Consider the following 142,588-nt stretch of genomic DNA (forward strand, 5'->3'; position numbering starts at 1 on the left):
CAACACACACAGGCAGAGACAATTGCATGTCTCTCTCAGGGAGCATTAGGTTTATTTCTAGTTAGGCTGAACTCCTGGGGAGGTGGCTGGTGCCACCATAAGTCCTCGGTCTGGCCAGGGGACCTGAGGTGGCACCGTCCGGCAGCCTGGGAGTCAGCCTCCTTTCCAGAGATTAATGCCAGGGGGTCAGGTAGTTGACACGACTGTGGAGAGAAGTAGGGGTGAGGTGGGGGCTTCCAGGGTGTCCTAGGGGAAAAATCAGGCTTCCCCCCTCTAGGATCTGAAAACACAGCTTCCAGCCAGCCTCTATGTGGCTCAGGAGCCTTCAGTGGCTCCCTGTTTTCTGTATTTTCAGCTGTCCTCCTTAGCTTTCAAGCTAACCTCCCTCCTTTGACTTTGCCTCATCCTTCTCTCCCATTGATACCTAATTATGAACAGCTTCACCCATTTTTCAGTCATTTAGTGAACCTACTCTGTTAGGCATCATATGGTAGCAAAACCCAGAAACATTTCCCCGTGTGGGAGAGGGGAAGGCTAGTTTCTGTCAATAATGACAGTGCAATAGTCTGAGTGCTCTCTAAGATAGGGACACAAAGGTAGTGACCAATGGGAGGGAGTGTGAGCTGGTGGGGAGAGGCAGAGGGTGGGGGAAGACTTCAAGGAGGATGGCACATCTGGGTTGGGCTTTAAAGAGCATGAAGGAGGCCGGGCGCTGTAGCTCATGCCTGTAATCCCAGTACTTTGGGAGGCTGAGGCGGGTGGATCACGAGGTCAGGAGTTCGAGACCAGCCTGACCAACATGGTGAAACCTCATCTCTACTAAAAATACAAAAATTAGCCGAGCTTGGTCCCGTGCGCCTGTAATCCCAGCTACTCAGAAAGCTAAGGCAGGAGAATTGCTTGAACCCGGGAGGCGGAGGTTGCAGTGAGCTGAGATCTGGCCATTGCACTCTAGCCTGGGCGACAGAGTGAGACTCCGTCTCAAAATAATAATAATAATAATAATAATAATAATAATAATAATAGCACGAAGGAGTTTTCCAGGCAGAGGAGGAAGGGCCACCTAGGCACTGAAACAGCACAGGCAAAGGCGTGAAGAGTGCTTGGTCTGCTGGGTTTCGGGGGAGTCTGGTCTTGCTGGAGTGTACAAAGTGGGGCGGGGAAGGTGAGAGACGGCTTAGTTATGAAAATGTTTGAGGATCTTGCAACCTCTTGCAAGAGGTCCTTATCTTGGAGATAAGAACTCTTGTTCTTACCTTATCTTCTCTCTTTACTTGTGGGGCGACCCTGCCGGGAAGACCACTTAGCCCCCTCCCTTAGGGCCTCTCCGCACCCTAAAAGGCAGATTCTTGGCTCTCTCCCTTGTGTTTCTTATTTGTCTGTTTTCTCTCCTTCTAGGTAACATCCCTGCCCCATCCTTTTGGCCTCCTCCAGTCAAACCTGGTGGGATGTGGACCCCCTCCCGCGTCCACCCCCACCCCAGTGGGCTGCACATTTGCCAGGGGCGGATCTCTCCAGAGCGAAGCAGCTCGCGCCCTCCCAGGAGGGCTCCTCCTCCTCGCCAGGCCTCGCTGTGGCAGGGGGGTTTCAGAGTCAGGGAGCCCCGAGGCTGTCCCCAGCAGTCGGATGGGAACATGGTTGGCTATGGGGCGGGACAGGACCGTTCCCCTACCTGTAGCTGGAGCCGAAGCTTCGGAAAGTGTTCCTGGGAAAGAACGCGGCGGGTGAGCACGAGATGGGAAGGGGCGACCCTCTCTGGGCGCCTCACTCGACCTCGGGAGCCACCCCCTCTCCCCGCCATCCCTCCTGAAGGGTTCCAGGGCGCCTTCACCCAATGTGAACCCCTCCACTCCGCAAGGGTGGAGTTGTCAGGGAGGGCAAGGTGCTCCGTTTGGTAGGAATTACACATGTATTCATTTGAAACTGCAATTTGTTTCTGGTGTATTGGAGCCAATTTTTCCCAGTTCTCACGTTTTCAAGAGTCATTGCGTGTGCGCTAGGAAAGCAGCCCAGACCTCATCCTCCCTCCTCCGGATATGGGGTCCCCGGGCACGTGGCGTCACTTACAGGGAGTCGAAAGGCAGGGGCTTCTGTCCGTAGCGGTCCAGGCTGGGGTTCTGGTTGAGGCAGTACTGAGGCGGGCAGCAGGGATAGGGGCGCGGTGAGTCGGGGGAGCAAGGACGCCCTTCCCACGCCCCACACAGGGCTTCCTGCTAGAGACCGTGGCCCTGAAGACTGGGAGGCCCTGCTCTGGGTCTCCTCCCCCGTCAACTCCCGGCGTAAGCCGCTCCCCACCAGGACCCCCCTCTCCCCGCTCAGGGACGGGTCTGCGCGCAGCGCTCCCTACCCGCCAGCTCTGGGTCACGTCCGGCTTCAAGTACCGCACCGCGTAGCCGCTGAGACCCTCCACTGCGAACAGAAAGCCCCTCTCGAGCGCTCATCCACCCTCCAGGACAAGCCCCGCCTCCTTACCTAAGCCCCGCCCACAATCCAGCCCCACCCACACATGTTCGGCGAACAGGTCCCGCCTCCGCTGCCCCGCCAGGGCAAAGCCCCCGCCCCGACGGCTCCGCCCCCTCCCCAAGGGCAGTCCTGCCTCCAGAACCGCGCGCACGTCTGGGCTCCACCCACCGCAAGTGCCACCTCTTCATCCCAGCGGCCCCGCCCTATTTCTGCTTGGCCCGCCGCCTACGTTCCTGTCCGCAGTCCACGCTCCCTGCTCCAGCCCCGCGGCCCACCTGTCCGGCAGTTCCTTCAGCGGCCCGTAGACTGACCTCGCTTGCTCAGGCAAGGCAGCTTGAACTCCCCGGCCGAGGACACGAAATGGGTCCAGTCCTCGATGGCGCGCGTGAAGCAGGGCCAGTCCACTCGGTTGATGCCTGGCGCGATGGGCGCCAGCTTTCCCTCGTGGTACCTGTTGCGGAGCTTCTGGCCTGTCGCGGTGATGTCCTGACAAGGCCACGGAGGTCAGGCCCGCGCGGCCGTAGCCGCAGGAGCCTAGGGAAGCCATCCCAGTCCATCCCAAAGGCTTCAGTTGACAACTGGCCCGGTGCATTGGACCGAGGGGGCGCCCGAAGTCGTGAACCCGGATGGGGTGATGTGGGGAGCGGGAGTCCCAAGCAGGCACCTGAGAAGGTGCTCGGGCTGTAGATCCCAGACCCAGAGGTGCTTGGGGCTGGTGCCCGTTAGCAAACCCAAGGGCAGGGCAAAGGACACTCACCAAACACTGCAGGGGTTTGTTGGGGACCCCAAGGAGTGTAAAATGGGCGTTGTCAAATTCATCTGTTGAAACAAGAGAAAGGGAGAAGAGGTGTCTCCTTCACCAGTGGTCAGAGGTCATAGGAGAACTTTGGCCCACACTGTACTTCAAAAATTTTTTGAGGCCGGGCACGATGGCTCACACCTGTAATCCCAGCACTTTGGGAGGCTGAGGCGGGTGGATCACTTAAGGTCAGGAGTTCTAGACCAGACTGGCCAACATGGTGAAAACCCATCTCTACTAAAAATGCAAAAATTAGCCAGGCATGGTGGCAAGCGCCTGTAATCCCGGGTACTTGGGAGGCTAAGGCAGAAGGATCACTTGAGTCCAGGAGGTCGAAGCTTCAGCGATCATGCCACTGCACTTCCACCTGGGTGACAGAGCAAGATCATGTCTCACAAAAAGAAAAAAAAGGCTGGGCATGGTAGCTCACTCTTGTAATCCCAGTACTTTGGGAGGCCAAAGTGGGTGGATCACTTGAGCTCAGGAGTTCGAGACCAGCCTGGGCAACAAGGTGAAACCCTATCTCTACCAAAAATATGAAAAATTAGTTGAGTGTGGTGGCACACGACTGTAGTCCCAGGTACTAGGGAGGCTAAGGCACGAGGATCATTGGAATCCAGGAGGTAGAGGTTGCAGTGAGCTGAGATTGCACCACTGCACTCCAGCATGGGCAACAGAGCGAGACTCTCTTAAAAAATTTTTTTTTTAATTTGACAACTTAAAAAAATCTAAGATAAAATAGTATTCACATCTTACCCCTTGCAACAGAATAAAACTCCAAAGATTCCAATGTCAAAAGTGAACATGGGCAAATTCTTTTATAATCTTGGGATGGGAAAGGCCTTAATAATTTTAATTAAAAATCCAGAAGCTTTAAAGAAAAGATTGATCATTTAAATACATGAAAATAAACTTCTACATGGCAAAAACAGATGTCAAAAAACAAATGGAAAAAATATTTCCACTTATTTTGCAGATATTAATGTTAATATTAATTAATATTCCTTAATATTGAAAGAGTGCCTAGAAATCAAGACGCACAAAAAATGCCAGGTATGGTGGCTCGAGCCTGTAGTGCCAGCTACTCAGGAAGCTGAGGCAGGAGGATTGCTCGAGCCCAGGAGTTTGAGGCTGCAAGTGAGCTGTGATCATGCCACTGCACTCCAGCCTGGGTGGCATAGTGAGACCTTGTTTTTAATAAATGAATTAACAAGTTGAGGAATTTCTCTATACAAGAACTCCAAGGTGCAGAAGGGTATATACAATATGCTACCATTTGCTTTTTAAAAAAATTTTTTTGAGACAGAGTCTCGCTCTGTTGCCCAGGTTGGAGTACAGTGGCGCGGTCTCAGCTCACTGCAACCTCCACCTCCCAGGTTCAAGCGATTCTCACGCCTCAGTCTCCCGAGTAGCTGGGATTACAGGTGCGTGCTACCATGCCTGGCTAATTTTTGTATTTTTAGTAGAGATGGGGTTTCACCCATCTGGCCAGGCTGGTCTCGAACTGCTGACCTCAAGTGATCTGTCCACCTCAGCCTCCCAAAGTGCTGGGATTACAGGCGTGAGCCACCGCGCCCGGCCTACTGTTTGCTTTAAAATGGTAGACTAAACATAGACTATTGGAAACAGAGAATATATATTCAGGTCATCACCTTAACCAAATTATCAAACTTAGCATCACAAATAATGTGATAATGAAATTCTGTGCCTCCTGCTGCAGCATTATGGCAAACACGGCATCTGTCGCCTGTGAAAGATTCTGGCCAGCAGTGTTTAACCTGGTGATTTAGGTCTCTACACCTAGCTGCTGGTTTACAGAAAATAGATTAACAAGGTAAGAAACACCATGAGGAAACTGGTTCAAATTCACCATATGGGACTGTGTACAACACAACTGTTGGAGACTCTTTAAAAAGTCAGTATGATGGTGGGCAATGGAAACTGGGTGGACTGTTTTAGACTAAGATGAAAGACATAACAAGTAACTGAAATACATAATCCCAGATTGAATTCTTCTTCCAAAAAATTATTTTAAAGCCAGAAAAGACATCTTTGAGGGCAATTGGGGAGATTTTAATATGGTCTGGATATTAGATGTTGTCGAAGTATTGTTAGCTTTCCTAGGTGTGATAATGGTATTGTGTCATGTAGAAGGATGTTTTTGTCATTGGGAGCTGCTTGCTAAAGGGTGTCCAAGAGTCTAAGAGAGAGGGCAAGTGAAGTAAAAATATGGCAAAAATCAACTGAAGCAGGCGGAAGGTCTTGGGTCTCATAGTAGTATTCTTTCAACTTTTCTCCATTTGAAAATGTTTATCATGTAAACTAAAAATAAAATCCTGAGGTCTCCGCAATGTATTGACTGAGCGAACGCCCCTCTTGGCTACGGGGACCCCCCAAAACCTTAAAAAACTGAGTTCCCAGCCATAATGGGACAGGAGGTCAGACATGCTTCATTCTACCCCTGCCTTTTTGCGGTTTAGACACAATAAATGACCAGCATTAATGTTAAACTAGCAATCACAAGGCCAGGTGCGGTGGCTGCTCCTTCCAGTGGTTTTGGAGGCCAATCACTTGAGGTCAGGATTTTGAGACCGGCCTGGCTGACATGGTGAAACCCCATGTCTACTAAAAATACAAAAATCAGCTGGGCATGGTGGCACACTCTTGTAGTCCCAGCTAGCTACTCAGGAGGCTGAGGCAGGAGAATCACTTGAACCCAGGGGGCGGAAGTTGCAGTGAGCCGAGATCATGCCACTGCACTCCAGCCTGGGTGACAGAGCGAGACTCCATCTCAAAAAAAAAAAAACAAAAAAGAGAGAGAGAGATTACAAGACTAAGAGAATAGACTCTTTGTGGCAATAAGATACCAAATTATTATTATTATTATTATTATTATTATTGAGATGGAGTGTCACTCTGTTGCCCAGGCCGGAGTGCAGTGGTGTGATCTCGGCTCACTGCAACCTCCGCCTCCTGGGTTCAAGCAATTATGCTGCCTCAGTCTCCCGAGTAGCTGGGATTACAAGTGCACACTACCACGCCCGGCTAATTTTTGTATTTTTAGTAGAGACAGGGTTTTACCATATTGGTCAGGCTGGTCTTGAACTCCTGACCTCAGGCGATCCACTTGCCTCGGCCTCCCAAAGTTCTGGAATTACAGGCGTGAGCCGCCGCGCCCGGCCAAGATACCAGATTATTGACAGGACCTAAGGCCTTGCCAGGCAAGGGTTAAGTCATGCACCCCTATACTTAAGAATAAACTACAGGCTGGTCGTGGTAGCTCCCGCCTGTAATTCCAATACTTCGGGAGGCTGAAGCTGGAGGATCACTTGAGCCCAGAAGTTGGAGACCAGCCCTGGCAACGTAGTGTAACCCTGTCTCCACACAAAACAAACAAACAACAAGAACAACAAAAATAGCCTAGCATGGTGGTGTGTGCCTGTAGTCCCAGCTACTCAGGAGGCTGAAGTGGGAGGATCACCTGAACCTGGGAGGTCGAGGCTGTAATGAGCCATGTTTGTGACATTGCACTCTAGCCTGGGTGATGGAGAGAAACTCTGACAAACAAAACAAAACAAAACAAAAAACAAAACACAAAAATAAATAAGCTAGGTTTTAATTGCCATGAGGTTTTTCTTTTTCTCTAGCCCTGGCCTTGAGATAAGCAATATTAAAACAATTACAACTCATACAGCTCACAGATGCTGACGAACTGACCCCCTGATCCACCAGCCACAGCTATGCCTTTGATTGCATAAGAGGCTGATTTCAATAACTTTCTCCAGATAAGAAGACCACCAACCATGGACAGGTCCTGCCCGGTGTACAGAGGCTGCTCACTTGCTGGGCTTTGCGTCCTGAAAAGACCTTTTGACGTATAGGGCCTAATTGTAATACATTTAAAGGTTAAGTCTTCACCTCAAAGTGAACATGGGTTGTATGTTACATGCATGTTTGTTCAGTATGCCCATGTCAGTACTATCTTCGTGAATATTCATAGCTCCTCCTATAACCTATTGAATACATATGTTTAGCCAACCCTTTGAACACAAAGCTCTTACCCAACCCCTCCTCCTTTGACATGCCTATCTTTGGGCTTTAGCTGGAGGCACGCTTTCCAGCCTGTGGGATGGCCACCTTGCAGCTATAACCCCTTATAAGAAATACAGTCTCCTTTTCTAAACTTATACATTTATTTTTATTTTTTGAAGACGGAGTCTTACTCTGTCACCCAGGCTGGAGTGCAGTGGCTCCATCTCGGCTCATCGCAACCTCTGCCTCCCGGGTTCAGGTGATTCTCCTGCCTCAGCCTGGGAGCTGGGATTACAGGCACCCACCACCCTGCCCAGCTAATTTTTGTATTTTTAGTGAAGATGGGGTTTCACCATGTTGGCCAGGCTGGTCTCGAACTTTTGACCTCACGTGATCTGCCTGCCTCGGCCTCCCAAAGTGCTGAGATTATGGGCGTGAGCTACCGTGCCCTGCCTAAATTTATAAATTTCTGATTTTTCAGTTAACAGTAATAAAAAGTTGGAGAGCAAAATAACATGTGTTTATATTCCCATTAGTAAACCAGGGAGAGACATCAGAAACTAAGAATGTGGGGGCAGTTACCTGTATTGGGGGGGCAGTGGGAGTGAGGCTTGTTGCTGTGCATATTGTTACAGAATGCTGTAAATTTTAAGCTTTGAAGTTGTGACTATTACTTTTACTTAAAGCATATGCTTACAATAAAATACAAATCTACATCAGAGCTTTCCTTAAAAATCTAGATTCCTGGCTTCTCTCAGAAGCAGGAAATTGGAAGAACTGGTGACCTGGCTGGCCCCTCCAACATAGCACAGTCTGCGGGGAGCCCCGTGGCTGCTGTTTAAATAGGGCAGGTGTGGGTGCCCCATTTCCTTGTGGAATTTTCCTTCCCCACAGCCTCCCCACCCACTTCCCTCATTTGTGTTTCCCATCAGGGCCCGTGTGGCAACTCTGGTAATCTCCATGCGATCTCTGACACCCTCAGCCCACCTGTCACCCAAGCTGGAGCCTAGGTATGGGCCTGCACTCCCCCCTGTTCGGCCTCCTACCCTGCCCCGCCTGCACCTACTCCTGTTGACTTTATCTGCTAAATACCTTCTAAATCCCTCCACACGCAAGCTCCTCAGTCCATGCGGGGTTATTCACTAGGCCCGTGGGGCTCTTTTGCCCTGAAGGCCCATACGTCCTCCTCTCCTGCATGGGGGCTGTGAGGAGAGGTCTTTCTCTCTCTTTTCCACATACAGAGATGCTTGGGCAGAAGTTGTTACTGTTATGATTCCTACCACTGCGCCTGTCAACCTCTGCCCAGTTCTCTCTCCATTAATTACAACAGGCTGGGCACAGTGGCTCATGCCTGTAATCTCAGCACTTTGGGAGGCCAAGGCAGGAGGATCGTTTGAACTCAGGAGTTGAGACCAGGCTAGGCAACATAGGGAGACCCTGTCTCTACAAATAATTTTTTAAAATTAGCAGGGTAGGGTGGCACATGTCTGTGGTGCCAGCTATTCGGGAGGCTGAGATGGGAGGATCATTTGAGCCTGGGAGGTCGAGGTTGCAGTGAGCTGTAATCAGGCCACTGCACTCCAGCCTGGGCGACAGAGTAAGACACTGTCTTCAAAAAACAAAACAACAATAACAACAATGGCATCAGCAATACTTTTTGAGCACATATTATGTGCCAGGCACTACTCTAAGTGCTTTTTTTTTTTGAGACAGAGGCTCACTCTTGTTGCCCAGGCTGGAGTGCAGTGGCACGAACTCGGCTCACCGCAACCTCCGCCTCCCAGGTTTAAGCGATTCTCATGCCTCAGCCTCCCAAGTAGCTGGGATTACAGGCGCCTGCCACCACGCCTGGTTAATTTTTGTATTTTTAGTAGAGATGGGGTTTCACCATGTTGACCAGGCCGGTCTCAAACTCCTGACCTCAGGTTATCAGCCTGCCTTGGTCTCCCAAAGTGCTGGGATTGCAGGCGTGAGCCACTGCGCCCACCCTCTAAGTGTTTTTTGTGCCTTATCTCCTTCTAACCCCACAACAACACTTTGAAGCAGGCCTTGTCAATTATCCTCATTGTACTGAGCAGTAAACAGAGGCTCAGACCTGGCCAAAGTGTCCTGGGCAGGGAGCAGTAGAGCTGGGACTGGCCTCTTTCACCCTTGCATCTGTCTCCCTCTTTCTTGAAACCACCTGCCCCTTCCCCAAAGGGGATCCTGCACTGGTGGCCTGACCTTTGCGGCAGTAGGTGGTGGACTGGCAGTGCTCATCAGGAAGGCAGGCCTTGACAGTGTCCCTGTCCATGTGGCGCAGGGTGGGCAGGGCTGGGTGGTAGAGCTGCTGCTTCACGCCCACCAGCTGGTTGCGCTGCCGCTCCACAGGAAGCAGGATGGCCGGGGAGGCATACACATGTGTGGAGCCATTGTTCCAGGGCACCAGGTCGATGATGCGGGCCATAGCTGGGGGGCAGAGGGTTCTAAGGGGCTCACCCTGGGCTCATGCCGGCCAGACACCCTTCTCTGCATGAAAACAACCTTGGCCAGTGCCGACGTCTACTTGCCAAACATTTATTTAGCACCTACTGTGTGCCAGGCCATTTTTCCGGAGCTCAGCATGAGGTGGCAAGAACATTCAGATAACAGAACAGAGACAACCCTCCCACTCCCCTTCCAACACATACACACACACACACACACACACACACACTCACATTGTGCCATGGCTGTGAGGGAGGTCAGTACAGAGTGTGTGTTTCTGGGGAGGCTGGGCTTGGGACATTCAAGGAATGGTCTAAAAGAGGTAGTATTTGAGTCTCTTCGTTTTTTTTTTTTTTCTTTCTTTTTTTTTTTTTTTGGAGACAGAGTCTCTCCTGCTCAGACTGAAGTACAGTGGCGCCATCTTGGCTCACTGTAACCTCTGTCTCCTGGGTTCAAGTGATTCTCCTGCCTTAGCCTCCTGAGGATATAGGCATCCACCACCACATGTGGCTAGTTTTTGTATTTTTAGTAGAGATGGGGTTTCACTGTGTTGGCCAGGCTGGTCTTGAACTCCTGACCTCAAGTGATCCACCCGCCTCAGCCTCTCAAAGTGCTGGGATTACAGGTGTGAGCCACCTTGTCCGGCGAGTCTATTCTTAAATAATAAGCAGGAAAGTGCAGCAGCAAGTGGGTTCAGAATGTAGCTTAGTATGCCGTATACCTCTGGGTGAATAATTATGGACTTGCCCTAGCTAAGATATTTACCCAAAATTCTACAGATTGACTCAGAAAGATTTTCAGGAAGGGGAGCAACATGATATATTTAAACTAGAAAAGCATTACTGGATACCCAGTGCCTCCCTTTAAAAAGCAGATAGTCCCAGGAGGCTTTCAGTCATTTACACTTTAGTGAGAATTTGTTGAGGCAGCTTGCTTTTCTTCCTGACCCTGAGTTAGAGGTGAGAGGTGGAGGTGGGAGCGAGGGTGGCAGAAGGAGAGAGGACCTTAGATCATGGAGGAGCAGGGAGGCGGCATGGTGACAAGGCATAGGGAAGCTGCCTTAGGGGATGTGACTGCCTGGGGAGGGACAGGGAGGGGGATCACGGAGATGGGGAAGAGAGCGAGGGCTCCCTGCTTCTGACTCACCAATAGCAGCTACCTTATCTGTAGGGCCCAGGCCCAGGTGCACAGGCTTATAAGGACTTTCAGCTCTTTGACTGCTCAATGGGCAGAAGAGGAAGTGAGGTGGACGAGCCCTTATTATGGACAGCAGCAGAATAAAGGAACATTGTGCACAGACAATGCCCATTTCAGCCTGATTCTGAGGCACCCACTCCTTAGCAACCCTGGCAACTACAGGCTCTAACAAGAGCCTGTGCCAGAATTCCTGTGCTCTGGCCACTCCCTTGCAGCCTTCCTGAAGGCTGTGGTCTCCCAGGCCTCAGCACAGGCCAGGCATCTTGGGAAATATCAGATGGGGAGCTGGGGTTCCCTGGAGGTAGTCAGGCCAAGGCAGGCCAGAAATGACTACTGAGCCCACTGCAGGCTGTGTAATCCTGGGCTAATTACCACCTCTCTCTGGGACTCAAGGCTCTCCTCTGTGTTAGGCAAGGACTCTAGGATCTGCCGTTAGGAGGATCTGGATGGTGAGAGAGATCTCCCAACCCTGGAACCCTCAGGGAAGAGGGCGCTGCACTGTCTGCCAGCCCCTGAGTCTCCAGGAGTGGGGATTAGCTGTGGCCAGTATCCAGGGTAAGCATGAGGGGATCAGGGAGAGTGGTGGCCTCAGCAGGCCAGGGATTAGCAGATGATACTCCACCCTCAGCCCCTGCAGGACTGCAGGCTCCCCACTCCCAGGAAAGCCAGGCTGTGAGTGCCCAAGCCCAGCACCCCAAAGCCCTGGAGCCTGCCCACCATCCTGGTCACAACCATTAGAGATAGACCCCCAAGGTGAGGAAACCCCAGGAAAGCCTAACTTATTTGCATATATTGGCATGTGCTTTGCATATACCTGCCCAGGGGCTGAGCCTGATGGGTCTTGGAGCCCCTCCTGTGAAATTCTTGTAGGATTTGTTTCCCCAGTTGCTCCTCCTCCAGTGCTCCATACAGCTTCCAGAATAGCATCCCTAACTGCTACCCCTTACAGAAGACCTTCCCAGAGTTGACTCCACTCACCATCCCACCCCCAATTTATTTCTTGACTCTTTTAAAGTTATAAAATAGAAGAAATACAGAAAGTGCATAAATATCTAATGTAACTAATAATTTACAAAATGAGACCCCATATAACTACCACCCACCCTGGTCAAGACATGGAGTACTACTTTTAAAACAGTTTAGCAGTTTCTTAAAAAATGAAACAGAAATGTACCATATGATTGGGTCATCTGGAAGATTCTACCCCAGGAGGCTTCCCAAGAGAAATGAAAGTATATTGTGAGGCGCGATGGCTCACACCTGTAATCCCAGCACTTTGGGAGGCCGAGGTGGGCAGATAACTTGAGGTTGGGAGTTTGAGACCAGCCTGGCCAACATGGTGAAAACCCGTCTTTACTGAAAATACAAAAATTAGCCTGGTGTGGTGGTGCAAGCCTGTAATCCCAGCTACTTAGGAGGCCGAGGCAGGAGAATCGCTTGAACCTGGGAGGCGGAGGTTGCAGTGAGCCGAGATCGTGCATCGCACCCCAGTCTGGGCGGCAAGAGCCAGACTCTGTCTCAAAAAAAAGACAAAAAGAAAAACAAACAAACAAAAAAAACAGTATATATCTCCACAAAGACTTGAACACAAATGTTCATAGCAACATGTTATATAGCCAAAAAGTGGAAACAACCCATGTCCACTGATGAGTGGATAAACTGTGGTGCGTCTATACCATGCAATACTCTTGGGCAATGAAAAGAAATGAAGTTCTGATACAAGCTACGAGGTGGATGAACCTCAAAAACATTACGCTACATCAAAGAAGCCAGATGTGAAAACTCACATATTGTATGACCCATTTATGTAAAATGTCCAGGAAAGACAAATCTATAGACACAGAAAGCAGATGTGTGGTTGCTTGGGACTGGGGTGTACGAATGAATAGTGGTTATCATCTGGAGTGAGGGGTCTTACTGGGGCAATGGGAATATTCTAAAACCAGATGTGGTAAGAGTTGCACAGTTCAGTCAATTTGTTAAAAGTCATTGGGTTAGGCTGGAGTGGTGGCTCATGCCTGTAATTCCAGCCCTTTGGGAACCCCAAGTGGGTGGATTGCTTGAGCCCGGGAGTTCGAGACCAGCCTGGGAAACATGGCGAAACCCTGTCTCTACAAAAAATACGAAAATTAGCCGGGCATGGTGGCATGTGCCTGTGGTCACAGCTACTTGGGAGGCTGAGGTGGGAGAATCACTTCAGCTCACAAGGTCGAGGCTGCAGTGAGCTATGATCACGCCACTGCATTCTAGCCTGGGTGATAGAGTGACACCCTGACTTAAATAAATAAATAAATAATAAGTAATATAAAAGTCATTGAGTTGTATACTTACCATGGGTGAATTTTATGGCATATATATTCCCATAAGCTTGTTTTGAAAAATAGATGCCAGCCAAGTTAGTAAAAGAAAGCAAGACATTGGCCCTGCCAGTCCCTAGAAGCTTCCACATATGCCTTCCCAATTACAACCCCCAACCCAGCAAGAAGGAACCACTCTCCCATCTTGTAGTACAACCTGTGCTTTTATTTATGGGCAACTATAGAAAACTTTATTTAACAACTCTAGGCTTTATAGAAAACTAGAGGCTGCAAATGTACTTCTGTTTATAGCCATAGACAGGACAGACTAATTTTGCCTTTTGGGAACTTTGTATGCATGGATCACTGGGGTCTGCTTTTGAATCTGGCTTCTTTCTCTCCATATATATGCACATGAGATTCATCCAAACTTTAGCCACTGTGTGTGGCTGTGTTTTACTCATTTTCCCCACCCTAGAGCCCATTACTCTTCCCTCAGGCCCATCTAATTTTCCCTCCTTCCCACTCTGCAGGGGCTCCGGCTGCCTCTAAGTTGCCCAATCCCAGGACGCATTTCAAGTCTCAGCTCAGACAGTGGCCCCTCAGATAATTCCTCACCCCCACACAGCCACTGCTCTTGGCTTTCACCTCACCCCATGCTTCTGCTTCTCCATCCCCATCCCTGACAGCTCCTTCAGGCTCCTTTACCAGCTCCTGCTCTTTTTGCATCCTCTGAGTGAGCCCAAGTGTTCCAGGTGCCACCTCTGGTCCTTTTTGTTTCCTTGGGTTTCCTAGGTGATATCAGTCAGTCCTGTGGCTTTAAGCATCATCTGCAAGCTGAGGCCTCCAAAATTTCTATCTCCAGTAGACCTCTCCTTAAGTCACACAAACACACACACACACACACACACACACACACACACACACACACACACACTTCAACCTGGATGTGTCTGAGACTTTTTTTTGCTTAGGCTGGAGTGCAGTGGTGTGATCTTGGCTCACTGCAACCTCCACCCACCGAGTTCAGGCAATTCTCCTGCCTCAGCCTCCAGAGTAGCTGGGATTATAGGCACCTGCCACCACACCCGACTAATTTTTGTATTTTTAGTAGAGACGGAGTTTTGCCATGTTGGCCAGGCTGGTCTTGAACTCCTGACCTCAGGTAATCCACCTGCCTTGGCCTCCCAAAGTGCTAGGATTACAGGCGTGAGCCACTGCACCCAGCCTCTCTCAGACATCTTAACAAAGTAGTGCTCATGATTTTCCCCCCAAAATTCTTCCTCCAAACTTCCAGCCCCAGGCTTCTTCTTTTCAGTACATGTGTAAACCAGCCTGGGGTGGTTTACTGGTTCACTCACTAAACCAGCCACCCGGTTGCCCAGGGTGAGCCCCTCAATGCCCCCATTTTTCCTGCCGTTTCCCTTCTATCTGTACTCCCACCAGCATAGTCCAAGCCCCATCATCCCTCCTGTCAGGCTACAAGCAAGGGTGAATGTCATCTGTGTTACTCGCAGGCCCAGGCAGAGCAGAAGGGCTTGCTGCTGTTCCTTGGGGAAGAGCTCTGACCCCTGCAGCCTGGCATATTTGTAGGGAAGGGTCAGGGAGTACATTGAGCTTTACCATTGGGGTCTGGCCTTGCTGGCAGAAAGAACTTTCTTCTGAATCACTTGCCTTGTGGAGGTTGCATTATTAGAGGTCTTGAAGCCCAACACTGGAGGGGAAGCCAGGGGTCATCCAGTCACCAATCAGCTTGTCCCTCCGCAGCCTCCTGACCAGTTTCCTGTTTCTATGCTTGCCCGATACACAGAGCCACACAGATCATGCCCAGCCCCTGTTCAAAACCATCACCTAAAACTATACTCCTTCCTGTGGCCTACAGTCTCACAACATCTGCCCCTGCCCCCTGTCAACCTCATCTCCTACCACTCTCCCCTGCACCCGCTAAGCTTCAGGCTCCCCGGGCCCCATTCTGCTCCTCAAGGCTCGTTCCAGCCTCAGAACCTTTCTCGTTGCAGTGTCCTTGGCCTGGAGCACCATTCACCCAGCTCTTTTCACAGCTGAGTCTTTCTTACTTTTCATGTCTCAGCTCAAATATACATCTACCTCGTCATAGGGGCCTGCCTACCTGCCCCCACTGCCCTCCACAACATGCTTCTGCCCTGTTTGTTTCTTTTATGGCACTTAGCATAATTTGCAATATTCTTTATTTGTCAGTAATCTCCTCCATTGGAATGTAAGCTCCATGAGGACAGGGCCTATGTCTGTCTTGCTCAGTGTGCCAAGGCTGGCACACTGCCAGGCACAAAGGTAGAGCTCTAGGCCAGGTGCAGTGGCTCACATCTGTAATCCCAGTAATATGAGAGGCTGAGGCAGGAGGATTGCTTGCATCCAGGAGTTTGAGACCAGCCCCGGCAACATAGCGAGACCCTTGTCTCTAAAAAAAACAAAAATTAGCCTGGCATGGCAGCACACATGAGTAGTTTGCTACTTGGGAGGCTGAGGTGGGAGGATCACTTAAGCCTGAGAGGTTGAGGCTGCAATGAGCCATGATTGCACCACTTCACTTAGCCTGAGTGACAGAGAGAGACTGTGGCTTAAAAAAAAAAAAAAAAAGGAAAGGAAAGCAAGAACTCTAGAAATGGTGCGGATAATTAAGTCAAGTCCTGCCCTTTGCCAAATATCCCTCAGGGCCACCACACTGAGCGCCTCTTCCTTGGGCCCTGTCCCTTGCACCCTCTCCTTCTAGATCTCTGTATCCCTTCTAGCGTCCAGCCTCGGTTCACAAGGCAGGTCACATGCCTCAGTCATCTGCCGGGCCTTGGATCCATCCTCAAGGCCCAGCCCTGGGACACAGCCTTTCTGGCAGAGCCCAAGGCAGGGCTGCTGAGACCTTGCCCAGAGAAGACTCTAAGCCAGAAAGAACCTGCTTGCGTCCTGGCCTGGGGGCTGGAGAGTTGGGGTACACCTCTTGCCACTGCTGAGTGAGAGCTGACAAGCCCCTGCCACCATGAGGAGTCTCCAGGCATCACATGGGAACTCCAAGCTGTTATTCTCCCATCAGCCACTCCGTGTCTTGGTCAAGGTGTGTGGGAAGCCGGGTCCCTGGTAACCCGGGCAGGTCCCCTGGCAACCCATGGTTCTCCAAAACTGGGCCATGCAAGGGCCCTTCCCTGGGGCCCACATCCTTGCCGGACCTTGGGAGTTGGGGGGTGCTGCTGATTTCCTGGGCATCAACAGCTTTTCTCCCCCGCCCCCATTCAGCACCTGCTAATCCTTTGCACACGGCCCAGCTATTGCCAATTAATCTTCCTTGTGTCTGAGGTGCCAGCTACGAGTGGCAGCGAGAAGGCAATTCCTGGCTGGCGGTTGGCATCTGAGCAGGTAACTCAGGATGAGGTGGAGGCTCGGTGGGACCCCAAGGGGATCCCCATGTTCTCCCTCTAGAAAGGCATTTAGGCAGGACCAAACTGGCATGGTGGGAAACCTGCGGCTTCCCTGTCTGGTGGAGCTCAGAGTTTAGCGGGCATCAGAATTTTCAGGACAGCTTGTGCTATGCAAATTCCTAGGTCCCCTAGGAGGGTCTGGGGGACCTAGGAATCTATATTTTCACCAGCTCTCCAGAAGATTCTGGAAATGCTGGTGGTGCAACACCATAGCTCCCCGAGCTACCACTCGTGGGTCCCCCTTCCCACCTGAGTCTCCCTCATCAAAGTGCAGTCAGCAGGGACACGGGTGAAAGATGGGAGGAACCCGCAAAAATTTTCATTTAGGAGGAAAAAGAAAAATGGGGGATCGGGGAGCCTTCCTTAGTCATTTCCAGAGGGTTTAGAAATGCAGGCCAGAATTGCTGCCTGCTGGGAAGGGTCCACAGGCCTGGCCTGCAGAAGAAGCCAACACTGGGCAAATGCCACGACTACCTGGGAATAGATGTGGGGCAGCTGGAATCGGGCAGACCGGAATGTAAACTCAACTTGGCCACTGCTGGCTGTGCTGCTTCAGGCGATTCTGTTGACCTTTCTGTGCTACATAATGAAAATTCTTATTTTACTGAGTACAGGGGTGGGGCGTGGTGGTGAGAGCGAGGATGAGTGTGATCATGGGTGGAATGCACTTAGCTCAGCCCTGGCTCTCGGGGCTGCTTGTGGCTGGCTGGGGTTAGTGAAATCTGCCATCCCAACATGTGAGCTCTGGCAGTCCTGACCTGGGAAAACATTGTGTCTGCGCCCCCACCCTCGGGGAAATGGAAGACCAGAGGGTCATGTCTGGCCCAAGTTCACTTTTTGGGAGGCTGAGCCAGGAATCTGACACTTAGAGCTCTGTTGCCACCACAGCCTCTCTTGGGAGAGGCTGGGCTGCTGATGGCAGAGCGGGAACAGAGGTCAGGGCTGTGAGTAGAAGGGCAGGGCACACTCATGTGGGGAAAGAGCACATCTAGGGCTAGGAGTTAGCACACACTGACCTGTGTGATGGCTGCCCACTGGCCAGGCCATCCTGCAGGGGTTCAGTCATAAGGGCTGGGGCTCCCCATTCCCCAAAGAGAAATCAACCAGAAACAACCTGTGTAAGATAGGACTGAAATAACACAGTACATCATGAAAAAAGGCTTACCTGGCATTTTATCTTTTTCTTTCTTTCTTTTTTAAAAATACAGCACTATAAGCATTTTATTTTAGTTTTTGAGACAGGGTCTCACTCTGTCGGCCAGGCTGGAGTGCAATGGTGTGATCTCGGCTGAGTGCAATCTCCACCTTTTGGGCTCCAGTGATTCTCGTGCCTCAGCCTCCCGAGTAACTGGTGCTACAGGCACATGCCACCACGCTGGGCTAATTTTTTGTATTTTTGGTAGAGACAGGGTTTCATCACGTTGCCCAGGCTAGTCTCGAACTCCTGAGCTCAAGTGATCTGCCTGCCTCAGCCTTCCAAAGTGCTGGGATTACTGGTGTGAGCTACACCACACCCAGCTTTTTTGTTTGTTTGTTTGTTTGTTTGTTTTTGAGAAGGAGTCTCGCTCTGTCGCCCAGGCAGGCTGGAGTGCAGTGGCATGATCTCAGCTCACTGCAACCTCTGCCTCCCGGGTTCAAGCGATTTTCCCACCTCAGCCTCTGGAGTAGCTGGGATTACAAGTGCACGCCACCACACCCAGCTAATTTTTCTATTTTTAGTGGAGATGGGGTTTCACCATGTTGGCTAGGCTGGTCTCAAACTCCTGACCTCAGGTGATCTGCCTGCCTTTACCTCCCAAAGTGCTGGGATTACAGGTGCGAGCCACCACGCAAGGCCATTTTTTTTCTTTTTTTGAGACAGGGTCTTGCTTTGTCACCAGGCAGAAGTGCAGTTGCATGATCACTGAAGCCTCGATCCCCTGCCTCCGCCTCCTGAGTAGCTGGGACTACAGGTGCACACCACCATACCAGGCTTTTTTTTTTTTTTTTTAAATAGAGACAGGGTCTTGATATGTTGCCCACGGTGGTCTCGAACTCCTGAGCTCAAGTGATCCTCCCATCTTGGCCTCCCAAAGTGCTGGGATCACAGGCATGAGCCACTGCACCCAGCCCATTTTATCTTAAAAATTAAAAAATGATGAAAATAGGTTAATTTTATCTTAAGACAGATTTTCCACTCATATATTACTCATAATGAATATTTTTACTTATAATGAGATTATGTAGTACATGCATATTACACAATTAGTGTTTTCATTTGATACCATGTAATAGTCATAGCCAACATTTATTAAGCCCTCGGCATGTGCCAGTCACTGTTTTGAGTATGTTACACTTATTACTATTATTTTTGAGACAGGATCTCACTCTGTCACCTGGGCTGGAGTGCAGTGGCACGATCTTGGCTCACTGCAACTTCCACCTCCTGGGTTCAAGCGATTCTCATGCCTCAGCCTCCTGAGTAACTGGGATTACAGGTGCCTGCCACCATACCCATCTAATTTTTGTATTTTTAGTAGACACGGGGCTTCCCCATGTTGGCCAGGCTGGTCTGGAACTCCTGACCACAAGTGATCTGCCCGCCTCGGCCTCCCAAAGTGCTGGGATTATAGGAACAAGCCACTGCGCTTGGCCTGAGTATCTTACACTTATCAATTCATTTTATCCTCACAATTAACCCATGAGGTAGGTACTATTAATATCCCTATTTTACAGACAAGCAAACTGAGGCACAGAGACATTAACTGATCTGCTCATGACTTGACTTCAGAGCAGGCACATCTTCTTGTTAGCTCAGTTAGACTGCTTCTTTCTTTTTAATGCCTCCATAATATTCCATTATTGGGTATAGTGTAACTTATTTAATACATGCCCCTCTTAGAGATGAACATTTAGGTATATGTAGGTACTTTCCAATAACCAGTCTCCTCTTGATGAATATTTGAGTGTTTTTCATCTTTTGCTGTAACACTGTTGCAACCAGCTTCTTTGTACACATGTATTTATGGCCTTGAGTAATTCTACAAGGTAAATACCTAGAGATATAATTGCAGAAATATATACACACACATCTGTGTATATATATGTAATATATATGTGTATATGTATATCAAATATATATATGTGTGTATATATATTATATATTTTTTGAGACAGGGTCTCACTCTGTTGTGCAGGCTGGTGTACAGTGGTGCATTATGACCCACTGCTGCCTCGACCTCCTAGGCTCAAACGATCCTCCCACCTCAGCCTCCTGAGTAGCTGGGACTACAAGAGTGAGCCACTACACCTGGCTAATTTTTAAAATATTTTGTAGAGACGAGGGTCTCGTCTTGCCCAGGCTAATCTCAAACTCCTGGGTTCAAGCAATCGGCCCACCTCAGCCTCCCAAATTGCTGGGATTACAGGTGTGAGCCATTGCACCCAGTCGAAATATTTTTAAAGTTGATGAAGGAAAAGGAAACGTACAACTCATAAGAGTGGCCCGTAAGTGGCGGGAGCTACTGTGAGTGCTCCAGGGAGGGCTAAGGACTCTGTCTCCTACAGGCGTCAGGATGTTGGGCTGGGTCCAGAGGGTGCTGCCTCAGCCCCCAGGGACCCCTCGGAAGACCAAGATGCAGGAGGAAGAGAAAGTGGAACCAGAGCCAGAGCTGGAGGCGGAGGTGGAACCAGAACCGAATCCCGAGGAGGCCGAGACAGAGTCCGAGTCCATGGTGAGAGGTGGAGGGGGAGGAGGGGCAGGCCGGCCTCGCTGCTCAGGGTCTTCCCAGTTTGGGCCACCTGCTCTCCAGGGACCTTCTACAGCAGAAAAGGTTGGCGTCAGAAGGAAAAGTGGGGGTCACAGGGTCCCACACTTGTTCGAGTGAGAAAACTCAGGTTCAGACAGTGGGTGGGCTTGCCCAAGGCTAACATTTTTTGTAAAAGGATAGATAGTACATATTTTAGGCTTCGTGGGTGATGCTATCTCTGTTAATTACTCAACTCTGCCATTATAGTGTGAAAACAGTTATAGGTAATGCATGAATGAATGAGCATAGCTGGGTTCCAATAAAGTTTTATTTATAAAAACAAGCAATAGCCTAGATTTGGCCCACAGGCTGTATTTGGCCAAACTCCAGAGTTCAGAACAGAGCTACTCACAGGAGCCAGTCCATGAATTGTTTATTACTAGTCCATGATGATTAAGCAGTTTGTACCAGAATGTAAATCTACTCTGTAGCTAAGTACACTGATTAGTTTAGTTGCTATTTATTTTGTACCAATACTTTCTCAATGAAGGAAGCAGTGCATTGATAAACATTCTGGTGCAAACTGCTTAATCATCATGGACCAGTAACAGTTTGCAGACTGGCACAGATCCATGGACCACACTGTGGAGTATTTCTCCAGAACTTTTCCTCTGCAACCCATCCATTCAGGAGCTGGATGACAACTAATTCAGCAGTTCAATTCGACAGATTTGATTTAGCTTCTAATTGATGCCAGGCCCTGTGGTCAGTGCTGAAAGCATAAAGATGAATAGGCATTGGCCCGTGGGTCAGCAGACAAGAGCCCAGCCAGTTCATTCTGCCAAGAGACACAGGTGGAAAGGAGGGAACGTGGTGAGTCCCAACATTGGCCTCAACTCTCCCCTTCTTGGGGAGCCAAATAAGTGTGTCAGACCAAACTATGGGAGCTCAGAAGAGGGAGAGTCATCTTAACTTTGGAGATTGGAGGCTGATGGGGGAGAGCTTCTTAGACGCAGAGAGTGGAGCAGAATTTTAACCGAGGGAGATGGAGAGGCTGGGCATTCCTGGCAGAGGAAAGGCTGTTACTAGAGAAGAGCAGGGTGTGTTTAGGAAACAGGTATAGGGTGTGCGTATGCATGTGTATATGTTGCATGTATATACACGTATATGTACATATGTGTGTGTAGTGTGCCCTTGGTATGTCTGTGTGTGCACATATGTATTTGCACATTGGGTGTGCATGACTGTATGTGAACATGTATATGTACATGAATGCATGTATATGTTTTTGCACATGTTTATGTGCACATGTATTAGTATGTCTGTGGTTCCATGTGCTTGTGTGACATGCTGGTGTGTATGTGTGTGTATGTGTCTACATATTTCTGAGTATGTGAGTGTACTCATGTATTTCTATGTGTATGCATGTTTGTGCATCTGTGAATGTGTCAATGTGTATGTGTATATACATATATTTGCGTGTCTCCCCATGTGTGTGTATACACATTTTGTATCTGTGCATGGATGTTCATGTATATTTAGGTGCAGAAATCTGTGTGTATGTGCATGTCCATATGGACATGCTTCTGCATATGTGCAAATATGCACATGTGTGTGACTGAGCATGTGTGTGTATACTCATATTTCTGCACCTGTATACATCTGCAATGTACCTATGCATATGTGCATGTTGTGTGTCTGTACACAGGCAGTTATACGCATGTGTGTATCTGTATGAATGCATGTGTATATATGCACGTTTGCATATGACTGTATGCACATATATGTGTGTTGGGGCATGTATGCATATGTACACACATGTATATGTACATATGTTTTTGTCTGTACATGTGTGCACATGCACTTATTTTTGTGTCTGTGCACGTGTGTATATATGCATGTTGGTATTTGTGTGTCATTGTATATATGCATATGTATGTGTATATATGCTCACATTGTATGTCTGTTCACGTATGTATGTGCATGAGAGTGAGTATGCACACATTTATGTGTCTGTGTATGTATGTGCTTGTAAATTTGTTTGTACATACACATATGTGCACGTAGTAGCAGAAGGTGTGGCTGCAGAGGCAGGTGAAAGGCAGATGGCAGAGGCCAAACTCCATCTAGCTACCCGGGAGGAATGGAAAGTTTGGGCCAGAAGGAGAGGGAGCACCCTGGCGGAGGATGAGGGGTGTGGGCTCCTCTCATCTCCCTCTTCCCCTCAGCCAGCCCCAAGACTTCATAACTATCTCTAAATGGTCTTTTCTCCTCTCAGGCTATTGAAGTGGGGCAGCCTCCTGGAGATGCTGTAGGCCTGGGAGGCTGGGAGGCCATCTTGGACCTTGGGGGCTGTGAGGGCCCCCAGCCCCAGATGAGGGGTCCCTGGGGCTAGGAGGAAGGGAGTATCCTAGGTGGAAGGTAAGACCACCAGGATTTACAGAGATGATCCTGAGGAAAGAGTCGTTCAGGTCTTTTGTAGGGCAGGGATCCCTTGAGGGAGAATCAGGCTGCCCCTGTCCAAACCAGGCTGGTCTCACCTAGGACTTATGTGATCCTGTTCGAACCCTCTAGCCCCCCGAAGAGTCATTCAAGGAGGAGGAAGTGGCTGTGGCGGACCCAAGCCCTCAGGGTGAGCGCGAGTGCTGAAGCCCAGGCTGGCATGGCAGGGGGGCCCGCATTCTCCCCTCCGAGCGCAGAGCCCACGAGGCTGGCGGACCCATTTCACAGATGAGGAAACTGAGGCTCAGAGAAGCTAAGGGTGGGCTCCCAGCGACTTCAGTTGAGCTGAGCTGGAGCCTGGCTTTCTGACCCCTGGGGTTCTCCCTCCTCTCCCCTGACTTGATCTCCCCAAGCGGGTAGAAATGGGCCTGTCTGAGGCCCTAGATCTGAAGGATGAGCGATTATTTTTCAGAAACCAAGGAGGCTGCCCTTACTTCCACCATATCCCTCCGGGCCCAGGGCGCTGAGATTTCTGAAATGAACAGGTACTGCACCACCCTCCCCTCTCTTCAGGGCCAGCCCACCCCCAAACTCCCCTCCCAGCTAGGGAGCCCTGGGGATGGGAGTGGGGATGGGCACTGCCCTCAGCTCTACTGTCATTCTGGGGAAAGCCCTGGGACATCCTGGGAATTGGCTGAAGTGAGCTTCAGGTGGAGGGTGGGCTCTCCCAAAGTAAGCCTGAAGCTCCCAGTTTGTAATTTCAGCTGGAAATCCAGTCATGCATTCATCTCCATTCACCCTATTCATTCATTCCTTCACTCATTCATTCATTAGACTGTTAATTCACTCATTCATTCAATAGACTGTTGGCCCCTTGAGGGCAGGGCAATGTGATCAAAAGAAACAGTGGGTCAGAGCTGCATAGTGAGCGCCCCTGTACAGGGGGCCGGACATTTCTCAGTGCTCGGGTGAGATGCAGGCCCAATGGGGTTAGAGCTTCTGCTTTTCTCAGAGAAGCCAGAAATCCAGGCTTTTGCGTGGAATCTCCCAGTTGGCTCAGACATTTCAGACCATGGTGCTTGGGGCCTGAGCAGGGCTGGGGCTGGGCTGGCCTCAGGCAGGGAGGCTGTGACCTTCACATTTAGGTTGCTCAGCCTCTGCCACAGCATTACACCTGCAGCAAACCTTGGCCCTTCAGGAGCACGATGTGTGCTCAGAGCAGGACAGCAGGAGGCAGGAGGAGAGGGAAGTCAGCTGCTCTGTTCTAAGCATCCCATGGGGGTGGGCTCTGAATGGCACCCGGTCTGCCTGGCCTCATGAAGCATCAGCATCCCCAATTTTTCAGAGAAGGATGTGGAGCTTTTTGGGGAGGTGATGGGTCTGAAGTCTCACAGTGGGGAGACAGTGGTTTAGGATTCAAGCCAAGTTCTTTTGGATACTGGGCTGGCCTTGGGCCAGTGGTACATGTAGGTACTTTCCAATAACCACACCACAAACACAGATGACAGTGACACTCAGGGGCAGAGACTCACCTAGTGTCTTGGGCCTCGAGGGCCTCATTGAGCTAGGGGAAGTTGAGGGCAGGCTGGTGTCTCTGTCCATCTCAGTCCCAGCCGCAGGGTACTGACCTGGCTCATGAAGGGCGTGGAGAAGGTGATCCCGCAGCCTGTTCACAGCGTCACGGAGGACCCGGCTCAGGTACTGCTAGGGCTGGAGGCTGAAGGGGCCGGGTCAGAGAGGGGCTATGGGGAGGCTGCCCTTGGGCTCCCTGCCCATGTCTGTCTGTCTGTCCCTGGCAGATCCTGGGTCACGGCAGCACTGGGGACACAGGTAAGACCAAGGGGCAGGATGGCTTTTCAGCAGCAGGGCTGAGGGGCTGGGGGGCTGCTGGGATGGGTCCTGCCCCTTGGGAGCCTCTGCCCAGGCTGGATCTTCTCATCTGACTGACCCTGTGTTTGAACCTGGGGTTGAGCAGAGCTCTCGATGCCCACTCCAGGCTGCCCAGGGGGCTGGGGCAGGTCTCCTGATGCTGACTGCCTTTCTGTATTTTCCGACCCTGCAGGGTGCACAGATGAACCCAGTGAGGCCCTTGAGGCCCAAGACACTAGGTAAGTCCCTATCCCTGAGTGTCACTGTCATCTGTATGTGTATGGTGGGAGGAACAGGGCCTTGGTTTCAGGAGCAGGGTCTGTTACCACCTCAGGATGTGACCTTGGATGTGCCTCCCGTCTCCTCTGGGCCTGTTTCCAGCCATAGAACGGGGACAGTGGACCGTGTGCTGCTCATGGTTTGTGGTGGGAGGTCCCTGGGTGTTCCCAGGGATGACTGAGAGGTCCCTGGGTGGGGCCACCCTCTGAGAATAGGGAGGGGCAGGGATGAGCTCCTCACAGGTGGGCTTCATGTAGGTAGGCTGCGTGTGGAGCCTGGAAGCAGGGCTTGGATCACTGTGGGGGACATCAGGGTGCCCGGGCTGGCCTCAGTGTCTGACTTCTCAGAGCTGACTCAGGGAGGGGTGGCTGCCCCATCAGTAAGGGTGGCAGGCTGGCGGGGGGGCTGTGGAAAAGAAGGGAGCCAGGGAGCTCCAAGAAGGGGCCCTGCTCAGTTTCAATTGCCTCTTCCTTGCAGGCGTTTAGGCCCTGTGTGGCCAGGTCCTCCAGGTTTTCAGGAGAAGCTAGAAATCTAGCTTTTTATGTAAAACCCTCAATTTTTAGTCAAGGAGTTTTCAGGACACTGTAGACTTCCAAAGTGAGCTTGAAGCTCCCAGTTTGTAATTTCTGCTGGAAATCCAGAGACATGCATTCATCTCCATTCACCCCATTCATTCATTCCTTCACTCATTCATTCATTAGACTGCTGCCTCCTTGAGGGCAGGGGCTTTTGTCCTGGTCACTACTGAACCCTTGGTGCCCAGCACAGCACCTGCCACAGAGTGAAGACTCAGCACGCATGGGACAAATGAATGCATGAATGAACACACGTGTATATAATCACACACTTCATTCATTCATTCATTCATTCATGCATTCATTCATTCCTTGCTGCAGCTTTCTCTGTGTGTCTTTTGGTCCTCTACTTCCTTCTGAGACATATGCAGCTGATTCCTGGGACCACTAAAGCAATTTAGGATGAGGGCGCCTAGAGGACTCACCAGCCTTCTTTTGGGCCATACTTGGGGGAGCCGGTTGTCCTGGGAACATGGTGCTTCTCTGAAGAGAGTGGGGCTTCCCAGAGGCCAGATGGATTTGGGATCCAATGCTTGATCTTAGGACCAGCCACATAATCTGTGGGGCCCAGGGCAAAATGCAAATGCAGGCCCCTTAAAAAAATGTTTTAAATGTTTTCAGACTGTGACAGCAGAATATGAAACCAAAACCAGGTCCTTCTAAGTCTAAGGCTTTGTGTGATGGCACAGGTCACACTCTGTATAGCCAGCCAGTCCTGTCTGTTCCAGCACAGGGAGCCCCCGGGGCTGCACTCAGGTCCTCAAGTGACTCTTGCCTCCCCCTGCTGCCCCAGGAGGCCATGGCTGTGGTTCCAGAGCCTGGTCCAGCCGTGGCTCAGAAATGGAGGCTGACAGGATTTCTCCGCCCGCTTGGGGCCCTTTGAGAGTTTCCAGGACAAGGCCCCCACTATGCAGAGCAGGGGTGGAGGGCACGGAAGGGCTGGTGGAGGCCTGGCCCCGAGGTGGGCTGTTAGGTAGTGCGCTGGCCCGTTCCTTCAGGGCGCTCTGCTGATCACTGGCCCCTATGCAGGCCCGGGCTGCGGCTGCTTCTGTGGCTGGAGCAGAATCTGGAGAGAGTGCTTCCTCAGCCCCCCAAATCCTCTGAGGTGAGCCAAGGAAGGGAGAGGCAGTGAGTTGAGTACATGGGGGGGGGGCTTCTGGGGCCCCAGGAGGGACTGCCTCCTCCAGCAGGCTGTCTCCACCACCCCTGGAACTCAGGAGGGGGCAATGCCCCCCCTTGGAGAGTCCTCTATGGGGAGGAGTGACTGCGAGAGGGGGCCGGGATTCAGGAGGAGAGACACCCCCTTAACCCCATCCCTGGCTCACCCGCCTTGGGCCAGGGCACAGCTGGTAGTGGGGGTTGGAGAAGCACACAGAGCTTGCTATGGCCCATGACCTTGCACCCTGTTTGTCACCCAGGTCTGGAGAGATGAGCCTGAAGTTGCTACAGGTGCTGCCTCAGACCCAGGTACAGGGAGGGGAGCTCAGGACGGGGCTGCCTGGGATGGTCACGGGCTGGGCTCAGGGGTCAACTGGGCCCTGGAGGATCCCCCAGAGGCCCTCAGCCCCCACCCAGACTAGGACAGGGTTCAGGGCTTGCCAGGAGCAGGCCGTTGGGGGGGACACCAGAATCCCCTCCCCAGTCCAGGCTGGGAAGCCAGAGTCCTGGAACAGACTTGTGGGTCTTGGGTAAGTCTCTTCCCCTCCCTGGGTCTCAGTTCCCTTGTCTATATGGTCTGTTTGAGGATAGGGATGGGTGAGATGATCCCAAAGGCCTCCCCATTCAGTCCTGTTAGCGCCTCGAATCTGGCCCCATGCCCTTGAGGGGTTGGAGGAAGCCCTCAAGGGATGGCGTCTCTAGCTCCTGCTTTCCCCGCTGCTTAGCGCCTCCAGGACGCCCCCAGGAAATGGGGCCCAAGCTGCAGGCCCGGGAGACCCCCTCCCTGCCCACAACCGTCCCCCTGCAGCCAAAGGAGGAACCCAAGGAGGCACCAGCTCCAGAGCCCCAGCCCGGCTCCCAGGCCCAGACCTCCTCCCTGCCACCACCCAGGGACCCTGCCAGGTGAGCCACCCTCAATGCGGCGCCTCCCACCAGGGAGCAGGATGAGTACCTTGTCCCTGCCTAACACCCAACCTCCTGGAAACTTGGAAGAAGATTCAACTGGATGTGTGCAGCCTCCTTCCCAAGGCAGCCACATCAGCTTCGTGCCCTTTCCCACATTTTCTATGCACGTCCAAGCTTTCAAGCTTTGGGTACTTTTTTTTTCTTCAACACACACCTGACAGGAGCAAACTATACATACTCTCCTGCACTTTGCTTTTTGGTTTGTTTGTTTTTTTTGAGACTGAGTCTCTGTCTCCTAGGCTGGAATGCAGTGGTGCAATCTCGGCTCACTGCAACCTCTGCCTCCCAGGTTTAAGCGATTCTCCTGCCTCAGCCTCCTGAATAGCTGGGATTATAGGTGCCCGGCTAGCTTTTGTATTTTTAGTAGAGACGGGGTTTCACCATGTTGGCCACGCTGGTCTCGAACTCCTGACCTCGAACAATCTGACCACCTTGGCCTCTTAAAGTGCTGGGATTATAGGCATGAGCCACCCCGCCTGGCCTGCTTCTTTTTTTTTTTTTTCTTAACCTGAAAAACATGTCTTAGAGGTGGTTTTATCCACACAGGGCTTACTGCATTCTTTCCTTAACAGCTGCATTAAATGGATGCACCAGTTGTAATTTAACCATTCAGTGGACATTTACATTTGTTTTCACTCTTTTGCCACAATCAATAGCCCTGCATGCAATTGGGTTCACACACAAGTAAATCTGGAGGATAAATCAGTGGAAATGGAGTTCCTGGGCCAGAGGATACATATATTTAAAATGGGATACAGGCTGGGTGCAGTGGCTCATGCCTGTAATCCCAGTACTTTGGGAAGCTGTGGCAGCAGGAGTTTGAGACCAGCCTGGGCAATATAGAAAGACTCCATCTCTACAAAAATTAAAAAAAAAAAAAAAAAAAAAAGCTGGGCATGATGGCATGTGCCTGTAGTCCCAGCTACTCAGGAGGCTGAGACAGGAGTAAGATATGATCACACCAGCCTGGGCCACCAAGTCAAGAAAGAAAGATGGGAGAAAAAAGAAGGGAAGGAGGGAAGGAGGGAAGGAAATCGGGACAGGTATTGCCACATTCCATGTGTGAGATGCCCAAAATGCACTCCCTTCCAGGGATGGGTGGGAGGGTGGGGGGAGCCTGAGCTACCTGCTGGGGCCTGAACAGTAGCCAGAGCACCGAGGGAGGGTGGAGAGGGGGGAAAATGGTCTTCAGGGCTGGAGACCTGGGCTCTGGCTCCTGGCAGGCTCTGCCTTTTGGCAGGCTTGTTTTCTGCCTTGGGAACGAGCTGACTCCAGCCTCAGTTTACCCATGACCCTTCCCACCTGGACACAGCACATTCTCTCCCACCCGCAGGCTGGTGGCGTGGGTCCTGCACAGGCTGGAGATGGCCTTGCCGCAGCCAGTGCTACATGGGAAAATAGGGGAACAGGTCAGTGCTGGCCGCATGGAGTGGTGGCCCTGGTGGTGGTGGGAGGGGTCTTGGGAACTTGGGTAAGGAGGAGGATGGTTGGCCTGTGTCCCTGGGGTGTGAAGGCACAGTAGGAAGAAGGGACCCTGTGGCAGAAGCCCAGCTCCCCCAGCCTTCCTGTCTGCATGGCCCACGTTCATTCCACCCACTCTCTGAGGCACGGTGGCCACAGGGCTGAGACATGCTGGCCCAGCCCTGCCTGCCAGGAGTTCACAGTCACTGGGGGAGGTGCTTCCATGGGGGAGCAGAGAGGACATGGGGCACAGAAGTGGAGGCTCCTGGGAGCATCAAGAAAGACTTCCCAGTGGAGGTGGCCTCCAAGCATGTGCAAAGGTCCAGAGATGAGAAATACCTAGAATCTGGGAAGAATTAAGGCTCACAGGAGCCAGCAGCCCTATGTGCATTCCTGATAGCCTAGGGCTCCAACATGAGTGGCCAGGGGGAGCACTCATGTGCTCTGTCACCCCTTCTTCTCATTCCTCAAGAACCAGGAACCTGGCCCTTTTTTGTTGGGTGCAATTGGCCATCTTTATAGAAGCACCTGGAACTGGGAGGTGGGAGGCCTAATTTCTCTCCTGGCTGTGTGGCCTCGGCTCTGGCCCTCTCAGAACCGCAGTTGTCCCAGCTGACCAATGGTCAGTTGTTTACAGAACTCTTTACCTGCATTCTCATACCCAGGGCTGTGAGAATGGAGGTAAAGAGTTCTGTAAACAAAGCTGTCTAGGCCCCAGAGAGAGGAAGGCCTGGCCAGGTCCTGGACCTTTGTGTCACTCAAGAGCTCAGCCTGGCTCCTCTGAGCAGGTGCCACTGCTGTGGCTGTCTGGGGTCGCCCCCACCTTGCTTCACTTGAGCCAAGGCTCGAGCTCTCAAAGCCCCCTCCCCCCACCTCAAATCCTTCATTGGCCCTGGGCACAGCAGGGACTCTCTTCTCCATCCCATGGGACAACTAAGGCCCGGAGAGGTGGGTCAAAGTCATGTGCTGGAAGGGGTGGCTGAAACAGGGAGGCTGGTGAAGAGGCCATGGCAGGATTTTCCCCTTTTTCTCTCTCCATGCAGGAGCCTGACTCCCCTGGGATATGTGATGTGCAGACCAGTAAGTGACACATTACTGGGTCCCCGTGTGCATATCAGGAAGAGTTCCTTGGTGTCCTTGGGTCTGACTGTATGTGGGCAGGGGGGCTGTCCCTGGCCAGACCTGGACTCACACAGGGGGCAGTTAGGGTCTCCTGGGCTAGAGCTGAGAGAGCCCCATGCTCTGCAGGCCCTACCTCTGTTCAGTCAGGTAGCCAGAGCCTGGCCCAGAGCCAGATGGTGGCTGGAGGCCCCCGGAGCCTGGTGTCCAGCTTCTGTCCGGAGAAAACAGTCCCGGGGCTAAGTCAGATGAGCTCTCCTTCCTGCTGGTAATGCCCAGAGAGCTTCCCCCATCCCCTGGCAGCTGGGCAAATGGGCTTGGCCAAGCTGAAGGGAGAGGGGTGGGGTCTCACTGGGAGAACCAGGCCCCACAGCCTCCAGCTCCCTTGAGCTGGAGGGGGTCCCTGTCACCTGCAGCTGGGTTGGGGAGGCATATGATGCCCTTTATCCCAGCCCTGAGCCAGGAATCGGGGACAGAGGACTGAGACCAGGAAGGGGCTGGAGGCAGGATCTGTTCTTTCTTCACTTCATGGCCTCCAGAGAGGCATGCGGTGGACAGGCATTCATTCATTCATTCAATACATAGTTAAGGACAGCCTACTATGTGCCAGGCCTGTGATGGGTTCTAGTTGTGAGCAGAGTTCAGGGGCTGTGGGTGGTGGCGTCCCCTGTTCCATCCTGAACACAAGCCCTCCAACCACAGGCCTCAGCGTGTCCCAGGGCTCTGAGCTCTGCCCTGTGTCTGCAAGGCTGTGTCCAGCCCCAGCCCCGCTAGGCCGATGGTGGTCTCCATGAGTGCCCTGAAGCTGGGGGTGGCCGCCGTGGCCTGGAGCACACACAGGCCAGTGGACTGTGGAGCTCAGGTCTGATGGAGAGGCGTGGGGGGCGTTAGGGTTGATGGTAATCATGGTGATGACATGAGGAGGAGGAGAGCTGGCCTGTCTCAGAGCAGGACATATGCAGTCTCCCATGGAAGCTCGTGGCCAACCTGGGGCAGCAGAGCAGAGACCCTCATGGCTATTGGGGCAGGCAGTGGGCAGAGCTCAGAGAACCAAAAGCACCTGCCCATGGTCACAGAGCAAATCGAGTCCACCTGGCCTGGCAGGCACCGCTTGAAGGAACTAAAAACGTTTCCTTGGGGCAGAGAGCCTTCAGAGGGTCTGCATCTGAGGATGGAGCACCAGAACCCTCTGGAAGGAGGCAGGATTCCCCCCCAGCTGTGGCCAGGGCCTCCCTGCAATGCCTGGAGCATATGGGTTATGGGTGGATGCTGGGTGGCCATGGGGGCAGGCTCATGGGGACAGGGCAAAGAGCTGGCTTGGTTTCATTTTCTAGGGCTGCCATAACAGAGGTGCACACACTGGGCGGCTTAGAACAACAGACACTGATTCTCCCACAGTTCAGGAGCCAGAAGTCCAGGGTCAAGGCTTTGGCAGGGTCGGCTCCTCCTGGGGCTCTGAGCGAGACACGCCCGTGCCACTCTCCTTGCTCCTGGTGGCCACTTGTGGTCCTTGGCGAACCTTGGCTTCTGGCTGTCCTCCAGTGCCCGCCTCCATCTCTACACAGCCTTTACCTCTGTGTCTGTATGTGTCAAGCCTCCCTCTCCGTTCTTTTAAAAGGACATCAGTCATTGGATTTAGGGCCCACCCTAAATCCGGGATGATCTCACTTTGAGATCCTTAACTTAATCACACCTGCAAAGAAGCTATTTCCAAATAAGGTCACATTCACAGGTAATGGGGTTAGGACCTGGAATTATCTTTTTGGGAGACACCATTCCACTCACGTCCCATGTCATGGGGAGACTCTGAGAGGCTGGGGGATATGTGTCCCTTACCCTCCCTATTCATTCACTCATCCACTCACTCACTCACTCATTCCCTCCGCCTGTCCACCCAGCCACCCACCCTGTCTTCTCCTTTGTTTCAGGGGTGATGGGAGCTGGAGGTCTCTGAAATAAGGGAGAAGGGAATCTGGGAGAGCTCAGATGGACACATGGATGGAAGGAAAGAAGGATGCCCTGAAGAGAAGACCTTCCGGGGGGAGGTGGCCACTGACACCCCACCCTATTTGAACAGCGAACCCCTCCCTCTCCACACACTCCCAGGCAGGACAAGGGGAGCCAGAGTCACCTGCACCAGCCCCAGAGCCTCCCAGACCAGAACACGGGGAAGGCCAGCCATAGGCAGCCTGCAAGATTTAGGCTAGACAGTAGGACTTACCCCCAGAGGGCTGTGGAAAAGCCCCATAGCTGGGCGTGGTGGCTCATGCCTGTAATCCCAGCACTTTGGGAGGCTGAGGCAGGAGGATTGCTTGAGCCAGGAAGTTCGAGACCACTGTGGGCAACACAGTGAGACCCTGTCTCTAAAAAACACTTTTTTAATTAATAAATTAAAAAGCCCCATGGATGGAGGACTCAGTATTGAGCATCTCTTTGAGAGGACGCATGCACAGCCCCCAGTGTGGTACCTGGCACAGTCAGCACCTCGACAGGATACAGTTTCTCCCAGAAGAGGTTCTCCCTAGGCCCGGCCACACTCTCTCTTTCCAAGGCTTGGGGACACCAGTGAGCAGCAACAAATGTTTTCATTAACATTAAAAGAGCGAAAATGAGCACATCAAACCTGTGATTGCATTGATATTATTGCTTAGGATAAAGCTAAAAGAAGGGTTTAGGTTTTAAAAGTGGGTGGACTGAATAGCCCTGGGCTTGGGGTGTTGGGTTGCAGGAGGGGAGGAATTAGCCAGGGGTCCTGAGCCAGGGGTCCTGGCTCCCAGCTGGCCCACATGTGCCTTTGTTTGGGCCATGGAGTGATTTTAAAAATTAGAATTGATTGCCAACATTTAAAAATCAGGTAGCTTTACAGGAAAAAATCTGGCTTCTCTTGAAAACTGGGTAGACTTGGCTGTAATGGGCCCACACTGTGCTTGTGAGGACAGTCTGGGCAGCTGCTGGCACCTGAAGGCAGGTGGCACCTGCCCCTTCATTTGTATACATCATCACCCTGGCTGGGCAGGCCTTTGGATTTGAGATCCCTGAGGTCTCAAAATGGTGATGAGGTGGGGCAATCCCAGTAGAGGGAATAAAGTGTAATATACAGGAGAGTGGTGGGACTTCAGCTAAGCTGGAGCCCAGCATCCTTAATGCAGAAGATAAAACTAGAGAAGTTGGGGCCTGACTTTAGGAGACTAGGCTGTAGGCAATGGGGAGCCATTGAAGGTGATTGAGCAGGGGAGTGACTTCAGAAAGATTACTCTGAGGCTGAGCAAGCACTGGAGACAAGGAAAGCAGTCAAAGCAGGGACCCTTCCAAAGCACCTGGGGCCAACTATGAAGAATGTCCTACCCCAGACTTTCTGATTCAAGAGTACTGGGAGCTGGGAATTTGGTTCTGTTTTTTTTTCCTTTCTTTCTTTCTTTTTTCTTTGATGGCCAAGCAATGGTTATGGAAGAATCTGCTTTACTGAGAAGCACCTGCTTTCTCAGATGATTCCGATGACGGGGGAGAGGCTGGGACCATGCTTTGAGAAACACTCAGTGAGAGGTTAGTGCTTCGGGGCCAGGTGGGAGGAGATGTGAGCCTGAGCCAGGGAGAGGCAGAGGAAGGAGGTATCATGACCTAGGCCTGCCAGAAAGGATGGAGGTTTGGAGTTAGGGCTCAGGCTTTGACAGAGACCCAGGGGTCCAGGTGGGGGCCTTAGCCTAGAATTCATGTGCCCTGGCTCCTGCCTGCTGATCCTGGAAGCAGGGGCTCCTTCCTACATGAGGCTGTTGACTTTCTTTCTTTCTTTTTTTTTTTTTTTTGAGATGGAGCCTTGCTCTGTCACCGGGCTGGAGTGCAGTGGTATGATCTCGGCTCACTGCAACCTCCACCTCCCGGGTTCAGGCAATTCTCCTGCCTCAGCCTCCCTAGTAGCTAGGACTACAAGCGTGCACCACCACGCCGAGCTAATTTTTGTATTTTTAGTAGAGAAGGGGTTTCACCATGTTGGCCAGGATGGTCTCAATCTCTTGACCTCATGATTTGCCCACCTCGGCCTCCCAAAGTGCTGGGATTACAGGCGTGAGCCACTGCGTCCGACTGAGGTTGTTGACTTTCACTGGCCAAGGTCAGAACCTCATTTGATGGCCCTGAGGGCAGAGAGGCCACCGACCAGGAGGTGGCATGCCAGGGTGGAGTGGCAGTTTCTATGGGAACTGGAGCACTCATAGCTCCTGACCACTTGGGTAGGGCCACGGAGAAGCTGGGCGAGCTATGAATCAGACGCCTGTAGAGAGGGGTGGTCAGAGCTCCGGGGTGGGCCAGGGGCTCCTGCACCACGCCTCCTGGGGGCCTGCCCTGGGGGCTGTGTGGCAGCATACCCCATCCCTCCCCTTCCAGGTTGGTGATCTTGGGCACCGTCCTCCTCTCAGGGCTGCAGAATCTTTAGCTGTAAAATGGGAACAGTATAGGACACATCTTGCAGGCCTGCTGCGGAGATGAAAAGAGGAAATGAGGCCGGGCATAGTGGCTCACGCCTGTAATCCCAGCACTTTGGGAGGCTGAAGTGGGTGGATCACCTGAGGTCAGGAGTTCGAGACCAGCCTGGCCAATATGGTGAAACCCCATCTCTACTAAAAATACAAAAATTAGCCGGGTGTGGTGGCACGCACCTGTGATCCCAGCTACTTGGGAAGCTGAGCATGAGAATCGCTTGAACGGGAGGCAGAGGTTGCAGTGGGCCGAGATCGCACCATTGCACTCGAGCCTGGGTGTCACAGCGAGACTCTTTATCAAAAAAAAGAAAAAAAAAAAGAAAAAGAAAAAACAAATGCACAAATGCTTGTAAAACACCCACGCACTAAATAGGACCTTAAAAGAAAAGGTTAATGGATGGAAAGGAAAGCAAGTGTGGAAGCAAGGACAGCATCAGTTCTTAAGGACGGCACCCCATAAGGAGTGGCCGCTGATGCCAGTGAAGTGCTCATGGGCACATTTATCACCTGGGATAGTGCACTGGGAAAACGGGGGTCAGGGGACCTGGCTCTGCCTCCACCTTCCTGTGTGGCCTGGGACAAGACACTCAGCCTCTCTGAGCTGGCTCTCTTTAAAAGGGGGAAAGTACCGTTCCTGTCCTTTGGGGCTGCTGTGAAAGCTCACGTGCTGTCAGGCAAGATGTTCTGTTCCCTGGATGTCCCCTGCTATGCCCAGGCAGGAACCGGCATCCCAAGGGGCTACTTAGAGTGGAGACACTGCACTATTGCTGGACAGCAGCATAGACTGACATGGACAATGCGTCCCACCACTGGATTCAGGGTCACACTTGGAGGAGCCTCCCTGGCCAAACCCCAGGGGCATTTGCAGGGCCAGAGGAGCCAGGAGCAACCATGGAAACAGCTAGTTCAGGATGCGCTTGGGGCTTCCCTAGAGGGCAGGCAGCACCTCATCTGTGAAACAGGGATAATATCTGTACCTAGAAGTGGGGAGCTCTGTGCCTGGCAATGGAAGCACCCCATAAAAGAAGGTATTTATCTGTGTCTCAGTTTGCTCATCTGTAAAATGGGGAGAGAAATATAAAAGAGGGAAAATAAAATGGGGATGCTAATTATAATCTCAAAATGTTGATGTGAGGACTAATCGAGTTATTCCACGTAAATCACTCAGCACAGGGCCTGGAACATAGTAAGTGCTCAAAAATGCAGCTGCTGTTACTATTATTGTTGTTATTGTTACTGTTGTTATGCAACGTCATGAACAATAACAGCCAAAGTCTCAGGATAACACTTGAGGCCGGCTTCCATTTAAAGTCGTCGTTACTACTACCCAGGTATGGTGGTGCATGCCTGTAGTCCCAGTTACTCAGAAGGCTGAGGTGGGAGATTGCTTAAGCCCAGGAGGTCGAGGCTGCAGTGAGCCATAATTGCACTAATGTGCTCCAGCCTGTGCGACAGAGCAAGACCTTGTCTCAACAACAAAAAAGTCACTATTACTAATTCATGTTTGGCTGAGGGCCACCAAGATCCCTGGAGCTTTTGGGGGACACCTGGTATCCAGGCATTGTCCTTTGTCCCTGACACCTGCCTGGGGGTAGGCTTAGGTTCCTGATGAGACTGCTTTGCACTCCCTTTGAGCATCTGCCAAGCTCACAGGCCCAGGGTGTTTTCGTTGTCAAGGACCAGGATATGTGAAGAAGTGTTGAAAATTAGACTCCCATCTGAAGGTGGGACCACCCCCATGAGAAAGTTGAGTTTCCCTGGAGGGTGGAGCCTCTAGGCCCAGGAGGGAGGGAAGGACTCTCAGAAGCAAATGCCGAGCATATGGGCGTGCTGTCACCAGGGGGTGGCATCTACAGAGCAGGAAGCGGGCAAGCTCTCTCTGCATCCCCCAGGACAATCCAGGCCACCTGCACCTGGATGTGGCCAGGTGAACCCTGAACCTGGGCCTTTTGGCATCCCTGTGATGCTGTGATTGGAAGCATTGTTTCTGCCTCTGCACAAACCTTTAAGAAGGAGTCCCCTGTGAGAAACAAACGGGATCAACCATAATCAAAGCTCTGTCTCAAGAGGAGAAGGGGGAAAATAATGGAGACAGAGTGAATGAGCACAGGCTTCAACCCGTCACCGGAACACTGATCTGGTCCCGCTGAAAATGGAAAGTGCCATTTCCCCACTGCATGACTAACCACTGAGGCACTGCTGGCGACAGCCAGGGCTCCCTGCGGGGTCCCTGGGACTCAGAGGCCCAAGCCCACTCTCCTGCACATCCCATAAATGGCTCTTCCTGTGTTCCCTGCAGTCAGCATCCTTCCTGGAGGGCAAGTGGAGGCTGACCTCGTCCTAGAGGAGGTTGAACAGCAGTGGGAGGATGCCCACCAGGATGTCAGTACCAGCCCACAGGGTACAGAGGTGGTTCCAGCTTATGAAGAAGAGAACAAAGCTGTGGAGAAGATGCCCAGGTGGGGAGTCTGTGAAGACCTTAAAAGATTAGTTATTGTTTGAGAAGGTGCCAAGCATGCAGTACCTTATCCCAAAGGTATAAAAAGGCACAGAGCAGGAACCAAGCCTGCTTCCCCCTGCCTTCATACAGCCATCCTTCTCCCATGGGTAGGATGGCCACCAGGTTCTTATGTGCCACTCCAGAGACAGTCTGGGTATATGCAAGCTCACATCTCCCTCTTTTTTTGTTTTTGTACAGAAGGTGGCATAGCACATGTACCTATCTGCACCTTGCTATATTTATTCAACAATATACCTTGAGGTCTTTCCACATTCAGGATATAGACAGCATCTTCATTTTTCACTGCTGCATAGTATTCCATCATATGGCTGTACCATAATTTATTAAACCTCTTCACTATTGATGGACATTTAGGTTGGTTCCAAAATTTTGTTATTATGAACAATTCTGCAACAGGCACTTTCGTATGCATGTCTTTGCACATGTGTGAATACGTCTGCAGGAGATTTCTAGAGGGGAATTGCTGGGTCATTGGTCATGGGAATGTGGAATTGTGGTCATGATTGCCAAGTCGCCTTCCACAGGGATGTCGCAATCTTTGTTCCTACGAGAGATGCTTGGTGACAGTGGGAGGTCTCCGGTTCTGAGGCCCATAACTTACATAGCTCAGATGGGGAAACTGAGGCCCAGAGGGGATCAGAGGCTGACCTAGGGTCACCACCAGGACAGTGGCTGGGACAGTCCCCTCATGCAAAGGAGAGGGTTTGTTGCCAGAGAGACTTCAGTGTTGCTCAGGTGGGGCTCCCCAGGTTGAGCCTTGGTTGGAAAGTCCAGGTCTGGGCTCAGGAGTCATGGGACATCCTACAGAAGATAGGGGCAGGAGGTAGACTTAGCAGGGCAGCTTCAGGTGGGCTCACCTCCTGCCTCTAACCCCAACTCAGAGAGCTGTCCCGGATTGAAGAGGAGAAAGAAGATGAGGAGGAGGAAGAGGAAGAGGAGGAGGAAGAGGAAGAGGAGGAGGTGACTGAGTAAGTCATTTGCTCACCTGGCTGGGAACCGCCCTAGGGCTGGGGTTGGCTGAGCTCCTGGGGTCTGGGCACTCTTTGCTGCTCGTGGGAGCTCCTTTCTCTTGTTCTGTGTTGTGTGAGGCTGGGCTTTGACCAAAGAGGCTGTGAGAAGCTGGGGTTCCCCTGCTGTGCTCATCATGACCTGAGAATCATATTACCCACCACTCCACATCCCCCTACAAACACACTGGAATGCAGCCTCCAAGAGGGCTGGGACTTTTATCTGTTGCTTTCACTGCCATGTCCCTAGAGCCTAGAACAGTGCCTGGTACACAGTGGGCACCAAATAAATGTTAGCTGTCTGCATGGACATATGCAGTGGGCTCCCAGTTCTCCCATTATTCACAAAGCCAAGGCTGCCTCCCCTCCATATCCACCCACCTTGGTTGCCTTTGATGCCTTCTAGGGCTGTCCTGGGTTCTGCTCTACTGCCCAGTAATGGTTGATCGTCCACCCACATCCATGTATTTCAACATTAAACACACAGAAGAGTTCAGTTAAAATAAAAGTTAAACACTGGAGATCAGGAAACACTATGGAGGATGAGTGGAAGGATGGCTGGACAGGGGGATACACATGGGGAAGAGCAGGCAGTTGGACACCTGTGCCTGGAGTTAGGAGCGGGAGAGGTGGGGCTGGAGATGTGACATTGGGATTCTGGGCATGTAGGTGGCATTGAAAGCCATGGGGCTCGAGGAGATGCCCAGGGAGTGAGTGTGGATAGAGGAGAGGCTCATGGACAAGACCAGAGGTTGGGGAGATGAGGAACCAAAAAGGACTGAGGAGGAGGCACCAGTGAGCAGGGCAGAGACGAGAAGGGTGTGGGGCCCAGAAGCCAAGTTAGTGTTTCAGGAAGGTCGACCAGGCATGGTGGCTCACGCCTGTAATCCCAGCACTCTGGGAGGCCGAGGCGGGTGGATCACTTGAACCCAGGAGTTCAAGACCAGCCTAGCCAACATAGCAAAACCCCATCGCTACTTAAAAAAAAAAAAAGAAGAAGAAGAGGAAGAAGAAGAAGAAGAAGAAGAAGAAGAAGAAGAAGAAGAAGAAGAAGAAGAAGAAGAAGAAGAAGAAGAAGAAGAAGAAGAAGAAGAAGAAGAAGAAGAAGAAAAGGACTGCCTCAAAAGCAGGTTGTAAAGCCTTGAACTTGTTTTCCCAAAGGCAGTAAGGAGCCATTGAAGGTTCATGAGCAGGAGAGTGGCATGATTTAGCAGCTGTGTTGGAGAAAGACTGAGGCAGGGAGAACAGTGAGGAGACTGTTATGGTGGGCCAGGTGACAGTAAGTTACTCTGTCCTTGCTCCGGTCCCCTGTGTCTCTGCCCACCATGGTACCTCATGACCCGCATCCTTTCTCCCTGACCTGTCCCTCTGGCCATGGCCCGAGACAGGATAGCACTGTGAGTGTTAGGAACACAGGCTTTGGCATTAGAAACGCCAATGCCACTTTGCTTCTGTTAGTGAAATGACCGGGGCAACTGGTGTACCTACTCAGAGCTTCGGCCTCCACATCTGTAAAATGGGGGATAATAAAAGGCTCCTGCAGAGGGGTCATCAGGGCCAGCGGTGATGATGGAAGTGGTAGGACCAGGCCTGGAGTAAGTGCCCCATCGATGGCCACTGATGTTCTCGTCCCCCAATGGCCTCTTTTCGTTCCAGTCAGGAAATAGTTAAACAGGATTTCAGAGCTGGAAGCCTGTTCAGTGTCAGCTGCTTTTAGTCCATCCTTACTCAGTTCACATAGACTCTTCCCATCCTTGACAGGAGGCCACACAGCGTCTACTTGCTTACCTCCAGTGATGGGGAGCTCACAACCTCTCAAAGGCTGTCCATTTCATTCATATGCCCCGCTAACTTGTGAAATTATTTCTTACACCAAAGCTAAGCCTGCTTCCCTATGGCTTCTGTCCCTTCCTGACTTGTCCTAATTCTGCCTTCTGAGCCACCCTGCAGTCCCAGCAAGGTGAAGAACTTAGCTGCTGCCTGGTTTCATTAGAGCAGCTTGTTTGCCCTCTGCCTTCTGTGGAGCTATACTTCTGTGTGGAGTGCATAGCTACAGGTGGCTCCCTTGCTGAACTTGTACACCTAACACCCAGGCTGGAAAACCCCTGTATTTGCCACTGCTCTGGATCTGAGACACCCTTTGAAGGCCAGTGATCAACTATGCTCACATACCTGCATGTGCACATGTGTACTAACTATACACACGTTCTCAGAATGCAGTACACGTGGGCACACACACATGCATATCTGCACTGTACCCATATACACCAGCACACCGACACAGACATACGTGCTGAGTTATGCACACACTTACACGTACAGGCATGCACACACGTATACCCACACACATCCTTCATATATGCACAAGCACAGGCAGCACATTCATACATGTTCATACATGTGTGTGTGCACACAGGCACACATGTACACACTTGCACACATCCACATGACAGCCTTGCACGCATGCACATGCATCCAGAGTTACCGGCAGATGCCGCAGGCGTGAACGTCTGCATACAAATGTTTACCCAGAGTTTTGAACTCGGGGAACTTTTGGGCTCCAGGCCCAGGGAGGGACAAGGGAGTGACAGAGTGGGTGATCACAGGGCCAGGGCCAGAGGGTGTGAGGCCCAGGGCAAGCAAAACTGGGCTGTCAATGGCTGGGGAAGGATGCTCTTGGCCAGCTTTGCAGAGACACAGGTTACTGATGATGTGAGGGCCTGGTAACAGGCAGATGGTCGCCTAGAGACCTGGTCCCTACAGGCAACAGCTCAGCTTTCCCTAGCAACCAAGGCCTTTTGGTTCCACCTGGCCTCCCTGGGGATGCTTCTGCCGTTCCCTGCACATCTCCTCAATCTGATTAGAAGCAGGAAGGATTGCTGGCTCCTCTGCCACTGGCTTGGGAGCTGGGCTCCCACTTGCATGCACCGACCCAGGCTTGGGATGAATGCCACAGCCCCCAGCTGAACCCCTGCACCATGGGCATCCTGACTGGCCCCGACTGAGAGATCCAAGTAGGTGGCTGCCTCTCCCTAAGGCTCCCCTCCTTCCTGCCTTTGGGGCTGGGATTTCAGGTGGAGAGTCTGCTGAAGGTGACAGTGAGGACCTTAGCATTGGGGCACGGCCTGTGGGATGGCACGAGGCGGGAGGAGTGGACGGGTAAGCTTTTGAGAGCTGGCTGCCACTGCTGCTCCCTGGATCTTAAACTTGGAAAGGCGGGGGGGGGCCTCCAGGAAGCCCACCTCAGCCAATCTGTCTGTTCCTCTGCTTGGAAATCTCTGGGACTTGGGAACTTTCTGGAAGTTGATGGCTTGCTGCTTCTGGGCTGCACAAGAGGGGGCCTTGGCAGGCACTGGGCACCCTGTCAAGCAGGGGCCATGTGGCTTTGGTACATGGCCCCTGGACAGCCCCTGGTGATGCTGACAGCGCCACCACTGGGCTGTTTAGGTGTTTTGATAGCTGGGGATGTTTGTGCAAAAGGTTCCTCAATCCACTTGGGTGATTTCATAACCCTGCAGATCGCCGCCTCCTCTGGGATTAATAATAATAATGACAAGAACAATAATAATGGCTTCCATTTGACTTACGATTTTTTTCCATGCCACTCATGGCTAAGGCAGCCTGAATGGCAGATTCTATTATTCTCTCATCCCATTTCACAGATGAGAGAACTGAGGTTCAGAGACAGGGCCCTGCCAGTAAGTGTAGAGCTGGGATTCTTGGCATTACAGACAACGAAAGCTGCTCCCAATGTTTAGTGATGAAGAATCCAGAAGAATCACCAGAACAACATCTGGCAGTCTTTTTTTTGACTTTCTATGAGATTCTCATTGGCCCTTCTGATCTTACTCAAATAGGTCAGGCTGCACAGGCCAGGCAAATCCTGCCCATTTGACAGATGAGCAGACAGAGGCAGCCCAAGGGCTTCGAGGTGACTTGCCCAAGGCCATACAGTGGCTTCTGGTCTGATACTGGAATAAGCAGGACCCCAGGAAGCCTCTGGCTGGGCCTGTGGGCAGTTCATTTTCTGAGCCTTTGTGCTGTAGGCAGAGAGCCGAGACAGACCCTGTGTCTATTTCAGGAAAGTCATCCTATCATCCCCCTTGCAGCCGGAGACCTGTCTTTAACCCATTTGTGCAAGGCTGACTTCTCCTTAGTGTAGAAGGCACAGTCTCCAAAATACTCAGAGGCGGGCAGTGAAACAGAGCATTAAGCACGTGGCCTTGGGGTCAGGGATGCAGTATCTTATCCAGGCCCACCTTGCACTGGCGGTATGACCGTGGATTGGCCATCGAAACTCTCTGAGCCTCTGTTTTCTCAGCTTGCATGTGAGCAGTAACAGTTCCTGTCTGTCAGGGTTATGTGAGATTTGAGTTTTTTTTTCCTAGGCTCTTTTAAAAAGTTAATTATTTTTTCTTTCTTTGGTTTTTTTTTTTTTTTTTTTAAAGACAGAGTCTCGCTCTGTTGCCCAGGTAGTGGAGTGGCACGATCCTGGCTCACTGCAATCTCTGCCTCCTGGGTTCAAGCAATTCTCCTGCCTCAGCCTCCCGAGTACCTGGGATTACAGGCATGCACCACTGCGCCTGGCTAATTTTTGTATTTTTAGTAGAGGTGGGTTTTGCCAAATTGGCCAGGCTGGTCTCAAACTTCTGACCTCAAGTGATCCGCCCGCCTCGGCCTCCCAAAGTGCTGGGATTACAGGCATAAGCCACCGTGCCCAGCTTAATTATTTTTTCAATTGACAAAAATTGTATATATTTTTGTGTATAATTGTTGTTTTGAAATATATATACATTGTGGAATGGCTAAATCGAGCTAATTAACATACACTTTTCCTCATATGTTCATCATTTTTTGTGGTGAGAACAGTTTAGATCTACTCTTAGCAATTTTTACAAATACAATACATTGCTAATTAACTAGAGTCACAGGCTGTATAATAGATCTCTCACATTTATGCTTCCTATCCAGCTGAACCTTTGTACCCTTTAACCAACATCTATCTCCCCACCTCTCACCCCTCCCCAGCCCCTGGTAACTACCCTTCTATTCTCTCCTTCTGTGAGTTCAACTTTTTTACACTCCACATATAAGTGAGATCATATGGTATGTGTCTTTCTGTGTTTAGCTTATTTCACTGAACATAATGTCCTCAAGGTTCACAAATGACAAAATTTCCTTCATTTTAAAGGCTGAATTCTATTGTGTATATATAGGACATTTCCTTGATCCACTCATCTGTTGATAGACACTTGGGAGGCCGAGGCAGGTGGATCACCTGAGGTCAGGAGTTCGAGACCAGCCTGGCCAACATGGTGAAACCCTGACTCTACTAAAAATACAAAAATTAGCCGGGTGTGGTAGCATGGGCCTATACTCTCAGCTACTCGGGAGGCTGAGGCAGGAGACTCACTTGAACCCGGGAGGCTGAGGTTGCAGTGAGCTGAGATCGCATCTTTGCACTCCAGCCTGGGCAACACAGCGAGACTCTGTCTTGAAAAAAAAAATTAATGCTGCAATGATGGGAGTGCAGACACCTCATCAACATACTGTTTTCATTTCCCTTGGATCTGTACCCAACAGCTGAATCATATGGTAGTTCCATTTTTAACTTTTTGAGGAACTTCCGTATTCTTTCCCATAATGGCTGTGTTAATTTACAATCCCACCAACAGTGTGTAAGTGTTCCCTTTCCACTGCATCCTCACCAACACTTGCTATCTTGTCTTTTTTTGGGCGGGGGCGGGGGACAGAGTCTCACTATGTCACCCCAGCTGGAGTGCAATGGCGCAATCTCAGTTCACTGCAACCCCCGCCTCCTGGGTTCAAGCGATTCTTCTGCCTCAGCCTCCCAAGTAGCTGGGATTACAGGAGCGTGCTGCCATGCCCGCCTAATTTTTGTATTTTTAGTAGAGACAGGGTTTCACTATGTTGGCCAGGCTGGTCTCGAACTCCTGACCTCATGATCCACCCACCTCGGCCTCCCAAAGTACTTGAATTACAGGTGTGAGCCACTGCACCCAGCCTATCTTGTTTTTGATAATTGCCATTCTAACAGGTGAGAAGTTAATATTTCATTGCGGTTTTGATTTGCATTTCTCTGATGATTAGTGATGTTAAGCATCTTTTCATATACCTGTTGGCCATTTGTATGTTATCTTTTGAGGCACTGAGAAATGTCTATTCAGATTCTTTGCCCATTTTTTAAATCAGTTTTTTCCTTACAATTGAGTTGAGTTTCTTATATATTTTGGATATTAACCGCTTATTTGACTTATGGTTTGCAAGTATTTTCTCCCGTTCTGTAGGTTGTTTCTTCACTCTGTTGATTGTTTCCTTGGCTGTGCAGAAGCTTTTTAGTTTGATGTAATCCCATTTTGTATATTTTTGCTTTCATTGCCTGTGCTCTTGAGTTCATATTTTAAAAAATCATTGCTTAGACCAATATCATAGGGTTTTCCCCTATATTTTATATATTGGTTTTATAGTTTCAGATCTTACGTTTAAGTAGTGTTCAATCAATGTGGGTAGGGTTTTTTGTTTTTTATTTTGAGACAGGGTCTTGCTTTGTTGCCCAGGCTGGAGTATAGTGGTGCAATCACAGCTCACTGTGGCCTCCACCTCCCAGGCTCAAGCAATCCTCCCACCTCAGCCTTCCAAGTAGCTTGGACCACACGCACATGCCACCACACCCAGCTAGTTTTTGTATCTTATAGAGATGGGATTTTGCCACGTTGTTCAGGCTGGTCTTGAACTCCTGAGCTTAAGCAATTCTCCCATCTCAGCCTCCCAAAATGCTGAGATTACAGGACTGAGCCACCACATCCAGCCATCTTCTTGAGTTTCTTTCATCGATGTTTTATAGTTTTCAGCATAGTGTTCTGTCACTTTCTTGATTAAATTTGTTCCTAAGCATTTTATTTTATTTTATAGCTATTGTAAATCGGGTTGTTTCATTTCTTTTTCAGATAGTTCATTGTTAGTATATTGAAATGCTACTGAATTTTCTATGTTGATTTTATATCCTGCAACTTTACTGAATTGGTTTATCAGTTCTAACAGTTTTTTGGTGGAATCTTTAGGGTTTTTTTTATATATAAGATCAAGTTATCTGCAAAGAGGAACAATTTAATTTCTTCCCTTTCAATTTGGATGCCTTTTATTTTTTCCTCTTGCCTAATTGCTCTAGCCAGAACCTCTTATACTACATTGAATAGAAGAGGTGAGAGTGGACCAGGCATGGTGGGTCACACCTATAATCCTAGCACTTTGGGAGACCAAGGTGGGAGGATCACTTGAGCCCAGGAGTTTGAGACCAGCCTGGGCAATGTAGCAAGACCCTGTCTCTACTAAAAATACTAAACAAAACAAAACAAAAACAAAAACAGCCAGGAGCATGCCTGTAGTCCCAGCTACTTGGGAGACTGAAGCAGGAGGATGGCTTGAGTCTGGGAGGTTGAGGTTGTAGTGAGCCATGATCATGCCAGGAGGTTGAGGCTACAGTGAGCCATGATCATGCCATTGCACTCCAGCCTTGGTGACAGAGTAAGACCCTGTCTCAAAAAAAAAAAAAAAGAAAAGAAAAGAAAAAGAAAAATAAAGAACTAGTGAGAGTGGGCATGCTTGTCTTGTTCTCGATCTTAAAGGAAAAGCTTTCAGCTTTTCACCATTAGGTATGATGTCAGCTGTGGGCTTGTCATATATGGCCTTTATTGCATTGCGGTCCATTTCTTCTATATGTAATTTGTTGAAAGATTTGATCATGGAATGATGTTGAATGTTGTCAATTACTTTTTCTGCATCTATTGAGAAGATCATATGATTTTGTTGCTGTGGTGTACCGCGTTTATAGATTTCTCAGGGTAATTTGGAGGAGGATCTGGGGAGACGTTTCATGCAGAGTGCCTGGCACGCAGCCCAGGAGCCGCTATGGCAATGTGATTACCGACTGATTTCTGCTGCCAAGCGGCTGGCTCCAGACCGACTAGGCAACAATCCCGTCTCCACCTTCCTGCCCCACCGTCCTTGTTCAGGAAGGCTGAGACTTGGCCTTCTGGGTAGAGAATGATGCATCAGGTTTCCTGGGTAGCAGACACCCCAGAGCATCCTCTGTGAGTCCCTGGATGACAGGAGTCTGAGGGGTAGGGAGGGGGTGTTAGGAAGCAAGAACTAATCCTAACTACAAAAATCACATTAGTCCCTGGTCCTGAGCCATCATTTTAACCCAGAGGTCACACACGGACATCTAATTTAGCCTGGAGACAGGTTCTTTTGGCTACTACATATTAATAAAGATATATTAATTTGAATTATCAGCATCTAAATATCAGACAACTTCACCTTAGAAACAGAGCCTGAAATATATTTCAGGCTCTGTTTGAAAATGGAATGATCTGGCCACCTGGGCCCCCTTTTCCAGTGGAGTGGGGTTGCTGCCTTCAAATGGACATGGGTTCTCCAATTTGCCACAGCCCTCCCTGCCCACTGCAGCCTCACCCCTGGCCCTATCACTTATGTATGCCTGCTGCCTGGGCCCGGCACCCATGAAAACTTCAGCAGTTGCAGTGGCTCTGATCTCATGGCATGGGAAGAACCAGGGCCTGGGTTTGAGGTTTGTGTGGTTTGGGACAATTTGCTGTGTGATTTCGCCAGGTCACTTCACCTCTCTGGGCCTCACTTTTGTCATGCTGTACCCATCACCAAGATTGCCTGGAGACTGGGAGACCCCAGATAACAGCTCCTCCAACCATCCTCCATGCATTTCTTGCACATGCTTTTCCCATTTCCTGGACAACGTCTTCCTCCCCGCCATTCTTTGTGGTAAAATCATCATCCTGGAGGCTCAGCTTACAGGCCACCACCTCCAGGAAGCCCTCCTTCCTAGCAGAGTTGTGGCATGTCTTTCACAGTGCCTTGCTGAGTGCACGTCTCAGATGGGGCGATTGTTAGCAGGACACTGCCCTGGAGGCTCCTGTGGGTCAGACTGGTTCTTGGGCATCTCTATACCCTCCGCTCCTGGCACAGAGCGTGGCCCTCAGCAGGGCTGGGGAAACCTTTAACACCCCTAACCCAGTTCTTTTCTCCTGCCTCCCCACCCCGCCCCGGGTCACAGGGTGCTGCTGGATAGCTGTGTGGTGTCGCAGGTGGGCGTGGGCCAGAGCGAAGAAGACAGGATCTGGCCCCAGAGCGCTTCAGACCAGGTATGAGAAGCACCAGGCACTGGCACCTCTGAGGCCTGGCTTGGCATTGGTGGAAGGATGGGGATGGGGACCTTGTCCACTTTGCTTACAGGTGGAGTTTTGGCTGGTAAGATGCCTGCAGGACAGAGGGGGCAGGGTGGCGGGTCCTGCAAGGCCCCCTCTTGGCAGGGGTCAGATAGTGGCCTAGGCCATGGGTGGGGAGTTGGGTGAACCCGGCTCGAGTCCTCCTGTGGGTGCTTGTCTTGGGGCAAGTTGCCTCCCCACTCTGGGTCCCAGTGGCCACCTGTGTGTACGAAGGGGCTACAGACGCCTCCCTTGAGCCTGTAGGAGGACCCAAAAGGGCTTGCACGCTGTGAAGAGCGGTGCTGTCGATGCTTTGTTCCCCCATGTGCCAGGCCGCAAGGAGAGTGTCCCTCATCACAGGTTACACGCCCAGCTGTTAGGACCCGTAGGTCCTGGGTGCACTGCCCTCTACAGGTTGTAGGCTACTCCCAGGATGCCCAGAAGGTGGGCTGGCAGGACCTGACTGGCTGGGCAGGTCAAGAAGCAGAGCTGGGCCCATGTGGACTTCTGAAGGCAGATCTAACAGGAGCTGCTGAGACTAGGGCTGGGGGCTGATGGTCACAGTTTCTGTTTCCACTTTATTCTCTGCAGAAGCTGTGGGAGGAGGCCAAGGAGGAGGTCGAGAAGGAGGCTGAAGAGGAGGCTGAAAAGGAGCCCCAGGACTGGGCTGAGACCAACGAGGAGCCTGAGGCCGAGGCCGGGGCTGCCAGTTCAGGAGGTAGGTGTGGTGGTGGTGGTGATGGGTTGCGCAAGAATGTCTGAGGTCCTTTTAGGCTGGAGGCAGCCTTCGTGCAGGGGCAACCCTCCTTCTCTCCCTCCATCTCCTTCCCCCCATTGCCCCCTCAGCCACCCTGTCTTCAGGAAAATCCCATCCTTGGTGTCTTGGGGCCACATTATCAGAGCCTACTGATACATCTCAAAGGCTCTAAGGAATTTCACTGAGGCCCAGGACTCCCAGTGGGGCCGGGGAAATCCCGATCCCAGCCAACTCCTTCCTGCCAGCCTCTCCCTGCCAGCCCCTCCTGCAGGCCCCTCCTAACCAGCCCCTCCCAGCCAGTCCCTCCTGCCAGCCTCTCCTGCCACTTCCGCTCAGTGAGGATGCAGCTCTTGGGCTACCGCCCAGTGAGGGTTTGGCTCAGATATCACATAGCTGAGTGAAAGCTGGAACCAGAACTTGCTAACAGAGTGTCCTGGACTCCATGTCTTTTTATGAGCTTTTCCTGATCCCAGCTGTACCCAGCACATATATTTTGCTGTGATTTACCACCCTGCCCTCAATCCTGAGAACTCAAGCAATGGCGGAGAAAGAGTCCCAAGGAGTCCAGCAACAGCTGGACCCTGGAGCCAGGACAGGCAGGCCGCAACCCCCAGCCGGCAGGTGTTGTGTGCCTTACACTCCACATTCCCCACGCCATGGGTCTTCAGCCGCTCTGTGAGGCAGACAGGCCATTTTACAGATGAGAAAACTAAGGCTCTGTGTGTGCGGATTTGGCCAAGAGGTCAAGGCACAGACCTGCATTTCACTCCTGGCTCCTCTCTCTCTTCCTTGCTGTGTGACCCAGAGCCGGTTCTGTGACTTCTCTGAACGATGACTTCCAAATCAAGGAAAAAGGGGCAATAAATAGTACCTAGCTCACAGGTTCCTGGGCAGAGTAGGGGAGACAATGTGTCAAAGGTACCCCAAACTGTGGCTGGCACTGAGGGAGGAGTCAATATTGGGATGAGGATGTGTCCCGGCCAGTGAGAGGTTGAAATGGGACTGGGCCCAGGTGTCTTAACCCTGGGTGTCCTGAGTTTGCTCCCTACTTGGTCTTTGAAAAGCGTTCTCTGTTAACTTCAACACATATCTATAGGAATTCCTACTGAGTCCAGGCCTGGGGCTGGGTCCCCACATGGATGAAAAAGACCAGGAGCAAACAGGTGCAGGCTTGGTTCAGTGGGGCGGGTTCTGCCCCTTCCCCAGGTGATTTGGAAGCAGGTGGTCTGGGACCCACACTCTGGGAAATGCTGAGGCATAGCCATTTGCACTTAAAAGTATGGACCTAGATCCAGCAGCTTTGGTGTAACCCGGGAGCTGGTTAGAAATGAGAAACTTGGGCCGCGATCCAGACCTGCTGAATCAGCCTCATGGTAACAAGATCTCCTGGTGATTTGTCTGCACATTTGTGTTTGAGGGGCAATAGCCTTGAGCCCTGGTCCTCAAACCTGACAGCCCATTGGAATCACCTGGGGAGATTTAAAAATTCCTGCTGCCAGGCCTCATCCCAGCCATTAAGTCAGAATCTCTGGGAATGGGCCTGGGTAACAGAAATTGTCAAACCTTCCCAGGTGATTCCAATGCACAGCCCAGTTGGGGAACCAGGGCCGTAGGAAGAGTTACTGCTTCTGGTTGGAAGTGAAATTAATTGACCTCCAGGGCTGCTTTGGACTGGAAAATTCTACGAGGCTAAGAATGTTCGAATCCTGGGTTTCTTGGGTCTAAGAATCTGAGACACTGTGAGTTCTGGGTTCTTTGATTCTAATATTTTTGGGAAATGCTGCCGGTGGTTGGTAAGTGGAGGGAGCTCGAGAAGTTGGGGGCTTCCTGGGCTGTCCCTCGGTGCTCCTGGGTGGGCCGGCTACATGACCTGATGACACATTAGACGTTGAACTCCAGGGACAAGAGTGATGCTTCTGGCTTTGGGTAGCACTGCTGAAAATGCACGTAGGCACCAGGCTGGTCGCGTTAGGCTGGTGGGAGGACCCCCACCTATTGTCTCCCCCAACTCTGTGCTCCTAATTGCAGTCCCCAGGGTCACGCCTCTGCCTGAGACCCTCTGGCCCCAGCACCATGGCTACACCATGCCAGAACATGGAGCTGAATCGCCTAGTCCAGGACCAGCTACCTGGCCAGGTGGCCTCTGCCTCTGCCCTCCAAAACCTGGTAGAGCATCTCCCTAATGTGCCCAGCTACCGCGTCCCAATCACCCGCATCCCTGTCCTCACCTTCCGGAGAACCACCTTGTCCAATTCCAGCTTCGCCAAGGAGAGCAGGAGCTCCATCCGCCAACTAGGTAGCACAATCTTGCCCACCCAGCATGCTCATATCTGTGGCGTGTGCTTCTGCATGGCTGGGGTTGTCTTCCTGCCTGTGTGCTGTGGTCATGGTGTGGACCACCAGTTGCTTATGGAAAACCATCTCCTCTTCCTCTGCCGATCAATACCTTCATCCTGCTTTGTGGTAGTGATTTGAGGGGTTTTAGCCCCCTTCTTTTCATGCCTAAAATTCCACCACAATTAGCAATTCATTTATTTTTCACTCTTTCTCTCTTTTTTTTTTTTTTTTGTTTTTTTTTGTTTGTTTGTTTTTTGAGACAGAGTCTCTCTCTGTCACCCAGGCTGCAATGCAGTGATATGATCTCAGTTCACTGCAACCTCTGCCTCCCAGCAATTCTTGTGCCTCAGCCTCCCGAGTAGCTGGGATTACAGGCATATGCCATCACACCTGGCTACTTTTTGTATTTTAGTAGAGACGGGGTTTTGCCATGTTGGCCAGGCTGGTCCCAAACTCCTGATATCAAATGATCTGCCCACCTCGGCCTCCCAAAGTGCTGGGATTACAGGCATAAGCCACTGTGCCTGGTCAGCAATTCATTTCTTTGGGTTAAACATATATTCCTTTCTTTAGGCACATCATTTTTATATAGGTAACCATTCACACCTTAGTTTAAACAAGCCACTTGCTCAGATCTCTAGGCCAAGAGGCTTGGACAGGGAGTCTGGGATCTGAGTGGAGGGGAGTGAAAGGAGGGAAATGGAATAGAAGAGTAATGTGGGCACCGATTGCAGATAGAACCCACTGACCTTGACAGTTTGCTGCTCAGCAAATTCCATTTCAGGAAAGAAGCTCCAGGTGCAGATAGGCATCCTGAGAGGCTAGGGTGGAGGGAGGGCTGTCTGGATCCATTGATTGTGACAAGGTCCCCGTAGTGGCCTTTGGGCTGCTACTGCTTACTGCCTGATGACAAAGAGCTCAGGAACATACTGGCATCCTGGACTAACCCCTGTCACTTTCTGACTTAACCCAAGCCAGACATGCCTGCTTTCCCTTTTGATTGGCTTGTTTGTTTATTTGTGGTTGACATGGTACAGAGCTGCCTCTGAGATCAGTCCAGCTAGGCAGGACAGAGCATTTCACGGGAAGACATCCACTGTTGTCCTTCTCCCCTGTTTCTGGCTTGAGGTGGGCACAGAGATGAGATGAGGTGGCATGCAGGTCATCCAACAGTAAGGGGTGCCACCCCGGCCTCCACCTTCTGGTAGGCAAGGCTTGAATCTACTACTCCAAAGCAGCCCACCCCTATCATTGAGGATGCTGAATTGCTTAAAAAAAAAAAAAAAGAAGAAGAAAAAGGAAACAAAACAAAAAGACCGCAAAGCATCCCCCAGCTCCCACCGCCACAGGCCACTCCCTGATAACTGCTAAATCTGCACCAATTCTTTTTTTTTTTTTTTTTTGTGGGGGGACAGATTCTTGCTCTGTTGCTCGGGCTGGAGTGCGGTGGCACCATCTCGGCTCACTGCAACCTCCGCCTCCCGAGTAGCTGGGACCACAGGTGTGCACCACCTTTCTGGGTTAATTTTTGTATTTTTAGTAGAGACAGGGTTTCGCCATGTTGGTCAGGCTGGTCTTGAACTCCTGACCTCAGGTGATTTGCCCACCTCAGCCTTCCCAAAGTGCTGGGATTACAGGCATGAGCCACTGTGCCCGGCCCCAACTCTAATTTTATTTGCTTACTATTTTTCTTTCAGTGGATTCTCTTTTTTATTTAATTAAGTATATTTAAATAGGAAAACTTTTTATTATTCAAATGGAAAACCAGCATTGCTTGCCATAACAGAGGCATAAATAAAAATAACCTCAAATACACTGAAAACACAATGGTGTTGCTGTTTTCTAATGAGACGGATGGGCCTGCTGAAGGCTCGAAGCTGGGCCTGCTCTCTTAGCCACAAGTGGGATTAGGCTGTGTTAGACAGGCTCTATGGCCACAGTGGCACCGACCTGAGACTTCCTCTCTGGGTATTCTCTAAAAGAGGGGGTAACTTTTTTTTTTTTTTTGAGATGGAGTCTTGCCCTGTTGCCCAGGCTGGAGTGCAGTGGCGCGATCTTGGCTCACTGCAACCTCCGCTTCTTTATTTTTTGAGACGGAATCTAGCTTTGCCACCCAGGCTGGAGTGCAGTGGCGCGATCTCAGCTCACTGCAAGCTCCGCCTCCCGGGTTCACGCCATTCTCCTGCCTCAGCCTCCTGAGTAGCTGGGATTATAGGCACATGCCACCAGGCCTGGGGAATTTTTGTATTTTTAGTAGAGATGGAGTTTCTCCATGTTGGCTAGGCTGGCCTCAAACTCCTGACTTCAGGTCATCCTCCTGCCTCAGCCTCCCAAAGTGCTGGAATTACAGGCCTGAGCTGCCGTGCCCGACCGGGAGTAACATTCTTATTCTAGGTTATCTTTTGCCTTGTCTGTACCATCTGAGATCATCTCGTGTCCTCCCCAGTCTCTGGGAGCCCCACACTTGGGAAAATGTTCCCGGGGACACATTGACACAGGGGGCTGATCTAGCTGTGCTAGAGTCCATGATGATTCTAGATGCTACAGACAAGGTAATGAGAAGCTGTAGTAAGAACATTACTTCCATTTTATTTTATTTTTTATTATTTTGTGAGACAGAGTCTCGCTCTGTTGCCGAGGCTGGAGTGTAGTAGGCGCGATCTTGACTCGTTGCAGGCTCGACCTCCCAGGTTCAAGCTATCCTCCAACCTCAGCCTCCCAAGTAGCTGGAACACTGTGACCAGCCGATGTTTGTATTTTTTTGTAGAGGTGGGGTTTTGCTATGTGCTCAGGCTGCTCTTGAACTTAAGGGATCCTTCCACCTCAGCCTTCCAAAGTGCTGGGATTACAGGCATGAGCAACTGTGCCTGGCCCCCTTTACATTTTTAACAACTTCTCCATTCCTGCTCATCCTCTTCTCCAGAGGATTTAGTGTTCACTCCATCAAACTATAGAGTAAGTGTAAGCAATTTAACAGAGTGCCGGCTTTTCTCATAAAGGCCATTTGAAAAAAAGCACATATCGGCTGGGTGTGGTGACTCATGCCTGTAATCCCAGGACTTTGGGAGGCCGAGGCCGGCAGATCACCCGAGATCAGGAGTTCAAGACCAGCCTGGCCAACATGGTGAAACCCCGTCTCCACTAAAAATACAAAAATTAGCCAGGCGTGGTGGCAGGGGCCTGTAATCCCAGCTACTCAGGAGTCTGAGGCAGGAGAATGGCTTGAACCTGGGAGGCAGAGGTTGCAGTGAGCCGAGATCACACCACTGTACTCCAGCCTGGGTAACAGAGCGAGACTCCATCTCAAAAAAAAAAAAAAAAAAAAGAAAAGAAAGAAAAAGAAAGAAAAAGCACATATATAATTATTTCAAAATCTCCCCGCTTCCTGCTTTTGGGGGGTGTATCCCTGCCTGCCTTGCTGGTGCCCACACCTGTGCCCAGCTGCTATTGGGTAGACCCCCCTAGGTGTGGGGGAGAAGGAGGAATACTATCCCAGCCTCTCAGTATCCTCTGAGCTTGGACTTGGGGCAGACCTGTCCCTGCAGTCCCTGAGGTGGGTGATGGAGCCCAAGGTAGGGCCACGTCCAGGCTCCCTGGAGAGGACCTGATTCTCAGAATGTGGGACACAGTACAGGGCCTCTCAGAGGTCCAGAGTCAGGCTAGCTGATGAATTTGGGGGCCCCTGGCATGTACAAGAACAAGGACATACCCAAGCAGTTACCCAAATAGGGAGTAGCACACACTACGCAGTCTGTTACCCTGGATTGGAGGGACCCTGCAAATGTCTCCATTTGGTGCTCTTCAAGAATGTGAGGCCAGCCGGGCCCAGTGGCTCATGCCTGTAATCCCAGCACTTTGGGAGGCCAAGGTAGGCGGATCACCTGAGCTCAGGAGTTCGAGACCAGCCTGGGCAACATGGTGAGACCTCATCTCTACAAAAACACAAAAATTAGCCGAGCATGGTGGTGTGTGTCTGTGGTCCCAGCTACTCGGGAGGCTGCTGGGAGGATCACTTGAGCCTGGGAGGCAGAGGTTGCAGTGAGCTGCAATCATGCCACTGCACTCCAGCCTGGGTGACAGAGTGAGACCTGCCCCCTCCATCTCAAAAACAAACCAAGAAATAAAATAATTTTTAAAAAGAATGTGAGGACTTGGCTGGGTGCAGTGGCTCACACCTGTAATCCCAGCAACTTTGGGAGGCCGAGGCGGGTGGATCACGAAGTCAGGAGATCGAGACCATCCTGGCTAATATGGTGAAACCCAGTCTCTACTAAAAATACAAAAAAACTAGCCAGGTGTGGTGGCAGGCGACTGTAGTCCCAGCTACTCGGGAGGCTGAGGCAGGAGAATGGCGTGAACCTGGGAGGCGGAGCTTGCAGTGAGCTGAGACTGTGCCACTGCACTCCAGCCTGGGTGACAGAGCAAGACTCCGTCTCAAAAAAACAAAACAAAACAAAAAAAACTAGCCGGGCATGGTGGCGGGAGCCTGTAGTCCCAGCTACTCGGGAGGCTGAGGCAGGAGAATGGCATGAACCCAGGAGGAGGAGCTTGCAGTAAACTGAGATTGCGCCACTGCACTCCAGCCTGGGAGACAGATCGAGACTCCGACTCAAAAAAAAAAAAAAAAAAATTTAAGAATGTGAGTACTTGTGCCTTCTGGCTCCTCCCCACAGGCCTGGAAGGCATGGTCACCCTAACTTGGGGTGGGGAAACTGAAGCTCAGAGGGGGGAAGCAGCAGACTCAGGCTGTGCTAGGCCAGGTGCCAGGACTCTGGCTCCCCTATGTCCTCTCTGGGGGCTGCCACTGCCTCAGCTCTTGGAGCTTGCTCAAGTGCAGGGAAACCAAACTGGGCTTTGAGAGCTAGGAGAGCTGGGCTCCAGGCTGTGTAGGGGAGCTCCTGTGGCTTCTGTGGCTTTGTGGCTTCTTTTGTGGCTCCTGGGCTGGTGGCTGTGACCCTCAGAGGACCCCAGGTACCACGTTCTTGTACCCCCTGCATGGAGCTTTTCTGTGTGCCCCATTGGGAAGTGAAGCTATCAGAGTCCCCTCCAAACATGCTTTCTGTGGTTTTCTTCAAGAACACAGCCAGACTCCTGGGACCCGGCTTTTGTCTCTCTCTGACTTTCTCCTCTCCTTCCTCTCCCCCAGTGCCTGCCACGAAACAGCACCCAGAAGTGCAGGTGGAAGATACCGATGCTGATAGCTGCCCCCTCATGGCAGAGGAGAATCCACCCTCACCCGTGTTGCCGCCACCGTCTCCTGCCAAATCAGACACCCTCTTAGTCCCAAGCTCAGCCTCGGAGACACACAGGTTACCTTTTATGCTTCTCTTGGGCTTTTCTCGGCACTGTGCCACCTGTTTATTTGGCAGATGAAGAGACTGAGGCCAGAGGGAGAAGCAGCTGGACTAAAATCACACAGCGAGTTGGTGTCAGAAGTGGGACTATGATGCCCCTCCTGGTTTTCCTAACTCCTGGCTTAGGGCTCTTATAAAAGCTCTCATGGGAGGCCCTGTCCCAAATGCCCTCAGCTATAAGTTAGAAGGAGTAATATAATAAATAATATAGTAATAGCGGGGCATGGTGGCTACTGCCTGTAATGCCAGCACTTTGCAAGGCTGAGGTGGGTGGATCGTTTGAGGCCAGGAGTTTAAGACCAGCCTGGCCAACATAGCAAAACGCTGTCTTTCCTAAAAATACAAAAAAATTAGCTAGGCATAGTGGTGCACTCCTGTAATCCCAGCTACTCGGGAGGCTGAGGCATGAGAATTGCTTGAGCCTGGGATGTTGCAGTGAACTGAGATCATGCCATTGCACTGCAGCCTGGGCAACAGAGCAAGACTGTCTCAAAAAATAAAAAATAAAAAACTTTTTAAATTTAAAATAAATAAATAATATAGTAATATATAATAAATGTTACAGAATTAATTTCTACCTCCTCATTTTATTTTATTTCATTTTTGATAGGATGCTATTTATTAAAACTTGCATATGATTATAACTCAACAATTTTTAAAAAAAAAGCTCTTAAATTTTAAGGGTACAGTACAGTATTGTTACCTATATGCACAATATTTTACAGCACATCTCTAGAATTTTTCATCTTGCATGACTGAAACTCTATACTCATTGAACAGCAACTCCCCATTCTTCCCTTCACCCCCACCCCAGCCCCTGGCAGCCACCATTCTACTTTTTCATTCTACTTTCTGTTTCTATGAGCTTGACTACTTTAGATATCTCACATATGTGGAATCATGCAGTATTTATCTTTTTGGGACTAGCTTATTTCTCTTGGCACAATGTCCTTAAGATTCATCCACACTGTAGCATGTGACAGGATTTTCTTCCTTTTTTAAGGCTGAGTAATATCCCATTGTATGGATATGCCACATTTTCTTTTCTTTCTTCTTTTATTTTCTTTTCTTTTTTCCTTCCTTCCTTCCCCCTCCCCCTTCCTCTCCTCCTCCCCCTCTCTCTCCCCTCCCCTCTCTTCTCCTCCCCTTCCCTCCCCTCTCCTGCTTTCTTCCTTTCAGACAAGGTCTCTCTGTCACCCAGGTTGGAGTGCAGCGGTGTGATATTGGTCCACTGCAGCCTCAACCTCCTGGGCTCAAGCATTTCCCCTTCTCAGCTTCTTGAGTAGCTGGGACTACAGGCATGTGCCACCACCCAGCTAATTTTTTATTTTTTGTAGAGATGGGGTCTTAGTATGTTGCCAAAGGCTGGTCTCAAACTCCTGAGCTCGAGCAATCCACCTGCCTTAGCCTCCCAAAGTGCTGGAATTACAGGTGTGAGCTGCCAACCCAGCCCACATTATCTTTATTTATCTGTTGATGGACATTTATATTGTTTCCATCTCTTGGCCATTGTGAATAGTGTTACAATGAACATGGGAGTGCAAATATCTCTTTGAGATCCTGATTTTGATTATTTTGGATAAACACCCAGAAGAGGGACTGCTGGATCATATGGCAGTCCTATTTATAATATTTTGAGGAACCACCATGCTGTTTTCCACAGTGACTATACCATTTTTCCTATTTCTCTACATACTCATCAATGCTTGTTATTTTGTTTTTTTTTGGATCATGGATATCTTAACAGGTGTGAGATGGTATCTCATTGTGGTTTTGATCTGCATTTCCCTGATTTTATGGTTTGGCTCTGCGTCCCCACCCAAATCTCTTAAATTGTAATCCCCATGTGTCGAGGGACGGACCTGGTGGGAGGTGAATGGATCATGGGGCTGGTTTTCCCCATGCTGTTCTCATGACAGTGAGTTCTTACAAGATCCAATGGTTTAAAACTGTGGCACTTCTGGCATTTAAAAGTGTGTGGCCCCTCCCTATTTGCTCTTTCTTTCTCTCCTGCTCTGTCATGGGAAGATGTACCTGTTTCCCCTCTGCTTTCTGCCATGATTGTTTGTTTCCTGAGGCCTCCCAGTTATATTTCCTGTTAAGTCTGTGGTACTGTGAGTCAATTAAACCTCTTTTCTTTATAAATTAAAATGAAAAAGTCTCTCTCTCTCTCTCTCTCTCTCTGTCTCTCACTGCCGTGTAAGATGTGTCTTGCTTCCCCTTTGCCTTCCTCCATGATTGTAAGTTTCCTGAGGCTTCCCCTGCCACGCGGAACTGTGAGTCACTTAAACCTCTTTCCTTTGTAAATTATCCAGTCTCAGGTAGTCCTTTATAGCAGTGTGAAAATGGACTAATACACCCAACGATTAGTGATGTTGAGTAGCTTTTCATATTCCTGCCAGCCATTTGTATGTCTTCTTTGGAGAAATGTCTATTCGAGTTCTTTGCCTATTTTTTAGTTAGGTAACGTGTTTGTTTGTTTTCATACTGAGATGTAGGAGTTTCTTTTATTTATCAAATATATAATTTTCAAAGATTTTCTCCCATTCTGCAGGCTTTCTTTTCACTCTGTTGTTTCCTTCTATGCAGAAGCTTTTTAGATGGAGATAATCCCACTTGTCTATGTTTTGCTTTTGTTACCTGTGCTTTCAGTGTCATCCACCCATTGTATTATTAGACAATATGATGTGGGCTTGGCACAGTGGCTCATGCCTGTAATCCCAGCACTTTGGGAGGCGGAGGCAGATGGATCACCTGAGGTCAGGGGTTTGAGACCAGCCTGGCCAGCATGGCAAAACGCTATCTCTACTAAAAAATACAAAAATTAGCTGGGCATGGTGGCACATGCCTGTATACCCAGCTACTAAGGAGGCTGAGGCAGGAGAATCATTTGAACCTGGGAGGCAGCGGTTGCAGTGAGCCAAGATCATGCCATTACACTCCAGCCTGAGTGACAGAGTGAGACTCCGTCTCGGGAAAAAAAAAAAAAGATAATAGATAATATAATGGAAACACCACAGAACACTGGAAAAATAATCACCTACAATCCCACCACCCAAGATGGTGTTTTTACTGCTCTGCATTCTCCTCTATGCCTTGGTTAGGCCCATGGTCTTGAATGGTTTTAACTGGAGAAGGGATCCAGTTAATGCTGCTGTCTCATTCCATGAACCCTTTTCCATATTGCTGGGCTGTCTCCTTAATGCTCACTTATGATGGCTGTTGGGTATTCCTCCAGCTCCGTGTGCCGGAATGAACTTAACAAATCCCCTCTTGTTGGGCCCTATCCATAATGGCACCATGATCACGTGTTTGGTCTTCTGCTCTCTGCCCTTGGGCTCCTTTCTCAAGGGTGACACTCCTAGTCAAGGTGGTGCACATTTTTACACCTCTTCAGATAAATTTGTTGCTGAGTGGTTAGAGCTGCTTTTGGACAACTCAAGCCAGGTGCCTGGGAGAAGGCTCTGTGTACAGCTGGAGGCAAACTGCCAAGGGCAGGACAGTGCTTTTTAAGCTAAGGGAGGCTGTCTGTGCCTCTTCTGCACTGGCTGGATGGAGAGATGGTTCTTTCTTCTTAGTTACTTTTCGCTCTCATCCATGAGCTCCTGAGTAATTGCTCAGCTGAGGTGAGAAGGCTGTCAGAGTGGAGATGGCAAGGTGTAGCCAACTGAGGGCTGTGAGGTCTTAATATAGAGAAAAGAGACACAGTTTCACTGAGCCTTGGAGTACAGCTCACAACTTCATCAATTCTTATGTTTAGTTCACTGAAGTATGTACAAAGCCCATTAAGGGATCCAGAAATGGCTTCACTTGTAGACATCTGCTCCATTTACCCCTGTTCCCTTTATATGGGCAGGGAAACAACGCAGGCTGGGCTGGGTGGGGGGTGGCATATTTAGGGGAGGGAGGGGACCAAGATCACGTGGGGCTGGAATCTAAACCTCTGGCCTTCTGTTTGTGAGCTGGGCCTGTGAGGCTCCTCTTGTCCCTGTCATTCATGTATTCGCAAGCATGTACTGAACATCTGTATGTGCTGGGCTCTGCCCTGGGTGCTGGGGATACATGAGGGAGAAGCCTGGCAGGGGCCTGCCCTCGTGGGGCTGACATTCTAGAGGGGCCAAGATAGACAATGAACAAGTAACCAAATAAACAAGCAAGTGCCAGGTTGACTGTGACTATGAGAAACGGGGTGGGAAACCTCTGCCTGAGCCCAGCCCTGAGAGGGGAGAGTTCTGAGGCCTGCCTCTCTGTAGACGCCGAGGGCGGCGGGGCTGACTGTGAGCAGGGACAGAATGAACACTGGGAGCCAAAGAGCCACAGAGGAGCTTGGGCAAGGCCCTCCTTCCAGCTTAAGTCCGTGGCTTGGAGTGAATCCCAGAGCACCACTTGTAAGACGTGGGTCTTAAGGCAGGTCATTTAACTTCCCTAGGCCTCCATTTTCCCCGTGTAAGACAAGGAAAGAAACACCACCTGGTTACTAGGATTGTGAGAATTTAACGAGCTGCTGCACCCTAAGGTACTGAGCACAGGGCCAGACACAGGCAGTGCTGGGGGACCAGGAGCTGCCAGCTTAGGCCCTCATTCTGGCTTCTCTGGGGCAGCTTGCACTTTCGTGGTTTTTGTTTTGTTTTGTTTTGAGATGGAGTTTCGCTCTTGTTGCCTATTGCCCAGGCAGGAATGCAATGGTCTCAGCTCACTGCAACCTCTGCCTCCCCGATTTAAGCGATTCTCCTACCTCAGCCTCCCGAGTAGCTGGGATTATAGGTGCCTGCCACCACACCCGGCTAATTTTTGTATTTTTAGTAGAGATGAGGTTTCACCATGTTGGGCAGGCTGGTCTTGAACGCCTGACCTCAAGTGATCTGCCTGCCTCAGCCTCCCAAAGTGTTGGGATTACAGGCGTGAGCCACAGCGTCTGGCAGCAGCGTGCACTTTCTAGGCTCAGGAGAGTGCCCTGTGCTGGGCACAGGACGACGGACTTTGGGTCCCAGCAATGGGATTTTTGGCCCCAATCTTATTGTGTGGGGCTGTTCTTGTTAATTACAGTGTGAAAAAAGTGAATCCGGCCGGGCGCGGTGGCTCACGCTTGTAATCCCAGCACTTTGGGAGGCCGAGGCAGGCAGATCACGAGGTCAGGAGATCGAGACCACGGTGAAACCCCATCTCTACTAAAAATACAAAAAATTAGCCGGGCGCGGTGGCGGGCGCCTGTAGTCCCAGCTACTCGGAGAGGCTGAGGCAGGAGAATGGCGTGAACCCGGGAGGCGGAGCTTGCAGTGAGCCGAGATTGCGCCACTGCACTCCAGCCTGGGCGACAGAGCGAGACTCCGTCTCAAAAAAAAAAAAAAAAGTGAATCCATGAATTTTGCCATCCTAGGCGAGTTGGCAGAAGGCAACAGGATCATTTCAAAGCCTTCTGGAATCAAGGTGGATGTCACACATCCCTCCCTCTGTATTCCCTTAGAAACCCTAGTGGTGCAATCCTGAGTCAAGGTGATGAGGCTGGGGAAGAGTGCTGGTCTAGAACCCTGGCAGACTCAGGTTTGGGTCCCAGTGGAGTGTTGCATCTGCACAGTGATGGCCTCAGTGACCCCTGTCGCAGATCCTCCTGCCCAGCTCTCTGATTGGCCCTCTGGGGCTGGAGTAGGAACCTCTGCTGAGGTGAGCTTCTTGGGAAGATGTGCATATGTCAGCAGGTTTGGGCGCCTTAGGACTTGGCCCCAGGGTGTGTTCTCAGAGGCTCCTCCTTTGACACTCCAGCTGGGGAAAGGGTGGAATTTGGGAACTGGCTGGAGTTTTCAGCTTCTGCTGGGAATTGCAGATTAATCACTAAAGATCCGTGTCAGGCTTGGTCCCAAGGTGAAGCTCCCTGCCTGTGGATTCCATTTCTGATCAAACCTCACGGAAGTGAAGGCCCTGGTAAAAAGTAATCATGGCTGAGGGTGGTGGCTCATGCCTGTAATCCCAGAACTTTGAGAGGCCAAGGCAGGTGGATCACCTGAGGTCAGGAGTTCAAGACCAGCCTGGCCAATATGGTGAAACTCTGTCTCTACTAAAAATACAAAAATTAGCTGAGCATGGTGGCATGTGCCTGTAATCTTAGCTACTCAAGAGGCTGAGGCAGGAGAATTGCTTGAACCAGGAGGCGGACGTTGCAGTAAGCCGAGCTTGCGCCACTGCACTCCAGCCAGGGCAACAGAGCGAGACTCCATCTCAAAAATAATAATAATAATAATAATCATGAACTTCCCTTGGGAAACCAAGGTCCCAGGACCTATTTTCTGGAAGTCAGCTGCACCATTTTGCTTTCACAGTGTCACAGCTAAAGACCGAAGCAAGGCTGCCCTGTGTTCACCAAGGCTGAGGAGAGACCTATTGAGTTTAGCAATTGCAGCCTGGCCTTCACAGCAGGGGCCCAGCCTCTAACCATTTTCTAGTCCTACCACTCCCAACTTGCATTTTATTTTCATGTCCCCACAGCCAAGCTTCTCTTGCTGATTCAGCTGTGTTTATTACCATGTTATGCCCATTTTTGGTACACTCAGGTTCAATTCCTGTATTAGTCTATTCTTGCATTGTTGTAAAGAAAGACCTGAGACTGGGTAATTTATAAATAAAAGAGAGAGGCCGGGTGCAGTGGCTCATGCCTGTTATTCCAGCACTTTGGAAGGCTGAGGCGGGTGGATCACCTGAGGTTGGGAGATCGAGACCAGCCTGGCCAACATGGTGAAACCCTGTCTCTACTAAAAATACAAAAAAAAAAAAAAAAATTAGCCAGTGTGGTGGTGCACACCTGTAATCCCAGCTACTTGGGAGGCTGAGGCACGAGAATTGCTTGAACCTGGGAGACGGAGGTTGCAGTGAGCCGAGATCGCGCCACTGCACTCCAGCCTGGGTGACAGAGCAAGACTCCATCTCAAATGGATAAATAAATAAAATAATAAAAAATAAAGAAAACAGGTTTAATTGGCTCATTGTTTCGCAGACTGTACAGGCAGCATGGCAGTATCTACTTCTGGGAAGGCCTCAGGGAGCTTGTACTCATGGTGGAAGGCAAAAGAAACAGGCTCTCCCATGGCAGGAGCAGGACTGAGAGAGAGTGGGGAGGTGCCACACACTTTCAAACAATCAGATTTCATGAGAATTCACTCACTATACAGTACCAAGGGGAGATGGTGCCAAACCATTCATGAGAACTCCACCTGCATGATCTAATCACCTCCATCAAGCCCCACCACCAACACTGGGGATTACAATTCAACATGAGATTTGGTGGGGTCACAGAGCCAAACCATGTCAAATCCTAAAGTCTCATCTTCATGCTATTGACTGATCTGATGCTCATCCTGATGAGCTAACACATATGCTTTCATGTGTGACATGCATACCCATGTCCCCAGACTCTTGGTTTCATGTGCTAACACTCAGCCTTCTATGTTTTAAATGCTAATGGAAGTCATTAAGAATGACCATCCTTCTCCACCAGGACTTCATTCATGGATGTATGAAATGCTCTTCCTATTGGTAGATATTGGCTTGGGCGGAGTCCTCCAGACACAATCTTTGTGTTTCTACATCAGCTGGTTCTACTCTATCTTAAACAGGATTCTTTCTCTAACACTGGAGCTTGCTTTCTTGGTGGTGTTAAGGAATTTCTCTCTCTTGATCTTTTTTCCTCTTTCCCAGGCTTGTGCGTTCCTCAGTAAACCAATTCATTCTCACTGCTGGGACAGAGGGTGGGAAAATCCAGAGAGTTAGCCCCTAAGATACCAACATAAAATAGTGTCAAAGGCACCTTTTCCACCAAGTCAGGCGCCCAGGCTCCAACCTGCTGATGTCAGGCCAGAGGCAGGTTGGGCAAGAACCTTCTTGTCTCTGAAATTCAGGTGGATTTCAGATCTAGACACCATAAGCCAAGACACTAATGGCTCCAGAATGCAGTATTCCGTGGCAGACTTGGACTTCCTGACTGACGGAGGACCCCAGGATCACTTAGTCCTCATTCTTCAGATAGGGAGCCTGGGGCTCAGGAGGGGATGGGACTTACCTAAGGTCACACCGTAAGCTGAAGCCTAGATTCCATGGCTTCTCTGATAGCTGAAAAGGTGGTGTGATAGAGAGTAGAGGGGAATGAGGTGGGTGACTTTAGACAGGGAGCAGAAGAGGGGAAGGAAGTTGAAGCTGAGAACTAAGTGATAAGTATCTCATTTACTTGGGTAGATTTAATCCCATTTTACGGAGGAGGAAATTGAGGTAACTCAGAGTGTTTTAGTAATTTGCTGAGGCCACACACTGGTAAGAGGCAGCACTGGGGTGCAATACCAAGTCAGTGCTGTTACCTTTAGGCCAAGCCATTTAACAGATGGGAAGACTGAGGTCTAGAGAGTGGCTATGCACCTCTCTTCTGCCTTTTTCCCTCCCTCCAGGCAAATGAGGACTCAGAAGTTCATGCTCCGCCCCCATCCTCTATCTAGGAATTGGCTCTAGGTGATCTTTAGGGATCAAAGTCATGACACTTCTCCCTGAGGCCTTTGCCTTTGCTGAAGGCCCCTTCCACATCTGTGTCTTTGCAGGAAGAAGCTGCCCTCTGAGGATGATGAGGCTGAAGAGCTCAAGGCGTTGTCACCAGCCGAGTCCCCAGTGGTTGCCTGGTCCGACCCCACCACCCCGAAGGACACTGAGTGAGACCCCTCTGGGGTCTCAGAAAGTTGAAAGACTGGGGGGAGGGTGGGGGATGTGGGGGGGCTAGTGTGGATGCTTTTAGAACCTTCTACCACAAGGCAGACTTTGCCAGTGGCTTCCGAGCAGTAAGTCAGGATTGGTCTCCTGCCCAGGCTGCTTCTGGCTGGCCCAGGAGTCCTGTAAGATCCAGTGGGCTCAACCGCTGGGCCCAGCTGTGTCCACGGCCAGCAGCGCTCAGAGCGGGAGGGATCTCTAGGCAGAGGTCCCCTTGTGAAGGAGAGGCTGAGGGGAGCTGCCTGCAGGGCTCCTGCCGCTGAACTTCTGAAAGGTCAGTGGGGACAGGGAGGACCACCAGGATCTCCAGTGGGTTCTGCCCTGGGGAGTTTGTGAAAAAAGAAAAAAAAAATATTCCCTGGCCCTACCTGGCTGCACTGGATCAGAGCTGCAGACAGTAGGCCTGGGGAGTTCACATTTTCCAAACTCCCCAGGGGATGTGGTGCAGCTGGCCTGCAGAACAATGTTTAGAAACCACTATGATGACGGCTGGGCGTGGTGGCTCACGCCTGTAATCCCAGCACTTTGGAAGGCTGAGGTGGGCGGATCACTTGATGTCAGGAGTTCGAGACTAGCCTGACCAATATGGTGAAACCCCATCTCTAATAAAAATACAAAAATTAGCCGGGCGTGGTGGCACGTGCCTGTAATCCCAGCTACCTGGGAGGCTGAGACAGACGAATCACTTGAACCTGGGAGGTGGAGGTTGCAGTGAGCTGAGATCGCACCTCTGCACTCCAGCCTGGGTGACAAGAGCGATACTTCATCTCAAAAAAAAAAAAAAAAAAAAAAAAAAAGAGAAAGAAACCACTGTGATGGCATTGGGACCTGGGTCTCTGAGATCGAACTGTCCCCAGGGCTGGGCCAGTGGGAGGTTTCTTCCTGAAGGATCTGAGAAGCTCTGGTGGATGGCGAATACCCCAGTGGGCTCTGCCTGGAATCCCCAATCACAGTCCTTGGCCATGACTCCTGGATGAGCCACAGGAGACAGTAGGCATTCCTTCTTCCTTCCAGTCTTTTTTTCTATCCACAATTTTATGCAGTTTATGCTTAACAGAGCTGTGGAAAGTTAGAAAAGATAAGCAAGAAGAAGCCCCGACCCCACCCTCAGTCCAGTTGCCCACTGCAGCATGCAGTGGACTCACATTTTATGGGGTAGGGTAGGGGTAGGGTTAGGGTTTAATATCAGAAACGAAGGCAGAAATGAGGTATAATGAGAAAACCTATTCTTGAAAACTCTTAAGGAAGTCAACTTGGAGACCCATGTATTAGCTAGGCAGGCTAGGCTGCTGGACCTCAAATGGACCTCAAGGGCTGAGTGGCTTAAGGGACTGTATCATATACCATCGTCATCTCACTAGTTGCATGCATCAGGTCAGCAGAAGGTTCTGCTCCATTCAATCATTTAGGGACCCAGATGACAGTGCTCTGCCACTTTCTCCATGTGCCTTCCCATGTCCCACTGGTCACCACTAGAAAGGGAGAACCCCAGGCCTGTCTTCAGCAAGGAGGCCCCTAGTTGCATGTATTGTGTCTGAGAGCTCACAATCCAATAGCGAGAGCCTGGCACATGGTCCCTGGCTGGGTGGCTATATTGCATTCAATGTGCACCACAGGAGAGAATGAGTGTAGGGGAGCAGCACATGTCCCCGCCACACCTGTTTGACAGCTCTCATTAGTAGCCCCACATTTGGCCGGGCACAGTGGTTCATGCCTGTAATCCCAGCACTTTGGGAGGCCGAGGCAGGTGGATCATCTGAGGTCGGGAGTTTGAGACCAGCCTGGCCAACCTGGTGAAACCCCGTCTCTACTAAAACTACAAAAATTAGCCAGGCGCGGTGGCGTGCACCTGTAATCCCAGCTACTCGGGAGGTTGAGGCAGGAGAATTGCTTGAACCCAGGAGGTTAATGTTGACTGAGCCGAGATCATACCACTGCACTCCAGCTGGGTGACAAGAGTGAAACTTCATCTCAAAAAAAAAAGAGCCCCACACTTGTTTTCTCCAGTCCAGCTTCCTCAGTTGAGCTCAAAAAGAGTAGCTGACTGCAGTTTCTGTGTCTTAATGTATGAAAAAAAAAGATAAAAAAGATATTCAGTTCAGCAAGATGATCTCAGTGAGGCCACTCAGAGGAAAGAAAGCACATTCACAGGCCTGCTTCATTGCGCCCAGGGCACACGCCCCACGCTAAGTTGAATGCTAGGCAGACTCATTCATTCTCTGTCTCTCTCTGTTTTTCTCTCTGTCTTGCTGACAGTGCAGAAACTTTAATTCCTGTAAGTTAAAGGGATATAGAATGTATCTGCACTGCTTTTTCCACCAGTTATATCCTAAGCCTAAAAAAGTAGGCCTGCTCCCTCTCCGTTCTGCCCCTGGACATATATCTCATGTGAACCCTGCACTGGGATGAACAGCCCAATTTTGCTGAACTCTAAACTGAGTTCCAAGAGTTTCCTCCTAAATTACAAGTGGAGTCACGCTTTTTCCAGAACTGCCCATCTGAATCAGAGCCTACGTGGTACATTTTCCAAAAGCTGGGCCAGAACACCTGGGCATTATTCCCGGACTGAATTTCCTTCTAGGAGATTACAGTGGGTCTGTGGTTTCTGATGTCAGAAGGAGACGAGGGCAGGACTTACCTCCTTCAGGCTCTGCCAGAAGGTGGGACACAGACGCTGCACAGCTCTGGCCTGGGGGCGCACGGGTCCCTCCCGGCTCAGCCTGCTCAGCTTTGGGTGATGTTCCCACAGCGGCCAGGACCGTGCGGCCTCCACGGCCAGCACAAATAGCGCCATCATCAACGACCGGCTCCAGGAGCTGGTGAAGCTCTTCAAGGAGCGGACAGAGAAAGTGAAGGAGAAACTCATTGACCCTGACGTCACCTCTGATGAGGAGAGCCCCAAGCCCTGTGAGTCTGGAGCTGGAGGGGGCCTACCTGGCCGGGGATGGGGTGGGGCCTCCAAAGTCCCCTGTCAACTCATGGCAAGTGTGGCCCCAAGGGAATGGTTGAGGTCCATGAGAGAAGCCCAGATCCCCACTCCCTGGATTTGGGATCCATATGTACAGGTTGAGATATGTACCCAAGGGTGGGAAGAAGATCAAAGTTCTGACCAACAATCCACTTGCACTCGTCCCTCTCTCCCATGGGGCAAGTGCCTTCCTTGACCCTTCCGTCCCTTTCCTACTGGTAGGTGGGTGGTGCCACCCCAAAATGTATCTTATGGTCTTACACTCAGATTGTGTGCACAGCCTGCTCTGGAACTAGGCAGTCCTATTTTTCAGAGATGTCAGTGCCTTGAAAGTTCTTATTGAGGCTATCCGAATTTTTCTTTTCTTTCAAGGTATCAGGAGGAAATAAGACACATGATCTCTTGTCAGGGAGATTTTTTAGATCTTTCCAGAGGAAGGCTGTATCTTGGAAATCATGGTGCCCACAACAGGCCATGCAGAGCCTAATGTCACAGTCTTGAAGCTGGAAAACATAGCCATATTGAACCTATAAGAGCCAATCCCTAGACCAAAAGTATCATCATAGATGTACAGGGAAGCTATGTCCCATCTGGTCTCTGTTTTTAGAGATGAAGGAGTTGAGATTCCCTCTCAGAAACCTGGAGCAATACTTCCTTGATTTTGTTAGGCCCTTCAGCATTCCAGCCATGGGTACTGGGAACACTGGGTACAAAATGCCCCCATCCCATCAGAGGGAACAAAGGGGGTCTAAGCACAACACACAAGCAGACACCAAAACATCCAACTGGTCCAGAAACAACTTGTTTGGGGCAGCTTCTAAGAAGCAGTTCCAGATTGTAGTTGGTAAGAGTTTCCAGGTGGGCACCCAGGTTGCCGTTGCTGTTGAGGGGGGTTGTGGAGTTCGCTCCAGGAGAGCACCTTGGGTTCTGCATGCAGAGCTTGCAGTAGCTTGTATAATGGTGCCAGGGTCCTCTCAGATCTGGATCCAGGGTCTGCAGTTGGGACCCTTCTCTCTGCATCCTCTATGTGGGCCTCAGGTCTGGTTGAGATGGTCACCAATGTCATCCCACAGCCCCAGCCAAGAAAGCCCCAGAGCCAGCTCCAGACACAAAGCCCGCTGAAGCAGAGCCAGTGGAAGAGGAGCACTATTGCGACATGCTCTGCTGCAAGTTCAAACGCCGCCCCTGGAAGAAGTACCAGTTTCCCCAGAGCATTGACCCGCTGACCAGTGAGTCCTGGGGAATGGGTGTTCCCACTGTGTAAGATGAGAGGGCAGGAGAGTGGGAGCGGGATGGGGAGAGGGTCAGGGGATTCAAGAGGTGGGATGGGAGGCCACAGACAACCTGGGTTCATGATCTTTTATACTTTTCAAAACCATTCCACAGTTTCTCGCCTGATTCTCAAAACAAACCCAGCCTGGCCAACATGATGAAACCCTGCCTCTATTAAAGATACAAAAATCAGCTGGGTATGGTGGTGCACACCTGTAATCCCAGCTACTCGAGAGGCTGAAGCAGGAGAATCATTTGAACCCAGGAGGTAGAGATTGCATTGAGTCAAGATCGCACCATTGCATTCCAACCTAGGTGACAGAGTGAGACTCTGTCTTAAAAACAACAACAACAAAAGTCCCTGGAATAGGAACATAAGATCACACCCATCTTACAGATGAGGAAACTAAGGCACAGAGAAGTCAGCCAGGGTAAAGATGCAACTAGTTAGTGCAGACCCAGGACTCCTGACTCTTGAACAAGTCCTTTTTCACTCTGGTCATGCTGGCCTTTTCCTAGAGCTCCTGCTCTGAATAGAAAAAGGGCAGGAGTGTGAATTCCCCTTGCTTCCCTTTAAGCCCACTTCATATTCCTCAGAAATAACCCACTTCATATGTGCATAGCACTTTAGAGTTTACAGAGGACTCCCTGCCTTTCTTATCTGACCTTTTCCTGTGATTTCTCAGAAGAGGGCAGGTGCCAGTGAGGGACTTTCTCAAGGTCACACGGTCACACATTTGGGGGGCAGGACTTCAACCCTGGTGTCCACTGGATTCCTCAAATAACCTGGTGGGCTGGGTACATTGGCTCACACCTGTAATCCCGGCACTGTGAGAGTCTGTAGTGAAAGAACTGCTTGAGCCCAGGAGTTCAAGATCAGCCTGGGCAACATAGTGAGACCTCATCTCTACAAAAATAGTAAATAAATAAATAAATAAATAACCAGATAATCTGGAATACCCATCCATCTATCCATCCATCCATCCATCCATCCATCCATCCATGCATTCACCTGTCTGTCCATCTATCTGTCCATCCTTCATGCATTATTTACTATTCTGTATTTACTGAGGCAGAAAATACATTTTGGGAAAAAATTAAAGAAGAATAAAAGCAAATGGGTTTTCTAGTTGGCTGCCTATTATCTTATAATACCAGCATATTCCCTCCTGAGAGTACTCTGATTTATTAGGGATTAGCAGTAATTTATTTTTAAAACAGATAGTTGTTTTTTTTTTTTAAGTAGAGATGGGGGTCTTGCTATGTTGTCCAGGCTGGTCTTAAACTCCTGGGCTCAAGCAATCCTCCCACCTAGGCCTCCCAAAGTGCTGGGATTACAGGCATGAGCCACTGTGCCTGGCTCCTAAAGCAGAGAGTTGTGTGTGTGTGTGCGTGTGTGTGTGTGTGTATGTATATATATGTATGTATACACACACACACACACACACACTCTTACAAAAGTGCCACATGTAGTAGTTGAAGGAAAGTGTAGAAATGTAGAAAGAACAAAACCCCACCTGATCCAACTGGTGAAGAGCCTTGCCTGGCTGATGCTCTAGCGTCCCCATCCATCTTCCGCACAGACCTGATGTATGTCCTGTGGCTGTTCTTTGTGGTGATGGCCTGGAATTGGAACTGTTGGCTGATTCCCGTGCGCTGGGCCTTCCCCTACCAGACCCCGGACAACATCCACCTCTGGCTGCTGATGGATTACCTATGCGACCTCATCTACTTCCTGGACATCACCGTGTTCCAGATACGCCTGCAGTTTGTCAGAGGCGGGGACATCATTGTGAGTCACAGGCAGGTGGTGTTGGGGTGACTGGGGGCAGACTGCTCAGCCAGAGCCTTCAGGGCACTGACCCCTGGTGCTGTCATAGATGACAAAATAAGTGAATAAGGAAATCTCAAGAACGGCTGCTGTGCTTGTTCAATAGCATGGTTGTTTATTTTACATGCCTTTGATATGTTCAAATTACGCACATCAGATATTGCTCATAGGTGAAATAGTTCCTGGACCACTTGATGGAATCAAAGATAGAGAAGTGGTCCAGGGAATGGTCTTTAGTGAGGATGTACTTGGTTTGAATCCCACCTCCACCACAACTAGCTGAATTGCCTCTGTTTCCTCATCTGTAGAATGGGGCTGGTAATAGCTTCCACCTCCCAGTGTTGCCATGAGGGTTGGTTGAAACGACGCATGCAGGGCGCTCAGCACAGGTATCCACTGGCAACTGACTTCTCCCAGGGGTCCTGCAAAGAACACACTGATGCTCTCCTACTTGGGCCAGTTTGCGACCCTGGCCTCTGGTCCAGCCCCGTGCACCACCCCTGCCTTACCAGGGAGGAAACTGAGGCCCTGACTGTGACTTCTCAGGAACAGGAGACACAGTCCCTGTCTCCCAGTGTGGGTCGCTTTCCAAAATTCCACCCCGGCACTGCCTGTTTTGCTGTGTGCAGACGAGCTCAGGTTTTGCCTCTAAATAATTTTCCTTGGAGAGATTTAAAGAGAGTAAAGTAAAAAGTAAAGAGATTTCCTTGGAGAACCTCTTTTCTGGCCTGACTAGAGTGGTTACCAATTCCTTAGTAAACAGATGTGCAAATGGTCCAGGTAAGACCAATGGGCAGAGAGAATAAGCTTAATGTCCTCGCTTTCCACCCGAGAAATCAGGATCTAGCTGGGTGACCGGAACAAATCCCTCCTCCCTGGGGGCCAGGCCTCTCCACCCATAAAACTCAAGGCTTTCACCAAGGCTCAGATGGTCCTTGGGCTATTATGCTCGTTTGAGGGTGGGGTTTTTGGGGAAGTTTCACAATTGTTCCCTACAGGGTCAGAGATTAAGCTGTAAGGTCATTTCACCATCATTATGCCCTTTCTTTCAGACGGACAAAAAGGACATGCGAAATAACTACCTGAAGTCTCCCCGCTTCAAGGTGTGTGCCGGGCGTGCAAGTTTTCACGTCTGTGGGGTTTCAGAAGGGGGTGCCTCAGAGGGCCCTGGGTGCCTGGGGGGCTCATGAGATGTGGTTTCTGCCACACAGAGGGATGCTGGTCCCTGTGGGAGTGTCCTCCAAGCCACAGGCCCCAGGAGACCAGCACAGGCTGGGTGGCCTCCAGAAGCTACGTTTCTTTTTTCTTTTTTCTTTTTTTTTTTTTTGAGACAGGGTCTAACTCTGTCTCCCAGGCTGGAGTTCAGTGGTGCGATCTCGGCTCACTGCAACCTCTGCCTCCTGGTTCAAGTGCTCCTCCTGCCTCAGCCTCCCTAGTAGCTGGGATTACAGGTGTGCGTCACCACACCCAGCTAATTTTTGTATTTTTAGAAGAGACAGGGTTTCACCACGTTGGGCAGTCTGGTCTCGAACTCTTGAGATCAAGTGATCTGCCTGCCTCGGCCTCCCAGATTGCTGGGATTACAGGCATAAGCCACCGTGCCTGGCCAGAAGCCACCTTTCAGTGTGTCTGTACCACTCCCGCCCCTACTGTATGACACAGCAGCCACTATTGGGGATAATGAAGCTGCCCTCGGGGCTGGCAACATGGGCTTTGAAGCCAAACAAGGGCTTGTTGGTGGGACACCTTCTGCCCTCTAGTTTTAAGCTCTCCTGGGGCATTCTGACCTCACCTTTCCATGGAAGGGAGAGACTCCGCCTCTCACCCCCCTCACCCCCAAACCTGGGGTCATCTGTTTTACCCCCATGGTGTCCCACTGGGATTTCAGATGGACCTGCTCAGCCTCCTGCCCTTGGATTTTCTCTATTTGAAAGTCGGTGTGAACCCCCTCCTCCGCCTGCCCCGCTGTTTAAAGGTAGGACTGCTGGGCCCGCCACCCCAGGCCTTCAGCTCATCCCAGCTCTGCGCCGACACTAGCATCTTCATGTCTGCCCCCAGCAGCACTGGGGAGGGGAGGGTCCTCGAGGGAAGGCCTGAGGGGAGATGCATTTATTCCATGTGTGTCTTAGTGGAAAGTTCATTACAATTTGCTAGTGCTTCTGTGGTGCTGCATGTTAGGTAGTATTATTGCCAGGATTTTACAAATGAAGGACTGGGGCACAGAGAGGTTAATTAATTTGCCCAAAGTCACACAGCCAGGAGGGAGTGGAGCCCGGATATGAATGCAGGTCATCCGTCTCCACTGTTTATGCTCTCAGTGATTATAGAGATTCTCAAGAGGGGATCTTCTGCTTTATGATGGTCTCTGTCTAAAAGATGGGGGCATTGGTGCTTGGAGAGGCTGGGGGACTTGCCCTAGGTCGCAGGATCAAGGAAGTGCCAGGGATGGATTTGAATGCACAGCCAGACACCCGTTTCATCATTGGCCAGGCCTCAGTGTCATTCCAGCCATTCCTTCTGGCACTCACTGGGCAGAGCGAAAGTTTCCAGGATGGTCTGGCTGCCACAGCTGGCCACGGTCCTGTCATATGACCAGGGTGGCTAGTCACTCAGAGCATTCAGGATCCCCCAAATGGATTTTGGTGGCCAACCAATCACATTCATCTCTCTCCTGAAATGATGCCTGGTGCCTTTTTCTGAAAACAGTACTGAGGGAATTTACAAAAAATGCAAATGCAATAACATGAACAACCCAGAGAAACAGGGCAGAGAAAACTAGGGGGTGTGCAAGTGCCCTGATGAGAAGAAAGCACACCTATGTGGAATCGAGCATGGAAGCTGCCTCTGAGCTTCCTGGCTGCCAAGAGGAAGGGGGAAAGTGGAATTGGCACCATTCTTATTTGACACATGCCAGCCTCCCAGGGGCTGCAGAGGTTGCTTTAGAGCCAAACATCAGAGTGAGGAAGGTTGGGTCCACAGGCCAAGTTTTACCCCAGACGCAGAGGTGAGATCCATACCTTGGTTCACATGGTGGCCCCAGTGAGGGGGCAAAACTCACAGGCCTAACATTGAACACCGTTCAGTGGACAAAACTCTTTGAGTGAGCCATTCAAGCCCCTGTTCTTTCTGCCTCCAGTTTAAACTGTGGCTGGAATTAGAATGAACACATGGATGATAACTGGAATATCCCTTAGAGAATCTTCATAAATACTGTTTTCAAATATCAAAAAATAAATCCAAAGATCTAGAGGTGGTATAGCATAAGGAGAGAGCTTGCAGCTCTGAGTCTGGCCTGGGTTGGAATGCTGACTCTCTCACATACCAGCTGTGTGCTTTGGACAAGTTACTGGACTTCCCTGAGCACCAATTTCTGTCAAAGGAGAATGATAATACATACTTCATATGTAAATAAGGAATAAGGTAATGTATATAAATGTATGTGCTGGCTGGGTGTGGCGGCTCATGCTTGTAATACCAGCACTTTAGGAGGCTGAGGCAGGAGGATCACTTGAGCCTAGAAATGTGAGACCAACCTGGGTAACACAGTGAGACCCTGTCTCTACAAAAAATTTCAAAATTACCCAAGAGTTTTGATGTGTGCCTGTAGTCCCAGCTACTTAGGAGGCTGAGGCTGAAAAATTGCTTGAGCCCAGAAGTTCGAAGCTGCAGTTATCTATGATTGTACCACTGCACTCCAGCCTGAGTGACAGAGTGAGACTCTGTCTCTGAAAAAACAACAAAAAAAGGCATATGCCAGTCATATAATAGGTGCTCAATAAAGAAAAGTAGTTATTAATATACTTTTATTCTTATAAATAAACCTTTGAAGGATCTAAGAGTGGGGTGTTAGGGATGCTGTCTCTTTATTAAATTGTTTTCTTTATAAGAAACATTAAAAACAGCAGCTTTAACCTGGATGCATGTACCCCTAAAAGTCTCATGATAGGGTTCAGAGGGTCCGGGATTCCCCTGAAATTATATGCAAATTGTGAGAACAAGATTACATGTCATTTCCAAGGGAAGATGGGCTATGACTTTCTTCAGATTCCTAAATGGAGTTTCTGGCCCCTACCCGTCAAGGGGCTGAGGACTTCTGATTTTGAATGCTCACCATCCTGTTCCCTCCTGGGGGCTGCAGGAAAAGCCCTGAGTCCCGGCGCCCGTGGGCGTGGGAGCAGCATGCTACCTAACGGCCGGTGGGCTGCTCTCACGCCCTCCTCTCCCTCCAGTACATGGCCTTCTTCGAGTTTAACAGCCGCCTGGAATCCATCCTCAGCAAAGCCTACGTGTACAGGTGAGACTCCCCCTGCATGTGCATGCATGCACACACACATGACACTCACAAACACACAACACACACAATACACACACAACACAGATGACACACATACAACACACACACGACACACACAACACACACAACACACACATGCACACACCACATACAACATACACACACCCAACACACAATGCACACACACAACAGATACATACATGCACAACACACACAATACACACACAACAGATATATGACACAACACACACAAACACAAACACACAACACATGCAGTGCACACACAACACACAATGCACACACGACACAAATGACACACACAATGCACACACACACACAACACAGGAAGTTTGCACCTAGAACAGACAGCAAGACATTGTGTACCCCCACTGACATCCAGGCCCCGTCTACACTGGAAGCCAGGCATCTTCCTGGTCCCGCCTCCTCTTTCCCAGAGAAATGTTTGTTATTTAGAGAACCAGGAATATCCGAAGACCCTCATTGTGATGAGGGTGCACATCGGCTGGCACGAGGGGCTTATCAGCATTGCAGCGAACTGGGCCTCATTTTGGCCTCAGCTCAGGGAACTGGAGCCCCCAGCCAGCTCTAACAGAATGGGAACAGGTGTAAGGTGGCGGTGGCTGTTTCACAGATGTCTGAGCATGAGGTACAAGACCAGCCAGGCCGTGCTAGGGGGCAAGGCTCCTGTCCACATCTCTCCTGGGGAGACATGGCCCCATCTTCACCTCAACTCCTCTGCACACATCAGTCCCTCCCTGCTCCTCCCCACACACACATTTCCCCTCTGGCCCCTCCATCCCCCAGTGCACAGTCAGCTCTGCTACCTCTGTGCCAATTCTAGCCCCAGGTCATGACAACACCCCATTCAAGCACCACCCTTCCTAACTGGTGCAATCTCAACAAAGCATCCAGTCGGGCCAGCCCAGCCATGGGTTGGCTCTCACTGTCCAGGTGTCTATCCCTCACCTCCCCCTTCCGCTGCTGTGTTCATGCGCTGCGTTCCTTCTGCAGGGTCATCAGGACCACAGCCTACCTTCTCTACAGCCTGCATTTGAATTCCTGTCTTTATTACTGGGCATCGGCCTATCAGGGCCTCGGCTCCACTCACTGGGTTTACGATGGCCTGGGAAACAGGTGAGCCACAGTCATCCCCCTGGGGCCATGCCTGGGTGACCTTCCTGTTCTTTATAATTCGCAGCACAGAGACTCCGGGAAGGAGTCTTATTGCTGCTGTATTTTCAAGGCCTCTTTGCTCCTAAGCAATCACTGGCATGACAAGGCTCAAGAGCCACATCTTGGGACGGGTGTGGTGGCTCATACCTTTAACCCCAGCACTTTGGGAGGCTGAGGCAGGTGGATCACCTGATATCAGGAGTTAGAGACCAGCCTGGCCAACATGGTAAAACCCCATCTCTACTAAAAATACAAAAATTAGCTAGGCGTGGTGATGCACGCCTGTAATCCCAGCTACTGGGAAGGCTGAGGCAGGAGAATCTCTTGAACCCAGGAGGCAGAGGTTGCAATGAGCTGAGATTGCGCCATTGCATTCCAGCCTGGACAACAAGAGTGAAACTCCATCTCAAAAAATAAAAATAGAAAAAGAGCCAGGTCACCACGTCTTCCCCAAGCTAAGGTTTCCTGAGCACCTGCATGTGTCAGGCTGGAGGTACTGGTGTGAACAAGACTTGCTTGGATCCTTTCTGCATCCAAAGTCTACTACAGTGTGCAAATACGCTGTATTTGTGCATCTACTCCTGCTTCCCTGGGCAAGGCCAAGAGGGAATGAGGCCAGAGAATACTCCCCAGCACAGCTCCCCAGGCACTGCTACCATGTAGGCGCTGGCGAATGAGGTGAGACCCACTTGCCCATCAGAGAGCCACCATCCATTATGAGACTTGCCAAAGGGATGATGATGACGTGTGAACCAAAAAGTATCTGGCACAAGTTTCAATCAATTTAGAAAGTTTATTTTGCCAAAGTTAAGGACATGCCCATGGTACAGCCTCAGGGGTTCCTGATGACATGTGTCCAAGGTGGTCGGGGTGCAGCTTGCTTTTATACATTTTAGGGGGACAGGATACATCAGTCAATACATGTAAGGTTTATATTGGTTAGATCTGGAAGGGCGGGACAACTCAAAGGGAGGAGTGGCTTCCAGGTCATAGGTAGATTTAAAAAGTCTCTGCTTGGGGAAAAAAAAAAAAAAAGCTGGGCTTGGTGGCTCACACCTGTAATCCCAACACTTTGGGAGGCCGAGGCGGGCAGATCACCTGAGGTCAGTAGTTCGAGACCAGCCTGGCCAACACAGTGAAATCCCATCTCTACTAAAAATACAAAAATTAGCCAGGTGTGGTGGCAGTGCCTGTAGTCTCAGTTACTCGGGAGGCTGAGACACAAGAATCACTTGAACCCAGGAGGTGGAGGTTGTGGTGAGATGAAATTGCACCATTACACTCCAGCCTGGGTGACAGAGCAAGACTCTGTCTCAAAATAATAATAATAACAATAAATAAAAATTCCCTGCTTGGCAATTGGTTGAAAGAGTTCTCAGTAGAAAGAAATGTCTGGGTTATGATAGGGGGTTGTGGTGACCTAGGTATTTTCATGCAGATGAAGCCTCTAAGTAGCAGGCTTTAAAGAAAAGAGACTGTGATATTTCTTACCAGACTTAAGGTCTGTGTTGATGTTAACGCTGGAGGGGTATAATGAGGCGTGTCCGACCCCCTCTTCCTTCATGGCCTGAATTAGGTTTTCAGATAACTCGGGAAAGCCCTTGGCCAAGAGGAGGGGTCCGTTCCAATGGTTGGGGGCCTTATAATTCATTTTTGGTTTACAATGGTGATGATGATGACAATGATGATAATAGCAGCAAGGCTTGTAGGATACCTATTTCGTGCCAGCCCTGTTTAAAGCACTGAACACAGTAACTCACAACCATCACATCAGATAGTACTGCCCCATCCCCATTTTACAGCTGAGGTAACAGATGCGAGTTCCCAAGGTTACACGGTTCATGAGTTACAGAGCTGGGATTTGAACGCAGGTGTCGTGGCCACAGAGTCCTAACTGCCTCAATGAAAAGGAAAAGTGCCAACCTGGTGGCCAGAGGGAGTGGGGGAGGTGGGCATGAGCACTGTTGATTCCACCAAAAGTCACCAAAAGTTACTAACATTTAAAAAAAAATTTTTAGCCAGATACAGTGACTCATGCCTGTAATCTCAGCACTTTGGGAGGCCGAGGTGGGCAGATCACTTGAGGCTAAGAGTTTGAGAACAGCCTAGTCGACATGGCGAAACCACATCTCTACTAAAAATACAAAAATTAGCCAGGCGTGGTGATGCACGCTTGTTATCCCAGCTACTTGGGAGGCTGAAGCAGAAGAATCGCTGGAACCCAGAAGGGGGAGGTTGCAGTGAGCCAAAATTGCGCCACTGTACTCCAGCCTAGGCAACAGAGAGCAAGAAAAAAAAGTTTAAAAAATTATTTTAATGAACAGACTTAATTTATTTAAAAGTGGTTAGAAGTTTATAGAGAGGTCCATTGAAAAGTAGAGAGAGTTCCCATATATATGCCACCTCCCTTATTATTATTATTGTTTTTATTTTTTGAGACAGGGTCTTGCTCTCTGTTGCCCAAACTGGAGTACAGCGGCATGATCTCGGCTCATTGCAACCTATGCCTCACGGGCTCAAGTGATCCCCCCCACCTCAGTCTCCCCAGTAGCTGGGACCACAGGCACATGCCACTGCACCTAGCTAATTTTGTATTTTTTGGATATATGGAGTTTTGCCATGTGGCCCAGGCTGGTCTCGGCTCCCTGAGCTCAAGCTATCCGCCTGTGACTGGCCTGCCAAAGTGCTAGAGTTACAGGCATGCATTTTAAGGCTGGATGGTGTCGAAGGCGACACTCTCTCCCCTACCCTGTCAAAAGCCTTAAGCAGGAGAGTGAGCAGAGGGAGGGCTCAGCCCTTGCGCTGATGGGAGAGTGCACTGGGAGTGACGGGAGGCAGCAGACAGCCAGCAAGGGGCCCTGCTGTGTCACAGAGAGCAGCAAACCCTCCAGGCCAACCCTCCAGGCTTGACCTAGGGGAGGGAGGGCAGTGTGCGCAAGAGGGATGAGCACAGGGTAGGGGGTGGGCCTGCGGAGTCAGAGTGGAAGCTTGAGGGACGAGGGATGAGGAGTCCCAAGTGTGACTCCTAGAGCTGCCCCCTGGCAGCGGAGACAGGCCACTTCTCTTTTCTGGGCCTCAGTTCCCTCACCTGCAAAATGGGGCTGCAAATGGGACTCCCACCCTAAAGAGGTGACTGAGGAGTAGATGCCTCTGAACCCCTGCCTCAGTGCCTGGGCACAGTGGGTGCTCAGTCAGCCGTAGTGAGGATGAAAAGGCGGAAGAAGGAAAGGTCCTTCGGGGAGTTACTCACCGAAGGGTGCCCTGCCTCACCCTGTGACACAAAATGCCCGTGGTCCAGCTGTCTACCCCCAGGCCCTTGCTCCCAGTGGGAACAGGTGGGTCGCTTGCGTCCAAGGTGGCGGCTTCGTAGAGTGATTAATTGTTCAGAACATCCCCTCCCAGTATAGATGCCCCAACCTCAGCCACCATGGCTATGGCCGTCGCCTTCTGCCATGAGCCCTGCCCTGAGGGGGAGCCACGCCTTTACAGAGATGTCCCAGGCTGGTTTTGGTGGCTCATGTCTGTAATCCCGGCACTTTTGGAGGCTGAGGCAGGCAGACTGCTTGAGCTCACAAGTTCAAGACCAGCTTAGGCAATATGGCGAAACCCCCTCTCTACAAAAAAATACAAAACTTACTTGGGCATGGTGGTACAGGCTTGTAATCCCAGCTACTCAAGAGGCTGAGATGGGAAGATCGCTGGAACCCGGGAGGTGGAGGTTGCAGTGAGCCCAGATTGCTGCACTCCAGCCTGGGCGACAGAGCAAGACCTTGTCTCAAAAGAGATGTGCCAGAGGCCAGGGCAGCCCAGGCAGGCAGGAGGGGAGTCCCTGAGAGCCACTGTGGGGTGGAGAATATCAGGGATGAGGTCAAGATCTAACGCTTCCCCACGTCACCAGTGGCCCTGTTACCCGTTCGCATTCACAGCCCTGCTCCTGAGCCCTGGCTAGACCATGCATTCATTCACTTCCTCATTCACTTAACCCGTCACAAGGAGGCAGAGGGGGACTCGAAGGCCCTTTCTATGCAAAGGGGAGAATGCAATTTCTACATGGAATTGAACTCTGTGACCTTACCCTTTCTGAGACCCAGTGTTCCCACAGGCACAATGGGGGTAACTTACATCCAGATTTCTTATGAGAAATAATAAATTAATCTGTGTAGCATGTCTAGCCTGGGCCTGAACAGGAGTCAGTGGCCCCTGTGCCTAGCTATGGCTATTGTTAGGGGGAAGCCAGCATGGCAGAAAAGGAGTTAATAACCTGGGGTATAGAGATTTTAGGGGATCACAAACCCCCCAGACATTGGAGCTAAAATTTGATTATATGTTGGCTTTTCTGGGGAAACAGAGCTGGCTTTCTCTAGATTCTCAAAGGGGCTTGTGCCCCAGTAAACTAAGAACTCTCCTCCCGGGGACTAAGCCTGGCACATCCGTCACTGGGCAGCTCGGTGAAAGGAGAGTAAGCAGAGCAGGGCGGGGGCGGGGCAGGGGGACAGCTGTCTGGGACCTCTTTCTGCAGGGCCCTCTGCGGGAGGAGCTTGAACTGCCCAGCAGTGGGAAGGGCACGCTTCCTTGGCAGCAACACTCCTTCCCAAATGACGTCCTGCAGGGAACCCCAACATGTGAACCAAGTACGAGTAATGAAGGAGGATTCCTAAGAAATTCCAATAGCATGAAGAATAACAACTTTTACAAAGCGAGCATTTGTGGAGTGCTTGCTGTGTGCCAGGGGCTCAGGGTCCCGAGCTCCTACAAATGCTAGGCCCTGCATCCCGCCCCAGTGCTCTCCTGCCCCGGTTCTGCTCAACCTGAAGCACAGAGGGTCCCCACAGACCCAACAGCATGGAGGACAAGGAGACTTCAGGGAGGCCCCTAAGATGTGGCATGTCATTGGAAGATTCCTCCAGCTAGGAAGGGTTTGGGGTAAAGCCAGAGTTTTGTGGACATCGCGCCTATGTCCCTTCTCTGTTGGTGACCCAGCTGCATAAGCACCCAGCTCCGGGACAGCCCAGGGGTCTGCAGAGTTGGGGGTGCTGCTCCGTCCCGCTAAACCCTGCTTCGCGCGCCCTCTGATGGCCAGAACCAGTATGACGCGGGCTTGCTAGGCCCGTTTTGGGTTCTGAAACTTGCAGGCAACAGGTGATGTGGAGGTGCACGGCGGCCTGCAGCCCTGCCCAAGGCCCCGCAGCTCTCAGAGGCAGAGCCTCTACCACACTCCCCAGCAGCCTCTGCTTCCTCCTTCCTGCACGCATTGCACGTTACCTGCCTGTCCCCGCACTGGACCACGAGCTTCTTGAGGATATGGGCGAGTCTGTTCAGTTCTCCACGGCAGGAAACAGTGGCTGTGAAGGCTTTGACAGCTCCCTTGCTGAGAGTCCACCACGTGCCAGGCTGTCTTCTAGCATCTCTTTTTGTCCTCATGGTCTTCTGTGAGGGACATTCTATTGCCATCCCCATCTTATGGAGAAGGAAACTGAGGCTTGGAGAGAGAGAGAGAAATGTGTCCGTTATGCAGCTAGAAGGTGGCTGAGCCACAGGGCTGAGCCCAGCCAGCCTGGTCTGGAGCCCATGTTCTATCTAGGACACTGCGTAAATAGCTGGTGCAGGAAAGCCCACAGGGACTGCCTGGTCTCTAGGCCCTTCTGACCTCACCTTTGCTGACCCAGGGTAGGGCTCAGCCTGAGATGTGGACAGGTGTCACAGGGACCCTTGCTGCTCTGTGATAATCACACACAAGCTTGGTGTCTTCATGCCGTTTGAGCCGCTATAGTAAAGTACATGAGACTGGGTAACTTATAAAGAACAGAAACTTATTTTTCACTGTTCTGGAAGCCGGGTAGTCCAAGATCAAGGTCCTGGCCTCTGGTGAGGGCTGGTCTCTGCTTCCAAGACAGTGTCTTGAATGCCACAGTGTCCACTAGAGGAGAGGAATGCTGTCCTCATATGGCAGAAGGCAGAAGGGCCAAAGGAAGTGGAAACCCTCCACCAGAACCTTTTGTAACAGCTTTAATCTATTCATGGGGGCAAAGCCCTCACGGCCTAAATGGCTCCCAAAGGCCCTACCTCCTGACACCATTGCGCTGGGAATTAAGTTTCCAACACCTGGATTTCGGGGGACACATTCAGACTAGAGCACTTGGGGCATTTCCTATACCTTTTACCACACAGTAGGACACCCTCCCCCATACCTCCCTTCCAGAAGGTTCACAAGCCTTTGTCAGAGGGTTACTGCTGGTGGGTGACATCTCAGAGAAGCAGAGAGTGCCCAGCTCTTGTACTTACCAACTAGTGACCATGGGTGTGCCCTTTCCCTTTGGGGTCCTCAGTTTCACTATCTGGAAAATGGATGGGCCAGGGAGGGGTGGGTCAGAAAAAGTCATCCTCAAGATATCTTCCAAACTTGATGCTGCTTTTGCTTTTCATAAGCCAATATGGCAGGAGACAGCAAATGAAAAGACTGGAAATTGAAGGAACACTGAAGGAAATTGAGGGAGCGCAGTCATTAGGAGTTGGAAGACCCTGGTCTGGCCTCCTGCAAACTCTTCCTGGCAATCCCCTGGAGCCTCAGTTTCCACATCTGTAAATGGGGATGACAACATGTCCCTACAGACACAACCATACCGGATAGCATTTGTGAACCTGCTCTGCAAACGGCAACATGCTCTACACGTGCAGGAGGTGGTTTTTCTTGCATAGATGAGCTGTAAAGGGTTTCTGTCTTTTGCACAACATGCATCTATCAGAAGCATCTGAGCCAGACTGCTCAGGGGCGGTAGAGTGGGGCCTGTGATGACCCACGTTCCCTTTCTCCTCTCTCTCCAGTTATATTCGCTGTTACTACTTTGCTGTGAAGACCCTCATCACCATCGGGGGGCTGCCTGACCCCAAGACACTCTTTGAAATTGTCTTCCAGCTGCTGAATTATTTCACAGGCGTCTTTGCTTTCTCTGTGATGATCGGACAGGTATCGGGGCACCAGCCTGGTTTCCCACCCCACCTGACTGCAGGGGCCCCTCCTACTGTTGCCAGAAATGTCACCTTCTGTGCCTGTTGCTTTTGGATTAAGCCTGGGAAAGAGCACTAGACTGAGTCAGGAGCCTGGAGCACTGGACCCTGCGTGTTGAAGGGGGTGGTGGTGAACTCGGCCCTATTCCCTCTCTGAGGTCATACTCATTTGAAATGTCACTTCCCCTGGGTGCACTGGGCTGAATGGTTTTCTGCAGAGACCAAGGGAGAAACCCCTGGTGTTTCTGGTGTGCCGGGGCAGCATCTTACATTCTGGTTGAGACACGAAGTGACAGTCAGAGGTTCTCAAATTTACCTTTGAAGGGCCCCGCCCCGCGGAACAGCACACTGGCTTCCTATTTCCTCCAGCATGGAGTCAGACAAAGTGGCCACCGTCACCCAGGGACTGTGTTGTACCAGAATCAGCCCAGCCCAAGGAGCTTTCCCCCATGGTGTAGTCCCAGGGACCTGAGGCCACCAAGGGGCTGGCAGTCTCCCTCCCTTCCTCTTCCCCATATCCATACTGGAGGCAGAACTTCCCCGTCAGTAAAACTTTCTCTGTGTGATGACATCTGCCTACCCCGCTCCCAACGCCCCGCCAGGAGCACATGCCCGTGGTCTGTGTGAAGTGACACATCCCAAATCCATGGAATAGCCCCCACCCCCATGACCCAGTGGCTTCCTTGACCTCCCACAACCTTTCCCTCCAGATGAGAGATGTGGTAGGGGCGGCCACCGCGGGGCAGACCTACTACCGCAGCTGCATGGACAGCACGGTGAAGTACATGAACTTCTACAAGATCCCCAAGTCCGTGCAGAACCGTGTCAAGACCTGGTACGAGTACACCTGGCACTCGCAAGGCATGCTGGGTAAGATGGTCACGCCCTGGCAGCCACCAGCTCCCAGCCAACTCCTGTTGCCTGGTGCCCGGTGCCCTGCCTTCGGGGTGCCTCCCTTGTCCTCTGTGTCTCTGAGGTCCCGAGTACTGGAGCCTCTCTTGGCTGTGTCCCCAACATTGGTGTGAGAGGAGCCCAGTGGGGCCCCTAAAGTGCCTCTAGCAGGGCTGTCATGAGATCCCTGGAGACTTGGGGGGGGGCTTGTCTTCTGTGTGCCTGCCCCCCTCACTTCACCCACCTTGAAATGCATCCCCATCCAAGAGCGAAGTGTAGTTTGTTTGTGTGTTTGTTTATTTATTTATTTGACATGGAGTCTCGTTCTGTCACCCAGGCTGGAGTGCAGTGGAGCAATCTCGGCTCACTGCAACCTCCATCTCCTGGGTTCAAGCGATTCTCCTACCTCAGCCTCTCAAATAGCTGGGATTACAGGCATGTGCCACCATGCCCGGCTCATTTTTGTATTATTAGTAGAGAGGGGGTTTCACCATGTTGGCCAGGCTGGTCTCGAACTCCTGACCTCAGGTGATTAGCCAGCCTTGGGCTCCCAAAGTGCTGGGATTACAGGTGTGAGGCCAAAGTGCACTTTAAATTTAAAAAAAAAAAAAAAAAGAAGGACTGTCTATCCTTCCTCTCTCCCTCCCTGTCTCTCCCTCCCTCCCTCTCTCTCTCCTCCTCGCTTTCTCTCAGGGCATTGCACACCCCATGATGGGCACAGCAGGCTTAGCCCTGATCTCTTGAGGCAGCTCTAGAGCTCCACAGCCAGGTTGGAGTCCTGAGTTTATCCGCCGAGCTACAAGACTACAGGCATGTCACTGCCATTTGCTCATCTATAAAGTCGAGATTATAGTAGGGCACCTCTTGGGTTGCTTAGAGGATTTAGTAAAATAATTTTGCCTTTAATCCCAGCACTTTGGGAGGCTGAGGCGGGAGGATCACTTGAGCCCAGGAGTCAAGACCAGCCTGGCTACATGGCAAAACCCCGTCTCTACAAAAAGTAAAAAATTTAGCTGGGTGTGTTGGTGTGTCTCTGTGAGTCCCAGCTACTCAGGAGGCTGAGGCTGGAGGATCGCTTGAGCCTGAGGAAGTTGAGGCTGCAGTGAGTTGTGATTGTGCCACTGCACTGCACTGCACTCTAGCCTGAGTGACAGAGCAAGATCCTGTCTCAGAAAAATAAAAATAAGTCCCCGTGCGGTGGCTCATGCCTGTAATCCCAGCACTTTGGGAGGCTGAGGCAGGTGGATTGCTTGAGCCCAGGAGTTTTCAGACCAACTTGGGCAACATAGTGAGACCTTGTCTCTAAAAGAAAAAAAAATTTTTTAGCTTTTCAGGGTTCAAAGTATTTAAAAAATTTTATTTTAATAAAAACTAAGAACTGAGATAATCTTTATAAAACATTCTAATAAAAACTACCTGGCTTGGCTGGGTGCAGTGACTCACTCCTGTAATCCCAGCACTTTGGGAGGCTCAGGTGGGTGGATCAAATGAGGTCAGGAGTTTGAGACCAGCCTGGCCAACATGGCGAAACCCCGTTTCTACTAAAAATACAAAAAATTAGCCAGCGTGGTGGCGGGCACCTGTAGTCCCAGCAACTCGGGAGGCTGAGGCAGGAGAACCACTTGTACTAGGGAGGTAGAGGTTGCAGTGAACCAAGATCATGCCACTGCGCTCCAGCCTGGGTGACAGAGTGAGACTCTGTCTAAAACAACAACAACAAAACAAAAACAAAAACAACAACAAAAACAAAACAGGTGCCTGGCTCATAGAAGTGCTCCAGAGACTTTAGTTCTTGCTGATGTTGTCCTTCCAGGGAAGTGGGAACACAGATGACCAACAATTGCAACAGCGCAGGGGCTACTCACATAGTAGCTGAGTGGGGGATGTCAAGGGAAGGCAGGGAAGGCTTCCTGGAGGAGGTGACATTAGTGCTGGGTTCTGAAGAATGAGTAGGAGTTTGGGAAATGCACAGGGGTGCTCCTGGCAGAGGAAATGGTATTGGCAAAGGCCTGGAGGTGAGAGAGGGTGCACTACAAATCTAGAGTGGTTCCATGCGGCAGGGTAATGGTGTGCCCTGGTGAGCCGGTAGGTGGGCACTTGGCCTGTATGTATGTCTGGGGTGGGGCCCGGCCTTGCCTCTGACCCTTGCCAGGCCTTGTTCACAGATGAGTCAGAGCTGATGGTGCAGCTTCCAGACAAGATGCGGCTGGACCTCGCCATCGACGTGAACTACGACATCGTTAGCAAAGTCGCACTCTTTCAGGTACACCCTTTGGTGCCCTCACCCTCAGGGCTGTGGGAGGCTCCAAGCCCAATCTTCTCTAAACAGCATTCCTTTCCCTTCCTCACCGGGACAGGGCTGTGACCGGCAGATGATCTTTGACATGCTGAAGAGGCTTCGCTCTGTTGTCTACCTGCCCAGTGACTATGTGTGCAAGAAGGTGAGCTGGCCCGGCAGCCACCGCGGGATCTGGGGTTCACGATCCCCCTGGCTTTCAAGGAGCTGAGTTGCAGGGGTGCCTGCCAGCCCAGGGCAGAGTGAGATTGTTGGGGAGGGAGAGGAGCATCTGCGGCTTCATGCTGCAGTGACCCGAGCAGACCCAAGAACAGGAGCGGATTAGAAGGCTTTGCCGACTCTATGCAGTCAACACACATGTGCCTCGGGCTTTGCAAAGCATTTCCTCAGCTCCATTGACACAGGACCATGGGGGCCAGGACAAAGACCCCTCCCACCCCACCTTACAGAAAGGGGAACCGTAGCGCCTGAAGAGGGGCAGGGCCTTGACTGTACCTGGAACTGCTTCTGGGGTCTCCGTCTTCCCATCAGGAAAATGGGGCAGGAGAAGGGATGGGAGAGGTTGCAAACTGGTGGCCTTTGGGTAAGATCCAGCACACAGGTATTCTGTGGATTTTTTTTTTTCTAATTTTAAAAAAATGTTGAATTGGTCCTCAACCTTTAAAAGTTTGAAGATTTCATATAAAAATTCAGATTTCTGGCTGAAAACAGAAAATCTGCCAGCACTGGGTCCACTTTCCCAAATGGCAAGAGCCAGCTGGGGTGGAAGAAAGGTTGCCCCAAAGGGGAACGTCGTGTCCCTTCCTGATGCCACAGCCCCCACCACTCCCCACTGCCCCACCCTAGAACCCCCTCCCTGCTCAGCTTCACCCTCTGATCCCAGAAAACATCTGGAGTTGAATCCTGGGGCCTGACAATGTCTAGAGCCCTTTCTGCTCCCTGTCCTTGGGGTTCAAGGTGAGACCAAGGTCACTTGGTGAGTGAGGGGAGGGGTCAGGAACCCAGGTTTCAGTCCTCTTGCACAGAGCCGTTAATAAGTTAATAATAAGCTGTTAATAAGCGTACATGGGGAAACATTACCCAAGCAGGCTCTGCAAGACTTGGGAACCCCCGTCCCCAAGAAAGTCCCTGTCTCCAGGTTATATGCTGTGCAGCAGTGAAATTTCTGGAAGCAGAGAGCTGGGGTGAAGAAGGGAAAATGATGCTTCAGAGGGCTGAGAATTTAAAGCTGCAAACTTAGAGGCAAAGAGGGGTTTGGGAGCAATAGAGTGACTTGCCTGACATTGGAGCCACTTCCTGGCTGTGCAGCCTTGGGCAAGTGGCTTGCCCTCTCTGAGTCCTGCTCATCTTATGGATAAAGAGGGGGATGTTGATAGTACCTCCCTCATGGGGTGGTTGTGAGGGCTGAATAAGATGTGCATACAGAGCTTAACACTGTTCCTGGCACACAGCAGGTGCCAGTACTGTTGCTGTTATCTTCGTGAATGATGCAGAGTTTGCTTTAAATGAGAAAAAGTGAATCTAGAGTCTGTGATTGCAAATTAAATTGAGCGCTTGGTGAGCACGTGTGAAGGGCGCCCTCTGCTGTCTGGTTTTGCTCGGCAGCGATCTCTCTGAGACACCCCAGGGATTGGTTAGTGAGGTGAGGGTCCCCTCACCCTTTCACCCTTGTCAAACTAAACAGAAACATGGAGGCAAACCTCTCTTCCTTTTTGTTAAGGGGGTCATGCATGTGTGAAACGCACAGGAAATTTTTGTCAAATAAGTCAAAAGTGTGACAGTTACTGTCCTTGGTCACTCCCCCCACCCCTTATTTATTTATTTGTTTGTTTATTTGAGACCAAGTCCCACTCTCTCTCCCAGGGTGGAGTGCAGTGGCACTATCTCGGCTCACTGCAACCTCCGCCTCCTGAGTTCAAGCATTTCTCCTACCTCAGCCTCCCAAGTAGCTGGGATTACAGGCATATGCTACCAGGCCCGGCTCATTTTTTTGTTTATAGTAAAGACAGGGTTTCGCCATGTTGGCCAGGCTGGTCTCGAACTCCTGACCTCAGGTGGTGTGCCCGCCTCGGCCTCCCAAAGTGTTGGGATTACAGGCATGAGCCACTGCACCCGGCCCCCTTTTTAATTATTATTATTATTTTTTTATGTGGACCTCCTCTACCCCTTTTAAACACATGTGACTCACAGGTAGCTGGCCAGGACAAGGGCCCATGAAGGGATGAGGATTGGAAGGCACGTGGCAGACTAGGTGTTTCTAATTGCAGTCCAAAGCAAGCTATTCATTCCTGCATGCATTCGGTTTAACTTGGGCCATTGTATTCATTTTCCAGGCTGCCGTGGGACGACACTGCGCAACTCCACCACAAGCTGGGTGGCCTCTCTCCTCAGCTTGTAGGTGGTCATCTAGTTTTTTTGTGTGTCTCCTCACATCCTCTTGTCTCTGTGCCTGTCTTTGTGTCCACATTTCCCTTTTTTTAGGACACCAGTCATATTGGATTAGGTCTAGAAGGACGTCATCTTTAGGAATTACATCTGCAATGACCCTATTCCCAAATAAGGTCACATTCTGAGATGCTGGGGATGAGGACTTCAATATATGAATTTGGGAGGGGGTACATAATTCAACCCATAACAGCCATGAACTCTGGAACCAGACTGTCTGGGTTCAGATCCCAGCTCTTGGGCAAAGAGTGATCTAGACTCCGAGGGTTGTTGAGGATAAGTAGTACACTGCATAAAGCAATTTGGGGCTGGGCACAGTGGCTCATGCCTGTAATCTCAGCACTTTGGGATGCTAAGGCAGGCAGATCCCTTGAGGCCAGGAATTCGAGACCAGCCTGGCCAACGTAGCAAAACCCTGTCTCTACTAAAAATACAAAAATTAGCCGGGCGCGGAGGCACATGCCTGTAATTGCAGCTACTTGGGAGGCTGAAGCATGATGCCTGTAATCGCAGCTGCTTGGGAGGCTGAAGCACAAGAATTGCTTGAACCCAGGAGGCAGAGGTTGCAGTGAGCTGAGATCATGCCACTGCACTCCAGCCTGGCCGTCAGAGTGAGACTCCATCTCAAAAAAAAAAAAAGGCAATTTGAATACTATCGTTATTGTTGTTCCCATTCCTGTCGCAGTTAGCAAATGGTTCCCGAGCCCCTGAGATGTGCCAGGTGTAGACCTCATTTGATGGTGGGAGCTGCTATCTGATTTGCCCTGCCTCCATCAGTGAGTCTAAATGGAAATTTGCAGAATTCCATCATACCTGCACCTCCCAGGTTAGCTGGCACTTCCCATTCCATGACATCACTAACTCCCCCACTGCAACCCTGTCAGTTATGGAGGGCATGGGGTAGTCACTCCTCCAAGTCTACAGATGGGGAGACTGAGGCCCGAGAGGGAAGTGACTGCCCCCACACAACACCCCAAGTTGTGGTGGCAGGGCTGGACCCCAGTGCCTAGGTTCCTCCTTGCCGGACCTCCAGCCTCTGGATCCAGCCCTGGCTGCTTCTCTGGTGACTTTGGGGGATGGACAGAGGGACTTGTCCCTTCTCTGTTTCAGGGGGAGATCGGCCGTGAGATGTACATCATCCAGGCGGGGCAAGTGCAGGTGTTGGGTGGCCCTGATGGGAAATCTGTGCTGGTGACGCTGAAAGCTGGATCTGTGTTTGGAGAAATAAGGTCAGAGGCAGCTGGGGTAAAGTGAGGGGCCTGAGGCAAGGGCTGGGAAAGGAGACGGCCAGCGGGCAGTGCGAGTGTCTACAGCTTGGTAGATGCAGCACTGGCACCTGCTGATGTATGCGGGGATGGGGGCGGGGGAAGGCTCTCATCTGTGTGGGGCCACCACTGTGCTCCACACATGGGAAATGAAGATCTGAATGTGACCAAAACCGCAGTCTCTGAAGGGTCTCCTTTCTCCTTTCTCTGCCCCAGCTTGCTGGCTGTTGGGGGCGGGAACCGGCGCACGGCCAACGTGGTGGCCCATGGGTTTACCAATCTCTTCATCCTGGATAAGAAGGACCTGAATGAGATTTTGGTGCATTATCCTGAGTCTCAGAAGTTACTCCGGAAGAAAGCCAGGTATGTAACATTTCTTTCATTTAATAAAAAATTGCTAAGGACAATGAATTTCTCTTACATAACCACAGTACCTTTATCTTTTTTTTTTTTTTTTTTTTTTTGAGATGATGTCTTGCTCTGTCACCCAGGCTGGAGTGCAGTGGAGTGATCATGACTCACTACAGCCTCAACCTCCTAGGTTCAAGTGAGCGATCCTCCTGCCTCAGCCTCCCATGTAGCTGGAACTATAGGCACGTACCACCATTCCCGGCTAATTTTTAAAATTTTTTCTAGAGCTGGGGTCTCACTATGTTGCCCAGGCTGGTATCAGACTCCTGGGCTCACATGATCTGCTCTGACCTCCCAAAGTGCTGGGATTACAGGTGTGAGCGAGCCACTGTGCCTGGCCTAGTACCTTCATTAGAATAAGGAAATTTCGTATTGAAACAACACTATTATCTCATTCATAATCCGTCTTCAGATTTTGCTAATTCTTTAAGAGTATCCTTTGTACATTTTCTTCTTTTTCCATTCCTGAATCAAGTCTAGGATCACATATTGTAATTAAGGTGCAGAGTATTCTTAGTCTTCCTTGATCTGGGATAGCTCCTCAGGCTTTTCCAACCTTTAGTGACTTGGACTTCTTTTAAGCATACAGGCCATTTATTTTAATTAATTAATTAATTTATTTATTTATTTAGAGACAGAGTCTTGCTCTGTCGCCCAGGCTGGAGTGCCGTGGCACAATCTTGGCTCACTGCAACCTCTGCCTCCTGGATTCAAGCAATTCTCCTGCCTCAGCTTCCTGAGTAGCTGGGATTACAGGCACACACCACCACGCCCGGCTAATTTTTGTATTTTTAGTAGAGACAGGGTTTCACCATGTTGGTCAGTCTGGTCTGAAATTCCTGACCTCGTGATCCACCCTCCTCGGCCTCCCAAAGTGCTGGGATTACAGGCGTGAGCCACCACACCCAGCCCATACAGGCCAGTTATTTTACAGAATGCCCCTCAGTTGGGGTTCGTCTGATGTTTTCTCATGATTACCATTAGAGTCTGCATTTTTGGCAGAAAGAACTCAGAACTTCTGCAGCAAATGTATCGAGAGGTGCATTATGCCATTTACTTCCAACATTGATGATTTTTACTTTGATTACTTGGTTAAGGTTTCTGTACTGTAAACCTATTTTCCCTTAAACCTAATTCCTAAGTAATTAGTGGGTAGTCACCTTCAGGCTATGAGGATATCCTGTTCCCCATCAAACTTTTACCCACCGCTTTTAGCATCCTTTGATGGTTCCTCGCTATGATAGTTACAGAGATTGCTATGATAGTCATAAAATGGTAATTTTGTAACTCCACTCCTTCCTTGATTATTAGCTGGCAGTCAGCTGTATGGAAGAGCTTTCTCTTCTCTCCCATTTGTTTATTCATTTCTCAATGTATATAGGCATGGATTTACTTGATTCCATGAATACTCTGTTAACAATCATTATTTTGATGCTCAAATTGGTCCAGTTTGGCCAGTGGGCACTTTTTCAAGGTGGCTCGTTTGTGACTTTGTGATATCTCTGTCATACTTTAGCACTTCCTTGCTTACTCAAGGAACAGCAAGCCACAACCAGATGCCCTGGTTCATCTTGTACTTCCCTTGCAGTATCCTGGAAATGGTCATTTCTCCAAGCAGCCTTGATTCCTTTTACTGGGGGATGGTTTTTAGAAACCAAGATCTGAGTCATAGGAGCAGTCATTGCTACTGGAGTGCTACTAGGCCTCTGCAGCAGGCAGAACCAAGAAATACACTCACATACACACCAGGATGTATAAATACAAATATATATATATATAAAAAATACATATATAATATATTATGTATATATAAAATACACACACACATATACATATATATGCCAACTTCAGTTTTTCTGTCTATTCTACTGATTATCTATAAAACAATTTCAATCCAGCACCACAAAATTCATTCTTTTTTTTTTTTTTTTTTGAGATGGAGTTTCACTCTTGTTACCCAGGCTGGAGTGCAGTGGTGCCATCTCAGCTCACTGCAACCTCTGCTGGAATTACACGCCTGGCTAATTTTTGTATTTTCAGCAGAGATGGGGTTTCACCATGTTGGCTAGACTGGTCTCGAACTCCTGACCTCAGGTGATCCACCTGCGTTGGCCTCCCAAAGTTGCTGGGATTACAGGCGTGAGCCACTGTGCCCTGCCACCACATATTAGAATTCATTCTAATATTCTCCCTTTTCATACTTGTAAATCTCTTCTCCAACACTGAGCAATACAGAGAAGTTCATTTCGGAATTTCCAGCCCATGTCACTGTAAAAACAAAAAGTAAGGCTTCTAGGTAGACTTCAGTACTGGATGCAGTTCTTTTGTGTTTAGCCCGAGTATATATGATGTAAGTGTTATGTTCAAAGTCATCTGGAGTCCTTCTCTTCCTCCTCCACTCTTTAATGTGGTTACTTTATTCATTTGAAATACAGGTAGGTTCACTTGTTGCAGTTTACATTCCATTTAGGGCTCCTGCCACCCTGATCTTTGTTGACTTTTTCTTGTTTTAAGTATGTAGAACATTAACATGTTCCTGAAGGTCAACACTCTGCAAAATGGGGCACTCAGAAAAACGTCCCAACTCTCCCTGTCCCCATTGCCCCCTGACTGCAACCCCCATTATTACATGACTCGTCGCATCAATTTCTGCCTTTTCTTTCCTCTGCTTACTTTTGCAAAAATAGACAAGTCCACAAACATTTTCTTTTTTTCTTTTTTGAGATGAAGTCTTGTTCTGTAGCCCGGGCTGGAGTGCAGTGGTTAGATCTTGGCTCACTGCAACCTCCACCTCCCGGGTTCAAGCGATTCTCCTGCCTCAGCCTCCTGAGTAGCTGGGATTACAGGCATCCACCACCATGCCCAGCTAATTTTTGTATTTTTAGTAGAGATGGGGCTTTGCCATGTTGGCCAGGCTTGTCTCGAACTTCTGACCTCAGGTGATCTGCCCGCTTCTGCCTCCCAAAATTCTGGGATTACAGGTGTGAGCCACCACACCCAGCCCAAACATTTTATTTCTTCTTCTTTCTTACACAAAATGTGGCATGCTGTAGATTCTTGTACTTTGCTTTGTTTCCGCATGACGACAAAACCCGGAAATCATTGTCTATCAGTGCAGAGTCAGCTTCCTCATTCCTTTCCACAGTGGCAGAACATTCCTGTAAATCATTTAGGGTATTTCCACAATTTTGCAATTACAAACAGTGGTGCAACAAATAACCTTGTGCATCTGTATTTTGCATTGTTGGGGAACAGGTCATTCTTTTTAGAAAAGCCAGTTTTTATTTTCAAACCCTTAAGATCAGGTTTCAAATTGAGCGACAGGCAACGTAGTGTGTCAGGAACCCAACAATAGTCTGGGAGGCTGGCAGGGCTCAGATCCCTTCCATATGAGGTGCTGGCTGTGTGACTTTGAGAAAGTTGTTTAACTTTTCTGGTCTCAGTTGTCTCCTATGTAAAAGAAAGGTCATAACCTCTACTTTGCTGCTGTAAATTTTTTTTTTTTTTTTTTTTTTGAGATGGAGTCTTGCTTTGTCGCCAAGGCTGGAGTGCAGTGGCGCAATGCTGGCTCGCTGTAACCTCTGCCTCCTGGGTTCAAGCAATTCGATTCTCCTGCCTCAGCCTCCCCAATAGCTGGGACTACAGGCACGTGCCACCACACCCGGCTAATTTTTGTATTTTAAGTAGAGATGAGGTTTCACCATGTTGACCAGGCTGGTCTGGGACTCCTGACCTCAGGTGATCTGCCCGCCTTGGCCTCCCAAAGTGCTGGGATTATAGGTGTGAGCCACTGTGCCTGGCCTGCTGCTGTGAAAATTAAATAGTGTGCAGGAATGTCTCCGGTGGGGTGCCTGTCATACAAGAGAGCTCAGTGCATGTTAATAATGATCACTTCATGCCGGGCACAGTGGCGTATGATTGTAATCCCAGCACTTTAGGAGGCTGAGGCGGGAGGATCATTTCAGCCCAGATATTTAAGGTTACAATGAGTTATGATCGTGCCACTGCACTCCAGCCTGGGTGACAGAGCAAGACCCTGTCTCTAAGATAAATAAGCAATTGTTCCTCTGTAGCCATCAAATTCACCCTATAATTTTTCAATTGGCTAAAACCTTTTTAATCCACATATCTGGGTTTTCCTCCTTGTCTTGTATCACACATTCTTATTTTCCCCTTCATTCTATACAATGACACCATAAATTAACTGCACAGGGAGCTGTCATAACAAAGGGAAGTAACTCACCAGCATCCATTCCTACAGCACAGTGATGTATCGAGTACACAGTGCTGAGTTCTGGGGACAGAGTAGGGACCAAACAAAACTCACATTCTAGTCAGGGAACCGACAATGGAAAGATGAGTGATGATGTGATGTGTTTGGCTATGAGGAAACACAAAGCCACGGGAGGAGCAGGAAGTGACAGAGAGCTGCCTGAGATAAGCTGGTTGGGGAAGCTGCTCTGAGCAGGCGGCATTTCAACGAGACCTGCACAAAGCAAAGGAGTGAGCTGGGAGGACTGATGGCTGGGTACAGCATTCTGGGCAGAGGGAACAGCATGTGCAGAGGCCCTGGGGAGTAGCAGGCTTAGTGTGTGGGTGGCACAACAGCAAGAAAATGAGCATAGCTTGGTATGGGATCAGAGGAGTCTAGGGGAAGAGATTGGGTCGGACCTCAGAGGAAGATGGGCGCCATGCAGAGTTTTACACAGAGGAGTGACTTGTGCCTTAGGTTTTCACAGCAGCCCTTTGGCAGCTTCGAGGTAAAAGGATGTAGTGTTAATGTCCAAGCATCATGCACACAAAACACTGAGGTCCCCTGGGGAAGGAAGCTGCCCCAAAACTCACCTTACCTGGTTGCTCTCAAGGGACCCACTGGGCCCTTCCAAAACCCAGTCTATCTGAATTTCTCCCAGAAAATCTCCCCACGTTCCCCATCACATCAGTGGTGCGTGCCAGTGCCTCCTCTCTGGAGGGACAGGGAGATAGAGTGGACCCTTGTGATTCATGGACTCCATATTTGCAAATTCGCCTCCTCACTGAAATGGACTCGTAACGCCAAGATCAATACTAACAGGCTTTTGTGGTCATTCAAGGACATGCCTAGAGCAGCAAAATACTTGAGTCACCCCAAGTGCACACTCCCCGCTGAAGTCCCAGTTCTGTCTTGTGGTTTTAGCTCTTGTACTGCAAAGAGGTGTCTTTTTATGGTCCATTTAATGCCACTCTTTTTTTTTTCATTTTTGTGCTTTTTGTTGGCGATTGCACAGTTTAAAATAGCCCCCCAGCATAGCGCTGAAGTGCCGTCTCGTGTTCATAAGCACAAGAAGTCTGCGATGTGCCTTACACAGAAAATACGTGTGTTAGATAAGTTTCATTCGGGCATGAATTACAGTGCTATTGGCTGTGTGTTCAATGTTAATAAAACAACAATCTATATTTAATAAGATGCTTTTAGCTGGCACAGTGGCTCACGCCTGTAGTCCCAACACTTTGGGAGGCTGAGGCGGGCGGATCACCTGAGGTCAGGAGTTTGAGACCAGCCTGGCCAACATGGTGAAACCCCATCTCTACTAAAACTACAAAAATTAGCCAGGCATGGTGGTGGGCACCTATAATCCCAGCTACCCGGGAGGCTGAGTAGGGAGAATGGCTTGAACCTGGGAGGCGGAGGTTGCAGTGAGCCAAGATCACACCACTGTACTGCAGCCTGGGCAACAAAATGAGACTCTGTCTCAAAATAATAATAATAATAATAAAGTCTTTAAAAAGAAACACACTTAAGACAAGTTTATTACTATTAATTTTAGAGACAGGGTCGTGCTCTTTCACCCAGGCTGGAATGCAGTGACATGATCATAGCTCATGCAGCCTCGAACTCCTGGGCTCAAGAACTCTCCCCCTTGGCCTTCCAGTGTTCTGGGTCTATGTGTGAGCCACCACGCCTGGCCAAGTTTATGTATTATGGTTGATGAATGTTGTGATGGGAGATCTGTTGGAATCTAGCCTTGTATTTCCCCTAGGAACAATGTTTCCGTATTTGCTAATTCAGTGTTCGCAGAGATCTTATAGGACATAATTACTACAAATCATGAGATTCAACTGCTTATGACTGAAAACTGGTACCAGGTCTCCCCACCCTCTCTTCTTGCCCCCACCCCCACCAGGAGGAGCAAAACTCAGGAAAGCCATGCTTTTAGCTGTTACCCATCCCGCTGGGTGGGTGAGGCAAGAGTTTGGCAAATCAGATGGGACCCCAAAGGCACCTCCCAAGAGCCGTGCAGAGGCCCCCATTCCTGACAGTGCCTGTGCACCTGTGTCCACACTGAGAAGGCTGAAGTGTGGGTGAGAGGCAGCCAGGTGAAGGAATGGGGCTAACAGGCCTCACAGCAACATAGGGGGACATGGGAATGGGGGTCCCAGCCATGAGTCATCAGAGTGGTTGTTTGCTGGCCAGGCCAGCTTGACCAGAGAGGCAGGGGATTGTGTATGAGCTCTGCTCATCAGGGGAAATACACTGTCTGAGAACCATAGTCCCAGGGACATCTGAGTTGGTGAGGGCCACGTGTGGGATTCTGTCCAAGCTCCCTGCTTTGCAGATGGGGTACCTGGGTCCCCAAAGAAGTGAAGTGCTGAGATCTCTGGCTTGACCACTCCAAGAAAGAGGTTGAAGAGGTCTTATGTGGGTCACTCACTCCAGGCTGATTGCTCAATCTCAGTTACAGGGAAGCAGACATCATCAGAAAATGAGGACAAATTTCCCTAATCTGGAAATGCCCCAGAAGCCAGCTCAATGTTTCCAAACAGAGACAGCTATTAGCAATCAGCAAAGGTCCTATAAATAGTTATTTTGTTAGAAAGAAAAAGATAGTTCATTTTCACAGCACCCTCAGCCTTCCTGTGGGCTGTCACATCATGAATTATGGACTCAAATAACATGGGGGACAGTGCCGAGCTGGCGCGTGTCAGAGGCGTCTGGTAAATTATCATGTTTGTGTTCTCCTGGGGGATCTCCAGCTAGAAATGCAAATCTTGGGCAATTAATATCAACATGCACAATTTAAACTCATTGCCTCTGATTAGATAAGCAGCCAGTAATGGCCTCATTTTTAAACAAACAAGTTTTGCTGGAGCCTCGATGAATGAATTTGCCAATTATTGTCTAGGCCTGCTGGTTGCAGGCAGAATTCATTTGTTCTTGAAACAAACTGCTCACCGCATGTTTGTAGTGTGAAAAATTGCCAGTAAAAAGCTAGGGCTCTCTTTGATGGAAAATCTACCCTTATCTAGAGAAACAGTGTGGTACATGCCATTAGATGTGGGTGGCAATTCTGCTTTTGCCACTTCCTGGTAACCTTGGACACGTCACTCCCCCTGCTCTGAGCCTCAATTTCCCCAACTGTCAGAGGCACAATAATCTCAGCCCTTTCCATGTCACAGGGGTATTTGTCAGCGTCCAGGAAGATAATGATGTAATGTTGCTTTGTAATCATTAATATCTGGGGCACTGGGGTCAGAAGTGTGGGTTTGAATTCTAGCTTTGCCACTTCTTAGCTGTGTGGCCTTGGGAAAGTTACTCACCCCCTCTGAACTTCTATACCCTCATTTGGAAATGAGGATGAATAATAAGACCTACTTATGGGGATTGTTGTGAGACTTAAATGAGAGAGTATGTATTAGCATAACAGTATTACCACAAATTTAGCTGTTTAAAATCACACATTTGCGATCTCAGTTTCTGTGGGTTAGAAGTCCGGACATGGCTTAGCTAGGTCCTCTGCAAGATTGTCATCAAGATGTCTTCCAGAGCAGGCTCTCATCTCAAGTCTGGATCGGGGAAGGACCCATTTCCAGGATCACATGGCTGTTGGTGTAATTCAGTTCCTTGGGGTTGTAGGACTGGGGCCCCAGTTCCCACTGGCAATTGGCCAGTGGCTGGCCTCAGGTCCTTGCCATGTGGGCCTTCTCCAACACAGCTGGCTGCTCCCTACATCAAAGTCATCAAGGGAGGCCAGGCACTGTGGCTCATGTCTGTAATCCCAGCACTTTGCGAGGCCATGGCAGGAGGATTTCTTGAGCCCAGGAGTTCAAGACCAGCCTGAGCAACATAGGGAGACCCCGTCTCTATTACTTAAAATAAAAATCAAATAAAAAATAAATAAAGTCAGCAAGGGAGAGTCCCCTTGCAAGACAGAGATCACAATCCTGTGTGACATATTCCACCAGTGATAGCCCTTGTTGTATTCAATTGTTTAAAAGCAAGACACATACCCCACCCATCCTCAAGGGAAGGGGACAACACAGAGGTGTGAACACCAGGAAGGGGGTAATAGGGGCCATTGAAGGGTGCCTGCAAAGGATGGAGCAGAGGGCCTGGCACATATAGACACTCAATAAATGCTGATAATTGTGATGTTGACGAGGGGGAGGCGACAGTAAAGCAGAAGGAGAAGGAAAGAGCTTTGGTTCCTTTTCCACCTGGGCATCTTATTCCCAGTTCCCTATGTGAAAGTGTCTTTCAGGATTTCCTAACTCTTCTGCTGGTTAAAAAAAAGAAAGAGGCCAGACGCGGTGCCTCACACCTGTAATTTCAACACTTTGGGAGGCCAAGGTGGGTAGATCGCTTGAGCCCAGGAGTTTGAGACCAGCCTGGGCAACATGGCGAAACCCTGTCTCTACAAAATGATAAATTGTGGTGGTGCATACCTGTAGTTCCAGCTACTCAGGTGGGAGGATCACTTGAGCCATGGAGGTCAAGGCTGCAGTAAGTCATGATCACGCCACTGCACTCCTGCCTGGTGACAGAGCCAGACTCTGTGAGAGAGAGAGACAGAGACAGAGACAGAGAGAGAGACAGAGAGAGAGAGAGGAAGAGGAGAGGAGAGAGAGAAGACAGAAGAGAGAGGAGAGAGAGAGAGAGACAGAAAGGAAGGAAAGAGAAGAATTTCCTAGCTGTGTGACCTCAGACAAGTTATTCAACCTCTCTGAGCATCACTTTCCTCATCTCTAAGGTACAACAGACAGTAAGACCCACCTCATTACAGTTGTTCTGATCCTTCGATGAGATGCAATGCATAAAGTACTTAACACGACGCTTGGCCCAGGAAAAGCTCTCTACAATCACCAGCCAAAATCACCATCACTACACAGCTCCAGCTTAAAGGAGCCTGCACAAGCGAGCCTTTCTTTTCCCCCAGAGTGCGTCTGTGATGTAAGTGGATGCTGCTTTCTTCCAGGCGCATGTTGAGAAACAACAATAAGCCCAAGGAGGAGAAGAGCGTGCTGATCCTTCCGCCCCGGGTGGGCACCCCAAAGCTCTTCAGCGCTGCCCTCGCTATGACAGGAAAGATGGGTGGCAAGGGGGCAAAAGGCGGCAAACTTGCTCACCTCCGGGCCCGGCTCAAAGAACTGGCCGCGCTGGAGGCAGCTGCAAAGCAGCAAGAGTTGCTGGAACAGGTAATGTGGTTGGGAACCCAGCCACCACGTCCATTTCGGATATGTGCCAGGGAGAAGGCCAAGGGGTCTCCAAGAGTGGGCCACACATTTAGTTTTAGGGTCTTCCCCCTCCTTTTACTATCAGTCAGGGCTCATTTGGCTACCAGTGACAGAGTGCAAGCTCAAATTAGCTTGAGAAAAATGGGAATTAGGGGTCAAGTAATCGAAAAGTTCAGGCAAGCCTGGATCCAAAAGCCCGAATGATGCCAGCAGGAAGAGGTTTCCTATTGTGTCATCTCTGCTTTATTCAGTGAGGGTTTTATCTCCAGGCAGGTTCTCCAGAGTTTTAGGATGACACCCTCCTGGCATAGCAACTCCAAAAGAAAGAAAGCACCTCTCTCCCAGGGATTCTAGCAAAAGTTCCAGTCATTGGACAGAATTGGGTCACATGCCAATTCTCGAGCCATTCGGTGTGGCCAAGGCACTATGGTGCTCCAAAGAGACCTGGGTCACATATCTGCCCCTGGACTGAGAGTAGGCTGGGAGCAGGATCTCTAAAAGGCAGTCTTGATACTGTTGCAGAGGTTAGAGGAGAGGGTGTGAGAAGCAAGTGTCCATCCCCAGAAGACAGTGTGTCCTCATATTTAATACTGTGTCTGTGACAATTTAAGATATTTAGGTCAGGCATGGTAGCTCACACTTGTAATCCCAGCACCTTGGGAGGCCAAGGCAGGAGGATCTCTTCAGGCCAGGATTTCAAGACCAGCCTGGGCAACATAACGAGAACTTGTCTCTACAAATTTTTTCTTTTTTTGTTTTTAATTAGCCAGGCTTAGTGGCACACGCCTGTGGTCCTAGCTCCTTGGAAGGCTGAGTTGGGAGCATCACTTGAGCCCAGGAAATCGAGACTGCAGTGAGCTATGATTGCACCACTGCACTCCAGCCTGGGTGACAGAGTGAGACCCTGTCTCAAAAAATGAAAAATAAAAATTTGAAAGTAAAAACCTCTCACACAGGCACAGTGCCAAATGTCCCCACCCCCATAAATCTATGGGGGACATTAAAATTAGTTCTGGGACTTTTTTCTGTGACCAAAGCCAAGAACACCAAGTAGAATGATTACACTAATTATGTCTGTTCATGGCTGTCCTTTAGGAAGGCTGCTGGGGATCTGGAGAGGGACTGGGGTTAGGCAGACTGGGCTTAACAGTCCACACAGCAGAGTTCAAAGGAGCCCAGTGAACTCAGTCTCAATCCAGCCTGGTGTCAGAGTCCAGGAGACCCATCCAGAGGTTGTTTGACAGCAGAAGTATGGTGAGTGACATCAAAGCCATTTGGGGTGCCAAGATATTCTCCAGATACAGCCACCAATGGCCCCAGACTGAGGAAAGATGTGATGGCCTGGCTCACAAACTGTCAAGGTCAAGGTGGAGCTGGCAAGTGGGGCTCTTCAGTGCTGGCTGCTGTGAGGGCTGACTAGACAGGAACCCCAAGGGTGCCCTCAGTACACCGAGAGCTTCAGCTGGGGTGGGCTTGTGGCTCCTAAGTGGTAGCTCTTCAGCAAGGCAGCTTTAAGATGGGAATTAGATTTGCATGACTGTTGCATTAAAAGGCACTTCCCTTCCAAATCAGCACAACCAGGGCAGAATGGCAGAGTGCAGGGAGCTCTTAACTAGACATTCAGAGACACAAATCCAAATCCCAGCTCCGTCACCCACTAGCTCCATGACCCAGGAAGCCCCTCGAGCTTTCTGAGACTTGGATTACTGAGGGTTGCCTCATGAGGTCGTAAAGATCAAGCAGGATACCTTGGAGGCCTTTTAGAAAAGCAGATTGAACACAGCAAAGCACTTTTCTAACTTCCCATGAGCTGCTGGTTCCAGCCATAGGACCATGCTTCAGGAAGTCCCACAATGCTCACCGTCTGAGCATCCTGCCCTGGAAATGCATTGTCAAGAGTTTAGGGTGGGCCGGGCACAGGTGGCTCACCCCTGTAATCCCAGCACTTTGGGAGGCCAAGGTGAGCAGATCACTTGAGGTCAGGAGTTCAAGACCAGCCTAACCAACATGGTAAAACCCTGTCTCTACTAAAGATACAAAAACTTAGCCAGGCGTGGTGGCATGCACCTGTAATCCCAGCTACTCGGGAGGCTGAGGCAGAAGAATCGCTTGAACCTGGGAGGCAGAGGTTGCAGTGAGCTGAGATCACACCACTGCACTCCATCCTGGGTGGCAGAGCAAGACTCCGTGGAAGGAAGGAAGGAAGGAAGGAAGGAAGGAAGGAAAAAACAAAAAAAAAAAATAGAGTTTAGGATGGACAGGGGAGGGTGGGACAGGGGCACCAAAACATAGGGAAACACTGAGATAGAGGGAGAAGTATGTCCCAATAGAGGCCTTGTGTTCTTGGAGCATTTTGGCTGCCCCCTCTCCATTCCTTTCCTTCAATATCCTACGACTTGAGCAAATGGCGCAGGTCTCTCTGCACAAGGACGTTGACTGCTGTCACTTGAAACTCACAAGCACCACTTCACACAGGTCTTGGGCAGCTGAGGACCATTCTGGTCTCCTCTGGGGGCTGCTCCCTCTCCAGTTTCCTTCCGTGCAGAGATGGGGTCAGGCAGAGTGGGAGGGCCACAGGTATCCACAAAGGCTTGGTTTAATTACCCAGTCCCCTACTGATGCGAAGACCATGGCCATCGTTTGTGGAAGGCAGCACAGGCTGGAGGCTGGAGGTATCCATCAAGTCCCCATACACGGGATCAGCGCAGCCCAATAGCAGGCGTACCCAGCCGCAGGCGATCCCTGAGGATCTCAACCTTTGAGACCTTCCAGAAAGGGGGCCCAGCCCCAGCAGCCTCTCCCCTCATCACTTTTTACCCTGTTTGCTTGGAGTTTTTCTCATCCACTCCAGGAGTGCCCATCCCTGGTAACAGATGGTTCAGCCTTTGCAGAGGCCTTGCGGGTTCTCCCTCAGAGTCACTGCCTGGCTTGCTTCAATAGCTCGCGGGACGGGCCCTGCACTTGAAACAACAGCCTCACCCCAGCTTCCAGCCCCACAGCCTAGATCTAAGACATCCCAAGACTTTCTACGAAATCCCGCCGGGACTTTTAATCTGTACACTTCCCCATAATGTATTTTGTTTCTCCTAAATAATGCCGATGCGGCTCCACCCCACCCACTAGATTTCACCCGCTGTGTGTTCCACTGTCCTCTTTGGGCGTCCAAAAAGGCTGGAACAGGGAGGTGTCCAAGACCCTTCCAAGACGCCTCCGAGAGTCTGTGCCTCACGAGTCACCCTTTCTCGATTCCAGGCCAAGAGCTCGCAAGACGCCAAGGGAGAGGAAGGTTCGGCTGCCCCAGACCAGCGCACGCCCCCAAAGGAGGCCGCTCCCGACCCACCCGCGCCCCGGACGCCCCCCGAGCCCCCGGGGTCTCCACCGCGCCCTCTACCACCTGCCTCCCTTGGGAGGCCGGAGGGAGAGGAGGAGGGGCCGGCCGAGCCAGAGGAGCACTCGGTGAGGATCCGCGTGAGCCCGGGCCCGGAGCCGGGAGAGCAGATCCTGTCGGTGGAGATGCCGGAGGAAAAGGAGGAGAAGGCGGAGTAAGGTGGGGTAAGGCGGCTCCCGCGCGCAGTTCTGGCAGGTGTGCCCCCAGCGCCCGCTGCGCTCCTGCGCCCCAGCGCCCCATCTTCCCCCACGGCCCAAGAGGAGATGCTTTTCCGTAGTCCTGGCTTCAGTGGCTGCAGCTCTGACCGCCCCTCCAGCACGCCAGCCCCGACTCAGCTCCTCGCGGGGCTGGGCCTGAGCTCGACAAATTGAATCACGTGTTGGAGTCCCTGAGCGCTATCATTTGAGAGCCCTACCTTTTCCTGACTGTTCCTCTTTTTAAGAACAAAATGATTTTCCATTTTTAAAGTTCATGGGTAGGGGATAAAATGAGGCTCCAATATATGGGAAGCTTTGTTGAAAAAGTAAAGGGTTATTGAATGTGTGGGGTTTGCTCTCAGGAATTTGTCTAACACATTTCAAGGATAGAAAATACTTCACGGCAGGGCATGGTGGCTCATGCCTATAATCCCAGCACTTTGGGAAGCCGAAGCAGGAGGATCACTGGAGGCCAAGATTTGGAGAGCAGACTGGGCAACATAGCGAGACCCCATCTCAAACAAAAACAAAACAAAAAAAGCAATAGCCAGGCGTGATGGTGTGCACCTGTAGTCCCAGCTACTGGAGAGGTTGAGGCAGGAGGATGGCTTGAGCCCAGGAGTTTCTGGCTGCAGTGAGCTGGACACAGTGAGATCCTGTCTCAAAAAAAACCTAAAAGATAGCCCGGCACAGTGGTTCACATCTGCAATCCCAGCAGTTTGGGAAGCTGAGATGGGAGGATTGTTTGAGACCAGGAGTTCAAGATCAGCCTGGGCAACATGTTGAGACCCCAGCTCTACAAAACAGCAGCAGAAACAAAAGCAAACAACAGCAACGTACACAAACAAAAAAAACAAAGAAAGTAGGGCAGCCGAGCTGTTCAGCTGAGAATTGCCATGGTTCTGAGTTGAGCTTGGGATGCTGTTTTCCTTTGCGGGCAATCACAGTAGGGGGCTAGATGCCCATTAAGGTAGTCAGTGCTTATCTTCCCCAGACTCTATTCAATTCCAGTGCAATGCCATTATCTCAGAACAGATAGAAGGGAAATGGACTTACTGGCCAGGGGCTGCTAGCGTTTCTGCCTCTGCCAGGAGGGACGGCCCGGTGGGAGCATCCTCTGCCTGTCATCCTGAGAAACCCCATTCGCCAGCAGGGATCAGTCCGTTACTCACTTTTGACACTCTCGCTGTAGAGATGGTGGCAGCAACTTCAATTAATCCTAGAAAATGAAATCTCCCAGCTGATGACAGCACTTACATTCCCTAAAGCTTTCCATATCATGCCATGTTGCTTTTATGATTCAGACAAAAAAAAAAAAATGAAAAAAGGGTCATTCAGGGAATGAATATTTATCAAGAGGATTTTATTTGCATACAGAATGGCTCTTGGGGGAGTGAGTGATTAAAAACAAAATCTAGTATTCTAGTATTAGGCCATTTGTTTCCACCTGCAACAGTGAGCATAAAGGACCTGGAATTCCAATAGGTCCTGCCCATTTTATATAAAATTACAGGAAAATGTGAGCTGCTCAGAGGCCTTTGAAGGTTTGCAAATGTCTGTATGTATTTGTCCATCCACTAAAAACAACATTCATTTCCACTGCGGAAAAATGAAAGAATGTGGGAGTCCCCGGGCCGGTCTAAGCATTTCCAAACCCCAGAGTCAGAAACATATTTGTCTAGTTGATGGCTTGTCACGTGATCCGGGTAATCCTCACATTGAATATAGTGATGATTGACCTTATTATTTTACCTTTTTTTTTAAAAAAAAAAGCTTTTAAAATGTATTTTAATAGACAATAACATATTTACATGAGTACAAAAGGACATCCAATAAAAATTCTTCATCCTACCCCAGTACCCAGCTTCCTTGGTTCCCTCTCTGGAAGCAACCACTGTTAACAGTTTCTCCTGTATCATTTCAGAGTTATTTTATGCTTATACAAGGAAATATGTAACTGCTTCTTCTCTTCCTTTTAAATTTTAACACAAGTGGTAACACAGAGCCACTGTTATTTTTCACTTAATTTACTTTGGAGATTGTTCCCTATCCTTAAAGAGCATGCTTATTTTTTCATGACGGCAATCTAGTTTGTTGTATGGATGTATGACAACATTTAAATGACTCTCCCATTGATGGGCATTTGCGTTGTTTCCAATCTTATGCTGTTAAAAATAATGCTGCAATAAAACAATCTTGTGCAGACATCATTTCACTGGTAAACATTTTTTAAATGGGGGAACTCTGCGAGTTTAGGCAGTTATTTTTCCTTTGCTCCATTTACTATTTGTATATTGTACCACATAGTCTAAGATCGAAGCATAGAGAATGCTTCCACCATTAGCAAGTGTTTCAGATATGCTAATAAACACACAGCTTTTCAGTAAATGGCAAAATGCTTCAACAGCACCTTATCTGTGAGATCCTATTTTATAAGGAATCTTTTTATACGAATGTACTTATTCTTTTAGATATCAGTTCTTGAATGTATACTCCTTATGATATAAAGCAAGAGATTCTTGAGGTTCCCAAGAATTGTCCTGGAAAGAAAATTGATTTTGAAATGAGATTAGCAGCGTTTTAATTTCACTGAGATAACTCCTTTAACTGAGCACTTTCACAAAACTTAGATATTAAATAAATTGAATTTGAGGCTGGCATTCTTCTCCAAATTGAATTGGACTGGTTGTTTGCTGAGGTATGAATGGAACAGCCCAGAAGTATTGTAATTCTGTAGCTGAAACAGGATGCTTATTTATGTATGTTCAGTCTCTACTCATTTAAAATGTCTCAGCATTTCCTGCATTTAGATAGAAAATAGTCAATTATTTTTTTAACTACATAAATATTTTAAATAGAATGAAAACCAAGAAGCTGTTTCAAATTTTATTATCAAAGTGTGTTCAGCTACCTGGAATATCTTAGTAAACAGGAACACTTTATTTACACTCTGCCTTTCATATTACAATGCATTTAATTAAAGTATTTAGACAAATGTTTCTGGCTTGTGGATTCATTTCAGAAATCAGCCATGGGTGACAGACACCTTTGTGAGAAAAACTAAGTAAATTTCCTGGCCCAGGCACTCTAGCAAATGTCCTACGGACATCCTTGTGGCTCTAACCCACCCTGTATTCCTATTGCTGGAATGATATTCTTATCAAACCTCTATGGCCACTTTGGGAAACTGAGGTGAGAGGATTGCTTGAGCCCAGGAGTTCAAGACCAGCCTGGGCAACATAGTAAGACTCCATCTCTATTAAAAGAAAAAATAGGCTGGGGTTAGTGGCTCACGTCTGAAATCCCAGCATTTTGGGAGGCTGAGGCAGGCAGATCACCTGAGGTCAGGAGTTCAAGACCAGACTGGCCAACATGGTGAAACCCCGTCTGTATTAAAAATACAAAAAAATTAGCCAGGTGTGGTGGTGGGTGTCTGTAATCCCAGCTACTTGGGAGGCTGAGGCAGGAGAATCACTGGAACCCGGGAGGCAGAGGCTGCAGTGAGCCGAGATCGTGCCACTGCACTCCAGCCTGGGTGACAGAGCACAACTCCGTCAAAAAAAAAAAAAAAATAGGGCCAGGCATGGTGGCTCATGCCTATAATCCCAGCGCTTTGGAAGCCGAGATGGGTGGATCACCTGAGGTCAGGAGTTCGAGACCAGCCTGGTCAACATGATGAAACCCCATCACTACTAAAAATACAAAAATTAGCCAGGTATGGTGGCTCACACCTGTAGTCCCAGCTACTCAGGAGGCTGCGGCAGGAGAATTGCTTGAACCCGGGAAGCAGAGGTTGTAGATCATGCCACTGCACTCCAGCCTGGGCAACAGCGTGAGACTCAATCTCAAAAAAAAGACAAGAAAGAAAGAAAAACAACAACAACAACAACAACAAACCAAAAAACTTCATGGCCTTTAGGACTCTAAGCCCTTCAAGTTAAAAGCCCCTTTATGTCTGTGTCATCTCATCTATTATAAGACAACTTCTTACAATTTCCCCAGCCCTGTTAGATTTGTTCAATGACACACAGTGCTGATAAACATGGACGCAAGGATTCAGACTGCCTGGCTTCCAATCCCAGTTTGATCATATACCATGGATGATCATGGACCTCTCTGAGCCCCAATGGCCTCATCTATAAGATGGATATAATACTTTGAGTCACACAGGGCCACTGTGATGATTAAGTAATAGACTGAAATTGCCAAGTTTGAATGGGCATAAGGAATAAAACTAACTCACCATCCCCCTTACTCTGATAGTTGGAGTAGACTGGAAGCCTCTGGATAGCTCTGTCTTCTCGGAACCCTGCCTCTGCCTAGGGTTATACACACAGAGGGCTTTGATCGCCTCTTTTCTTGACCCTTTAACAGTGTTTGTACAAAGGGCTGGACACATGTTAATTATAACAATATAAATCTCAGCTTTCCTTACCATCAATTAATGATTTAACCCAATTTTATAACAAAACAGACCCCGAAACACCCCAGCAAGGCTTACTCTCCTTGGGGCAATCACTCCAGTTCTGGGCTAGGCCCAGGGCTGGCTTCATGGGCTTGTGACCTGTGCAGTCACACAGGACTCTGTGTCCAGAAGGGCTCTGTGCTTGAAATTCTTAACTTTTGAACCATGGGTCCTGCATTTTATTTGCACTGGTTCCCACAAATGATATAACCTGTCCTGGCTAGGTTGCGATACTCTCCAATATTTGAAATGACCAGTGGTTGAAGGAGGTAAAGATGTCTTTTCTGCACTCAGCTTCTGTCTCTCTTCTTCTAGCCCCAGAATTCTGCTTCCCCTTTTGGAAGATTATATTTCAATCATGCATGGTGACTCCAACACGGTGACCTAAGCCAGGCCCATTGATTCTCTTTGCTGGGAAGGTGAATCTTAAGAAGATGGCCCACTTTTTCCTTGCTAACAAAGCCCTGATTTAGCTTTGGGCAGCAGCATGCCCATCCCCAGGAGATGAAGCCCCTGGTATAAGCCAATCACTGCTCTCTGTTCTTTTTTGCCAAATTCTTGCCTTTCCAGCCTTTTTGTAGCTAGGTGTAACCCAGTTCCAACCAATGAATTAATCAGGTATGGAAAGCGCTCTGTTGCTGTTGTCCTTCTCTTCTTCTGTTTGGGATACTGAAGTGAGAATGTATTTGGAGCTGCAGCAGCCATCTCACGACCGAAGAGCCAAAAATTGGAGAGATGCAGCCTGTGACATGTTTGGGCTGCCAAATCAACCCTGAAACCATGCGTGTTCAGACTACTCATTATATGAGATAATGAAATATCTTTATTATTTAAAGCCATTCCTAGGGTCTCTGTTACCTGCAGCTGAAAATATCCTGATGTAGGAGCAGTGAAATGGGCTAGGCATGGTGGCTCATGCCTATAATTTCAGCACTTTGGGAGGGTGAGGCAGAAGGATCACTTAAGCCCAGGAGTTTGAGGCCAGCCTGGGTAACATAGCAAGACCCCGTCTCTACAAAAAAAAAAAAAAAATTAAAAAAAATAGCTGGGCATGGTGGCACACTCTTCTAGTCCCAGTTACTTGGGAGGCTGAGGCAGGAGAATCGCTTCAGCTCAGGAGTTTGAGGCTGTAGTGAACTATGATTATACCACTGCACTCCAGCCTAGGTGACAGAGTCAGACCCTGTCTCTAAAAAAAGGCCAGGTGCGGCTGGGCATGGTAGCTCATGCCTGTAGTCCCAGCACTTTGGGAGGCTGAGACAGGTGGATCACAAGGTCAGGAGATCGAGACCATCCTGACCAACATGGTGAAACCCCACCTCTACTAAAATACAAAAAAATTACCCAGGCATGGTGGTGCATGCCTGTAGTCCCAGCTACTTGAGAGGCTGAGGCAGGGGAATCACTTGAACCTGGAAGGCAGAGGTTGCAGTGAGCAGAGATGGCACCACTGCACTCCAGCCTGGTGACAGAGCAAGACTCTGTCAAAACAAAAACAAAAACAAAAACAAAACAAAACAAAAAGTCCAGGTGTGGTGGCTCACACCTGTAATTCCAACACTTTGGGAGGCCAAGGTGGACAGATGGCTTGAGCCCAGCAGTTCAACACCAGCCTAGGCAACAAGGCGAAACCCTGTCTCTACAAAAAATACAAAAATTAGCCAGACTTTGTGGTGCTCCCAGCTACTAGGGAGGCTGAGGTGAGAGGATTGCTTGACCCAAAGAGACAGAGGCTGCAGTGAGCCATCAGCCGTAAGTGTGTCACTGCACTCCAGCTTGGGTGACAGAGACCCCATCTCAAACATAAATACATTAAAAACGATTTTTTTAAAAATTATCTTTAAAAATTTAAAAGGAGAAATGAAATGGAGAAGGAAAGGAAGAAAATGAGCCCGGGTGCAGTGGCTCATGCCTGTAATTCTAGCACTTTGGGAGACTGAGGCTGGTCTTGAACTCCTAATCACCTGAGGTCAGGAGTTTGAGATCAGCCTGGCTAACATGGCGAATACTCGTCTCTACTTTGTTTTTAGTTTTTTTTTTTTTTTTTTTTAGATGGAGTTTCGCTCCTATATCCCAGGCTGGAGTGCAATGGCATGATCTCGGCTCACTGCAACCTCCACTTCCTGGGTTCAAGCAATTCTCCTGCCTCAGCCTCCCGAGTAGCTGGGATTACAAGCATGTGCCACCATGCCTGGCTAATATTTTGTATTTTTAGTAGAGATGGGTTTTCTCCATGTTGGTCAGGCTGTCTTGAACTCTCGACCTTAGGTGATCCGCCCGCCTCGGCCTCCCAAAGTGCTGGGATTACAGGCATGAGCCACCATGCCCGGCTCGTCTCTACTTAAAATACAAAAATTAGCCGGATGTGGTATCTCACACTTGTAATCCCATCTACTCTGGAGGCTGAGGCATGAGAATTGCTTGAACCCAGGAGGCAGAGGTTGCAGCGAGCTAAGATTGTGCCACTGCACTCTAGCCTGGGTGACAGAATGAGACCCTGTCTCAAAAAAAAAAAAAAAAAAAAAAAAGAGTGCCTGCCTGCCCGCCCGCCGCCGCCCGCCCGCCTGCCTGCCTGCCTGCCTTCCTGCCTGCCTGCCTTCTTTCTTTCTTTTCTTCTTTCTTTTCTTCCCTCTGTGGCCCAGGCTGGAGTACACTCTGCTCGCTGCAGACTCCCTGCGTCCAGCTCCCGTGATTCTCCTGCCCTGCCCTGCGGGCTGCCTGGGATTGCCGGCGCGCGCCACCACCCCTCCCTGGTTTTTCTCCTTCGGCTGGAGGCGCGGTTTCGCCATGTCGGCCAGGCTGGTCTCCAGCTCCTGACCTCCAGTGGTCTGCCCACCTCCGCCTCCCGAGGTGCTGGGACTGCAGACGGAGGCTCGCTCACTCGGTGCTCGGTGTTGCCCGGGCTGGAGTGTGGTGGCGTGGTCTTGGCTCGCAGCAGCCTCCGCCTCCCAGCCGCCTGCCTTGGCCTCCCAGGGTGCTGGGATTGCAGCCTCTGCCCGGCCGCCCATCGTCTGGGATGCGAGGAGCGTCTCTGCCTGGCCGCCCATCGTCTGGGTTATGAGGAGCTCCTTTGCCTGGCCGACCCGTCTGGGAGGTGAGGAGCGCCTCTGCCCGGTCGCCACCCCGTCTAGGAAGTGAGGAACGTCTCTGCCTGGCCGCCCATCGCCTGGGATGTGAGGAGCGCCTCTGCCCGGCTGCCCCGTCTGGGAAGTGAGGATCCCCTCTGCCCCGCCTGGGAAGAAGTAGGGAGTGTCTCTGCCCGGCCACCCCGTCTGGGAAGAAGTGAGGAGCGCCTCTGCCCGGCCGCCCCGTCTGGGAAGTGAGGAGCGCCTCTGCCCGGCCACCCATCGTCTGGGATGTGAGGAGCCCCTCTGCCCGACCGCCCATCTTCTGGGAAGTGAGGAGCCCCTCTGCCCGGCCGCCACCCCCTCTAGGAAGGGAGGAGCGTCTCTGCCCAGCCGCCCAGTCTGGGAAGTGAGGAACACCTCTGCCTGGCCGCCCCGTCTGGGATGTGGGGAGCGCCTCTGCCCGGCCGCCCCGTCTGGGAGGTCTACCACAGAGGCCAGAAGCAATGTGGGGGCTGGACGTGGTGGCTCACGCCTGTAGTCCCAGTACTCTGGGAGGCCGAGGCGGGTTGATCACTTGAGGCTAGGAGTTTGAGACCAGCCTGGCCAACATGGCGAAACATATGAAAAATACAACTGACAAACCAACCAACCAACCAAGCGACAACAAAACAGGTCTACCCTGGAGTCATACTCTAATTTTTTCTATTTTCCTCCCTTTCTGATCCTTTATCCCACTTTCTTTTTCTTCCTCTTCCTTCTCCTTCTTCTTTGTCAAATAGAGGATTGAGTTATTATCATTGATCCATACAAAGTCCCTCTCTCATTTATTTTCTTTAATTCCCACCCCCCATTTCTATTCCCTGTCTTCCCATGTGCAACCTTCCTAATATGTTTGATATGCATCTTTTTGTTTGTATGTACTTTTAGAAAATGTTTATTGTTTTGTGTGCAAAAAAAAAAAATTTAAAAAAAAGAAAAAAAAAGAAAAGAAAAGAAAATGGGAGCAGATGCATCACAACTTCAACCCCCTCATCACACTGGACATGAGTTCCTGCTGCCCAGGTTCTTGTTACTACCCGTGTTCTTGCCCTTCCTGGCCTAGTCGACTTTCCTTCAATGACACAAGCTACCTTGTGTATCTTCCTTCTGCTTAAGTTGGTCGGAGATGGTTTCTGTTGTTCACAATGAAAGAAACCTAGCCGATGCAGACAAAAGTACTTCTGGGAGTTTCCTGATTATTTAAAACTCAAGATCTAGGCCACACATTCTGGGTGTGGCTTTTGCTCTAGCATAGGCACTTGTGGTTTCTAAATCCAGAACTCAGGAAGATCCCCTCAGAAAAGAGATTAGAGGAGAGAGGGAGCTGTTTTTTGTTTGTTTGTTTATTTGTTTGTTTTTTGAGACAGAGTCTCGCTCTGTTGCCCAGGCTGGAGTGCAGTGGCGCGATCTCAGCTCACTGAAACTTCTGCCTACCAGGTTGAAGTGATTCTTCTGCCTCAGTCTCCTGAGTAGCTGAGATTACAGGTGTCCACCACCATGTCCAGCTAATTTTTGTATTTTTAGTAGAGACAGGATTTCACCACGTTGGCTAGGCTGGTCTCGAGCTCCTGATCTCAGGTGATGCACCCACTTTGGCCTCCCAAAGTGCTGGGATCAGAGGCATGGGCCACCATGCCCGGCGGAGGGGGCTGTTTTGACCAAGATGAAATTCAAACACCTGTCTGTGGATGGCCAGCCCAATGCGAGAGAGTGATTCACCAGCAAGGAGAACTGGAGCATCAAGCCTCATGCCCCCTAGGTACTTCCCAGCTCCCTCCCTGTCCTGACACCACAGCAAAGCCCCCTGGCACAGAAACCTCCTCATCAATAATTCTTTGGACACCCTGCCTCATTGCTGCCTTTTACTACTGGACCAAGAACAAAGGTGACGGTGCTTTAGGGCTTTGGAAACCTTTTTCCCATTCAGTTAGTCTTGTCCACGCTGCTGCGTGATCAAGAAGCAAATGATCAGACCCAAATAATAGATGAGGAAATTCAAACTTAAGACAGCAAAGGGATTTATTCTCAGGGAATCAGCACCTTGGCTAGAGACAGAAACAGCCATGAGAAAAGACCCCGAAGGCCACTGTTCTGCTTCTGCCACCAACCTGCAGTGAAATCACACCTGGGTAACTTTCATTCATTCAATAAATATTTTTAAAAATGCTTTCTTTGTGCCAAACACTGTTCTAGTTGCTTTCTGGCCTCAGGTGTTTCATCCCTAAGTTGGGAGGAAGAAAATAATCCTTCCAGGTTGTTATGAGAAGATTCGGGGCCGGGCGCAGTAATCCCAGCACTTTGGGAGGCTGAGACGGGTGGATCATGAGGTCAGGAGTTCAAGACCAGCCTGGCCAAGATGCTGACACCCCTACTCTACTAAAAATACAAAAAGTAGCCGGGCGTGGTGGCACGCATGTGTGGTCCCAGATGCTCGGGAGGCTGAGGCAGGAGAATTGCTTGAACCCAAGAGGTGGAGGTTGTTGTGAGCTGAGATCACACCACTGCACTACTCCAGCCTGGGTGACAGAGCAAGACTGCAAAAGAAAAAAAAAAAAAAGGAAGAAGATTCAAAGGATGTTTGATAAACTCATTGTAACCAAAAAATTATAGAGTAACATTTCCTAGATTCAATTTCCTGAGCACTATCTCCTTCAATATCTCTTCTGAAATGAAAAGAAAGACGGCCTGAGTGCCCTTATTTAATTTATTTATTTTTTGAGACGGAGTATTGTTCTGTTGCCCAAGCTGGAGTGCAATGGCGTGATCTCAGCTTACTACAACCTTTGCCTCCCGAGTTCAAGCGATTTCCGGCTAATTTTTGTATTTTTGGTAGAGATGCGGTTTCACCATGATGGCCAGGCTACTCTCGAACTCCTGACCTCAAGTGATCCTGCCACCTTGGGCTCCCAAAGTACTGGGATTACAGGCATGAGCCATTGCTCCTAGCCCTTGTATTATTCTTTCAATGGGCATAAAGTGTTGGCATCTCCAGGGGGTCCTCTTCCCTGGTCACCATGGTTGAGTTCCAGATTTAGGAAGTAAAAATACAGAAAGCCCAGGTAAATTTGAATTTCAGATAAACAATGAAGGGTTTTTTTTTAAAAGCTTAAGTATATCTCATGCAATACTTGGGATATACTTATGCTAAGAAAAATTGTTATTTATCCAAAATTCAAATTCAACTTGGTGCCCTGTATTTTATCTGGCAATTCAGCAAGGTGAGGATGAGTGTCTCCTGCCCAGAGCAATTAGGGCTGCAGCCTCTAGGGCCAACCTTGGGCCAGAGCCATCCTGGCACCCCCCTTCTCCAGAGCCAATCATGATTGGTGGAGGAAGAGGGAAAGCACCCACCCCAGGCTGCTGTTAGTGGTTTTTGTTTTTTGTAGAGATGGGGTATCATGTTGCCCAGACTGGTCTAGAACTCCATGCCTCAAGCAATCCTTCTGCCTCCTTGCTGGGATTACAGGCATGTACCACCACGTCCAGCCTGTCCTGTCAGTGTTTCATTGTTCTTGTTTTGAGACAGGGTCTTGCTCTGTCACCTACGCTGGAGTACAGTGGTTCAATCACAGCTCACTGCAGCCTCGACCTCCAGGACTCAGGTGATCCTCCTGCCACAGACATGCACCTCCACACCTGGCTATTTTTTTTTTTAATTATTTGTAGAGATGGGGGATAGGGGGTGGTGGGGACAAGTCGGAGGGTCTCCCTATGTTGCCCAGGCTGGTCTCGAACTCCCTGACTCAAACAATCCTTTCATCTTGGCCTCCCAAAGTGTTGAGATTACAGATGTGAGCCACCACGTCTGGCCTGCCAGTGGTTTTTTAATATTTATCTTTATTAACTTTATCCTGAATGCACACACACAGGTGTTTGGGATCAGAGACAGATTTTATATTAATTACCTTTTAGCAAATAATAAGTACATAGCCCCCGCTCCCAGCCTCCCCTTAAGCCTTACTCCTGGCCAGGAAATGTCCTGTGCAAGTAGCCGGACACTCCATAGATGAACGACAAGGTTTCTCTGCTTATAAACGCGAAGGAGGTAGCTCTTCCCCTCCCTTTTTGAAAGGGTCTCCTTGGAAACTTAATGGGCCCGAAACCTAACCCCAGCCCTTTGATATGTAAATAAAGCCTCACCGGGAACTAGATAGCCCCAGGTGTCTCAGCTTTAACCACCTGGAGGGGTCTTCAAGTTCTGGGACTTCCTCCCTTTGACATATAAATACCTAGGGAGCTAGCACTGGAGTCTTCCCGGCATTTTGGAGCTAGCCTAGAGACCTAGGCCCGGCTGTGGCCTTTTGGCCGTCTCCCGGAGGGAGGTGAGAGAAGCTCTTTAGGATCCTTTCTGAAGAAGGCAGTTAACTAGACAAATGGCTCCAGAGCACTTTATCAAGAGTCTCGGGAGACTGGGCCCCCACCTTTCACATTTCCAAATTTCTTCCTTTTCCTTCCTTCCTTCCTTCCTTCCTTCCTTCCTTCCTTCCTTCCTTCCTTCCTTTTTTCTTTTTTTTTTGACAGAGTCTCTCTCTGTTGCCCAGGCTTGAGTGCAATGGCGCAATCTTGGCTCACCGCAACCTCCGCCTCCCAGACTAAAGCAATTGTCCTGCCTCAGCCTCCAGAGTACCTAGGAATACAGGTGCACGCCACTACTGCCCGGCTAATTTTTGTATTTTTAGTGGAGACAGTGTTTCACCATGTTGGCTAGGCTGTTCTTGAACTCCTGACCTCAAATGATCCACCCACCTCAGCCTCCCAAAGTGCTGGGATTACAGGCATGAGCCACCGCACCCAGCCACATTTCCAAATTTCTGAAATCAAGTGTTTTGTTCCTTAATGAAAAGTGGATAGAGGAGAGGGTCACGTGAAGTGTTTCCAGGCAGGTTCAAAAGAATAATTCAGATACCATGGAAAACTTCCACATATAAGTCAAATATAAGTCCTAAGTTTTAAAATCAGGGCCAGGTGCACTGGCTCATGCCGGTAACCACAGCACTTTGGGAGGCCGAGGCGGCAGGATCACTTGAGCCCAGGAGTTCAATACCAGTCTAGGTAACATAGCGAAAACCTGTCTCCACCAAATATATATATAACAAAAATTAGCCAGGGGTGGTGGCACATGCCTATAGTCTCAGCTAGTCAGGAGGCTGAGGTGTGAGGATCACTTAAGCCCAGGAAGTCGAGGCTGCAGTGATCTGTGATGGCACCACTGCATTCCAGTTTGGGGGACAGAGAGAGACCCTAACTCAAAAAAAAAAATTAGGTTGGCCCAATTGAATGAAGGATAATATAATATATTGGATGATTTTTGGCAAATTAGTCATGAACAGCACCCACAAAACCAAACAAACAACAACAACAATAACAAAAAAACAAGCTGCCAGGAGGAAGAATGAGCCACAAAAGTTCGCACCAGAGATAATATTTTGCATTCCACCTGAATCTAAATTTACTTGAAAGGATAGAACTGAGAGTGTTTGTAGGTCTTTTATTTCTAATTACTCTGCAGGTGCATTGCACGATGACCATGGAAAAGCAGTTTTTGGGCCGGGCTCGGTGGCTCACACCTGTAATCCCAGCACTTTGGGAGGCTGAGGCGGGTGGATCACGTGAGGTCAGGAGCTCGAGACCAGCCTGGCCAACATGGTGAAACCCCATCTCTACTAAAAATATGAAACTTAGCCGGGAATGGTGGCACACGCCTGTAGTCCCAACTACTCTGGAAGCTGAGGCAGCAGAATCGCTTGAACCCAGGAGGCAGAGGTTGTAGTGAGCAGAGATCGCGCCACTGCACTCCAGCCTAAGAGACGGAATAAGACTCTGTCTCAAAAAAAAAAAAGAAGATTAAGAAAAAAGAAAAGCACTATTTGAAGATGAAAAAAGGGGATTAGAACCTTGGTATGATTCAGATTTGAATTATTCATTGCAGTCTGGGATAATTCTTCCAGATATGAGTAATGCCTCTAAACACAATAAACTGAAACAAAGAATAATGCTTGTTGAATCACAGAATTTCTCAGATTTGCTTAGAGGGAAGTCAAAGGGCATCTACCCAGTTCTCATGAGCAGGACCCTAAAAATATCTGCATGAGATTGTTAATATGAAAAAATGAGGCTATCTAGTAATTTCTCAGCAAATTGATATGCCATTGAATGAGACAACTAACAGCACTCAGAGTTATGCATGCTTGAGGATTTAGAATTGTTCTACTTAACAATGTCTTTCTTTTTCTTCTTAATTCTATCGACAGATTTCATTACCAATTTCTTTATAATGTTTGTATAATAACTAGCAGAAGATTCACTGTAAAATGATTAGAGACAATTACTCTTTTAGGACAATATAACAAAATGAGGAAGTGGTCAGCTATAGAGACTGCATTTCTTTAATGTTTTGTTGTATTATAAACTTTGGTTTCTTCTGAAAGCTTGCCTAAATCTTTTTTTCTTTTTTTGGGACAGGGTCTCACTCTGTTGTCCAAGCTAGAGTGCAGTGGGGTGATCTCAGCTCACTACAACCTCTGACTCCCGGGCTCAAGTGATCCTTCCACCACCCACTTCCCAAATAGCTGGAACTATAAGCGTGTGCCACCATGCCCAGCTAATTAATACCTGGCTAATTTTTGTATTTTTTTGTAGCGATGGGGTCTCACTATATTGCCCAGGCTGGTCTCAAACTCGTAGGCTCAAGTGATCTGCCTGTCTCTGCCTCCCAAAGTGCTGGGACTACAGGCATGAGCCAACAAGCCTGGCTGGCTTAAATCCTATGTTCCATGCATTAGGAAGCTGCATGTCTGTGGTGTCTTCAACCAGCTTTCTCATGCTACATTCAATTGAGTGTCTTATTACTTATGCTTACTGTATACTGTTGTTCTCATTGCCATTGGAATGTTTGTGAATGACATCCTCAACACCTTATATGTTTTTTTTTTAACTCCCTCTAATAATTTATCTTAGTCATTGTTTTGTTTTGTTTTGAGGTGGAGTTTTGCTCTCGTTGCCCAGGCTGGAGTGCAGTAGCGTGATCCCGGCTCACTGCAATCTGCCTCCCGGATTCAAGTGATTCTCCTACTTCAGCCTCCTGAGTAGATGGGATTACAGGTGCCTGCCACCACACTCAGCTAGCTAATTTTTTTGTATTTTTAGTAGAGATGGGGTTTCACCATGTTGGCCAGGCTGGTTTCAAACTCCTGACCTCGGGTGATCCACCCACCTTGGCCTCCCAAAATGCTGAGTTCTGGGATTACAGGCATGAGCCACCACACCCGGCCCACTGCTTTTTTAAATTGGGTTTCGGACATTTAGTCTTGACGTTGGTCAAGTTTGGTATGTATGGGACCTGGATGTCCTCACTTCTCTCTTAGCCTTCTGGTCCTTGTGTTTGGCCACGCTGATGCACCTCTGCCAGCCTTGGAAGAGCTCAGAGCCTCCTCTCCATTGGATGCTGTGTCTAGCTATCTTGGCTCTGGGCTTATGTTCCCTTTCTTTTATTTCTTTTTCTTTTTATTTATTTATTTATTTTTTTGAGGCAAGATCTCACTCAGTTGCCCAGGCTGGAGTGCAGTGGCACAATCTCAGCTCACTGCAACCTCCGCCTTCCAGGTTCAAGCAATTCTCCTGTCTCAGCCTCCTGAATAGCTGGCATTACAAGCGTGGGCTACCACACCCGGCTAATTCTTACATTTTTAGTAGAGACGGGGTTCCACCATGGTGACCAGGCTGGTCTCGAACTCCTGGCCTCAAGTGATCCATCTGCCTCTGCCTCCCAAAGTGCTGGGATTACAAGCGTGAGCCACCTCGCCTGGCCCACCCTTTCTTATAATTTTATTACATTTTAGATTTGTATGGTTATGGAAATTATGTACTCATGCTCTACTCTTTGTTTCTTTTGAGGCCTATATTTTGCATATATCCCCCCAGGTATTGAAAGAAGTGTTTTGTTTTTTTTTAACTTTCCTTCTTTTATTTGGGCCCCAGCGTGGTATTTTGTGCTTACATAAGTACTTTATTCAAATTGTGGAATACATTTTTGGGGGCAGTCCCATTGTTTTATAACTTTGGGATCATTAGTCTTCATAATCCCCTTGAAATTTATTCTGCTCCATGGTTACTTTATTTATGTATTGATTTATTTTAGGGACAGGGTCTCGCTCTGTCGCCCAGGCTGGAGCTCAGTGGCACGATCATGGCTCACTGCAACCTTGACCTCCTGGGCTCAAACGATCACTTCAGTCTTCCAATTGGCTAGGACCACAGACACGCATTTCACCATGCCTGGCTAATATTTAAAATTTTGGTAGAGACAGGGGTCTCCTTATGTTGCCCAGGCTGGGCTTGAACTTCTGGGCTCAAGCAATCCTCCGGCCTCAGCCTCCCAAGGTGCTGGGATTGCAGGTGTGAACCACTGCACCTGGCCCTGCGTAATTTCTTAAGAATGTTTTATTCAGAAGCTTGGAGTAGCACATAATTTTGCCTATTTACAGTCCGAGAGTTAGGATTCTTCTACTGAAATAGAATCTGTCCGGGCACGGTGGCTCATGCCTGTAATACCAGCAATTTAGGAGGCCGAGGCGGGTGGATCATCTGAGGTCAGGAGTTTGAGACCAGCCTGACCAACATGGGGAAACCCCGTCTCTACTAAAAATACAAAAATTGGCTAGGCATGGTGGCAGGTGCCCATAATCCCAGCTACTCTGGAGGCTGAGGCAGGATAATAGCTTGGACCTGGGAGGCGGAGGTTACAGTGAGCCTAGATCCTGCCATTGCACTCCAGCCTGGGCAACAGAGTGAAACTCTGTCTCAAAAGAAAAAAAAAAAAAAAAAGAAATGGAATCTTATCAACAACATAAAAAGTACATTCAGCAGCCATCTTAGGCCATAATAATGATAAATAAAAAGCGCATGCACCTGGAGCTGGAGCCTGTACTTGTAGTCTCAGCTACTTGGGAGGCTGAGGTGGGAGGATCACTTGAGCCCAGGAGTTCAAGGGTACAGTGTGTCATGAGCATGCCCATGAATAGCCACTGCACTCCAGCCTAGGCAACATAGTGAAGCCCTGTCTCCAAAAAACAAACAAACAAGCAAACAAACAAAAAACCGAAGTACACAACTTTTTTTTTGAGACGGAGTTGCACTCTTGTTGCCCAGGCTGGAGTGCAATCGCACAGTCTCGGCTCACCGCAACCTCCACCTCCCAGGTTCAAGCAATTCTCCTGCCTCAGCCTCCCGAGTAGCTGGGATTACAGGCGTGTGCCACCATGCCCTCCTAATTTTGTATTTTTAGTAGAGATGGGGTTTCCCCATGTTGGTCAGGCTGGTCTTGAACTCCCAACCTCAGGTGATCTGCCTGCCTTGGCCTCCCAAAGTTCTGGGATTACAGGCGTGAGCCACCGTGCCCAGCCATAACTTTAACTTTTAACTAGGGATTCCATGTCTTTGTCTTATTAAAGCAAAATATATATTTTTTAGGCCAGGCGTAGTGGCTCGTGCCTGCAATCCCAGCACTTTGCCAGGCCAAGATGGGTGAATTGCTTGAGCCCACAAGTTCGAGACCAGCCTGGGCAACATACTGAGACCCCCCTCCCCCCCCAACCGTCTCTACTAAAAATACAAAAATTTGAGCCAGGCATGGTGGCGGGCACCTGTAATCCTAGCTACTTGGGAAGCTGAGGCAGGAAAATCGATTGAACCCGCGAGGTGGAGGTTGCAGTGAGCCGAGATCATGCCACTGCACTCCAGCCTGGGCAACATAGTAAGACCCTATCTCTATAAAAAAAAGTACAAGCATAATTTGCTACCAAAGTTTACAACTTTAGCTTTTAACTAGGGTTTCCATGTCTTTGTCTTATTAAAACAAATTTTTTAAAAAGCAAAATGTTTTTATTTGAGGACTTTTTTTTCCTTCTCAAACGATTCTTATTGTAAGGCTTTATCTCCAGGCAGAAAAAATAATATTGTTTGTATTGACCTAAACATTGACTTAAATGGTTACGTAGCAGTTTAGCTGACAGGAATAAAAAATAGAAAAAAAAAAGTCTATCATATGAAGCACATTATTTGAACAAAAGAAATTATTTCTACTGCATTAAATAATCCAATTACATGCTTTCATGTTACTTGCCTTCTTATTAACAAATGAAATACTAGGCACATCTGGGAGGCACACAAAGCTCATAAAACAGAAGTGCTTGGGCAACCAGGATAAGAGGTGAGATTCTCTAGGCTGAGCCTTTGTTGGTGTGGTATCACCTCATCGAGTTGGCAGGTCCATTAATCAAGGGACACTAGCATCCAGCCAGCTGAAAAGACGGGCCTGAATTGCTGAGTATTCATTACAGGAAAAATAATTATTATAAAAACCTGTAGGCACAGAAGACTTATCAACAAAAAACGAGGTAATGACTACGGCATCTGTGGATGTACAGAATTTACAAGTGGAATTTCAGGATGAAATGGGGAAGTGGCGAGGGCCGGGGGGGAAGGAGAGCACATTTACACTTCAATGAGCGTGAGTTCAGAAGGTAATTTTTCACATTAATGTAATATACTTTAAATCACGAGGCATGAAATGAATTGCAGGTGTTTTAAATTTGCCAAGATTTTATTATGAAGCTGATGGCTTTGCGCTGGGCTAATGGATCATCTCCTGAAGTACTTTGGTTACCTATTTAAGCATTATTATAATTAAAAATTTTTATTTGTTTAAAGTTTGTTTTTTGGCCAAGTGTGGTGGCTCATGCCTGTAATCCCACCACTTTGGGAAGCCAAGACGGGCAGATTGCTTGAGCCCACAAGTTTGAGACCAGCCTGGGCAATACATACCGAGACTCCATCTCTACAAAACATACAAAAATTAGCCAGGCTTGTTGACACACGCCTGTAGTCCCAGCTATTCAGGAGGTTGAGCTAGGAGGATATCTTGAGCCCTTGAGCCTGGGAGTTGGAGGCTGTAGTGAGTTGCAATCACTACACTCCAGCCTGGGTAATAGAGTAAAACCCTATCTCAAAAAAAAAAAAAAGGTTTGTCTTTCAACTCTGTATGTTTGAAATGCTTTTGAATTTTTCAGATAAAATTGAGTTTATCCAAATGAAACGTATCATACTTTATGTAACTGTATCAGCCATAAAAGAAATACATCTGTGAGCTTACAGGTTGAGGCATATAATTAATAGCAGGCAAAATAGAAAAATCAGGCACAGACCTGTCTCATGAGTCCATCACCCATAACTCTCTACATTCTTTTATGTTTGTTAGTGTCTGAAATGCACCTGTCCAGCGAGTCATCATTTTCCTTCAAAGCAGTCTCCAAAACCCAACCACTGGATTCCGACTCCAGGCAAAAAAAACGCTGACTTGATTTTTCCCTTTGCAGTTTCTTCCTTTTTCAAACACTTCTAGTTTATAAATGTGCCAAGAGGGAAGTCACCTGGAGGCGCTGTGTGTTATCAGACCTCGTTTTCCTTTTGTCATATGCACATTCCTGTCAGTACAAGTGGCCTTATTTTGGGTTTGGAAAATATGGCACTGCAGTGAAATGGTCCAGTTTCAGATTTATACTCTCTGTGTTCTTGGGGTTATGCAATAATCATTACTGCGTATATAATGTATCAGTCAATAAATGGTTACACAGGTTCCATTAGACTCCAAAGAGGTATGATGAGTAAGAACAGGTTTATAAGGTAATGTACATGCAGACATAGGTTATTACGACTTGCAAATGTAATTATGCATTACAATGGAATCTCACTTTAGAAATGGCCTAAATGTAGGATTGATTTCACCTGCTCCCCACTCACAGGCCCTTATTTTATTATTATGATTATTTGAGATGGAGTCTTACTCTGTCGCTCGGGCTGGAGTGCAATGGCATGATATTGGCTTGCTGCAACCTCTGCCTCCTGGGTTCAAGCAATTCTCCTGTCTCAGCCTCCCTAGTAGCTGGGACAACAGGCACGTGCCACCATGTCCAGCTAATTTTTGTATTTTTAGTAGAGATGGGGTTTCATCATATTGGTCAGGCTGGTCTCGAACTCCTGACCTCAGGTGACTCACCCACCTTGGCCTCCCAAAGTGCTGGGATTACAGGTGTGAGCCACTGCACCCAGCCTATTTTATTATTATTACTTTGAGATAGTATCTTATTCTGTCACCCAGGCTGGAGTGCAATGGTGCAATCATAGCTCACTGCAGCCTCACCCTCCTGCGCTGAAGCGATCTTCCCACCTCAGCCTTCTGAGTAGCTGGAACTACAGGTGCACACCACCATGCCTGGCTAATTAAAAAAAAAATTATAGAAATGTGGTCTTGCTTTGTTGTCCAGGCTGGTCTCAAACTCCTGGCTTCAAGCGATCCTCCCACCTGAGCCTGTCAAAGTTCTGGGATTACAGGCGTGAGCCACCATACCTGGCCTAAAGGCCCTTATTGCTCAAAGTATCTATAAAGTACCTACCCCTTTACATGTGTGCTTTGTCCAGAAAATGTTCTCAGGACAGCCCTGGGGACAGATTATAGCAAAATCTCAACATAGTTTTCTGTTACTCAATGCTCAATTGTTTCTTTATCTTTTGTCATTTGTTCAGTTGATTTGTTTATTCTTGTTTTTTGGCAACTAGAAAGTCATTTAGCAAACAAATATTAGGTTAATAAAAATGTATAGGTCAGTAGGTTTTAAAGAAAAGAATGCAGACACTAGTATTTTGTTATTGTTTTGCTGCTTCTCTCAGAATTATCCTTATTTCCTGTAGTGTTAATTAGTCATATTTTGGTCTTATCACACTCCATTAAAGGTAAAGATGTTGGGCTTGGGGCTCACACCTGTAATCCCCGTACTTTGGGAGGCCAAGGTGGGAGAATCACTTGAGCCTAGGAGTTCAAGACCAGCCTGGGCAAAACATAGTGAGACCTCCCCGGCCCCAATCTCTACTGGAATTTTTTTTTTTTTTTTTTTTGAGTAAGAGTCTCGCTCTGTCGCCCAGGCTGGAGTACAGTGGCGCGATCTCCGCTCACTGCAACCTCCGTTTCCTGGGGTGAGATTCTCCTACCTCAGCCCCCCGAGTGGCTGGGATTAGAGGCACGCACCACCATGTCCAGCTAATTTTTGTATTTTTAGTAGAGACGGGGTTTCACCATGCTGGCCAGGCTGGTCTCAAACTCCTGACCTTGTGATCCACCCACCTTGGCCTCCCAAAGTGCTGAGATTTACAGGCATGAGCCACCGTGCCCGGCTGAAAAATTTAAAATTAGCTGGGCATGGTGGTACATCCCTGTAGTCCTTGCTACTCAGGAGGCTGAGGTGGGAGAATCGCCTGAGCCCAGGGGTTCGAGGTTGCAGTGAGCCATGATCATGGCACTGCACTCCAGCCTGGGCCACAGAGCAAGACTCTGTCTCAGATAAATAAATAAATAAACAAATAAATAAATAGGAAGAAACTTGAAAATACATATATATTCTTAATAAATACTTAATTTGTGGTTTTATTGAGTTATTAGAGTCCCATGCCATAGGCCCTTCAAAAGTACATGTCCTCCCAAGAAAAATATTTAATTACAGGAACAAGCAGTAAATTGATAAAAGAACAAGAGGGTCAGGGTACACAGGAATTGTTTTATTGCCTTTTCCATGTCTCAGGCATTCTATAATTGTCTACTTCATCCATGTTCTGAAGCTAATTAGTTATTCCATCCCCAGGATAAAGTTAGGCCTCTTGGTTTGACTTCGTATTTGCAGGTTTGACCTAATTCCTTGCCGGCTCATAATATAATTAAAGTTGGCATTTCCTTCTCTTATCCGCCCTCCCCACTCCCCGGCTTTCCCTCCCCGCTGTGTGCCTGTTTATCACTAGATGGTGCTAAGACTTGGGTTATAGCTGCCAGAGACTCTAGGAAAGTTGTTCAGGAGCCAAGCAGGCTGGTATTTGAGAACTGGAAGATGCCCTCAGAGCTCATCCGGGCAGCACTTTTGTTTTACAAATGAGGAAACAGAAACTCAGTGAAAATAAGTAATTTGTCAGAGACCCAGAGATCTCTTCCCTCCTTTTTTTTTTCCTCTCTGTCTTATCTGTTAATAGCTTCCAGTGTTACCTCATCACCCAGGAAGGAGCACAGCTCAGAGAGCAACAAGGTCAGAGTTGCTTTGCAGAAAGCACTTTGGCAGCTGCATGGTACAATTCATTGATTCATTTACTCATTCCAAAAGCCGTTATTGGGTACCCACTTTTTGCTTTGCATAGTGCTAGACATTGAGAATAAAAATCAGATGAGAATTCCTAGGATTCTAGGAATTCACATTCTCTTAGGAAATGCAGAAATGCAAAAAACAAACAAACAAAAAAACAAAAACAAAAACAAAACAAAAAATCATCCCCTAAATCAAAGATGCTATAATAGAGGTGATTATAGGACACTCTGGTCACTTGGAGGAGTTTGCAGCCAGCTGCATTCATAATTCAAAGGGAAGATTTTGGTGCGCTAACATTGGAGGCTGAAGCGCTCATCGGATCTTGTAGGCAGAGGCATGGGAAGGAGGGCAGTCCAGGCAGACAGCATCATGGGTGAAGGCTTGGAGAGCTGGTGAGGCTTGGTGGAGAGAGCAGCTGATTGCGGCTGATGACCAAAGGGCAGGGGCAAAGGGGCAGGTGGTAATCTGGGAAGGAGGGGACGGACTTCATCCGAGGTGTCATGCTCAGGAATTTGTACTTTATCCTGAAGGCTACAGGACAACCCAGTAAAGCGTATTGCTCGGAAAATGGCATGGATGGAGTTTCTTTTCAGGAAGAACACTCTGACAGCTGCACGGAAGCCCAGACATCAGGAAACCCTCAGATTGGAGGCTGGTGTCCCGGAGCAGTGCGAGGTAAGGGCCTGGCTGGGTTGGGGCAGTGGGAACGGGAGGAGGAGTCCTGTTGGAGAGAAATTTCAGAAGCAGGACTGACAACATCTTTTTGAAAAACAGTGATTGGGATTGTAGCTAATATTCTTAGAAGATGGTTACCACTCTGGTATTTGAATTACTTATAAAACATTGAAGGGATGAAATTTTAATTGAATACACATATTACTTGGATACAATTTTTGAAATTATTTTAAAAATGCAACTTAATGGCAGTATAGTAATCCTCCCTTATCCACAGTTTTGCTTTCTGAGGTTTCAGTAACCCTCGGTCAACCAAGGTCCAAAAATATTAAATGGAAAATTCCAGAAATAAACAATTCATGAATTCTAAGTTGCACAATGTTCTAAGTAGCTTGATGAAATCTCAGCCAGGCAAGGTGGCTCACACCTATAATCCCAGCACTTTGAGTGGCTGAGGCGGGAGGATCACTTGAGCTCAAGAGTTTGAGACCAGCCTGGGCAAGACCCTGTCTGTACTAAAAAAACAAAATAGCCAGATGTAGTGGTGTGCACCTGTAGTCCCAGCTATTCAGGACAGAAAATTAAATAATAATAATAATAATAATAAGGACACCAAAAAGCTCCCAGGGAGTAGCAGTTAAGCCCAGCTGCCAGAATTTGCTTCCAGAAACTCATCCTTATTCTTTGATGATCTATACATATGACTAGCCAGTACTTCCACTCCTTCAGCTTGAAAATATTTTACCTGTCGGGAAGATTATTATTATTATTATTATTTTGAGTCAGAGTTTCGCTTTGTTGCCCAGGCTGGAGTGCAGTGGCACGATCTTGGCTCACTGCAACCTCCGCCTCCCAGGTTCAAGTGATTCTCGTGACACAGCCTCCCAAGTAGCTGGGATTACAGGTGCACACCATCACGCCCAGCTAATTTTTGTATTTTTAGTACAGACAGGGTTTTGTTAGGCTGGTCTTGAACTACTGGCCTCAAGTGATCCACCAGCCTTGGCCTCCCAAAGTGCTGGGATTACAGGTGTGAGCTACCGTGCCTGGCCTAGGAAAGATTATTTTGATCACATGGCTCCCTTTTGCCCTTCTGGCCTTCTGGCCCCCAGTACCATGGTGCAAATTGTTTTATGATCGTCCCCTGGGAAAGTGGACGCTGGGTCCACGGTCCTTCCTGCTACCTGCAATACATCCTTGGGAACATCCAGACCAGCCATTTGCCCTGGTCAGCTTTGTCTCATTTATGAGATTGGTAATTAACAAAGTAACTGTCTAAGGTTGCGCGGTGACAGAAGGAAAGACATTGAGATAGAAGGTTAATAGTGTCAGAGACGTCCTAACCAGAGTGACCCCATCTTGAATAAAGGCTGGGTAAAGCCAATCCTGCTAGGCAGCATTCCCCATTCCCAGGGGGTTGGTACTGTTGGTCACAAGATATTTATGGTTGAGGGGATGAGTTAATGATGCTAATTTACCAAATAAAGACCCAGAACTTATGGAAACATCCCAATATTTCAAGAACAAAATGCATTCTTAGTTTAAGAATAGGTTTTGCTTTAAAGATAATAGTACACGTATAAATTCTTGTGGAAATCAGTAGTAACATAGGAAAATAACAATACTAATAGCCCGTCACAAGCTGATCAAAAGTCTTTGTAATGAAGTATGCTATTCTTAACAACCTATATAAGCAAGCACTATGTTTAAGGTGAGGCATTCTCGGCCAGGCATGGTGGCTCACACCTGTAATCCCAGCACTTTGGGAGGCTGAGATGGATGGATCTCTTCAGCTCAGGAGTTGAAGACCAGCCTGGCCAACATGAAAAAACCCTGTCTTTACAAAAGATATAAAAATGAGCCAGGCGTGGTGGTATGTGCCTCTAGCTCAGCTGCTTGGGAGGCTGAAGTGGAAGCATCAATTGAGCCTGGGAGGTTGAGACTATAGTAGCCATGATAGTGCCACTGTACTCCAGCCTGGGTGACAGAGGGAGATATTGTATCTAAATAAATAAATAAATAAAAATTTTAAAGTAGGGGCATTCCTCCTCTTGCTTTCTGAGGAAGCCCTACTCCGTAATAGTCTCTAACAAACTATCTTAACTTCGCTATACTCTGCAACTTGCCCTGAATTCTTTCCCAAGAAAGTGAGATCTAAGAGCCCACTCTTGGGGTCTGGGACAAGACCCATTTTCTGGTAACAGCAATGGTAATGAATGAACATATGTAAGTTAATTATCATTTGGATGTCCAGTTTGATTTTCTTTTTTTAAATTTTTTTGAAACAGAGTTTCACTCTTGTTGCCCAGGCTGGAGTGCAATGCATGATCTTTGGCTCACTGCAACCTCCTCTTCCCAAGTTCAAGCGATTCTCCTGCCTCAGCCTCCTGAGTAGCTGGGATTACAGGCATGTGCCACCATGCCCAGCTAATTTTGTATTTTTAGTAGAGACAGGATTTCACCATGTTGGTCAGGCTGGTCTTGAACTCCTGACTGCAGGTTATCCACCTGCTTTGGCTTCCCGAAGTGCTGGGATTACAGGCGTGAGCCACTGCCCCAGTTTGATTTTCTAAATTTTACTCTGCCTTTATAGAATTTCCTAGGGAGGAATTAAGGGAGCTTCACCGCCCCACTTGTTTTTATTTTATTTTATTTTATTTTTGAGACAGAGTCTCACTCTGTTGCCCAGGCTGGAGTGGAGTGGCACAATCTCAGCTCTCTGCAACCTCTGCCTCCTGGGTTCAAGCCATCCTTCCTCCTCAGCCTCCTGAGTAGCTGGGACTACAGGCATGCGCCACCACACCTGGCTAATTTTTGTATTTTTAGTAGAGACAAGGTTTCACCATGTTGGCCAGGCTGGTCTCAAACTCCTGACCTCAAGTGGTCTGCCCGCCTCAGCCTCCCAAAGTGCTGGGATTACAAGTGTGAGTCACTGCACCTGGCCTTGATTTTATTTTAAATGTTTGTGGGGAATGTGGAGATGAAACTAACAGTTCCCTTTGTAGTGACCTACACAGTTGCCCTCCCACTGTAACTGGTATCTGACTTCAGCGGGTGTGGGAGGAGTGTTGCTTGTGGGAAATTTCTAAGGCTGATGTAGACAACATAATCTTAGGGTCTGTAGCAGCTCAGCAGGAATGAATGAGCCCCCTGCTGGAGTTTCTGAGAGCTTCGTGAAAATAGCTATAATTAGTATCTCCTTAGTGAGACTCTTTTGACGCTTTAACTAAAGTCATTCATTCCATTTTAACTGCATGAAGCAAGTGCTGGAGGAAGGAGGGTGAGGAACATAGCCTTTTCTTAAGTCTAGAAGTGGAAGCAGACAAAATACTCAAGCTGAGAATATACATTAGTAAACTCCTTATTTTTGGTGCGTGTCTTTAGTGTAGACGTTTCTGGAAAGGCTTGTGTCTCCTCTTTGGGATCAGGCACAAATATTATCTTTGCTGCCCACCACAGTGTAAAGTTGTAGGGTCATCATGGCTTCAAGGAAATCTCTAATCCTCCAGAATAGAAACTGTTCAAATACTTTCTGAAATAAAGAGGTGGATATGGTTCTTATGTACTATATTAAGATAAGAACAAGGTAAAGTAAAAGTGTCTGTTTGACTTTTTTGTTACAAAACCAAAGAATACTTCACAGAATATTTTTCCATGCATTTGTCTGTCTTCACATACATAGCAATTAAATTTGTTTTGTGAATTCAATGATATATTTTCTTTTCCTTTTTGATTTTTTGAGACAGTCTTGCTCTGTTGCCCAGGTTGGAATGCAGTGGTGTGATCTCAGCTCACTGCAGCCTTGATTTCCCCGGTTCAAGCTATTCTCGTGCCTCAGCCTCCTGAGTAGCTGAGATTACAGGCATGTGCCACCACGCTCAGCTAATTTTTTGTATTTTTAGTAGAAAAAGGGTTTTACTGTGTTGGCCAGGCTGGTCTTGAACTCCTGATCTCAAGTGATCCATCTACCTCAGCCTCCCAAAGTGCTGGGATGACAGGTGTGAGCCACTGCACCCGGCCTCAATTATGTAAATTTAAATTTGTTAAGAGAGGGGATGGTTAAAAAAAAACAACCTATGTTTGTGAATTAGTGAGCTATAGAAAGTTAATGACATGCAATTATACACCTAGAGCAGAACTCCAGAGAAAGACAATGCTGGCTGTCATGAGGTGCACTTTAATTTTCTATAAATGGTTCACGGACCTTATATGGATATCTTTCTGCTATTACTGAAATGAAACAGGAAGGAAAAATCAAAACAAAACAAAAAGCAAAAATAAAACAAAAAACTAAAATTGGCTTCAGCTATTTCTGTGTTCCAGGGAAGAGAAGGCTTCTTCTCCTAGGGGCGAAGTGCTCTGTGCCCGGGAAGACATATAATGGACATTTGGGTTGCAATGAGGCTCTGAGACTAAAAGAAGCTAAATTTCTTTGCTCATTCAGTATCAGGAAAGTTAAAAAAAGAAAACTATTGAAGCATATTCATAGTAGCAAAGACTTGGAACCAACCCAAATGCCCATCAATGATAGACTGGATAAAGAAAATGTGGGGCCAGGCGCAGTGGCTCACGCCTGTAATCCCAGCACTTTTGGAGGCCGAGGCAGGTGGATCACAAGGTCAGGAGATCGAGACCAGCTTGGCCAACATGGTGAAACCCCATCTCTACTAAAAATACAAAAATTACTCGGGCGTGGTGGCATGTGCCAGCTACTCGGGAGGCTGAGGCAGGAGAATCACTTGAACCCGGGAGGCAGAAGTTGCAGTGAGCCGAGATCGTGCCACTGCGCTCCAGCCTGGGCAACAGAAAGAGACTCTGTCTCAAAAAAAAAAAAAAATAAAAGAAAAGAAATTAAAAAAAGAAAAAAAATGTGGCACATATACACCATGGAATACTATGTAGCCATAAAAAAGGATGAATTCATGTCCTTTGCAGGGACATGGATGAAGCTGGAAACCATCATTCTCAGCAAACTATCACAGGAACAGAAAACCAAACACTGAACATACTCACTCATAAGTGGGAGTTGAACAATGAGAACACATAGACACAGGGAGGGGAACGTCACACACTGGGGCATGTTAGGGGGTTGGGGCTAGGGGAGGGACAGCATTAGGAGAAATACCTAATGTAGATGATGGGTTGATGGGTACAGCAAACCACCATGACACATGCATACCTATGTAACAAACCTGCATGTTCTGCACATGTATCCCAGAACTTAAAGTATAATAAAAAAAAAAAAAAAGAAAGGTTTTAGGGGGTTCTGGTAGACTTATGAAAGTCAGAAATGGGCTAAGAGTCTCAGAAAGCCAAGCTGAAGTCAGGGGACCTGGAACAAGATTTGGAAACAGGCTGTGCTAAGGAAGAAGAAGCCAGTATCTTAGGTATGGTAATTCCTGACCTTCACGTTTACTCTTTCCTGAGAATGTTGGCAGAAACCAGAAGAATATATCCTTCTCCGAAAATCCTTGGAAGACACACAGCACACAGGGAGAGTGGGCCTGTGCTGCTCTGCCTTGGAATTAAAGCACTGCTGTATCTTTTGCAGGTGGATTTTGTGATATGTGGTCAGCTGTAGGCATTATTAATAAATAGCAATCCATCAGATTCATTGGTATCGGGGTAAGGCTGGGCTCACAAAATTAGTTAGGAAGTGTTCTACTGATGTTATATCTTCTTGAAATGTTTGGTAGAATTCACCAGTAAAACCATCTGGACCTAAGTTTTCTTTTCTGGAAGGATTTTAGCTATGAATTCAATTTCTTCTAACGGATGTAGAACTATTTAGTCTGTCTATTTCTTCTTGGGTGAGTTTGGTAGTTTGTGGCTTTAAGGAATTGGTCCATTTCATCTAAATTATCAAACTTATGTGCGCAGAGTTGTTTGTAATATTTCCTTATTATCCTTTTAACATCTGTGAGGTCTTTATTATATACACTCTTTCCTTCTGATATTGGTAATTTCTGTCTTCCCTCTTTTTCTTTGTCAGTCTAGCTAGCAGCTTTAATTGATTGTTTCAAAGAACCAGCTTTTGGGTTTATTGGTTTTTCTCTACTCTTTTTACACTTTTCTTTCTTTCTTTCTTTTTTTTTTGGTTGAGATGGAGTCTTGCTCTGTCACCCAGGCTGGAGTGCAGTGGCACAATCTCAGCTCACTGCAACCTCCGCCCCCCTGGTTCAAGCAATTCTCCTGCCTCAGCCTCTCAAGTAGCTGGGACTACAGGCACATGCCGCCACACCTGGCTAATTTTTTGTATTGTTAGTAGAGACAGGGTTTCACTGTGTTAGCCAGGATGGTCTCGATCTCCTGACCTCGTGATCCACCTGCCTCGGCCTCCCAAAGTGTTGGGATTACAGGCATGAGCCACCGTGCCTGGCCTGCCCGCTTGCTTGCTTTTCTTTTTCTTTCTGTCTTTTTCTTTCTTTCTTTCTTTCTCTTTCTTTCTTTTCTTTCTTTCTTTCTTTTTCTTTCTTTCTTTCTCTTTCTTTTTTCCCTCCCTCCCTCCCTCCCTCCCTTCCTTCCCCTTCCTTCCTTCCTTCCTTCCTTCCTCCCTTCCTTTCTTTTTTTAAACATGGTCTCTGTCACCCAGGCTGGAAAGCACTGCAACTTCCACCTCCTGGCTCAAGCGATCATCACACCTCAGCCTCCTGAATAGCTGGGACCTCAGGGGTGTGCTGCCACGCCAGCTAATTCTTGTATTTTTTTTTTGTAGAGCCAGGGTTTCACCATATTGCCTAGGGTGGTCTCAAACTCCTGAGCTCAAGCAGTTCATCCATTCTGGCTTCCCAAAGTTCTGGGATTACAGGCATGAGCCACTGTGCCCAGCCTTTTTTTTTCTTTTTTTTTTTTTAATTTAAATTTTAATTATATAGAGACAGGGTCTTGTTATGTTGCCCAGGCTGGTCTCAAATGCCTGGGCTCAAGTGATCCTCCTACCTCCACCTCCCAAAGTGCTGGGATTACTGGTGTGAGTCCCCTGTGTCCAGCCTTATTTCCATTTCCATTTATTAATTTCTGCTCTTAATGTTTTTGTTTTTTGTTGTTATTGTTAGTTTGTTTTTGTTTTTGGTTTTTTTTTTTTTTTGAGGTGGAGTCTCACTCTGTCACCCAGGTTGGAGTGCAGTGGCATGATCTCAGCTCACTGCAACCTCTGCCTCCCAGGTTCAAGCGATTCTTCTGCCTCAGCCTCCCTAGTAGCTGGGACTATAGGTGTGTGCCACCACGCTGAGCTAATTTTTGTATTTTTAGTAGAGATATGGTTTTGCCATGTTGGCCAGGCTGGTCTCGAACTCCTGACCTCAAGTGATCCACCCGCCTTGGCCTCCCACAGTGCTGAGATTACTGGCCTGAGCCACCATACCTGGCCAAGTTCTGCTCTTAATGTTATTATTTCTTTGCTTCTGCTTGCTTTGAATTTATTTTGTTCTTATGAGAGTTTCTTAGGTTGGAAGCTTAGCTTTTTTTTCTCTGCTAAGATAAGCATTTGATGTTATAAATTTTCCACTAAGCACTTTTTACCTGCATCTCACAAATTTTTCTATGTTGTACTTTTGCTTTCATTCAGTTTAAATATTTCCCAATTTCTATCCAAACTTTCACCTTTTTGGCTGGGTGCGGTGGCTCATGCCTGTAATTCCAACACTTTGAGAGGCCGAGGTGGGTAGATCACATGAGGCCCGGAGTTTGAGACCAGCCTGGCCAATATGGTGAAATCCCATTTCTATTAAAAATATAAAAATTAGCTGGGTGTGGTGGGGCATGCCTGTAATCCCAGCTACTTGGGAGGCTGAGGCATGAGAATCACTCGAACCTGGGAGGCGGAAGTTTCAGTGAGCCAAGATCACACCATTGCACTCCAGCCTGGGCAACAGAGCAAGACCATGTCTAAAAAAAAAAGAGAGAGAGAGAAAAGAAAAAAAAATGGGGGAGGGGGAACCCCTTTCACCTTTTTAATTTTGTTTTTAATTTTTATTCTTTGTAGAGATGGCATCTTGCTATGTTGCCCAGGCTCACCTCAAACTCCAAGCCTCAAATGATTCTCCCGCCTTGACCTCCCAAAGTGCTGGGATTACAGATGTGAGCCACTGTGCCCGGCCAAAACTTTCACTTTGATTCATGGATTATTTAGAAGTGTGTTGTGTAACTTTCAAGCACTTGGAGATTTTCCAGATATTTTTCTATTGATTTCTAGTTTAATTCCTTTGTGGTCAGGGAATAACTTTATATGATTTAATTTCTTTTAAATTTGTTGAGATTTGGTATATGACCCAGAGCACTTGAAAATATATTCTGTTGTTCTTGGGTAGAGTATTCCAGGAATGTCAATTAGATCCAGTTGGTTGATGGTGTTGCTCGCATTTCTATCTGTGGTAATTTTCTTTTTTTTTTTTTTTCGAGACGGAGTCTTGCTCTGTCACCCAGGCTGGAGTGCAGTGGCACGATCTCAACTCACTGCAACCTCCACCTCCCAGGTTCAAGCGATTCTCCTGCCCCAGCCTCCCAAGTAGCTGGGACTACAGGTGCGTGCCACCATGGCTGGCTAATTTTCGTATTTTTAGTAAAGACAGGGTTTTGCCATGTTGGGCAGGCTGGTCTCAAACTCCTGAGCTGAAGTGATTTGCCTGCCTCGGCCTCCCAAAGTGCTGGGATTATAGGCATAAGCCACCGCACCCGGCCCCATCTTTATACTTTTAACATACCTATATCATTATATATAAAGTGGGTTTTCTTATAGACATCACATAGTTGAGTTTTTTCAAAAATTCAATTTAACAATTTCCGGCTGGGCATGGTGGCTCACGCCGGTAATCCCAGCACTTTGGGAGGGTGAGGCAGGTGAATCGCTTCAACTCAAGAGTTTGAGACCAGCCTGAGCAACATGGTGAAACTCCATCTCTAGCAAAAATACAAAGATTAGCTGGGTGTGTTGGTGTGCATCTGTGGTCCCAGCTCCTCAGGAGGCTGAGGTGGGAGGATTGCTGGAGCCTGGGAAGTCGAGGCTACATTGAGCCATGATCACACCACTGCACTCCAGCCTGGGTGACAGAACGAGACCCAGTCTCAAAAAATAATAATCAAATAAAAATGAAGGCTGGGTGCGGTGCCTCACACCTGTAATCCCAGCACTTTGGGAGGCCGAGGTGGGCGGATCACTTCAGGTCAGGAGGTTGAGACCAGCTCGGACAACATGGTGAAACCCCATCTCTACTGAAAATACAAAAAATTATCCGGGTATGGTGGCACACACCTGTAATCCCAGCTACTCAGGAGGCTGAGACAGGAGAATTGCTTGAACCTGGGAGGTGGAGGTTGCAGTGAGCCGAGATCGTGCTAGTGCACTCCAGCCTGGGTGACAGAGCGAGACTTTGTCTCAAAAATAAATAAACAAGCAAAATTAAAAATTAAAATTAAAAAATTCTGTCTTTTAATTGGTGTATTTAGACTATTTACACTTAATGTGATTATTAATATGCTTGAATTTGGGTTCACCATTGAATTGTTTTCTGTTTTTTCCCCTCTATTTTTTGTTTCTGTTTGCACTTTCTTATCCTCTCTTAGATAATTTGAATACTATTTTATTTCATTTTATTTTGAGATGGAGTCTCATTCTGTCACCCAGGCTGGAGTGCAGTGGCACGGTCTCAGCTCACTGCAACCTCTGCCTCTTGGGTTCAAGTGATTCTCCTGCCCCGGCCTTCCAGGTAGCTGAGACTACAGGCATGTACCACCATGCCCAGCTAATTTTTGTATTTTTAGTAGTGACAAGGTTTCACCATGTTGGCCAGGCTGGTCTTGAACTCCTGACCTCAGGTGATCCGCCCACCTCATCTTCCCAAAGTGCTGGGATTACAGGAGTGAGCCACTGAGCCTGGGAAGATTATTTGAATACTTTTAGTATACCATTTTAATTTATCTATTGGGTTTTGATTATATTTCTTATTTTAAAATTGTTTTAACTTTTTTTCCTTGTCTTCAGGATTTTCTAGCTATATATTTCTTTATATAGTGCTTCTATACAAAGAAATATACTATAGCATATTAATTTTAGTTCTGTACAAAAAAATTTCTATCTCTTCTATACAAAAAAAGAAATTCTACAAAGAAAGTTTTAAAATTGCTCTAGGAATTACAATATACATATTTAGCTTTTGACAGTCTACTTAGAATTGCTATTCGATCCCTTTAAGTGGAATATAGAATCTTTTCGCTAAATAGGTTCCTTTAGTCTCCCCTAGTTTGGCACACTGGAGCTTACAGAACAATTTTTACTCCTAATCTAAATGTACTTTGAACTAAACCTCTTGAAGTCAAATATCAATGTATAGGACTTCTAGTTGAAGACAGAATATTTGCATTCATTTCCATCCCTTCCTGAACCCAAATGAAATGATTGTAAAGGATTTAAAAAGTAAAAATCCATGAGGATAAAGATAATAGAAGAGAAAAAAAACAGTAGACAAAAGGTGTTAAGGAATCTGGATTTCGGAACACCTGGCCCAGAGGTGAGAGCTGAGGAAGCACCGCACCCGAAACCCAGGGATGACGCGAAACTCACTCGGAACACTGCGACCTCTGGCCTCCTGCCCTCTCTTAGGTCTCAGAATATTGGCAGCCAGGGTTACAGCTGATGATGAGGCAGGAGGTGGGGTGATTCACTTTTGCGGAAACTAATCAGCTCTGGAGAAAGGAACTAATAAAACTGACAATGAGGACCCTCCAGTGAGTGCTCCAAGGCCCCCAGTCCATCACCCTACAGCAAAGTCCTCCAGTCACAAGCTCCACCCCCACATACAGGTCCGACTGACCGTTAGTGTCTCGTCTTAGATATGAACAGAAAGCCAAGGATAATCTCACAGTTTGTCTCTAACAAAAGTGAGACCAAAATAAAATAAGCAGGAAAAAAGGGACAAAGAAAATAGACAATCTAGGGAAAGAAAGAAAGGAAGAAATAAAAAAAGAAAGAAAGAGCTGGGTGTGGTGGCTCACACTTGTAATCCCAGAATTTTGGGAGGCCGAGGCGAGAGGATCACTTGTGGTCGGGGGTTTGAGACCAGCCTGGCCAACATGGAGAAACCCCATCTCTACTAAAAATACAAAAAAATTAGCCAGTGTGGTGGTGTGTGCCTGTAATCCCAGCTACTCGGGAGGCTGAGGCAGGAGAATTGCATGAACCTGGGAGGCAGAGATTGCAGTGAGCCAAGATTGTGCCATTGCACTCCAGCCCAGGCGACAGTGCGAGACTACCACCTCGAAAACAACAACAACAACAACAACAAAAGTTAGCTGGGTGTGGTGGTGCATGCCTGTAATCCCAGATACTCAGGAGGCTGAGGCAGGAGAATCACTTGAACCTGGAAGGCGGAGGTTGCAGTGAGTTGGGCTTGTGCCACTGCACTCCAGCCTTGGCAACAGAGCGAGACTCTGTCTCAAAAAAAAAAGAACGAACAAATATTATAATAGTTCCAGAGACAAGAGGCAATTACACTCTTGAAATGGTATTGAATAAATGAATATTCAAAACCAAGACAATCTCCAGATATTACCAGGGATGAGGAAAAACAAAATAAACACAAGAAAAAATCTATGTGTTTTTAATATGAGGGGAAAAATCAGTAAGTGGATTGGAAGATGAAGTTGAGGAAATTTTCCAGGAACTAGAAAAAACAGAGAGAGAGGAAAAATAATAGGCCATGCATGGTGGCTCACACTGGTCATCCTGACACTTTGGAAGGCCAAGGAAGGAGGATCACTTGAGCCCAGGAGTTTGAGACCAGCCTGGGCAACATAGGTCTCCTCCGTCTCTACAAAACATTAAAAAAACATTAGCCGGGTGTGGTGACACACTCCTGTAATCCTGGCTACTCAGGAGCCTGAGGTGGGAGGATGCCTTGAGCCCAGGAGCTTGAGGCTGCAGTGAGCTGTGATCGCACAACTGTGCTCCAGTCTGGGCAACAAAGCAAGACCGTGTCAAGGAAAGGAAGGAAGGAAGGGAGAGGAAGGAAGGAGGGAGGGAAGGAAGGAAGGAAAGGAGGGAGGGAGGGAGGGAAGGAAAGGAGGGAGGGAAGGAAAGGAGGGAGGGAGGGAAGGAAAGAAGGAAAGAAGGAAGGAAGGAAGGAAGGAAGGAAGGAAGGATGGAAGGAAGGAAGTTGAAATCAAATCAGCAATTTCAAAGAATTCCAGAGAGAACAAAGAAAGGGCAGAGAATATCAATGAAATAACACAGGAAAACTTCCCACAGCTGAAGCACTGGAAGGGCCTGCGGAGAACTCCGTACAATGTATGAAAAAGACCCATTTTTGTGGCTGGGCACAGTGGCTCACTCCTGTAATACTGGCACTTTGGGAGGCCGAGGCGGGTGGGTCACCTGAGGTCAGGAGTTCGAGACCAGCCTGGCCAACATGGCAAGACCCCCATGTCTACTAAAAATACAAAACAAAAATTAGCCAGGCATGGTGGCAGGTGCCTGTAATCCCAGCTATTTGGGAGGCTGAGGCAGGAGAATCCCTTGAACCTGGTGGGTGGAGGTTTTAGTAAGCTGAGCTAGGGCCACTTCATTCCAGCCCGGGCGAAAGAGTGAGTGAGACTCCATCTCAAAAAAAAAAAAAAAAAAAAAAGACCATTTTGAAAATTTATTTTTATTTATTTATTATTATTATTGCATTATATTATTTTGTGTGTGACAGGGTCTCTCTCCCCCAGGCTGGAGTCCAGTGGCTCAATCATGGCTCACTGCAGCCTCAAATTCCTGGGCTCAAGCAGTCCTCCTGTCTCAGCCTCCTGAGTAGCTGGGACTACAGGTGCATGCCACCATGCCCAGCTAATTTTTCAATTTTTTGTAGAGACAGGGTCTCGCTATGTTGCCCAGCCTGGTGGTCTGGAACTCCTGGGCTCAAGCAATTCTCCCGCCTCAGCCTCTCAAGGTGTTAAGATTATAGGCATGAGCCACCACACCTGGCTTTTATTATAACTATTTATTTTTTAGAGAAAGGGTCTTGCTCTGTCACCCAGGCTGAAGTATAATGGCATGATTATAGCTCACTGCAGCCTCAAACTCCTGGCCTCAAGTGATTTCCCTACTTTGCAAGGCTGATTCCCCTCAAGCCTCCCAAAGTGCTAGGATTACAGGTGGAAGCCACTGCACCCAGCCCATTAACTATTTGCTGTTGTTGTTGAGATGGAATTTCACTCTTGTTGCCCAGGCTAGAGTGCAGTGGCGTGATCTCGGCTCACTGCAACCTCCACATCCCAGGTGCAAGCGATTCTCCTGCCTCAGCCTCCCAAGTAGCTGGGATTACAGGCACACACCACCACGCCCGGCTAATTTTTGTATTTTTAGTAGAGATGGGGTTTTATCATGTTGGCCAGGCTAGTCTTGAACTCCTGACCTCAGGTGATCTGCCTGCCTCGGCCTCCCAAAGTGCTGGAATTACAGGCATCAGCCACCATACCTGGCCTCACTAACTATTTTCTAAACGCCTCTACCCATATCTTCTAGAGGCAGTGAGTTTATGTTCTCCTTCTCTTCATAAGACAAAGGGCACCAACTCTGTAGTTTAAAAGACTATATTGACTTTCAGATTTTTTAGGGAAGTGCCACTATGAACCCACAGAGCACTTAATTAAGGGTTTTAAAATAACTAAATCAGTAATAACAAAGTAAAGGCCGTCACAGATACACACACACAGCAGTTTGTCTCAATCGATCTGATGTGTGTTAAGTTTGCATTGTCATTATCTACAAGGTAATTTATCTCCATTAAACTGGTCTGTAGGGGATACATTGATGAATGAAATCTGGGTTTCATTGCTTTGTTTATTTACAACGTACCCTTTCTACTGAGATCACCAATTATCAAGAAACTGTGATGGTAGTTGCCTTAAATTGGTTAACTGGGTTTCTGTCTCCAAAAAGGCTTAAATTTAGACAAGCAGAACTACAGATTCAAACCTCTAAAGCTTATTACTAACTCCTCTGCTAATCTCCGTACTGTCTGATCACTCAGCTACTATTGTTCTCTGCTTATGGAAAAGCACATAAAAAGTGTGGTACTTAGCATGACATCTACGGGAAGAACAGTTTTAGGATTCTAGGATTAGTGTTTAAGTGGAACTGGGGAAGACAGAAGAAATTAAATCATCATAGAAGTGTTCTCATAAAGCTTAATTTTATGTGAATATTTTTCACCTTGAAAACAAAGTTTAAGGTCACAGTTGCCAGAGAATCTAAATTCCTTATTTTTATTTATTTATTTAGAGAAAACCTCTAGTTTTTTGTTATGGCTGCCTGAAGGTGTCACATGAATTAAGTCCTAAGACATGCTAAATCTTCTTGTTAAAAACCCTGTGTAGCCATTCTTAGGGCTTCCTTTTAGCAAGAGAGACATTTTAGTAGTCTGCACACAGAATTGGAGATTAGCTTCATATGGGCGTCTTTTAATTTTAATTTTTTGAGACAGATCTTATTTTGTCTATCAGGCTGGAGGGGCAGTGGCTCAGTCACAGCTCACTGCAGCCTCAAACTCATGGGCTCAAGGGATCCTCTGGATTCAGCCTTCCCAATAGCTAGGACTACAGGCATGCACCACAACGCCCAGCTAATTTTTAGAATTTTTTGTAGAGATGGGATCTCGCTATGCTGTGCAGGCTGGTCTGGAACTCCTGGCCTCAAGCAATCCTCCTCCCTCGGCCTCCCAAAGTTCTGGGATGAGCCACCACACGGGGCCTCCATGCTGGCATCTTGATGCTGGTCCTGAATTTCGGCTTTCTATGTGGTCCTTCTTAAGCCAGTTAAACCACTCTCTGTTTGCTTGATCATAAAAACAAATGAATGTTCATCTGAACAAAACGAGCTTATAGCTTAATAGAATCTCCAAAATGTATGGCAACTTCAGGGCATTAGACAGAAAATAACAATAATAAAACTTTGGCTTCTTTACAAAGATGCTACAAAAATAATTTCTCAGAGTATTTAAAAATTGTTTTGCAAATAACTCTTCTGGCATCCAGGCCGAGCATGGTGGCCCACGCCTGTAATGCCAGTACTTCAGAAGGCTGAGGCAGGTGGATCACTTGAGGTCAGGATTTCAAGACACACCTGGCCAACACGGTGAAACCCCATCTCTCCCAAAAATACAAAAATTAGCCAGATGTGGTGGTGTGCACCTGTGTCCCCAGCTACTTGGGAGGCTGAGGCACAAGAATTGCTTGAATCTCGGAGGCAGAGGTTGCAGTGAGCTGAGATTGTGCCACTGCATTCCAGCCTGGGCAACATAGTGAGACTCAGTCACACACACACACACACACACACACACACACACACACACACACACAAATTCATCTGGCATCTGGACTTAATCTAAAAATATATTCTTGAACAATAAGGCCAAAGGGAAAGAAAAGTCTCAATGTTCTCTTATGCATTTATATCATCTGCAAATCTCTTTCAGGACTCACCTCCCCTGCTTATAACAGAAAATTGGGCAGCCCTGTGTGTTTGTGTCAATTCCACAAATTGACAGAATCAATTTGTGGAATCTCTAATCTTTTTCTATCCATAGAACACTCCTAACACCAAATGTGTGTGGTTTCTTTCCCACACCAATAAATTCTCTGTGACACCAGCTGCATGTCCTACAGTATTTTTTAAATTACTTTTTATTTTTTATAGACACAGGATTTTTACTGTGTTGCCCAGGCTGGCCTCGAACTCCTGGGCTCAAGAAGCTTTCCACCTCAGCCTCCCAAAGTGCTGGGATTACAGGTGTGAGCCACCCCTCCCTCCCTCCCTCCCTTCCTTCCTTCCTTCTTTCCTTCTTTCCTTCTTTCCTTCTTTCCTTCTTTCCTTCCTTCCTTCCCAGAATCATTGCTCTGTCACCTCAGGCTGGAATGCAGTGGTGCCATCTGGCTCACTGTAACCTCCGCCTCCCGTGTTCAAGATATTCTCATGCCTCAGCCCCCAGAGTAGCTGGAATTACAGGTGTTCGCCAGCACACCTGGCTAATTTTTGCATTTTTAATAGAGATGGGGTTTCACCTTGTTGGCTAGGCTGGTCTCGAAATCCTGGCCTCAAGTGATCTGCCCACCTTGGCCTCCCGAAGTGTTGGGATTACAGGCGTGAGCCACTGCACCAGGCCTAAATATATTTCTTATACCACAGAATCACAAAGGAAAACAAACTTCTTTTTATAGGTCATTTCTTTGTTTTGCTCATAAAAGAGTTATCCCAGGTCACAGTTAAGCTCATGAAATTCATATAAGTAGAAGGTTTCTCAAAACCCAACACGTGAGTGTTTGTTTGGGAAAGAAATTGTACCTGTCAGAATGAAACGAAAGTGGATCGGTTGTACAGCCTTGAACCAGCTGCAGCGGTGACACTTCTAATCTGCTTTTCTCATTCTCGTTAACAACCAGATGGAGTGGGGGAGAAAGGAGGGAGGATGGGCTGTCTGTGACCAGCTTCCTTAAA

At 48.8% G+C, this 142,588-nt stretch overlaps 2 protein-coding genes across 3 annotated transcripts in view; one reads left to right on the top strand and one right to left on the bottom strand.

The window, feature by feature from the left end:
* The window catches only part of TEPP (testis, prostate and placenta expressed), an 11,614-nt gene extending 514 nt beyond the window's left edge, over nt 1–11,100 (bottom strand). Inside the window, exons 1-8 of one of the 2 annotated variants that reach the window (XM_030796262.1) lie at nt 10,907–11,100; nt 9,518–9,742; nt 3,221–3,282; nt 2,775–2,949; nt 2,348–2,409; nt 2,068–2,132; nt 1,673–1,705; nt 1–203 (exon numbers count right to left, since the gene is read on the bottom strand). The exon at nt 1–203 is cut by the window's left edge and continues 514 nt beyond it. In XM_030796262.1, coding sequence (XP_030652122.1) covers nt 173–203; nt 1,673–1,705; nt 2,068–2,132; nt 2,348–2,409; nt 2,775–2,949; nt 3,221–3,282; nt 9,518–9,742; nt 10,907–11,069 — 816 coding nt within the window. In that variant the 5' untranslated portion in view covers nt 11,070–11,100 and the 3' untranslated portion in view covers nt 1–172. Of the gene's footprint in view, nt 204–1,672; nt 1,706–2,067; nt 2,214–2,347; nt 2,410–2,774; nt 2,950–3,220; nt 3,283–9,517; nt 9,743–10,906 lie in introns of both variants that reach the window. The other variant, XM_030796254.1, reaches the window with a different exon arrangement.
* Nucleotides 11,101–16,588: 5,488 nt separating this feature from the next.
* On the top strand, nt 16,589–103,657 carry CNGB1 (cyclic nucleotide gated channel subunit beta 1). The gene is made up of 33 exons (XM_030796277.1): nt 16,589–16,638; nt 20,247–20,413; nt 23,003–23,060; nt 23,343–23,415; nt 24,478–24,568; nt 24,670–24,700; nt 24,933–24,978; nt 26,623–26,698; nt 27,012–27,060; nt 27,477–27,654; nt 29,051–29,126; nt 30,222–30,258; nt 37,072–37,231; nt 38,175–38,261; nt 47,413–47,500; nt 48,155–48,281; nt 55,804–55,966; nt 64,585–64,692; nt 67,497–67,654; nt 68,789–68,944; nt 70,571–70,779; nt 71,871–71,921; nt 72,707–72,793; nt 75,048–75,112; nt 76,145–76,267; nt 83,129–83,270; nt 84,022–84,181; nt 86,368–86,465; nt 86,560–86,643; nt 90,054–90,172; nt 90,425–90,571; nt 99,853–100,072; nt 103,364–103,657. The coding sequence occupies exons 2-33, from the start codon at nt 20,255–20,257 to the stop codon at nt 103,655–103,657; spliced, it is 3,720 nt and encodes a 1,239-aa protein (XP_030652137.1). The 5' UTR covers nt 16,589–16,638; nt 20,247–20,254.
* The last annotated feature ends 38,931 nt before the right edge of the window (nt 103,658–142,588 follow it).

Source organism: Nomascus leucogenys, chromosome 2 (assembly GCF_006542625.1).
Source record: "Nomascus leucogenys isolate Asia chromosome 2, Asia_NLE_v1, whole genome shotgun sequence".
Classification (NCBI taxonomy): domain Eukaryota; kingdom Metazoa; phylum Chordata; class Mammalia; order Primates; family Hylobatidae; genus Nomascus; species Nomascus leucogenys.

Bases quoted from the DNA above. Each gene is read 5' to 3' on its own strand.
- CNGB1 (XM_030796277.1), top strand. From the start codon at position 20,255: ATGTTGGGCTGGGTCCAGAGGGTGCTGCCTCAGCCCCCAGGGACCCCT. The intron at 64,693-67,496 runs GTGAGACCCCTC...ATGTTCCCACAG, and splicing joins ACCACCCCGAAGGACACTGA to CGGCCAGGACCGTGCGGCCT. The intron at 90,572-99,852 runs GTATGTAACATT...GCTTTCTTCCAG, and splicing joins TTACTCCGGAAGAAAGCCAG to GCGCATGTTGAGAAACAACA.